Here is a 143,074-nt window from a genome sequence, read left to right on the forward strand (position 1 = left end):
CAGCATGTAATGTGACCATGTTGTACTTTGGTCACCCTTCCATGGGCCCTCCTTTATCCTCTTACCTGTGACGGGAAAGTAAACCCATCCTCTGTCTTCCTTGGCTATTTCTGAGTCAATATCCACACTCACAGGCCTCACTTGTGGTTCATGTGATAGCCTACCTTATTGTAAACTGCCTTTTCTTTAACACTTTCTATAACCTGAAATGATTTTGCTTTGCCCAATTCCCACATGCTATCATCTTATTTCTCTTCTTCCTTTAAAATTCTGGAAATGTTACTTTGATTTTTCTATATAGGTCTAACACTGATCTGTTGATTCACTCTCTAATAATGTGTATGTCCAGTTCTCCTGATAAGGAAACATTTTCAGGCAGACTTGAAATATGAGCATTATTATTATTATTATTACTATTTTTAACTTTCAAGCCCCCCCTTCCTACTTCATTGTCCATGAAAGAGTTCATAATGTAGACTCATTAAAGTCCATCAACTGATTATTGAGTTGATTAGTGATCCATGTTTGTTTGTGTCTGATTTATGTTATTTGGCTCATGGATTCTCTCATGTTTGTTATAATGATTATGTAAAAAGTTCAGGATTCCATCCTGTAGGCAATACCTGGGGGAAAAAATTCTTCTAAATTGCACATCTGATTGTCTTGCTTTCCCTTTGAAAACTATAATGACTTTCTATACAGGGCAAATTTCAAACCTCTCAGATGCTTAGTCTTTTTTTTTTGTCACTTGTGGGGCTTGAACTCTGGGCCTGGGCACTGTCCTTGAGCTCTTCAGCTCAAGACTTCCACCCTACCCATTGAGCCATAGAGCCACTTCTGTGTTTAAGAGTCTCACGGATTTTTCAGTTGTCTGGGCTGGCTTTGAACTGTGATCCTCTCATCTCAGCCTCCTGAGTAGCTAGGATTATGGGCATGAACCACTCTGCCCGGATCTTCAAGTCTTTTCTTATGGCATCTTTCCAATGTCATTTTCTCAACTCCACTTCCTTCCCCATGTCTCACTGACATGTCAAGCTGCCCAGCCCTGTACATTGTCTTTATCTCTTGGTGTTTGTTGCTCATTTTTGAGGTGATAAAGCTGCCTCTCTCTGTTCACCACATTGTAGAGTAATGACATACCCCCCCCACATACACAGTCAGAGATACTTATGGGGAAAACTACTATAGAATTTTTGGGGCATAGCCATTAGTTGCAACAGTGTGGGTATAATATATGACCTACTATGCTGAGTTTGTTATGTCTGTGGTCCCACGCAGTCTTCTTGCTGCTTGATTATTCCCAGGCATATCCTTGCCATTTCCAATTGATTCTTAACCTGCTAGATTTTTTTCTTCCTTCCCATAGCAGTTTTTACCTTTCAAAGTACTATATTGTTCTTGCTTTTTTTAGTCCCTTTATCTTTCTTTTCTAGGATAAAATATTCTACAAAGTAGTAACCTTTTGTCATTTGTATCATGTCATTATAGACATATATAATGAGTGATCAATAAATATATTTCATGAGTAGCTGCAATCTTATGAGCTACATAGTTTTTAAATCTTCATGGTATGAATAGAGAGATGAGGACACAAAGAGAGGTTTGAGGATAACAGGTAGTCACAAACCCAGGATTTGAATTTAAAAAAGCCAGAATTTGAATTAAAGTAGTACAAGATAGGCTTGAATGTACTGTAATGGCTTATTTAAAATTATCTTCTGTTTAAATATTATCCTCACAGGGAATTTAGCATGGCAATGTAGTATTTGCCTATCATCTGTGAGGCCCCAGTGTCACTGCCCAGAATTAAAAACCAAAATGATTGCCAGGTACTGGTGACTCTGCCTATAATCCTCGCTACTCAGGAGGCTGAGATCTGAGGATCATGGTCCAAAACCAACCAGGGCAGGAACTTCTGTGACTCCTGTCTTCAATTAGTCACAGAAAAAGCAGGAAATGGTGCTGTGGTTCTAATGATAGAGCACTAGCCTTGAGCAAAAGGAATCAAGGACAGCTCCCAGACCCAGAGTTCAAGCTTCAGGACTGGCAACAACAGCAACAAAAACTATCCTATAGCAACCATATAAGCAAATTGAAGTTATCATCAGTTATGTTTGTAAAGAGCTAATGGTTATTTTTATGGATATAATTCTCTAGTTTTTGTATGAAATATTTTAGAACTTTTATTCCCAGCTTGCATGATTGGAAAAGTATTGCCCTTATTAATACTGTTTATGTTCTCTGTTTGGGCTTTATTTATTTTTGTGTTGGTGTCATTTTCCAAACAGAAAAATCTCCTTGGTGGTTTATTTAGGGAGTAGTCATCATACATGAAGTCACTTAGTCCTGGTAGCCAATGTTCCAACATGTTTATGTGGCTTCTCAATCCCTGCTGCCAAATGGCAGGTCTGGCACCCAGCTGGTCTTCACTGCTTATGGCAGCATGCACTCATGCCACACCAAAAACCTCCATGGAGACAAGGCCCGCAAGTATTTGCTGAGTTCATATCTTCTACGTGATATCATGTACTTTGCATTTTTCTTCCTGTGGGTTTTTTTTTTTGGCCAGTCCTGGGGCTTGAACTTAGGGCCTGAGCACTGTTCTTTGGCTTTCTCGAGGCTAGTGTTCTACCACTTGAGCCACAGCACCATTTCCAGCCTTTTCTGTGTATGTTGTACCAAGGAATTGAATCCAGGACTTTGTACATGCTAGGTAAGTACTCTACTACTACGCTATCACCGGGTCCTCTTCCTGTGTTTTTAACAATTCTAGCCAACTCATGTGCCAGATCTGTGCCTATGCACTTAAACTCTTTCGGTGAAGACAGATGGCACATAAATACACAGAAAGCATTATAGTAAGGAAGTCTCCCTCCCTCCCTTCTTCTCTCCCTCCTTCTTTCCTTCCTCATTCCTCTCATCTTCTGTTGAGATTGAGTCTTATGGTCTTTCCTGCCTGGGATGGCTGGAACCATAAGACTCTTGATCTTAATCTGTCTGACCGTAGGTGGGATAACAGGCATGAGTCACTGGAACGTGATGAAGAAGGCTTTGGAAAGAAATCTTTGCATTTTAGATTGTGTGTGTGTGTGTGTGTGTGTGTGTGTGTGTGTGTGTTTGTATGTGTGATCACACATATATAATAACCAGTTCCTGTCTTATTTCAGTGTAAAGTCCTCTAGATTCACCCGTGTTTGTGAAAGTGGCAGGACCTTCTTTTCTAAGAAGGAATGAGATTTCATTATATATGAACCACAATAGATTTATCCATTTATCCATCCACAGATCTGTTTATTTTGGCTATCATGCAGAAGGCTGAAAATAAACATGGAAGAACACATATCTCTAAAAAAAATTTGATTTCATTTCCTTTGGGAATTTTCTGGTCATGTGGTTGTTCCATTTTGGTGTTCAGAGGGGCCCTTATATTGTCTCAGACTGGCTGTATCAGTTTATGTTCCCACCAACATATATAAAGGTTTTCTTCTTTTTCATACTTCCATCAACCTAATCGTTTGTCCTTTATATAATAGTCATCCTAGCAAGTATGAGGTAATTCAGATTGACATATCTCTGATAATGAGAAATGCAGAGTAACTTTTGTCATGCATGTGTGTGTGTGTGTGTGTGTGTGTGTATACATATAATCTTTAGAAGTTATCTATCCAGTTCCTCTTTTCCCATTTTCAGTTGAGTTATTTGAGGTTTTTGCTACTGAGCTGTAGATGTTCCCTATATAATTTGGATATGAATCTTTGAGGAGACATGGTTTGCAGCTGCTTCCAGTCTGAAGGCTGCCTTTTTCTTTGTGTAATTATTTAACTGTAGAGACATTTTAGTTTGATTTAGTCCCACTTTTTTACCTTTGCATCTGCTGCCTGCACCTTTGAAATAATACCCCAAAGCTCATTGACAAAGGTCATAGCAAAGACCTTTCTTTTATGTTTTTTTGTGTGTAAGTTTGAAAAAGAAACAATAATTACTGGGGTTGCAAAAGGGAGGAAGTGGACAGAAGTAAGCCAAAGGGCATAAATGTGTAGTTATAACGGATGAATAACAGATTTAATGTGCAGGATGAGGGCTGTAGTTAATGTTGTTTGCTAAATGTTGGCGAAATGTGGTTTATAGGGCCCTTACTCTATATAAGAACAAGAACAGCTACCTATGAAAGATGCTGGGCACATACACCGGTTTGAATGTGGTAGTCATTTTACTGTGCACATGTTCATTAGAAGATCATGTTGTACACCGTAAATATATATGTAAATAAGTGAAACAAAACAAGCTTGATGTAGATGTTGAGCCACAGAAGAAAATCAATGCAGGTAAGAAGGAAACTTCTGGAAGGAGAGCAACCTATGTCTAGAAACAGCTTGAACTGAGGGCCCTGAGTGCAGCTCAAGTGGAATTGTGCCCAGAAACACCCAGAATTCAAAGCTCCACACTGAACATGAAGTTTACTTGTAAGTGAAAAGCATGTCATTTTAAAAAGGGTACTTTCACCTAATACCTAATGGCCAAATATTAAAGTATATTTATTTGAAGTGAAATAAATATACTTTGATATTTAGTACCAAAAGTTTGGAGAAAAATAATGAGGAATTTCATCTTAAGCAGTTTTAGTAGTTACTACAAGTAAGTGATAGAAATGTAATAGTTTTTAAAAGCTGGTTGTCCTCATAGGAAAACAAGCATGATTTGTATGTTCCTGTGTACAGAGTCTATGGCTCTGCTGGCTTCTCTCCTGCTTATTGGTGAACCTGGGGAGGTCTTATTATCAGTAGAGCCAGGAAGAGAATAAAATATTGGAGGCTGCTTCATTATTCTTTTTCCTTTCTTCATCCATCTTGTAATACTTGGTTATACTTGATTGTTGTCAATATTTTTGTGATTGAGAAGTGATTCTTTATTGTCACATTTTGAGGTGATAGTGTTGATGTTTTTCTCATTCTGCTTTGACACGCCTCCACAGAACATGTTTTCAAAAAATTTACTGGAGTAGCTAGGTGCGGTGGCTCATGCCTATAATCCTAGCTACTCAGGAGGCTGAGATCTGAGTATCGCAGTTCAAAGCCAATCTGGGCACTAAAGAACAAGAGACTCTTATCTCCAATTAACCACTAGAAAACCGGAAGTGTAGGGCAGTAGCCCTGAGCTGAAGAGCTCAGGGACAACACCCAGGCCCAGAATTCAGGTCGTATGACAGAACACACACACACACACACACACACACACACACACACACACACACACACACACACACACACACACATATATACTGGAGCAAGGGGTGGGAGTTTGTCCTCGTGGTGGAGTGCTTGAGACCTGGGTTTGATTTCTCAGTACCACATATATAGAAAAGCCAGAAGTGGTGCTGTGGCACCGCAGTGTAGAGCAGTAGCCTTGAGGAAAGTCTAAGGACAGTGGTCAGGCCCTGAGTTCAAGCCCCAGTACAGGAAATACATACACATGTATATGTGTATGTATACGCACCTGCTGGAGCTGGACCTCAGTAGCTTACACTTGTAATTCTAGCTACTCGGGAGATTGAGATCTGAGAATTGTAGTTCAAAGCAAACCCCTGGCAGGAAAGCCCATGGGACGTTTATCTCCAATCAATTAACCACCAGTAAGCCAGAGGTACAACTGTGTACAGAAGCTCTAGGTCAGTGCCCTGAATTCAAGCACCAGGACTAGTACACACACACACACACACACACACACACACACACACACACAAAGTATACTGACCTACATGAAATCAGATGATCCAATGCAGCTATTTAAAGTTATTGTATTTAAGAAAACAAGTGCCAGCTCATGAAACAATTATATAAAAATTACCACTTGTATTCAATCTAATTTATTGTTTTGTGCTGTCTATTTTTAAATTTCATTAGATATTTTCTTGGCTTAAATAGTGTTCTTTTTCTAATATTGTCTACCTTTCTAATATTATCTACCTTGCTACTTAATTAATCATCAAATCATTTCCCTACTTATTTAAATCTTAAAGTTATTTTTTGTATACACAATCAGTAGCTTTAATAACAAACATTAATCACAGTAATACATGTAGGATATAGTTGTGATAATACATATACAGGATCTCTATTTTTTAATTAATGGATGCACTCTGAATGGAAAGCATATGGAGACTATTCCCCCTGAGTCTCAAATGGAATACTTACCTATATTAAAAATACAAAGTTTACCAGTGATATGAATCTGAATGTCATTCTTGTCATAAATGGCCAATATTGTTATTCTGCTTTGAAGTGGCATTCACAGATGCCAAGATTACATAGCAGGAAGCATTTAGATATTTGACCCCACACATGATAGACCTGAAGAGCAAATTGTGCCCTGTGTTGATGTCAGTAGCACACTTCTGGTTTGCATGTCTTCCCCCTTGTACTACAGAGCTTGAGGGAAGTTGCTTTATTATGAAGCTGACTGTGATGATTTTCTTGGGACACATTCCTAGGGTGACTTGAAGTGTGTCAGTCACGGTACATTACCGGACACCCATTAAGATCCCAGCATTTTCATTATACTCTTAATTGCTGATATTATCCCGGCACAAGTTTGAAGTAGCTGATCAGATTCCCAGATTACTCAAACTCTCTTCACTTTGGTGATAAAAAAAAATAGAAAGGAAAAGAGAAGAAAAAGAAAGCTTACAATGACCAAATTTCCCAGGCTAGACATGATCCAGCGTACACATCCCAGCAGTCTATAGTTCATATAAATGGGTCCACATGACTTCCACTTTCCATGTGAAACAGGATACCAGACACACTTTTTCTTGCCAGGCTTTGGTGGCTCATGCTTGTAATCCTAGCTACTCAAGAGGCTGAAATCTGAAGATCAAACCAGCCTAGGCCTAGGTAGGAAAGTCCGTGAGACACTTATGTCTAATTAAGCACCAAACAGCTCTCTCCTCCTCAGAAGTGGAGCTGTCATTCAAATGGTAGAGTTCTAGCCTTGAGCAAAAAGGCTCAAGAAAAGTGCCCAGGCCCTGAGTTCAAACCCTAGGACTGGCATGCATACACACACACACACACACACACACACACACACACACACACACACACTCGAGAAAAGCAAAAAGATACTCTTTCTTTTAGTTGTCCCCATGACCCACATGATCCATAAAAGATAGAAATTGAATATTAACCCTTGCAATTACTTTAGGCTCCTCTTTCATGCAAGTTCTGTGGTTTGGAATGGGGCAGCCCTGCGCGGGGGAGGAGAGTAGACAATAAAGAGAATTGTGAGACTCTGTAGAGCAGGGCCTATGTGGGAGGGAAAATATCTCCAACTGAACTTCTGTTAATTAGACCTCAAGGGTTACTACCTGCTAGAGAGGAGGGCAGCCTCCATCTCCCTGGGTACAATATTTTCCAGGGGCTGAGAAGAAGCAGTGGTTATACACTAGATCTAGCCAATGCCACAATTGAAAAGAAATACCACAAAGGTATCAGTCCTTCTCCCCGAGGTGGACCTCAAACACTGATCAGTCAGGCCAGTGATGGAATTTCAGGTCCTAAGAGGGAGGAGCTAAGGCAGGGAGTCCTGATCTCCTGAGGCACAGCTATCTCATTATTAGATACCACACAGGAATTAGGGTGATCATAAATAGCAGGCTGTCCAGGGACTCATACGGAACTAAATTATGCTTTGCCAATTATAACCCCCTTCCCTGTGGTCCCTCTCTCTTCACCTCTGCTCTCTTACCCTGTCTTCCTGACTGTAAGACACAAGATCAGGAAGGGACCCCTCCACCCCTCAACCAGGACCTTGCCTTTCAAGTTCCTTGAGCTCCATATATCCGGTATCATTCTTCTCTGAGAATCCTGTACAATGGCTTCTCTAGACTCTGCCATTGCCCAAGACTTCAGGAAGATTGTAAAATTCAGTTACCTCATTCTGTGACCACAAGCTTTGGTCTTTCCAGTTTACTCATTCTTAAGCTTTTGTCACTAACACTTTTTCAAGATCATCCACCAAGATGCTCTGTCGATTTCTCTCCTTCCTTCCCCTGCTGATTCGGCAGGGCACCGTTTCAATCTTGTTATCACTAACCTAAATGTTTCTGTTTCTAATCCCTTCATCATATCCATATGACAAAATCTAAACCCTGAAGGAGTTAGGTGCCTGCTGTTGAATGTCAGCAGAGCTCTGGAAAACAATAACAGAACATTAAATAGAATTGTGCCTCTCTGAATTTGTGGTTACCAGCCTGACCTTGTCAACCAGGACAAGATCCTTATTCTCCCTTCTGGGACCTTTCCCACTCATATTCTAGAGGAAAGTCTTCAGTGTTGAGAAAGTCTCTGGGTACTCACTCAGCTAGCTAACTCCATTTTGTGTCCTCGGCCAATTTTAATGTATTTTTTCTCAGTGTGTCTTCTCCCACAGTCTCCTTAGCACTTCAAGGACAGGATAAGCCAGGAGTTTGGCCTAGTGGTAGAGTGCTTGCCTCAAATGCATGAAGACCCAGGTTCGATTCCTCGGTACCATATATACAGAAAAAGCCAGAAGTGATGTTGAGGCTCAAGTGGTAGAGCTCTAGCCTTGAGAAAGCGCAAGGACAGTGCTCAGGCCCTGAGTTCAAGCCCAAGGACTGGAAAAAATAGGACAGGATCTATGAGTAAAATTTTGTGACAACATCTTGTAACACTGTCCACTTCCCAATAAATAGCATGGCTGGACACTAGGGAAACTCCTGAGATAATGACCAATCAGAGCTCATCTTTGGCCTGGGCTGCTTAATTGCATATACCCCCTAGCTCTTGACCCTACACTTCTTTCTCACACCTCAGATTTGTGCCAAAACTCCACAGAGTGTCATTTACCAGTGATCATCTCTTTAGTTGACATGGAGGGAGGGGTGGCAGATCCAGTCCCACTGGGAACCCTGGGAGCTGGGACTTCTTACCCAAAACTCATGTTACGGTCCATAGTAGCTTTAGATTAGGCCTCTGTCATACTTCCCTTCAATCCTTATTCATCTCCATATCCAGAGTCAACCCTATCATCTGACTACCATGTCCTGTTACAAATGGCTTTGGATGAATATAGTGCCTCATCATCACTGTCAATTTTTTTCCTTTTTTCCCCCTTCTCTAAGAGACTTGTGCTTGCTTGGCTTTACTTTCTGAGCTTTGCTTCCTTGACTGGCACTCTGCTTCTTGAACCACACCACCAGTCCAGCTTTGTGCAGGTTATTTTGGAGACAGAGTCTAGCAAACTTTTCTGCCTAAGCAGGCCTTAAACTGTGATCCTCTAGATCTCAGTCATCTGAGTTTCTAGGGTTTATAGGCATGAGCCACTGGCACCTAGCTTGTGGTACTTCTTAAATACATTTTATTATAAAAGCTATACTTCCTGTCACCTCACAAAAGAACAAAGAGTAAACTATTTCACATGTTAAAGGTTAAATGAATTCATCATAAAGTCATTTTTGGTAAAGAGTTGGAAGCAACCTAGATGCTCATCTGAAAGGGGATAAATATAACAAAGGGGATCCATGCAATAGAAAATTGTGTAGCTACTGGGACAAAGGAAAGCACACACACACACACACACACACACACACACACACACACACACACACCCTGTGAATAGTTACCAAACTAAGAATGGATTCCTAACAAGCAGAGAAAGAAATCAGAATTTGCAACCAAGAAATAAAAGAAGAGCTTTGACCATAGCTGATAATCTCTTACAAACTAAGTATGTACTAAATCCTGCACCTGAGGTACAGAGAGAATCCCATGAACATAGTTACATGACTCATTGCTTTGTATCATCTCTGAAATATTGTGAAATGGAAGAAAAATTCAACCACGCATAGGAAATGAACTTGTTCAAGGCATGCATATTATATGATAGGTTTCATAAGTATTTTGGCATTTATGGGTAAATAAGTACAGATATTGTATAACACAGATTTCCAAATGAAAACTTATAAGTAGGTAGTGATTTTAGCCAGCTCAGCAAATTCAGAAATGTCTAATCTTAAGCAGAGAGCTAACAAGCTAAATTATTAATTCCACATCCAGGATCACTCTGCCCATCAGCAAGATTTTCTCAAGGATTTTTTGCAGTAAATGATGAGGCTCTGGTAGAAAGTCAAGAAACTGACATCTTCCTTTTAGAATGGTAAAGAAAAGCAAATCTTTCCTCCTCCATCTTTGTGCAAGAAGGGGTGTTAGTATATTTAAATGATTTTCTCCTTGTCTCTGTCTTGCTTCAATGTTTCAATCTGCAGAGAAAGTTAATGTAACTCCAGGGCCACTTTGGAGTCACTGGGTCTTGGGAGGCACTGTAACGACTTCTGCCTGCCATGACACCTCATGACAGAAGGAAGATAAGGCGTAAGCCCAGCCAGAGAGGTTTGGTGGGAAACCCATTCGTTTGATCTCTAGCTAATTGCTCCCCTGACAGCTGACTCCATGCTCACCCTGAGGTAAGAGTGTCTGATCAAGAAAAGAGGGAGACTAAGCTCAGGGGAGTCCCAAAATGTCCAACAAAACAAGTGGCATCTGTTCTGCTCACCAATGAGGAAAAAAAGTAAACATACCGGGCATTAGAGGAAATACTGAACCCCAGGGCCAGAGCATCTGCTAAGAAGACCCTACACTACACCTGGCCTGCCCTGCTATAAAATGGGGCCGTAGCTTTCCACCACATCACATACAGTAACTCAAGGTGCAAAAAACAAGCCCCTGCAAATCCATACACATGAACCCTAACAGACAAACCCTTAGGACATATTAGTCCTGTTCCTGTTTCATAAAGCAGATTGTCTGTAATGTGTTTTCAGATATCATGTGACATCTGGACATTCAATATTCATTGTGTCCCATTTACCTGTTCACACTTGGGCACAGCAGGGCTCCAAGATTTATTCTCTGAGCACGAGATCTTCTGTGATCCAACCATTCGATAGCCAGGGTCACACAGGATTGTGATGGTTTCCGGGCTGACATACTGATCCTTCTCCACAGATAGCTTTCCATTGAGTATCTTTGGTTTTGCACACAGAGCTATCATCAAAACATGTCTCATGTTAGCGTAGAGAAAACTCCTTCTGGTACTGAAGATTGACAAAGGGGACAGCAATACTGTGGGAGGTCGATAGGTTTTTTTTTCTCATTATAGCTGCCACTGTACCACAATCACTAGGATTAACTTATCACTATCACTACTAGCTAGCTGGGTTTGCTTACTGGGCATGTGCTCTACATGCGTGGTCCGTATGACGCAGAGCTGTTGCTAGGTGCTAAGCATGTTCCATGCATTATTTCACACAAGCCTTAGCAACCCTGTGAGGGAGTACAGTGGACACCTTCACAGTAAAGCAGAGATAGCTCTCTGCTTTAGCAACCTCAGTTCTTTGGTACAACGAGAGCCGTGATGCTAACACATCATGGGGGCGGGGGGGGGGCAGTGGTGCCAATAACAGCTAGGTGTCAGGCAGCAATGTCAGATCTCTCATGAAAGGTTCTGGATGGCAAAGAAGCCAACGGTGCTATTGCTTGGATATTTGGAAGAATCGGTAACCAACCTCTTGGGCTCGAGCATGGATCTTACGTAGATCTACGTAAGTCTGCTGTGATTGAGATACCATGGGGATCTAGACCACTTCAGAGCAACTCTGCAGCATGAATTACCTTTACATTGAGGAGCTGGAGCGGACCACTATGAGAACCTGCAGGACAACGTGGCTTCTCCGACCAGAGCGTAGCCTTCCTTGCATTCATACTGCACCTCGGTGGTGCTGGACAGGAGTCCGCTGATGTCCTGATAGTGCCCATGCTCGATGGGGGGAGGGGAATGGCAACCTGTTTGGGGATGGAGAGACTTTGTTTTCCCTGCGGTTTCACTAATATAAATTCACGATTATAGCACAATGCTTGAGCTAATAAACATGATAGGAAACGCTGCATTTCCCAGTTCTGAAAGAAGTTCCAGTTCATGAGCAGGTGGCTATGGCGAGGTAACCCCATCATGGGAGGAGGGCATGATGGATCACCTCATGGCCAGAAAGTACACGTGTGGAGCAAGGCAAGCCACCATCCCTTGCAGCATGTTCTCCTGAAAGCCACAGACTCCCACTTGACCCTGCTTCTGATGGATGATGAAACTGTCACCCGACAGCACCACCCAGTGGACTGGGCGGTTAATACATGGACCCCTGGAGGACAGTTCAACACCAAACTGCAGCAAGAGGGAGCCTAGGGAAGACTTTCATTTCTCCCAATCTTTTATTGCTCACGGACTAACATGGCAACGTTCACAAAATGGAGGCATCACATGGCTGAGGCATAAGTGGGTACACATATGTGAATTGGGGGAAGGCAGAATTGATCCTCACCTAGTATAAAACTAGTCTTTGATAACTTTAGTATGTGTGTGTAAGGTTAAATATCCATATACATAGTCATTGAGATGGTTAAAAAGAACATGAACTGAGCTAAGAGACTGCTCAGTTAGAGGCCAGGGGAATGAATAACTGTGTAACATACCACAAGAGAGATATATGAGAGAAGCCCAAAGAAACTCCACAACAGGATGCTCAAGACAAAGATGCTCTGGGGGTGAGTGGAGGCTAGCAGGAAGAGGGTGACCCTAGGAGCAGAATAAAGACGATCGGGTTGGTACTACAAATTCACAATGCTGTACATGCCCAGAATCCCAAAGTCCAATCCCACTCACCAACCCAAGACGGCTCTTTAGAATCTTCTAGAGTAAAGAATCATGGGGAAATTCTGTTCTTAATATCTGAATAGTTAAAATGATCAAACTATAAAAAGAAACTCTTAGATTTATATAACATTTTATGACTGAACAGAGAACTCTGATTACACATACTGCAATGCATTTAGATTTGACTTCATTTTCCCTGAATTTCTGCCAATAACTATTTCACTTTTGCTTCGCAGATGGTAAACAGCAACAATAATTAGTGGGAACACATTTTAAAGATGAAAGGAATTTTATTTCTCTAAGTAAGTTTGTAAAAAAAAAATGAAACATTGTAATTTATTCTTCCCTGTTTATTAGCCTATTCTTTTTCTAGCAATTACACCATATCCCTAAAAGCATTTAAACCTAAAAAAAAAAAACAACCCCCCCCCCAAAAAAAACCAAACCTTAGGGTCGGGAGTTTGGCCTAGTTATAGAGTGCTTGCCTAGCATGCACCAAGACTCAGGTTCAATTCCTCGGTACTACATACACAGAAAAAAAAAAAAAAACAGAGATGGTGCTGTGGCCCAAGTGGTAGAGCTCAAGCCTTGAAAAACCCAAGGACAGTTCTCAGGCCCTGAGTTCAAGGCCCAGGACTGGCAAAAACAAAAACAAAAAAACTCTTAGCAGTTAAACCTATCCATTACTGAAATGGAAGTTAATAATGTCTTAGTAATACATAGGTAGCTCATTGTTAGCAACTAAATGATAGCCGTAAAATGATACGTTACACTGACAAACTAGTGTAAATGACTACATATCCCTTTAAATTCCTGATAAGGAATGAATGCATTTGCCATTGAGTGGTCTATTGTACCTTCTCTGCCTTGACTGTTGCCCCTCCTCAGCTTGCTTGGTGCCCTGGCACTGGAAACTGCCCTACTCACCCAGGAGGCTGGCTGGGCCCAGGAGCAAGGACAGAACTCCGAGGAAGCACAGCAGTGCAGAGCTGCTCCCTGGCATAAGCCTCATGGCCAACGATGACCGTGCACCAGCAGAAGCTCAAGGGGCACAGGTCCCACCTGAAACCGTGGAGAAAAGAAAGTGAATTTGTTGTGGAGTCTTCCAGAGTCAGAGAAGAGGCAGTCAGGGGTGGCTGAGCCCAGCAGGCAATCAGGTCAAGAGTGACCTCTCAGTCAGGAAGCAGTCCAGGGACCAGAGCAGAAGTGTGGTTTCCAGAATTCATCCAGTGAAAAAGACTCTTGACAATCCCATTTCAGCATCAAACCCTGATGTCAGGAGCGAAAACCACGGGGAGCACTGCGGGTGTTTGCCATGTACCACTCGTTCCACTGCAGGAGTGGGACTTTAAAGAAGCAGACGATCATTTGTGTCTGACAAAACAAGCAATGGGAAACAGGGGTCTTTGGTTCAACATGGGCCACCCTGATAGCAAATCCTAAGTGTGGTAAAGCTGAGTCTGAGGTTCTCTTGAACTGTGTGTATTATGATGAAAGAGAAAGCCCTTCCCACTCGGTAAAGCTCCAACTTTTTACCAGGATGACATCAAAAAAGCAAAATAAGCCTGGCCCTGGTGGTTCATGCCTGTAATCCCAGCTGCTCAGGAGGCTGAAATCTGAGGATTGTGGTTCGAAGCCAGCCTGGGCAGAAAATCCAAGAGACTCTTATCTCAAATTAACCACAGGAAACTGGAAGTGGCACTGTGACTCAAAGTGATCAAGTAATAGCCTTTCCCAAAAGAACTCAGGGACAGTGCCCAGGCTCCAGGTTCAAGCCCCATCACCTACCAAAAAAAAAAAAAAAGAAAGAAAAGTTTAACTTTGTAGAAAGTTTCAAACCAAGTGGGGAAGGAAAAAAATATATATATATATAAATATTTGTATATTTTATATATCTATATAATATCCATAGATATTTAGATATTTAGATAGATACAAATATCTGTAGATATTATATATACAAATATATTTATCTACCCTCATGAGAAGCAGGCTGACTTCTCAAAATTGCTAAGACAATACAGAGGTGGAATTTCCTTGTTCCTGACTTAGCAATTTTTTTAACTAATGAACTATGAGTTGGTGCCACTCTCATCTGTTGAAGTCCTGGAATGTACAGGTCAGAGTGCATGGGCAGTGAGTAGAAGGAGGGCCCCAAAAGAGGAAGAATGTGTAAGACTAAGGCCATCTACTTGGTGTTCAGTCAGCCTAAAGGGCCAACCAGCCCTGTAGTTTGGCTCTGACAAAAGCAGTGAGAGTCGACTGGTTGAAATGTATCATTATTATGTTTCAGGGGAAGTGATACTGAAAGACATGCTGATGTTTACTAAAAAAAGATGAATTTGAGGAAGTTACCCACAAAAGACTTACCAAGACCAATTCCCAAAACAACAACAAAAGAAAAGATCATAGGAGTTTATAATACGAAGTGCTTAGCTGCTAGAAACAAATGAGAAGCTTACGATGAGTGATTGATTGGCTTTTGTGTGCATCAGATTTTGACCTTCCCCAGGACAGCAAGGAAGCAAAAAGATTCATCATGAACATGTTGAACTTAGTCAAGCCAATCCAAGAGAGTCACCGAATACTGAGAAGAAGTCATGTAAAACTTAGCTACAGTACTATTTGCAATTACTCCTTCAGAAACAGTACTTTCTTCCTCCAAGTCATTATTACCAAATTAGTAAACATCAACTGTATTGATACAGTCTATTCATCCTGTCACATATGGCTGACTGAGTCACAAATAGGTAGGGGTAGATTCTGCTGTGTTGGCAGCTTTAAGATCCGGAGTGCCAAAGACCAGATAAAAGTATCCACAGAAAAATAAACTGTAAAAAAAAAAAAAAAAAAAAAAAAAAAAAAAAAAAGCATCAAAAGGAAAGTCTAGAATAGAAAAAAAATTTTTTTTCTGAACTAGGTAATGAGCCAACAGGGGGAGCCAAAACAACATAAATGAATCTTCTGTATAAGTGGTGACATTTAGCCTTTTACATTTCAGATGTGCTTGTAAAAGGGCAATATGTGGCAGCCAATATAAATGAATTCCTTTGTGAGGAAGTTGTATTTTATGGATGCTTGGATATTAAAAATTATGGGAAAACCTGGCAATTCCCAGCTCTACACATGTGTACATACATACATATCAGTACAGTACAAATGATTCACTTTGGGGTGGGAAAAACTGGAAATTAAACTCAGAACCTTGTGCTTGCTAGACAAGTGCTCTGCCATTAGACATTTCAGGTCTTTTTGCTTTCAGTTTGATTTTCAGATGGGGCCTTGTGCTTTAGCCTAGACTGGCTTTGGACTGTGATTCTCCTGGGTCTTCTTCCCCCTGATTAGTTGGGATTGTAGACATACAACCACCACCAAACGTAGCCTTTATTTAATTTTTACTGGAGCATATTATGCATGCAAAACAACAAAATACATAAAAAGGAGAGCCAATTGACTTCAACACTGAATGCACATAGTGGATTCTAGTACTGCCTAGATGAAGAAGCAAGTATTATCAACAGTTTCAAAGCCCTCCTCATGCTTCCTTCCCAAGAAGACCTACTATTCTGACATTGAGCTTGTGGTACTACTTCCTAATGATGTTAGGCTGGACTTTATTAGCAGGAAGTTAGCCTCCCATACCATTTTATATGCTCTTTCCCTATAAGCTAAGTATTCAACACATACTGTGGAAACACCTCTTAGAGAAATACAAAGATGAATCACTTCTATTGAAAGCAAAAATCTTTGTGTGAAACAAGAGTTGTGCCCTTTAAGGGATGATGGCATTTATTCCAGGAAAGAATGGAAATGTTCTTGAAGTTGTTAGTGCAAAAGGAATGTGGTAGCTGTAGACTGATGGCTCAAGCCTGTAATCCTAGCTTCTCAGAAGGCTGAGATCTGAGGATTGTGGTTCAAAGTCAGCCTGGCAGGAAAGTCACTCCATTAACCACCAATTAACCACCAAAAAGCCAGAAGTGGAACTGTGGTTCAAGTGGTAGAGCATTAACTTTGAGCAAAAAGCTCAAGGATAGCATCTAGTCTCTGAATTTCAAACCTCAGGACTGGTGCCAAAAAAAGAAAGGGAAAAAAAAAAGAAAAGAAGGAAGGAAGGAAGGAAGGAAGAAGGAGAAAAAGCAAAAGGAAAACTGTGTTAGAAACAGGCTGAAGGACTGGGCGTGGTGGCCCATACCTGTAATCCTAGCAGCTCAGGAGGCTGAGATCTGAGGATCGTGGTTCAAAGCCACGATTTTTAAAATGAGCAAATATTAACTATGCAAAGAGTTCTATTCATACATGCATGCAACATATTTTGAACCAATTCATCCCGTTCATCTTTCCTATCCCATCTTTTCCCTTTTAATACAGATTTAATGGGGCTCATTATTCTGCTTCCATACATACATACATATGAAGTACTTTGATTATGACCATTTTTCCATCAGTCTCCTGTTGCTCTCTCCATCCCAGTGATTACAATCCCAAAAGAGCCCACTGCTTTTCTTTTTAAGCCCTGTTCACAGCCTGAAATGACCACAAAGAATGACAAAATAGTTTTGATAAGTGAACATTTTTACTGTGGTGAATATTGGTGTCACAGATAGAATGGTGCTATTAAACTAAAGCAATCCATATGAACTATAAGACACTTGACAGGCGCCTTTTACTTCCTCATGAGGAAAAAATCACATCGCTTTATCTCTCTGTAGTTCTAGCAGCTCAGTCTCCAGAGACAGTTTATACATCTCCAGAGCCATTCTCACCTCCTCTGCACTTGGGAGACACTGCATGAGTTTTCTGCCCTTCAGCACGTGCTCACAATTTTCAGGGATGTCCTGAAAGAGAGATGGGTGGATGGGGGTGGGTGGGGGTATGGTGGGAATACTCAGAGGTAGAACAGCGGGCTGGATAGTCTAGAAAAAGCAACGTTAGGAATATGTTCTCCCTAGGATTATAGAACTCTGCTGTCTAGAGGCTGAGTTCTTCTTGTTCTCAAGTGGGAAAAGAAAAATTTACCACTCTTATCTCACCATATTTCTTCAAGGACAAAATGAAGAATTTCTTGGAGTGACTCAGAAAGAAATTTTAGCAAGTCAGGTTACCAGCTAGAGGAGATCTCTCTGGTAACTACCTTTTTTAGGGTTTGGCAGAACTTTCTTGGGTCTTATCACTTACCTACTCACACTTGGGCACCTCTGTGTACCAGGTTCCATTCTTTGAGCAAGTGATATTTTGTGGACCCACCATTGAAAAGCCAGGGTCACAGTGGACAGTGAAATTTTCCATTTCGACAGTGAACCTTGTCCACAGACAGCTTTCCATTTTCTATCTGGTTTCAGGCACAGAGCGGGAGTGAAAATGTATTTATGCAATATGTAAGTCTAAGGAAAACACAATACTTAATAAGAATGCTATATTTAAATAAGATGAATTATCTTCGTTTTGATAAAAAATAACACGAATATTATTAATAAATTATTAATATGTGCATAATTTATTAAATTGTTATTGTAACTAGCTGTCAGATTTAGGGCTTTGTGCTTTATGTGATGATCTTTTTTGGGGGGGGGGTTGGGACTTGAACTTTGTGCCTGAGTGCTGTCCCTGAGCTCCCCAGCTCAAGGCTACTGCCCTATCCCTGAGCCACAGCCCCACTTCCTGTTTTCGAGTGATAAATGGGAGATAAGAGTCTCAGGTCCTTTAGTGCCAGGGCTGGCTTTGAGCCGCAATCCTCAGATCTCAGCCTCCTGAGTACCTCGGATTACAGGCGTGAGCCACCTCGCCCAGCGACTATCATATTTTTAAGTCTCACAATAGTGCTATGAAGTGAGTACTGCTGTTATTATTTTTACCTGCAAGAAAGTTAAGGTGCAGAGAGGGTAACAAAGGGTTTTCAATAAAGGGATGGAGTGTAAATAAATGTAAATGGCAACCACCCTTCATAGCCAAGATTATCACAAGGTGCTAGCTTTCAAATTTCGCCTGCTTTCGCTTATTATCCCATTCAGTGGAGACCGTAGCAAATATATACTGACTTTGTCGATAAAATGGTCCATATGGATGCATCCTTGGATGTGTGTGAAAACCAGAACCATTAGTTTCTCCTCCTGTCCATACGATAGTCTGTCTCACATACATGCCCCCCCATCCTGGCAGGTAGTGCTCTTCCTGTGTTGTGACAGAAATACTTGTTTTTGGTATTTGCAATTGCAGGTGAGACCGTGAGACCTGATATGCATGCCAGAACAACTTTCCTCAAGGATACTGTTACAGACCTGCAGGTGCATGCATCAAAGATGACACTTGCAGAATAATTCTGGAAATATCTGCAAGAAACTGAAGGAGGTTGAATATTTTGGGGTGAAGAGAAAGACACAAAGGGGAGGAGCATGTTTATGCCTCTTGTGTTTTGTTTCTTTAGCCAGTCCTGGGGTTTGAACTCAGGGCCTGGGCACTGTCCTTGAACTTTTTCAAGGTTATCACCCTACCACTTGAGCCACAGCACCACTTTGGCTTTTTCTGTGTATATGGTACCGAGGAATCGAACCCAGGGCTTCATGCATGCTAGGCAAGCACTCTACCGTACCGCTAGGCCACACAATTGGCCCCAATCTGTTGTATTTTTTTCCAGTTGTATTTTTTTGCATGGAATACCATCTGCATATAAAATACAAGAAATTAAGTCCAATGGTTTTGTGCTGTCTCTAGCAGGGAAGAACTTTGCCCTTGACCCCTCTCTTGACAATTTCCTCTACCTGGTCACTGGTCAAGAAGGGAATGGAGTTATCTTTACACTCGGGGCTGCTGGTTCCCACTGAGAAGAGCTGCAGGAGAGTTTTGCTTCTCCCACCAGAGTGTATCCTTCATCACATTCATAGAGAACCTTGTATTTAAAGATATTGTAGGAATTAAGCCAGGTGTGGTGTCCATGCTCAATGCTAGGAGGAAAATCACAACCTTAATCATGAGAGGGGAAAAAAAGAGAAGTGGTGAGATTGTACACAGTGGCAAATAATCGATCACATCCCCCCAAGAAGTCATTTTTGTCCTTCTGTCTTCTCTGCTGTAAGATTACTGGGCCAAATCCTTGCACCTGGGTCAGCCTCTTCACCTCCCAGGCTGTGGAACTGTAGAAAGGCTGGAGACACAAGGACTTAGGCCTTCTTTCACTCCATTGGCAAGTTCCCTCAACTTTATGTTGTTTAGGAATCATGTGTGCACGGAGGAAGATTCAGCCCTAAATCACAACTGGTGATGCCCTCAACCAGCCTCAAACGAAACAGTGATGCACAGCTGCGAGAAAATGCGAAGATGTTAACTCAGTCCAAAAATCCCCCGGTCCTCTCTCCCTGCTTGGAACTTTTCATACACCCTCACTATGAAAAATGCCACATTTGATATATTTTAGAAGAGTGCTTGCACAGGGGAATAATAAACAGAACCAGGTACAGAGCCACTCCCTGAATGAACCGCTATCAGGATCCATCATAACACACGAGAAAGTTAAATAGAATAGGGCAGAGGCAATGCCAGACAATACCAATGACAGTGCTGTAGTAATGGAAGATTTCCTCCTAGCGCTGAAGCCAAGTAACAACGCTGTAAGAAATTTTAGAACATTTACCAACTAACAAGTATTAGAAAATCCTCTTCTCCAACAAGAAGATATTCTTAGGGGAGGAGCACAGGGGCATTGCCTGTGTACCGCTGACCACAAAGATAATATGTATTGAAATAATCTCCATGGAATGGAAATGATTTTTTTCTTTGTTGCTGTTTTGGTTTTCTTTTTGTCTTGTTTGTTTATCAGTCTTTGGGAGGGTGAAGGAAGCGCAGACAACAGAGGGACAACAGTGGACAATTGCAGCGGTGGTACTTATTAGATACTGTGTTGAAAATGAACTATATGACTTGTGGGTGGGAATGGGAGAGAAAAACGGGGAGAGAGTAAGGGAAGGGGTGATATTATTCAAAACGAAATGTACTCATTGCCCAATTTTTCTTTTCTTTTCTTTTTCTTTTTTTTTTTTTTTTTTGCCCGTCCTGGGCTTGGGCTCAGGGCCTGAGCACTGTCCTTGGGTTTTCTCAAGGCTAAACCACAGCACCACTTCTGGCTTTTTTCTATGTATGTGGTACCAAGGAATCAAACCTGGGCCTTCATGCATGCTAGGCAAGCACTCTACTACTAGGCCAAACTCCTGGCCCCCTTACCCAACTCTTGTAACTGTAATCCCTCTGTATGTCACCTTCATAATAACAACAAAAAATTAATTACAAAACAGAAAATCCTCTTCTGCTCTTTCTCGAGGATACTTCACCTTCATAATCAATATTTTTACAAGAGTTCTCTTTGTAGCTAACCGGCATAGTTAGCCACTGATCCCACGTATGTTACACGCATTGCACTCCTGTGTGCCTGTTCACACTTCCCCTCTCACTTCCCTCACTGGCCCAGAAAATGGCTGGTTTATTTCTCTGACTTCTCCCTACGTACAGCTTCTATTTTTAGCACGTATGTATTTTTAAATGGATAGAACACATTTACTGTTTTATTTTTCAATTCATGTGTATTTAAATATGTAGAATGTATACTTTATATTCTCTAGCAATGGGTGTGACACACACTATGTGTGTAAATGCATGCAATGTATTAATAATCTAGACAACTTATATATCTTTCCTCATCCAGCCATTATAGTGTCATTAGGAGGTTGAATGTTATTGTCTTTCCCACCGTTCCTAAAAGAAAACATGTTTTTAGAGAAATTTAGTTTCTCTCTCCAGGTGAAACTACTGAGTGACAAAGACAGAGTTAAAGGCCCAATTTTCCCTGTCTTTTGTGGCTTCTGTCTAAAATTTCCAGCTAAGAATTGACAACCATTGGGCCAGGAGTTTGGCCTAGTGGTAGAGTGCCTGCCTAGCTTGCGCAAAGACCCAGGTTCGATTCCTCGGTACCAAATACATAGAAAAAAAGCCAGAAGTGGTGCTGAGGCTCAAGTGGTAGAACTCTAGCCTTGAGAAAGTCCAAGGACAGTGCTCAGGCCCTGAGCTCAAGCCCAGGACTGGCAAAAAAAAAAAAAGGGAAAAAAAATTGACAACCATATTACCTATAGCTGAACATTTTTCTGTTTGGAGAACAGAGAGCCTATGTTAATCATCTTTGTACCTTTGCTGTTGATATTGTAGGTCCAAAACAAGCATTCATATATATATATAAGTTTAAGGCTTACAAATGGAATTTCTTTTTTTCTTTTTCTTTTTTTTTTTACCAGTCCTGGGGACTGAACTCAGGGCCTGAGCACTGTCCTTGGGCTTTCCTCAAAGGTAGTGCTCTACCACTTGAGCCACAGCACCACTCCCAGCTTTTTTCTATGTATGTGGTACCGAGGAATCGAACCCAGGTCTTCATGCATGCTAGCAAGCCCTCTACCACTAGGCCAAACTCCTGGCCCCTACAAATGGAATTTCTTCTTCTTTTTTTCTTTTTGCCAGTCCTAGGGCTTGAACTCAGGGCGTGAGCACTGTCCTTGGGCTTTCTCAAGGCTAGAGCTCTACCACTTGAGCCATAGCACCATTTCTGGTTTTTTCTATGTATGTGGTTCCGAAGAATCAAACTCGGTCTTCGTGCATGCTAGGCAAGCACTGTACCACTAGGCCAAACTCTCAGCCCCCCAAATGGAATTTCTTAAACAACAAATGAAATATAGTCATTAAGACTTTTCTACTTCGTGCTTTCCTATTTTTGTGTGTGATAGTATATTGCAAGAATCAAACACTATGTGCCCAACTGGCCTCCCTATCATGTTCCTGCTGCTTCAGCACTAGAGTGCTGAGATTATAGGTATATGCTATCACATCTGACTTGAAAATTATTTTTATGAATTAATTCAGCAAGTATTTCTGTTGTTTATCTTCATAAGGTTGTCCAGCAGAGAATGAACAATTTCCTGGTCATATGCTTCCATTTATAAATTAAAATGGTTACTTTTATAAAAAATCGTTCCTTCTGCATCTATTAAGAGCCCTAATGTAGTTCATCATGCAGAGCCCCACAAACCCTTTTAATGTTTACTGGTTAAGGGCAATTATTCTCTAAATTATATACCTCATATCTTAATTACTTCATGCTTTTAGTTTTTAGAATGGTTCATAATTTTACTCTAGCAAATTTACTCCTTGTTTATGATAACATGAAATTGTTTATAATAACATGGCAAATATATTCTCGTCAATCATTATTCATAAAATAGGAAAAAAACAAAGCCTACAGAAGATTAACATTTAGGCATTTAGGAATATTCACTGACATGTCAACACTACCACAGAAATTAACTTTTTTCTGTTAGGAAGTTCCTTGAGTGTAACATTTAACTTTCCAAACAATGATAACCTATATCGAAAGAGCTAAAATAGATGTAAGTGTATTTCTCAATAATGTACTTCATTGTATTTCAAAATTGTATTTGAATGGTTGCCATTTGTGTAACTAATTAATTTATCCATGAATTCTTCTCCATGCCTTGATTTAAACTATGGACTATTTCTCATAGTTCTACTCACCACACAGGACTGCTGGACACCAGAGCAGAGACAGGAGTCCCGGAAGCCACAATCTTTGGGAAATTCTCTGAAATTTGCAGGCCATGATACTGAATCTCAGTCACCCTGAATCAGACTGACGTTGAGTCACTGGAAGATAGGTGCCTGAGCCAAGGAACTAAGTCTCCGAGTCACTGACAGGGAGGGGCAGAGTTCAACAGACTTGATACAGGACAGAATCTAACCTAGATCATCCAAGGAAGTTCCAAACCGAGGAATGGGAAATGGCGGGGGGTGCTCTCTGGAATTCTTTCTCATGGATTTCCCCTGGTAATGGGGGCTTTCATTGGCTTTGTGCCCCTATTTCTATCCAGGTCTGTACAGCAGGTTCTGCAGGGAGCAATCTAAGATGTTGAGTCTTGTTCTATTCCTCCGTGTTCCAGAGGTGTCAGGTCTTCAATAACTGGTGAGAATTGCCAGTGAGAAAGGGGAGTAAACAATGACCTCTGGTTTTCTTCTTAGAGCCTATTGTCTTTTAAAGCACACCAGTCTATCATTGTGAAGACAGAAAAATACAGTGCAAACAGTCATGCCTTCCATATTTATATTTTCTTGACATATCTATGACCCCAAATTAATCAATACTGGGGTTATACAATTTGGAAAGTAGAGTTGAGGTCACAATGTGGATAAAGTACACAGGGAAATTTAAATGAAGAAAGATCAAGACAGCTTGAAGAAAGTTCCATGGGGCTGAATACAAGTAAAGGAACCTCTGTCCAACATTAAGTCTCCAGAAAGAAACAACAACAACAACAAAAACCCAGTAACAAGAATAGCTGTAGATCTGAGTTCAATGGGAACTATGTGGGTTAAAGTCAGCTCATGAACAGCCACTTGAGGTCTCCCACTCAATTCTTTACTTTAGCTCCATGAAGGAGAAAGAGACATTGCCAAGCTGCCTCTCATGATTTGCTACTTGGATCTGCTGTGTGTGGTAGTTACTGTGAGATACACAGATAGTCATGCAGACACACAAAAAGTGTACAGAATGACTTTTGCCACCGAACTGAGCAAGACACGTGAGCAGTGGAGGTTAACAGCCAAGTGCTTAGCTCTCCAAATAACAGAGGAACTTTCTTCACAAGAAAGTGAGTGAACACCCTAGGAATATTGATGACAGTGATTACATTTCAAACTTTCTATAGGAAAAGGAAAGCAAATAAATTTACCACAGGGCTGCTTCCTTTTATAAAAAGGAACTAAGATAAATGTGACTATTCCCAATGAAAGACAGCATTTAGTATAGAACAGAATGTCATTTTAAAACACATATTCTTCTTATTCATTGTATTCCAAACATTTATAAAAAATTACATTTCCTTTTCTTTTTAACATATAAGTCAGATGTATTTGTAATGTGTTCAAACTAACAAAGTTCATTCTTACTTGCCCCAAGCAAACTTAACTATTTAAGTATTTGTAAAGTTATTTCCTCCACAAACCCAGGGAAATTTTCCTGTCCATCACGGACATCCAAAAGTTTTTTTCATAGGGCAGTTTGGACTGCCTTAGCAATCCAGAAACACACTCTTCCCCAAATTAAAACTAATCTGGCCAAATTATACATTGCATAAATGTCACTGCCAGTTTTCTTTAGAACCCAAATATAAATAGAGTGTAATTTTGTTATTACTGCACAGCTATAGATGATATAGCCTGAAAAGTATGATGGATACAACCTGGTAATAAATATACTATTATATCACAAAAGTAACTTTTTTATCATTTATCAAAAAAACTCAGCGGGGTGCCAGTGGCTCATGCCTATTATCCTAGCCACTCAGGAAGATGAGATGTGAAGATCATGGTTTGAAGGTATCCTGGGCATGAAAGTCCATGAAACTCTCTTCTTTATTACTTTGAAAAAGCTGGCAGTGATGCTGTGTCTCAAGTACTAGAGTGTTTAGCTTTGAGCAAAAAGAAGTTCAGGGACAGATCCCAGCCAAGCCAGAGCTTGGCTCCATGACTGGCAAAAACAAAACAATGATTGAAGAAAGTATATATTATTTTAGTCTTTAGAAATAATAGAGATGAGACATAGCATCTACCTCTGCCTCATCTTGTAGCCAGATTTTTTAAATGTTAATTTGATGTAGGACAATGAATCTATCCATCACACATACTTAGAAGTTGGGGTAAGCCATTGTCTATTACAGGAAGCCTATAAATTCAACCCAATCTTTAATGTTCTTTCCTTTTTATTTAATGGGTACTTAATTTGATGGTGAGATAACTGCTTAGTTTTCAATAGCTACATTTAGATACACTTCCATTGGATGCTTAGACACCCCACATAACATTGTGGTAGAAATAGTGGTGTTGACTCAGAAAACACATTCATATATCAAAAGCAATTTTGATATCTGCTTTTGAGCAGGGTGTGTGTGTGTGTGTGTGTGTGTGTGTGTGTGTGTGTGTGTGTGTGTATGCACTCTTCTCAGCTGCGGCTAGGGCTTGAACTTAGGGCAAGGCCTAATGTCTCTCTCTTAGCTTTTTCACTCAAGACTAGCTAGTGCTCACATTTTCTTCTCAACTTTAAGAGACTGGTACCCAAGACATCAGAATAATCTTTCTGCATTCCTACTACTTTAAGATTAGAACCTAATAAACTTATTTATCACCCATCTTCCATTTCTGTATTTTCCTTGGCACACAATTAAGACTGACAATGTGTATTTTCCTTTACATTTCCATATTCTCAAATAAAAACAAAGCTGTATACAGTATACATATATCTTATCAAATAATTTTATTTTATCTATTTTGAGGTGTGACTTTTATTTCAGAATTTTAGTAAAATGATCAGTATTGTGAATCAAACTTCTCCTTAAAGTCGAATGACAGAAAACTGAAGTGTCACATGATAAGTTCTACTAAGAACCTTTCTAGAACCATCACTACTGACAATGTAATATTCACATAGTACAGACTGGACAATAAGAGGAAAATATGAGTATTTAAGATGTCCTTCATCTTCCTAAAAGTTATCAACCTTCAAAAACCACTCCCAGAGTGCCAGAAAAGTTCAACCTCATTAACTCTCAGAGAAGAACAAATGAGCAGCATGACTGATAACATTTCACACCTGGCAAAATGTTTGCAAAAGAAAAAAAAATGAGAAAGTGCAAGTGTTGCACAGAACTTTCTCTTTCTATGGGTGGCATCTGGTGACTGAAACCTTCTTACAGAACCACCAAACAAATATAATCTTAGTTTAAGCCAGCAATGCAGCTTTAGATATATACTGGAAAAAAATACAACAGAAGATACAGAAACATCTGCAGCTGCACTGCTCATAATATTCGAAGGCTGAAAAGAACCCAATGTCTACCAACCATAGAACAAACAAGTTAATTGTGACACATTCATGCAATGGTGCAATATTAAACAGAAATGAAAACAAATGAACTTGGATTATACCCAAGCTGGCTTTATCTCACAAATCTAATGTCAAAAACATGATTGAATTTATAATGCTGGATTCTATTTCTATAAAGTAGGAAAAAAAACTATCATGCAAAACCACCCTATGCTGTTCAAAGTTTGGTCCTCTGCTAGATGCCAGTGCCTCACCCTTCTAATCCTGGCTACTTAGGAGACTGAGATCTGAGGATTGCAGTTTGAAGCCAGCTGGAATAGAAACGTTCATGGGACTTTTATCTCCAGTTAACTAGTAAAAGCTGGAAGTGGGACTGGGAATTTGGCATAGTGGTAGAGTGCTGGCCTAGCATGCACGAAGACCTGCGTTCGATTCCTCGGTACCACATACATAGAAAAAAGACAGAAGTGGTGCTGAGGATCAAGTGGTAGAGCTCTAACCTTGAGAAAGTCCAAGGACAGTGCTCAGGCACTGAGCTCAAGCCCTAGACTGGCAAAAAAAAAAAAAAGTAGAGCGAGGACTCAATAACTGCATACCCAAAGCTATGGACATGGTAATGGAAATATATACATAACTATATAGACATAAAAACCTATAATTCTATAGACATAATGTTTTATTTCATAAATTAATATGCTTCTATGACATACAAACCCTCAGCCTAATTTTGATTAAGTTCTAAATACTAAGTCCCAGTGATTGTAAATAGAGATCCCCTCCTTGAACACTTGTTTGTTAAACTTATCATTTAAAATATGGTGTAAAAATCAACATTAATAAATTCTTTAATTAAAAAAAAGTAAAAAAAAAAAAGCTGGAAGTGGAGCTGTAGCTCAAGTGCTCGAGCTTAGCCTTGAGTGCAAAGGACAGCACTCAGGCCCTGAGTTCAGGGCCCAGAATTGGTACAAACAAAGCAAAGCAAAGCAAAACAAAACAAAACAAAGTGAGGACATTGAAGTGAGCTTGGAAGGGGGTGGCGAGCAGGGGGCTCTAACGGGCCTGAGCAGTTAGCAATGATCTTGTTCAGTTACAGAAAAGTGAAGAGTGCATACTTTGAAATTCCAGTGACATTTTGGTTCTTACTTACAGGGCCAGAGTAGGCAGGCTCTACACATGGCAGTAAGCAGTGATACCATTCAGGCAAAAATAGAGATGTAACTACAACTTGAATTTTCTGGCTTTCTTTTTCTTTCTGAGATAGAAAAAAAATAAAAGGAAGGGGAAGGGTGAAGTTAACCACAGACATTTTAGGCAACAGATATGTGCACTGAGTGTGAGTCATAGTTGTGTCACATACTGACAAGGATGACAACACAAACATATTTGATACGTAATAATTTATTTAACACATAATCAAACTAGACATTTGAACTGTAATGACTAGATCACACAGCTTCAACAACTAACCACATTCTTCTGGCCAAGAAACTTCTCAACCTGATGGACAATAGTTAGGGATGTGTGAAGTTGCTGAGTACAGATTTTGCATATTTGTTTAAAGGTACCAGTAGACCGTTATTTTTAGAAAGTGTCTGGTAGCTCTTTATCCACTTATCTTTCGCCACTTGCAATTGTTCGATCTCTAGAAGTAGTTTATACACCTGCAGGGCCTTTATCACATCTTCAGATTGTGGAAGGCACTGTAACAATTTTTCTCCAGCAAGTACATGTTCACAGCCACTAAGCACCACCTAAAGGTGATTGAAAGAAATGGATAGGGGAGAGTAGGATCTGAGAGGGAAAACTGAGGGCTGCCCAAAGAGAAGTTAATCAGAAGAGACTTTGCACTTTAACAAGTGTCCACATGTGAAGGAACCCACATCTCCTCTTAAAAGGCAACATGTGTGGGGGTGGGGGACCGGGGGGGGGGGGTTGTCACAGCTGAGAGAGAAAAAAAAATACAGAACTTCCCAGGGAAGCCAGAGAATCACTCCCATCAGGACAGCTGAGTGGGTCTGTGGACCAAACAGAAATGGAATAAATCCATAGCATTTCCTGTAGAAAATGGGATCTGTACATTCAGGTCCAGGAGACCCTGAAGTTAGGAATTTGGACTCCAGCCACAAAGCAGAAAGACTTTCCAGGCTTGCTACGGTGTTTTGGAGTCAAAACCGCCCCGTTAGGCACGTGACTTAAGCATCCTGACAAGAGTCAGCTGTCACAGGACCAAGCCATGGAGAACTCAGAACCTCCCTCAACTGTGCTACTTACCCTCACGCACTTGGGTACCACTGGATACCAAATATTTTTGTCTGAGCACATGATATTGTAAGGACCGACCATTTTATAACCAGCGTTACAATAGACGGTGACATTTTCCAATTCAAAATAGTGATCCTTCGTCACAGACAGCTTTCCATTTTGTATCACTGGTTTTGGACACCAGGCTAGAATGGAAACACATTTTGAACATTCTATGTTTTTTTTTTTCAGAAAAAGGCATCCAAATAGCATTGGATAAGAAAATTTTAAACTCTGTTCCTATTTATGATCAGATTGTACTAATTGTTCTAAGCTCAATTTTTGTCATTCTTCTTTGTTAGGCATACTTCTAACAGTCACCTTTAAGGAGAAAGTACTGCATGTTCTGTTTGTTGAATTTTTAGCTATATTTTTAAATTAATAGAAGGGTTACATTATATTCACCAGATAGAAGGTGCATTACTTAACAAACATTGCTACCCTTTCTCATGTTCTTGTCCCCATTTCCCTCCCCCTACCCTCTCCCCTTGTTGAAATTTTTTTTTTGCCAGTTCTGAGGCTTGAACTCAGGGCCTGGGCACTGTCCTTGGGCTTTCTCAAGGCTAGAGCTCTACCGCTTGAGCCTCAGCACCACTTCCAGCTTTTTTCTATGTATGTGGTACCGAGGAATCTGGGTCTTCTTGCATGCTAGCCAAGCACTCTACCACTAGGCCAAACTCCCGGCCCAACTTTTATAAAATTGTTAATAAATTATTCCATCCCGTGGCACTGAATCTGTGACTCATGGAAAATAAATTAAGAAACTTCCTTTTCCTGAAGCTACAAATGAATGTAGTGGAGGATCTACTATTACAGTTTACATCTGTTTCACCTTTGGCGCGTTGTCTTGTTGGCTTTGTCTACTCAATGTAAAGATAGCTACAGTTCCAGTAACAGTTCATTGAAGACAGAGATTTGGGGAAGGGGGAATGGAGGTAGGATGTCTCATAGGTAGCTAGAGCATGGAAGAATGTATCAGAGTTTAGGATCGTCACAAAAGTAATTCTTTATGCTTCCATACATGGGATTAATGAGGAACTGGGCACTTAAAAGACCCCAGGAAATCTCATTCAACAAAAGTTGTCACCAGAGTCTGCATGTCTAGCAAGAAACCTAAGCCTACTGAAGTGCTAATGGCAGCTGAGGGAAATGTGAAATGGGTGATAGTGAGTAGAAGTTTATATCAGTGACAGCCGTAGCATGGTATAGATGCATGTATAGCAATGAAACCCTTTCATTCAATTATAATACATGGAAATAAAAAAGAAACATTGGTTTATGTTTACTTGCTATAAACTATGATAAAAAAAATATAGCCTTAACAGTGGGGGTTGTTTATTCCATGAAATTCCTGTGCATTATCTTTAAGAGACTGGGGGTGGTCACTAATTGAAATCACCAGCAGCAGTGCAATTAGTATGAGGGTGTGAACAGATCCGAGTGGAACATGGGACTCACTGCACCACATGCTTCTGCACCCACATCACAGCACCTTGGGCTGCTTCTGAGAGCAGTCTCAGAAGGAGGGTACAATTTCGTTCAGTCTCACATTTACACTGTGTTCTACATAAGCATTCACTATGAATCCCTCATTCCCCCCCCAACCCCACCACCCTCCCAAAAATTCAGGTCCATTTCCAATGCCAAAAGAAACAGAGTTGTCATCAAACAATTTCTGGCTTTCAAGTAACGTCCAAATCAATGGGAGATAGATCAATGGAGAAGTGTCTGAAGCTTTTATCTGTAGTTTCAAGAATCAAACACTGAGGTTTATCTTGGTTACTTTTCTCCCTGTTAATCTCTGGCTGTCTCCCTTCCCCACATAATCCTGTCTCCTATTATGACCTCCAAAATTAGCTCCTAGTCCTTGAGTTATTTTCTCAAACTTGGATTTTTTTTCAAGCTTTACTCTAAAGAATTATGCATATTGAAGATCTCCCTCAGTGATAACATTTCAGTGTCTTACCCCTATCAGAGACAGATACTTACTGCCCTAGATTTTCCTTCTTCTTCTAAGATTAGCATATTAACAGAGATGTAGTTCTTCAGATCTGATTTAAAGCAAGAAATAAAAGGGCCCATGTCATAGTCACTAGGCTCTAAGGCCCCTAATTCCTATCAAAGTCACTATTCTATTCCAAGAAATGCTCATGAATCCTCCTCCTCTCTTGTTTCCTCTCATGGAGTTAGTGTTGTGTGTCTGTGATCCTCTTTGCACAGTAATTCTTAGAAGAACAATCCCAAACTCACCAGGTCTTGAGAAGTGTACCACTTTGCAGCACTGCAGGGGAAGAGGATTTGGGGGCACCCGGCAAATCATGATAACCAGTTCGCTCAGTATTCTTACCTGACTTACATGATGGTGTTTTAGGTGCCCACTTGCCATCTGCTTGGCATGAACTCCTTCCATCAATTGAAACAGGGATGTAGCCATTATCACACATGTAGAAAATATAGTCTCCATAGGTGTAGAAACATATATGAGTCAAGTCTCTCCTCTCACTTATGATTCTGATTTTCTCCAGATCTGGCTTTGGGCAACATACCTCTGAGAGAGAAAAAGTGGTATTCAAGTTTTATAAAATCATCAGGAAAGCTTGAAAAACCTTACCCTACTTTTAAAACCCCATCCTATCTACCTTTACTCTACCCTACTCTACCTTTACTAGTGATTAAACTCATAAAACTCGTTGATCAAGATGCATTGTATGGACTGGGAGTTTGGCCTAGAGGTTGAGTGCTTGCCCAACATGCACAAAGACCCAGGTTTGATTCCTCAATACCACATACATAGATAAAAGCCAGAGTGGTGCTGAGGCTCAAGTGGTAGAGCTCTAGCCTTGAGAAAGTCCAAGGACAGTGCTCAGACCCTGAGCTCAAGCCCAGGACTGGCAAAAAAAAAAAAAAGATGCAGTGTACTTATAAACTGGCATGTTGAAATGTCAGTCCTTGTACAGCTACTTAAAGATAACTTTTTAAAATAAAAATTATCAAGAATTTCTGAAAGGATTAGCATAATCAAATCCAGATGTTAGTGACTGGAATATTTATTTAATCTTTAATGTGCTGACGTTGTTATACACTGGTAAAGATCCTTCAGGGAACTTGTACTAATAGATAAAATAAGGCATCAGAAAATGACCATATTGCAGTAGATATATGTAATCTCTCAGAGAATTTCAAGTCACTGTTTTAAAGAAATTCAATAAACTTCAAGAAAACATAGAAAAACAATTTAGCAACTTATCATTGAAATTTAACTGCCTTTTAAAAAACTACTGAAGAGTAGACAGGTGCCAGTGGCTACTTAGGAGGCTGAGATCTGAGGATCTTGGTTCAAAGCCAGAGCAGGCAAGAACGTTTGAGACTCTTTTCTCCAATTAACCACCCAAAAAGCTGAAAGTAGAGTGATGGCTCAATTGGTTGAGCAGGAGCTTTGAGCAAAACATTTCAGGGACAATGCCCAGGCCCTGAGTTTTAGCCCCAGGACTGGCACATGAGTAATTCTGAAGCCGATAAGTACAGTAAACAAAATGAAAAATGCTGTGGAAGGTATCAATCAATATCACATAAATCACAGCAAAATTCTCAGTGAGAAAGACAAAAATCAGTGAGATTAAAGATTTCCAGAGGATTGGGAAAAATGGAACACTAGCACCTTAGAGAAAAAGGCCCTCTCTCAACCAATAAAAAGCCAGGCATGTGGGGTTGCCTGTCATATCAGCTACGTAGGAAGCATGAATAGGGTGGATTGAGGTCCAGGGAAGCTCTGGCAAAGAGCAAGAACCTATTCGGAAAATAATGAAAGCAAAAAAGATAAATAGCTACAGGATAAAAAATAAGTCATTTTATAACCATAAAATGTTAAACTAGCCAGTAAAATAGACCATACACAATATATATATATATATATGGTACTGTCATTTCAAAATATGAAAAGAAAAATTGTTTAAAATGAAAGAAATCAACAGGGGCCGGGAGTTTGGCCTAGTGGTTAAAGTGCTTGCCTAGCATGCATGAAGACCCGGGTTCGATTCCTCGGTACCACATACATAGAAAAAAGCCAGAAGTGGTGCTGAGGCTCAAGTGGTAGAGCTCTAGCCTTGAGAAAGTCCAAGGACAGTGCTCAGGCCCTGAGCTCAAGCCCAGGACTGGCAAAAAAAAAAAAAGAAAGAAAGAAATCAACAACTGAATAAATTGTGAAGCCACACCTGTAAAACATGCATAGTTTCAAGCACACACTAGATGTGGACCCAACAGCAATGACTGTTTATGCAATGGAAATTTCCTAGGAAATTTCAAAGACTGAACTCCACATGTTCAATAGAAAAGAAGCGCAGCACACTCAGGAAAAGAAGCTTTGAGTTCACTTACTCTCGCACCCTCCGGAAAATGTCCACGTCAAATTTTCCTGACAGATCACAATCTGAGGGTCGCTTGAAATAGATCGATAGCCAGGCTTACACTGATATTTCAAGTGTGTCCCAACTCCAAATTTGGTCACATTTTTTGAGGTAAAGGTGTTGCCTTCCCAGGAAGCAAAGGGAATGTCTGGTAAGTTAACACAACCACCTAGACATGAAGAAAGAATAAAGGTGGGTGAAAACCATTACTAGGGTTGCCAGAGAAACCCACAAAGCTGACCCCCAAAAAGGATATGGTAGTTTTATTCAACAAGAAACTGGAGGTGAGGATAATGAAAATTAGACTAGGTGGCAACACTATCACTTCTCAGTAGCCACTCTGGCTCTGAAAGGCTGGGGGGGTATTGGGGTGGGAGGGGGAAGTGGCATGGTACAAGGAGGAGACAGTTTTAGGTATTGGTCCAGCCACTCGGGAGCGCAATCCACCTTCCACCTTTCTGCCCTTCTATCAGAACGGCTCATCTTCAGAGGAGGTATTAGGATAACTGGAAATGCATAGCAATCACTGGCTCTAAGATCAAATGCACTCTGTGGTCTCTTTGCCTAATGGGGAACTAATATAAGGCATTTTCCTTGACTACTGTCCTCCGAAAATCCAGGGTGTCATGCCAAGTCCCATATAACCTTTGAGGGTGAGTGTTAGTTTGGTATTTTTCTTTTTGCCATTCAAGTATGTACTGGTGGCCAATGTCAAATGAAAAGGAGAAACTGATCTGTTCAGGGCAATGTTTCTTGAGTTCCATCTTTACACAGTTTGAAGGACACCTGTGTTCTTGGGATGACAAATCACAGCTCAGTGCTGGCACCCATCACCATGGATTCCATGTGTGAATCGACGTGTTTCTGAACAACTCAGTTCAGTCATATTCTCAATGAGATATAAACCATGGCCATCTCTTAGGACTGATATAAATGAATTAATTAACACATAATATTTAGAGTAGCGTTTGGTATGAAAAAGCTTTCAATAAGTATAATTGCAAGCAATAGGTACATATGTATATACAGGTATGTATATGTATATATGTATGTACTTGCATACATATGTGTACATAGATGTGTGTACACCATGTATATGTAGATATATACAGATAAATGTATATATATCAGTGATAGAGAGGTCAAAAACACATTGCAGGGACCAGGAGTTTGGCTTAGTGGTAGAGTGCTTGCCTAGCATGCTCGAAGACCCAGGTTCGATTCGTTGGTACTCCACATACATAGCAAAAAGCCAGAAGTGGTGCTGAGGCTCAAGGGGTAGAGTGCTAGCCTTGAGAAAGTCCAAGGACAATGCTCAAGCTCTGAGCTCAAGCCCAGGACTGGGAAAAAAAAAAAAACCACATTGCATATATACATATGTATATATCACATATATAACATACAAATATAACATATATAACTAGATATGTATTGATATTGTAAGTATATAATCATATTTGCATATATTATACATATATATTTCTCCATACAAATACCCCACAGAATGCCTCTGTAAAAAAAAATCAAGGAACTCTTCTTCAAAAAGAATTTTGCCTTTCATCTTTAAGACATAGTCGTAATTTATTGATATTATGATGAGAAGGTTTATTGTCACCTACTGGAGAAGTTTTGGAATGATTATATAATCTACTCTATCATCAAAGTCCTTGGAGTGACAACTATAGTGCACATGGAATCCTTCCAGGATGCTAAGATTACTATCAAGATCTTCCTTCTAACAAGACGACTAAGGAAAATTGTAGCCTTGGCATATGAGTACTGAGATGAAAGGAAGCTTGTGCTTGTAAAGCATCCTGCATCTACATTCCACGTGACTTCAGAAGACAAGTCTAGCAGCTCCTCCACAGTACTCACTACGTTCGCAGGTGGGAAGAGAAGGGAACCACTGGTTATTGGCTTCACAACGGATCAGACTGCTGCCTCTGAGAACAAAGCCATTCGTGCAGCTAATCATAATGGTGTCTTTGTAAATGTAGAAATCTTTGAATCCAGAGGCTAAGATTGCTTTAGGAATCTGGGGCTTCTGACAAACGATTTCTAAAATGGAATGGGAAAAGATATCTAAGTTATAAAGGAGAAATAGCAATAAACATGTGACTGCAACTTCAGAGGCAGAAGCAGGAAGATAGTGAGCTACAAAGCCGATCTGAGTTACTGAATGAGACCCTGCCTCAAATCAACACACATACATGCACGCATGCATGCACGCACACGCACGTGCGCGCGCACACACACACACACACACACACACACACACGATGTGATTGCAAATGTTGACATGCTTCAAAAGAAGGCATGATACAGATAAATAGGAACGATTAACACATAAGAAAGCTTTATGGGTTCTTTCAGTACTCAGGAAACTGAGTAGGTCTCTGTGGAAAGAGTGGACCAACTTTCTCATCCACAAAATATAGCTGTTTCTAAACCTTAGAGCCCCAAATCAAAGTATCCAAATCCTTCCACAATCTTGGCCAAATCTCCAGGATGATTTTGACTGTGTCAGTGGCCCACAAGAATGACATAGCAGCCAGAAAGGGTAGAAAGCATCTAAAACCTGTGGTCTGGTAACAGAAAACAAACATAGCCCTCATCACAGTTCCCACCCCATCATTCAGCAAGTTCTGCCCACCCTGTAGCCTGAATTCCTCTCCACTCCTCTCTAGCCCACTGCCACGGGGCAAGCTGAAGCTCCCTTCACCTCTTGGCTGGGGGGTAGAAACTGGCATCTGTCAGCTGTGTCTTATCCCACTTCAGATTGCTGTCCCTTTTATTCTTTCACTTCACTTTCATTATCATTCCTTAGTGTGACATTCTAGAAGTTCATTACCTGTCTTGGGCCACCATTCTCGGCCTCAGCTCCTGCTGTATACCCCCTACTGCTATCCTGACTCCATGCATTTTGAGCTCTATTCATGGTTAAGGTACGTTCCCCCAACCTTGGATGTGTCCTGTGCTAAGAACAGAAAATGCAATGTGGTTTGAAGGCACTTTAATAGTGGGACTGAAGGCTGCAAGCTAAATCCCTGCCTTCACCCTTCCCTTCCCTGGCTCTGGTTGGCTTGGACTTCTAGTAGTCTGCTGAGTGGTAGTGGATGTGGTTAATATCTAATATGGGTCCACTCCTTCTGGAATAAATGGACCCTAAGCACAAGCAAGAGACAAATTTTGGCCCAAAGGCTAATTAATGACTATGATGAGCATGACTTCCAAGCCAAGAATTAAAGAGCCAGAAATTGTCTAGTTATCTCTCTTGTTTCCTTCTCTTGCTGAGCTGTCTAGGGATGTTACAACAGAGAGGTGTTGGAAACATCTGAACAGTCACAATTATCATGTATATGAGGACTACTCTGAAAATTATCCTGGCCTAAAAGTACACAAGAAAGAGTTAGAAAAACCTTCCTGTGAAGGCAGATTTGGCTATGGATCTATAACCCAACATAGCTTGTGCTATCCTGCTTAAAGAGCACGCAATGAGATTAGCTTAGGGGGACGGGGGACCTGCATTGGCTTAGTTTGTCTTTTATGTGACTTACTTTTACAGGTAGGAGGGCTCGGGCTCCAGACACCTATTGTTTTATTCATTACAGTGCAAAAAATGGAGGCGTTGCCTACGAGTGAGAAGTTGGGGTTACAGCTGTAGGTGACTGTGGAGCCATAGGTGAAGATATCTTCTCCACCACTGTGCTTCCCATTGCTGATGACCGGAGGGGGCTCACACTTGATACCTGAGAGGTGAGGATGGGGAGAAAGGAACAAAGAGGCTACCATGGCACATCTAAAATTCCTCAACATTCAGACGGAAGAGGCACAGGAGACATATAATCTAATAGGGCTCAGGGATGGAATCATTGTGAGAAATGAATTTTACTTACTTACACATTCTGGGAGAGGATTGCTCCAGTTAACTCCTCTTCCCTGGGTATGACACTGACTAGTTGACTCACCAACTAGTTGATATCTGAAAAGACAGGTAAAATATTTCAGTGACATTTGTCTTTCTCTGAGTAGCAATTGCCGGTGATGTTTTGGGGTTGTTTCTGCTTTTGTTTTATTTTGTTTTGTTGTTGTTGTTGTTGGTGGTGGTGGAGGTGATGGTGGTTGTGTGTGTGTGTGTGTGTGTGTGTGTGTGTGTGTGTGTGTGTAAAGGACTTTCTTGAAAAATTCCAAAAGCAAAAAGGATTAGAAGCATGCCTCAAGTAGTTGAGTGCCTGTCCAGCAAGCCCAACGCCCTGAGCTCAAATCCCAGTACCACCAGGAAAAAAGAAAAAGATAAATAGTGTCAAAACTAAAATTTTCCTTTTCTCTAGTTTAACATTTCTAAAAGTTTATCCTTTCAGGGATGGGGAACTTCTATTTGTTCTATTTTGTTTTTGTTTTTCTTTTTCTGCTAAGGGGCACTTCAATATTTATAACATCATTTGTAGGCCAAACAAAATTATCAGTACAGGCCAAGGGCCAATGAGAAGCGTGTGGGCAGATACATGTCTGTGCTATCATGTGCTCATGATTTCTGAAGGCCTCATGTGGCAACACACATAGAATGAGACAGGAAACACTATCTACATGTGAGGGCCATTTAATAATCCATGGTAAGTTATACTATACTCATTAGAAAACTACATCCTTGGTAGAGTTTGGATCTGGGACATTCCTCAAAGGTTCATGGGACTTGGTCTCAATATGGTAGGACTACTGGAAGACTGTAGAGACTTTAAGACCTAGGACTAGGTGGAGGAAGTAACTCATCTGGGAACATGCCCCAGAAGGGACTTGTGTCACTTTCTCTCACTCTTTTTGCCTTCATGTCCCTATGTGGTGAGTAGCTTTGTTCTACTGCATTCTCCCACCATAATGTACTGCCTTGCCACAGGCCCAAGGAGACGGAGGCTAAGCTACAATGAGCCAAATCTTCTAATACCATGTGCAAAACTGAAGCCTTTCTCCTTTTAAACTGTGGGTCTCAGATATTTTGTCAAAGTAATGAAAAGCTATTATAATGCCCATAATAACTCTCTCTCTGTCTCTCTGTCTCTTTCTCTCTGCCTCTCTGTCTCTGTCTCTGTCTCTGTCTGTCTGTCTGTCTCTGTCTGTCTGTCTGTCTGTCTGTCTGTCTCTCTCTCACACACACACATACACACACACACGCACAATCATACAAATTGGCAAACACTTGGCATAGGAAAATCTAAGATCTTCTTTACTTCAGACTGCTCTAATAGAATGTGACAGAATATAGAACTGGACAGAAATTTCATTCTCACAGTGCGGAGACTTGGAAGTTCGGGACTAAAGTACCAGCACGGTTGAGCTCTGGTGAGCACCCCTTCCACACACATCCTGGGTTACATGTCTGTCTTCTTAGTGTGGTCTCACATGGAAGATCGATGGAGAGGAAGCAAGCTCTCTCCTATGTCGTCTTGTAAAGACACTGAACCATTGGTGAGTTTTCCACTCTTAGGATGCAGTAGGCCCCTCCCCCGAAGACCAGCCCATGGGGAATATAAGAGAAGCATGTAGGATGCAAGTGACATTTGCTCCAGAATGCTATCCAGAGAAGAGAACAGTAATAGCAAAATTCAAAACAATGCATATAGCCAGATGTCGTCTGTGTGAAAATGTGAGTAGAATATTGGTCCTTGGTGTCTTTATACAAATAAAATTCTATACTCGGTTGTGTTTCTAGTTGTAAGCACAAAGTCACTTCCTGTCAGAAGGCAGAGAGAAAGAGGAGGGAGGGACGTGGGAGGAAGTAAGAATTCTTGAACAAATGAATGGGTTGCTTTTATTCTTGGAATATATGAATGTATTTGCCCCTTATCAAAATCCCTTCAAAGGAGCTTATTTCAACTTGTCTCATACTCACCCTTTTGAACAACTGAACTGTATGGTTGATCCATAGGCAAGATTAGTCTTTATTTCTATTTTCCCATTCATTAACTCCCCTGGGAGTCTGCACTGTTTCTCTGGGAGGGAAATGAAACGGATGATGAGTGATCGCATTAGAAAATATCGAATAGCCATATCATTAGACAAAGAAACTCTGCTTAGTTTATTCCTGCTTCCAGGTAGATCTTGAGAGTATCTCTAATGCTGATGGTTTGCTTTGTTTTGACACAGGTCTCCCTCTGGAGTCCAGGCTGGCCTTAAAGTCATGACACTCCTGCTTTAGGCTCCCCGCACAGGATGACAGATACACTATCACACCCTGCGTAGTGCTCACTTCTTTCCCACTCTGTCTCATTAAGTTTCTATGATGAGGGAAAAAATAAAGGAAAACATACAACCCATTTTTCTGACTTTAAAAAACATCTTTTCTGGGCCAGGAGTTTGGCCTAGTGGTAGAGTGCTTGCCTAGCATGCAAGAAGACCCAGATTCCATTCCTCGGTACCACACACATAGAAAAAAGCCAGAAATGGTGCTGAGGCTCAAGTGGTAGAGCTCTAACCTTGAGAAAGTCCAAGGACAGTGCTCAGGCCCTGAGCTCAAGCCCACAACTGGCAATAAAAAAAAAAAAGAACATGTAAAAAAAACAAAAACAAACATTTTTTCCGGCAGGGCATTCTTGGGGCTTGAACTCAGTGCCTGGGCACTGTCCTTGGGCTTGCTCAAGGCTAGCACTTTACCACTTGCACAGCAGCACCATTTCCAGCTTTTTCTGTGTATGTGGTTCAAAGGAATTGAACCCAGGGCTTCATGTATGCTAGGGAAGCACTCTACTACTAGGCTACACTCCTGGCCCATTTTTTTTCCCTGACATTTAAAGGAGGAAAATTATCTGTGTTTTGTGTATTTAATACAACCAATGTGGTAATACAGGATGTGGCATTTTGACCCATTGTACACATAAATGTATGCTCTTCAAAATGTGCAGCTGCTTACAGAGAGGTGGAGCTGGGGGCGGGGAGCAATAGATTCTGTAAGCTAGATTGTATAGAAAAACATTTCATGATTTATTCCCAATTGATGGCTTCTAAATAGTATATATAGGCAGTGTCTGTCTTTAAGACTACTTTACTCAAAAAATGGCATATGAATTAGAAATGTTATTTTAGTTTCTCTGAGAGCTCTCTGGAATAAAAGGTACAGATAAGAAAGCATGTAGCCAGGAGCTGGTGGCTCACATCTGTAATCCTAGCTACTCAGAAAAAGTTGAAATCTGAGGATTGTGCCTCAAAGCCAGCCTGAGCAGAAAAGGCTGTGGGACTCTGATCACCTATTAACCACTAGAAAACCAAAAGTGATGCTATGGCTCAGAGTAGTAGAGCACTAGCCTGGAGTTCAAATCCCACCTCTACCACCACCACTACCAACAATAAAAGTAGACACTTACTGACACAAAAGACAGTGTACGTCCATTCACCATTGAAATTACAAATAAGGAGACTTGAATTAACTTTCTTGTAGCCTAGGTTGCAGACGTATTTCAGAACATTTCCAGTTTTGAAGCTTGTTAAATAAAACGGGTGGATTGGAGAAGCAAATGGCAATTTGGGTGGAGGGTTGCAGTCACCTGGACATCAAAATAACAAGGAACACTGAAGGTCACATGTTGGGACCCTGGCTGCCCATGTCTGAATAACAGGCTATTTACAGCAGGGCCCACACTGCCCTGGGCTCAGGGTCCATGATGGTTAATGGGCCAGTCATGCTTTCTGATTAATGAGAATAATGATCATGAAAAGTTCATCCCTGAATGAGTTATCAAAAGGTAAAAGTGGGTGAATGTAATATCATTATTCTCTCAGATGTCTACACCTGTCTATTCAGAAACCCATGCTAAGTAATACCAACTCTTGCTTATAGTTAAGCAATATTTTAAAATAACAATTGTATGCATAAAACTAGCCTGTAGGTAGGAATGAGAAGAAACCATTTTTGATTACATTTTCTTCTCCCCTGCCTTCCTCCCCCTCCCTCTACCCCTACAATCCCATCTTCCCATCCCCCCTGCCTTTTTTTCTTTTCTTTTTTTTTTTTTTGGCCATTCCTGGGGCTTGAACTCTGGGTCTGGGCACTATCCCTGAGCTTCTTTTGCTCACGGTGAGTGCTCTACCACTTGAGCCACAGTGCCACCTCTAGCTTTTTTGAATAGTTTATCACAGATAAGATTCTCAAGGAGTTTCCTGTCCCCGCTTGCTTTGAACCTCAATCCTCAGATCTCAGCCACCTGAGTAGCTAGGATTACAGGTGTGAACCACTGGTGCCTGGCTTCCCTCCCGTCCTTTCTGTTAATATACTTTCATTATCTTTAAGTAGTTATAAAAAAGAGGTTCCAATTTTACTTGTTAGTTTATGAATACAATACAGCCTTTACATGATGTTCTTCAGGCATTTGGGGTTTGATTAGATTGCCTAGCCCCCCCCCCAGTTTTTTCAATATCATCAGTGGAGACTAATTAAGCTCTTCAAAAATAAAATCTTAATTCTATTTCTCTGACAAGGAGTAAATAAAGTACAAATTTTCCTTCTGCATGACCCAGTAGAACTATTACTGCATTCTGAGTAACCAGGAGTAGTGGAATTTCTTCATAGTCATGCTTATAGATAATCATATTTATGCAAGTTATGCATACTTTGAGTTTAGATTTGTTTATAGATACCTAGGGAAGAAATTCTACAAGGGAGCAACAAAGAACATGTATGAAATGGCATGCTCATGGGATTATGGCAAATGTCTTTAAATTCCAGGCCATCAATGGGCAAGGGGATATTTATTGGCTGTTACTTAAAGGAATGTACATAATGAACTCATGTAGTGACCACAGGCCTTGTCTTCTCATTACTCACCAAGAATTGGAGCCATTAGAATAGCGACCAAGGTCATTTGGAATAGAGTTGAATCCGTGGCTTTCCACAGCCTAGGGAACAGCCAGGCTGCCAGTTCCTCTTCTCTGTGGAAGGCAGACTTCTTGGGGAGCACATGTGAACGTCTTGGGGCATGCATGATCACATGTGAAGTGTGCCTCTTCAACATATTTCTGCTAAAAGAACTTGATAAACACTCACTGAACTCTTACCTGTCATAATGTCCTAAGGAAAAAAAAATCCCATGGAAATTATCTTCAAAGAGATTACAATCAAGTGTGTATGAAACCACGTGACGAGCAAACATTTACATCAACTATCAGAAGCCCGGCCAGTTAGCTCTAGATGGAGAGTTAGGAAGGGGCTTTCTAAAAGCGGCTTCCTTGGTGCTAAATACTGCTGTGAAAATCAAGTATCAGACACAGCAATGAAAAGAAAAGTAGAGGCTGTTTTTAGAAAACTAGTCAGCACTAGGATTTACTAAAAATAGAGGAATGTTGGCAGAGAAATGATGGCGACAGAAAGGTGGATTCCAGTTGATTCTGCATAGCAAAACGGGATGCCTCCCACTTGTAATCCCTGTTACTCCAGAGGCAGAGGCAGGCAAATTACAAAAGTAATCCAGAAAAATTTGGGGAGATCTACTCTGGAAAACAAACGTAAAACAAGACAGCTGGAGGAGTGGGGTGGTGTGTGGAAGCAGCAGAGTGTTTCATTAGCATGTGAGAAGCCCTGTGTTCGATTACCACTGCCACAGAAAGAAGGAGAGGGGAAGGAAGAAGAAGGAGGAAGAGAAAGTTAAGGAAGGAAAAGAGAGGAAGAATGAGATGGTTTGATTTGGGTATTTCAGAGCCAAGAGTAGTGAATTGAATTCAGGGAACAGCGAGCTACTTTGGTTTTGGGGTTGTAGAGAGAGAGAAGGAGGTAAGGAGAATTGAAACTTATTAGCACCTTTTCCTCCAACGTCGTCTGAGTTCGCAGTAAATCACTGATCTGAAAAGGTATCTAAGGAAGAAATAGAAGACTCAGTAATTTTGCCTTTTTGGTTTTTTTGTTTTTCTCAGAATCAAATACCTTTGATCTGACATTCCTAGCCCCTCCCTAGAACAGAATTCACCCTAACATTCTTTCCTTTCAAGCTAATGCTCTACTCAGAACCCCAAGTTCTACCACCATGGCTGCCATTGACTGGTTTGGACCTGGTGAGGACCTGGTGAGGGGGTTGGGAGCCATTCAATGACTTGTGGCAGAAACCAAGCTGAAACAAAGCCATAGTGCATACTTGGTTGCTTCTGGGTGAGTCTTCAAATCTGATATGATGCCCAAAGCATTTGCTTTTCTCTTTTTGTCTACATTTTCTCAGAAAGGGTAAGTGGAAGATTCACTCTACTTACCCATCCCCAAAGATAGTTAGGCTTATAATGCTTGCAACTCTATGGAGTATGTGTACACATTTTCTTTCTGTCTTCTTGTTCTCTCTCTCTCTCTCTCTCTCTCTCTCTCTCTCTCTCTCTCTCTCTCTCTCTCTCTCTCTCTCTCTCTCTCTCTCTCCCCATTCTTTCTTGGTGTGTATATAGGCTGGTTCTAGGGCTTGAACTCAGAGCTTCATGCTCTTATGCTCTTGCTTTTCTTTTTTCATTCAAGTTTGTTTAGCATCTGAGTCACACCTCCATTTCTAGCTTTCTGCGGGCTAATTGGAGAAAAGAGCCTCTCAATGTCTGTTCTTGGTGCTTAGGTCTCAGTCTCCTGAGTAGATTGGATTACAGGTGTGGCCACCGGTACATGGTCAAACACTTTTCTTGTCATTATTCCCCAAATAATATTACATAGTTCTTATTTTGTTCAGCTATTACAATTACTCTAGAGGTGATTTAAGGTGTACAGGAAGATATATCAGTATGGGGCTATTTTGTAAAAGGGTTTTTCAGTATCCCCTGAAGACACTGACAAAAAATTATTTATTGTACAATACTGTAGAGATGGAAACTAGAAAAACTGAGATGAAATTCTATAGTCCCCACCTTTTTTTTTTTAAGAATGGCACATTCAGCCTGAGGAACATCTGAATTTCTAATACTAATTTTAAAAATATGATCAAACATTTACATGCCTATAGAAATTGAGGTTTCATGTCCAAACTATAATATATTTCTTTACAAATCATTCAAACACAAATCCTTGCATCAAGACGGAAGCAGAGAATAAGTTCAAGTAAATCAAAAGAGAAGAAATGAAAATGTTCATTTCTAGAAATTGCTGCTTCATTTTGGTTCCTTGGATAGTAACTTTGGGACAGATGCTTGCGTGTGAGTGGCTTGCTGAGCCATGTATGATACATCACATACAATAGGTATAAATTTTACATGCAGGCCACCAGCTCCAATATACGAGGATCTCAGTGCAAGGCCAACCTCACCAAAAACAAACAAACAAACAAACAAACAAACAAAAAACCCCAGAAGATTCTACTTGAAAACAAGGAACTAAAGCAAGAAGGACTGGATGCATGGCTCAAGTGGTAGAGTGTCTTTGCAAAGGCTTGGGCCCTGAGTTCAAACCCCAGTATAATCCTCACTCAGGAATGTGTCTTATTAGTTGCAACTTTTCATGGCAGAAACTCTAGTTTACCACGATCATCCTCCCCCTTATTTATGAAACCTGGAATTCAAATATTTAAGTTAGTTCCATTTATTTTAATGTGGTCAGTGAATGCTATTGAACAGTGAATGTTTCCTCATTGACTTCTTTCAGGCTGAACTACACGTGATTAGCCAAATTAACATTATCATACATTACCATTACAGATTTTCTTCCTCATGACATTATCATTCACCACTGTCCACAGACCTCCAGAGGTCACTACAGATGTGAGGGTAGTCAACTCTTCAGCCTTCTAAGGAAGGGAGTAATCTCCTAAGTAAAGGACTGTTCTTTCAATGTTAGTAATAAAAGTAAAAGAAGCAGGCTAAGGGCTTGTGGGGAAAACCAAATTGAATGTGAGTATAGATGAATACTTCTATCTTTGGTAGTTGAAATTCAAGCTCTGAAATTCCAGGCCAGTGACAGTGGCCTTGGAGAAACTAAACAGCAACACAATAGACATCCATGGCTACTAGTATTTGTTTTTTTTTCATGCACCTCTCAGAAACTCAAGAGGCCCAGACCAGGAGGAAGCTTTTCTTTCCTGTGATAGTTCAGGGACAAAAACGAAACAAAACAAAAACCCCCAAGCAAACAACAAAATGCAACTCTTAATACACCACATTTCAAATGGTCAGTGAAACCACCCACCATGATCGAGCAGGGGCCAGCTTCCTTTATCTGGACTGCTCCACCATCCCCTGAGAAGCTGACTCCCTCTGCATGGCAGAAACTGGCTCCACATACGTGGTTAGCATTCTACCCCAAGCAGGTGGAGGGAGAAAGTGGAGAGCAAGCAGATTCCCTGTTAGCGAAGTACCCAGAACGTTGTATCCATTGGACAGTTACTCCAAAGCCAGGTCTCTGCCAGCAGCCATGGGTTCTGCTGATATTTAAAGGGGTGGACAAATTCTGCTCCTTATCATAAGCATTGTCCACTAATGGACAATGCCATCCAGTTCAATCTAGAGTCTAAACAGAAGTGGCGTATGTGAAATTCAAGACTGCCAGCCATCTGGGCAGCTTACCACCTTATAGGAAAATCATGGTGCTCACTCCAGGACTGATTGTCTTGCCTTGTCTCTGTAGTTCCAACAGCTCAATCTCCAGAGATATAGTTCCAGGGATATTTTCACCTCCTCTCTCTTTGGGAGACACTACATGAGTTTTCCACCCTTCAGCACGTGCTCACAGCCTTCAGGGACGTCCTGAAATACCTCCTTCCTATCTGCTTCAATCTACCCAAGCCTTTTCTAGAACGTGTGACCTGATGTGCACAAAGCAGGTAAAAAGAAAAGTCATAAAGGACTTTCTAGAATATCCAGAGGTACAAAGGGCATGAAGGAAGGTCTCCCGTTTTAATATTGAGGAGAATGGTGGTGCCATCAAGTGGAAGGCATGGGACAAGCAGGTCTTCATTGTTCATCACCTGAACTTTTCTTCTCTGGGGCTGGACTGCAGAGATCAGACACAAAGGTAAACTTTTTTATAGAGGCAATGGTTGAGATGTGGCATGAATGACAGTGACAGTGTTCATGGGGGTCAGAGGATTGCTGTGCTCCCTCATAGCGGGGAAAAGACAGGGCTGAGGGGAGAGTAGACCTCTGACCACCTAAGTGACATGCAGTTGTGGAACTCTGGAGTCAAGGCAGTCCAGGGCCATGTTGGTTTGAACCCATGTACATCGAACCAATACAGTAAAATTAACACATGCAGTAAAAATTAGCACTTGACTTTACAGAGTACTAAATGACCACCAAGATAAAAGAGATTTTGACCTGTAAACTTTTAATTAAAAAAAAAGTAGTTCCTTGGGCCAGGAGTTAGGCCTAGTGGTAGAGTACTTGCCTAGCAGGCAAGAAGACCGGGGTTTGATTCCTTGGTACCACATACATAGAAAAGAGCTGGAAGTGGTGTTGTGGCTCAAGTGATAGAGCTCTAGCCTTGAGAAAAAGTCCAAGGACAGGGCTCAGATCCTGAGTCCAAGCTCCACAACTGGGAAAAAAAATTTGCCAGGCATGGTGGCTCACGCCTGTAATCCCAGTTATTCTGAGGGTCGTAGTTCAAAGCCAGTCCAGGTACTAAAAATGTCCATGAGACTCTTATTTCCAATTAACCACCAGAAAACTAGAAATGGTGCTGTGGCTCCATGAGTAGGGCAGCCTTCAGCTGAAGAGCTCAGGGACAACTCCCAGTCCCAGAGTTCAAGTCCCATGACACACACACACACACAAACACACACACACACACACACACACACATACACACACACCCCTTCACTGTGTATCCAGAAAAGCAAAAGATGAATGATAATACCATAATCTCAAAGCAATGATCATTTTTAGATATTTATTATGATAACTTCTTCACGCAGCAACAAGAGTCTCTAAACAGAAATGGCTCATGTGAAATTCAAGGCCACCAGCCATCTGGCACCTTTACTCCCTTGTAGGAAAATCATGGTGATAATTCCAGGACTGATTGTCTTTCCTTGTCTCTCTGTAGTTCCAGCAGCTCAATCTCCAGAGACAGTTTATATATCTCCAGAGCTATTTTTACCTCCTCTGCAATTGGGAGACACTGCATGAGTTTTCTGCCCTTCAGCATGTGCTCACAGCCTTCCGGGACGTCCTGCAAGAGACATGGGTTGGTAGGTAGTGAGAGAGCTCTGCTGAGTATCCACAGGTAGAACAGAGGGCTAGCTAGTCTAGAAGAAGCATTGTTAGGAATAAGTTCTTCCAGATCCATGGGACCTTGTTAAGGGGCTGAGCTTTTCCTGTTTTCAAGTGAGAAAAGGGAGAGGAAGAAGAAGAGGGAGAGGAAGAAGAGAAGGATGAAGCACAGGAAGAAGAGAGGGAGGAGGAGAAAGAAGGGCTAAGGTGAGGAGAGGCGCAAGGGAGGGAAAGGGAGGATTCTCTTGGAATGACTGAATCCTACCAGGCAGATATCATCATGCCTTGCTGAGAAAGAGCTTTGAAGAAGACATTGTTTTTAGGGTTTAGTTCCAGAGACCTGCCTGAGTATCACTTACCCACTCACACTTGGGCATCTTCGGATACCAGGTTCCATTCTCTGAGCAAGTAATACTTTGGGTACCCACAAGGGAGAAGCCAGAGTTACACTGGATGGTGATGGTTTCAGGTTCAATATACTGAGCCTTATTCACCGACAGCTTTCCATTTTCTATCTGTGGTTTCTGACACTGAGCTATAAAAGAAACATATTTTTAGGCAATCTGCAAATCTAAGAAAGAAAGAATTAAGTCCATGTAGGTGAGACTTCTTGTTCTGATTTTTACTTACCTTTTTTTTTAAAATTGGTCATAGGGCTTGAACTCTGGGCCTGAGCTCTTCAGCTCAAGGCTACTGCCCTACTCTTGGGCCTGGGTGTTGTCCCTGAGCTCTTCAGCTCTAAGCTACTGCCCTACCCCTTGAGCCACAACCCCACTTCCTGTTTTCTAGTGGTTAACTAGAGATAAGAGTCTCACATTCTTTAGGTTCTTTAGTGCCCAGGCACTAAAAGAACGGTGATCCTCAGATCTCAGCCTCCTGAATAGCTAGTATTACAGGCATGAGCTACCACCATGCCTGGCTTTACTTATATTTTTATGACAAAAATATTAGATAACATTTTTATAGAGAATGATAGCTAAACATTTTATGTGACTCTCTCAATTAACTGTCACAATAGTCTTCATGAAATGAGCATTACTATTACTCTCATTTTACTTAGGAGAAAGTTTACCTATGCAGAGTGTAAGAAATGTGCCCACAGTAATAGCATGTTCCAATAACACAATAGGATGCCAGGTGCGGTGGCTCACGCCTGCAACCCTAGATACTCAGGAGGCTGAGATCTGAGGATCAAGCTTCCAAGCCAGCTGGGGTAGAAAAGGTCCATCAGACTCCTATCTCCACTTAACCACTCAAAAAATACGAAATGGAGCTGTGGCTCAAGTGGTAGAGTACAAGCCTTGAGCACAAAAAGGCAGACAGGCCCTGAGTTGAAGCCCAACTGCCAGGAAAGAGAAAGTGAGTGGGGGGGGAGGGTGGGAGGGAGGGAAGAAGGGAGGGAGGGAGGAAATGAACCAAGAGTATCTCACTCGCTCTTGGTCACAGGCTGAGAAGGGGAGGGTTTACCTTTACACTTTGGGGCTGCTGGTGACCACTGCCACTGGCTACATGTCAGTTTTGCTTCTCCAACCAGGTGGTATCCTTTCTCACATGAGTACAGAGCCTCCCTTCTGTTATAGAATGTTGAACTGGAGAGTTTATACTCTCCATGGGCAATTTCAGGAGGAAAATCACAACCTTGATGGTAAGACAGAAACGCAACAGAAGATGAGCATGTAGAATGTGTAAAACACTGCATCTTAGAATTTGTCCTTCTTTCTCTGTGTGTAAGATTACTTGGCAACACGCATCCATCCATGTGGACTGTCCTCTCTTAAGCCTTGGCCTGAGGCCTAGAAGGTCTCAGTTTATGCTCTTCAATAATCTGAATGGTGAAGCTCCCCTAGGAGACCCGAAGTGAAAGTTTTTGTCTGCAGTTGGTGGAATTTTAAAGAGGTAGGACTGGTCAGGGGTACTTAAGTTATTGGAATTGTGTCTTAGAGAGACATTGTGGGACTCTGAAACTTTTTTACTTGTACCATGTTATTTTTCTGCCAATATTTGCTACTTTGGCACAGGCCCACAGAATCAGAGTCAATGGATCATGGACCAAAACTTCTAAAACTGTGAGTCAACACAGATCATTTCTTTTCTTTTCTTTTTCATTATTTAGAGAATACTTTATTAGTTTGTGTCATCAAACCCACATACTTAAGACCTTACATATTCAACACAGATCTTTTCTGTTTATAATAGGCATGGAACCTGGGGTCTTACCACTAGGCCAAACTCCTGGCTCCTCTCTATCACTTTTATATGAAGAAACTCCCCAAATAATGTTAATTCTAAAAGTTCTTACTGTGAGCACATGATGGTGTTTTGGGATACCATGTGCCATCTGCTTGGCATGTTGCTAGAGGCATTTCTTTCCCATTACATGTGTACGATACAACATCTTCATAGAAGTAAGCACAGCCATTGTCAAGGTGAGTTTCTGTATGTTGAATGGTTTGCACATTCTGCACTGTTAGCGCTGGACAACATACCTCTAAAAAAAACAATAAGGTTAAGGCTTGTACAGCAAACCATCTCACTATCACCTCTGTAAGAAGTTGGGCAAACACAACAGGAGTGTCAATGAATCTGTGCTCCCTAATTGCTAAATTTTAATCCAGTCATTCCTCACAGCTAAGAATTTTCAGGAAAAACTTCCAGATGAGAAGCTGTAACGAACATTTGTACCATGATTCCAGGATAATAAATACTATCCATTTCTTTATGATTTTGCTGGAGTTGCATCATGACTAAATTCTCCCATAGTTTACATTTTGTTTATCATAGGAAGGAGAAAGTTATCAATAGTTTATATCTGCCTGGTGACTAATACATAAACATAAATTTAAATGGTTGCTTAAGGCCAAAACTTTTCTTTCTTGATGCAAAATTCAAAGTGCAATAGCTATTCAAATTCTTTTACTTTTAAACAATTAGAGCTGATATAAGGACACTAGGTACGCCTTTTTTTTTTTGTAAGTCATGGGGCTTGACCTCTGGGCCTAGGACTGTCCCTGAGCTCTTCAGCTCAAGGATATCACCCTTACCCTGGGTCTGGGCATTGTTCCTGAGCTCTTCAGCTCAAGGCTAGTGCTCTACCACTTAAGCCACAGAGCCACTTCTGGTTTTCTGGTGGTTAACTGGAGATAAGAGTCTTTTTGTGCCTAGGCTAACTTTGAACCATGATCTTCAGCACTTAGCCTCCTGAGTAGCTATGATTACAGGTGACTAGGGACACCATTTTTTATTAACAGTTGAAAATGTTTTAAGATGGAATTTGAAGACTAGGTATTGGTAGCTTATGTCTTTAATCTGTGCTACTCAGGAAGCTGAGATCTGAGGATCCTGGTTTAAAGCCAGCCCAGGACATAGAAGTCCAAGAGTCTATTATTTCAACCAACAAAAAGTCAGACATGAGGTTGTGACTCAAGTGATAAGAGTACCAGGCAAGAGTGAAAAGGCTAAGAGAGAATGCGAAGCTCTCAAAGCAAGCCCCAGTGCCAGAATATACAAAAATAGAAAAGGTAGAACTTGATATTGCCTGACATAAGACAACAAAACATCACAATAGAATAAATTACTGTATTTTCTATGCAAGAAATGTAACTATCACTATGATGTAGTTTTATAGGTATGCTCCAATACTCATTTGTTTATGAAACATAATAAAAATACCCAACATCCATATGATTTTTCACATTGTAACCTTTATGAAATGCTTTACAGAATAGAGGACACTACTAGATATGTCATAATTCTAAATTCATACTTAATCAGAGAATACATCGTGAATAAATACCATTTCACTTCTGCTCTATAAATGATTAAAATGCCCTAATTAAATAATTAAATCAATAAGATTATCGCAGCAAAATAAACATAGCTAACAGGTAGATTTTTAATTATCTACAAGTAATACTTGGTTACATGAGAGGTGATAATAAGTTTTGCTTACAAAATATAATTTAATTAAAACTCAAGTTGGGGCTGGGAGTTTGGCCTAGTGGTAGAGTGCTTGCCTAGCCTGCACGAAGATCTCGGTCTGATTTCTTGGTAGAAAAAGCTGAAAGTGATGCTGTGGCTCAAGTGGTAGAGCACTAACCTTGAAAAAGGCCAAGGACAGTGCTCAGGCCCTGAGGACTGGGAAAAAAAAGTTAAATAAAAAAAAAATCAAAATGAGGTGCTGGGGAAGATGTAGCTGCCTCTTCTCTGAACCTCCCCTTTGCCTCCAGACTTCTCTGGGGCCAGCAGCCGGCCGACCAGGGGCCCGGGGCCACGGGCTCAGCCAATGACCATGGGCTCAGTGTCCAACCAGCAGTTTGCAGGTGGCTGTGGCATCTGTAAGTGGTTCAACGTGCGCATGGGTTAGGCTTCCTGTCCATGACTGCCCATGCCCCGGTGGACGTCTTTGTGCACCAGAGTAAGCTGCACAGAGAGGGCTTCCAGAGCCTGAAGGAGGGTGAGGCTGTGGAGTTCACCTTAAGAAGTCTGCCAAAGGCCTAGAATCCATCCGTGTCACTGGCCTGGCTGGGTGTGCTGTATTGGGAGAAAGAGGTGGCCAAAGGGGAAGAACATTCAGAAACACAGGTCCAAAGGAGACAGGTGCTACAACTGTGGTGGTTTAGACCATCACACCAAGGAATGCAAGCTGCCACCCCAGCCCAAGAAGTGCCACTTCTGCCAAAGCATCAACCATATGGTGGCCTCCTGTCCACTGAAGGCCCAGCAGGTCCCCAGTTCCCAGGGAGAGCCTGCCTACTTTCAGGAGGAAGAAGAAGAGATCCACTGCCCTGCACTGCTCCCCCAGGTCCAGAATCGAGCCGTCAGTGAGGGGGGCAACTCTTGCTAGTAGGAAGTTTCAAGGAGCAGGCATCAATCGGCAAAATGGAGAGAGTGGAGATAGGGTGGGTTGGCGAGTAGCTGGTACTGCCATGTGTCTCAGGCCAGGGTTTCCCTGCATCACCACATCTTTTCTTTTGGTGATGCACAGGAATTCCTATCATGATCTATCTCAGTTCAAGTTGCGGGGCTTAGGGGGAACCATCCTTGAAGCCTACATGCTTTACATAATAAGCCTCACCCCCCAGTCTCCAGCTTCTACAAATGACCCAGATTGGCAAGCTCTTTTAAAGAAGGATGTGTAATCATTCCCTTGCCAGGATGTGAAACAGGCATAAGACCAGTAGATGAATGGGCTCAATCCCTCAGGTAGTACCTTGTGTGGGAAAGGGCCTTAGGAGCAAGGTAGGGTTGTTTTTTGTTTTGTTTTGTTTTTTTGTTTTGCCTCCCCATCTTGTATCCTCATCACCTGATTTTGAGCTATGGTTCTGGGAGAGTTGTCCCATGCATTGGGTTGTGATGACAGGCAAAATGGGTGGCTGGGGAATGGCTGCAGACCTGCTCCTCTGAGCTTCCTCCCACCCCTTTTCTGGGCCAATGTGATTGTAATTTATTTGCTTCCTTGGATAACTGCACCTTGGGTACTCACTTTCTCCAGGATGCCAAACTGCACTATTTGTGCAAATGACGTATCTTGTGCATTTTAATTTTTTTCTTAAAATAAATATTCTGGTTTTGTATTTTTATATATTTTAATCTTAAGGCCCTCATTCCTGCACTGTGTTCTCAGGTACATGAGCAATCTCAGGGATAAGTGGGCAGCAGCTCCAGGTCCGCAGGAAGATTTTGTTTTTATCACCATGGGGAGCAGCCATTTGGAGTGCATAGCCTATTGAACTACCTCATTTTTGCCAATTAGAGCTGGCATTTCTGCCACAGGGTCCTCTTGAAACCCCCTCTACTCTTGGAAATGTTTTGTGGGAGACTAGGTTTTGAATTGGGCTGCCCTATGACTTGTTCTCCTTCTGCTGGAAGAATGGAAATTAGTCTAAACAGGAAACTGGTGCAGAGAAGGTAGAAGGGGCCCAGAGAGGAAGCCAATGTTAGTGGTGATTGTCTAATCCTAGGGCTCTGGGATTTGTTTTTTCTTTCCATATACCAAACCTATCCCTTCCTAGATTAGGAAAACCTAGCTTACCACGCACATAACTATGTGTCCTTTTTTTCTCTAAGAAATGGGAATTGACATGGTTAAATTTTGAAACCACAGGTTTGTGTCCACATTGTACTAGCCAGATAGGGATGGATATATAAAACAAGGACCAAAATCCTCAGCCTTTCAAAAGTCTTGACTTCCAAGGAGACCCATAAGTGAGGGCCTCTTTGTGGCACCCAGAGCCAGTGTCCTGCCCTGCTGCATAGTGGTTCATAGTGTTGTGTTAGCTAAAGGAGAAAAAGGGGGTTTCGTTTACATGCTGTGAGATCACCACAAACCTACCTCATTGTTGAAACAGGACAAATGCAATAGAATGCATTGGGAGATGTCAGTAGCCTTCTTGTACACTAACAATACGCAAACAGAGGGCCAAATCAAGAAAATGATCCCATTTGCAATAGCCCCCAAAAGAATAAAATCCTTAGGAATTAACCAAAGATGTAAAGGGATTATTTAATGAAAACTATAAAAGCCTAATGAAAGAGGACACCAGGAAATGGAAAGACATCCTATGCTCATGGCTAGGGAGAACCAATATAGTGAAAATGGCCATACCGCCAAAGTTGATATACAAATTCATGCAATCCCCATCAAAGTCCCAAAGACATTCTTTACTGAAATAGAAGATATAATCCAAAGGTTCATATGGAACAAGAAAAGACCTAGAATAGCCAAAACATTCTAGGCAGAAAGAGCAATGCAGGTGGTATTATAATATCAGACTTCAAACTCTACTATAGAGCCATAGTAACAAAAACAGAATAGTACTGGCACAAAAATAGACCAGAAGATCAATGGTACAGAATAGAAGATCCAGAAATAGAACCACATACCTATAGTCAACTTGTGTTTGACAAAGGAGCCAAAGATATAAGGTGGAACAAACACAGCCTATTCAATTATTGGTGCTGGCAAAACTGGGCAGCCACATGCAGAAAACTAAAAATTGACCCTAGCTTTTCTCCATGCACAAGCATTAACTCAAAATGAATCAAAGACCTCAATGTCAGACCAGAAACCTTGAAACTGCTACACAATAGAGTTGGAGAGACACTGGAACTCATAGGCACAAGCAAAAGATTCCTGAACAGAATCCCAGGGTCACAACAGATTGGAGAAAGACTTGATAAATGGGGCTAACTAAAAATAAAAAGTTTCTGCACAGATAAAAGCATAGCCACCAACTGGGAAAAGATATTTACCAATAATACATCAGACAAATGCTTAATATCCAGTATATACAGGGAACTCAAGAAACGAATCCCCCCAAAACCCAACAAACCAATCACTAAATAGGCAAGGGAACTAAAGAGAGACTTATCAGAAGAGATTAAAATGGCAGAAAAGCATATGAGAAAATGTTCATCTATGGTCATAAAGGAAATGCAAATAAAAACAACCCTAAGATACTACCTTACCCCAACAAGAATGGCCAAGATTTTGAACTCAGACAATGACAGACACTGACGGGGTTGTGGAGAAAAAGGAACCCTACTGCACTGCTGGTTGGACTGTAAGCTAGGTCAGCCACTCTGGAAAGCATTGTGGAGGTTTCTTAAAGAATTGAAAATTGACCTTCCCTACGATCCTGCCACACTACTACTGGGCATCTACCCTGAACATCATAACCCAAGATATGATAAGGACACCTGCTCGGCTATGCTCATCTCTGCACTATTCACAATAGCCAGGTGATGGAAACAATCCAGATGCCCTACTGCAGATGAATGGATACAGAAAATGTGATATATATATATATATATATATATATATGAATTCTACATAGCCAACAGACAAGATAAAATGACATTTGCAGTGAAGTGGACAAATCTAGAATGAATCATGTTGAGTGAGACATGTCAAGACCAAAGGAACAAAGGGCGCATGGTTTCCTTAATATGTGGCTATTATATCCAAACAGTACAAGAGCGAGGACTCAGTATTTGTATACCCAATGCTATGGACATGGTATTGGAAATATAAACACAACTACATAGACATAAAAATCTGTGACTCTATAGATATAATGTTTTATTATATAGATTAATATGTATATATGACATACAAATACTCAGCCTAATTTTAATTATGTTCTAAAATCTAAGTACCAGTGATTGTATATAGAGATTCCCTTCTTGAATACTTGTTTGTTAAATATGTCACTTGAAATATGATGTAAAAATCAATGTTAATAAAATCTTTAATAAAAAAATAAAATTGATGTGTCTCTTAGAAAAGTAGAATGAGTATTAGTAGCTTCAAGTAACTTTTGCTTTTATTCCAATATGAAAGAAATAATCTGGTATATTGAACTACTGCTTTTCATTATTTGTGTGCATTTCACACATTTTTCAAACTCTAATCTGTGGCATGAAATTCTTTGTAGTCTGGAACTTTGTGTATTCACTTTTGAAATGGCAAGGTTCTGTTTGGTAGGTAGGAGACATTTATTCCTTTCCTAGTCCAATTCCACTGAGGCCAATAAAATAGCACCCACCTCTCAGTGAAGAGATAACTTCCTTTCCAGCCTCCACAGATAAGGAGTCCAGATTTGTTTACTTAAAACAACCAATGAGCCGAGCTGGGCAGGCAGACATGGTGGCTCATGCCTGTAATCCTAGCTACTGAGGAGGCTGAGATCTGAGGATTACAGTTCAAAGCCAGCCTGGGCACTAAAATTCATGAGACTCTTATCTCCAATTAACCACCAGAAAACCACAAGTGGTGCTGTGGCTCAAGGGGTAGGGTGATAGCTTTGAGCTGAAGAGCTCAGGGACAATGCCCAGGCCCAGAGTCCCACAAACTGACCAGAAAACAAAACAAAACAAAACAGATGAGACCCTGTTTTGTTGACCTTAGTCTCTCATGGTGGCTCAAGTTGGTTGAATACATGAGTACATTACTGTCTTGCTAATTTTCCCTCTGTCAATAACCACAAAGGTTACATTTGGGAAGGAAAAGCTGTAAGGAAAGTCCATTCTGACAGTAGTTGAGCTTTTTGTTTGCCCTTCTAACTGTCCCAGTAGTTAAGCTAATCCTTAATGTGAATAGTGTTTAACACTTTTGTCTATTGCTCATTTGATTCTGAACTGAGCTAAGGAAAGCTTTTAATTTAGTATCTCATACTCTAAGACCTTTGAATGATTTCTTTTAGAAAACGCAGTTCAGTTCGCAGTTTGCAGTGGGCATGGTGGCTCACCCCTATAATCCTAGCTATTCAGGAAGCTGAGATCTGAGGATCAAGGTTCAAAACTAGCCTGGACACAAAAGGCCCTGAGACTTTTATCTCCAATTAACCTCTAGAAAATGGGAAGTGGGGCTTGGCTAAAGGGTAAGGCGGTAGCCTTGAGCTGAAGAGCTCAGGGACAGTGCCCAGGCTGAGTTCAAGCCCCATGACCTACAAAAAAAATGCAGTTTGCTCTCTGATTGAAATCATGTATCCCAAATTGATCTTGAGGGATAAAATTATGTTTAAAGGTACAGAATCTATCACTTACTAGGTATTCAATATACAAAAACATTTAGAAAACAAAAACTTACTTTTACACCCTTTGAATTGACTCCATTTGAAATCTTTCTGACAAGTCACACTCGTATGCCCATTATGAGCAGGTTTAAAGCCAATATTGCACCGGTAAAATAATGTAGTCCCGGGCTGATAAACATTCTCTCTTCTAAGCTTATGAGACTCTGTCCAGGAAGCACGTGGAATGATTGGTAGGCCTAGGCAACCATCTGTTCATAAAGCAAGAACAAAAGAAAAGGTAACTGTTATTAGGGTGGCTCCATGAACCTATCCTATCAAAGTCTATCTTGTGTCTAGTCAGGAACTAGCTTGTAATGTTTCACACATCACCATACCAGAAAACAGCTATAAACATCCATCTAAGTGTGCCTACCCTCAGAGAAGTTCTTATGGATGGAATTACCCAATGGTTTCTATACGTTGGGCCAATTGTACTTAACATCAAGTATGCTTACTTTAAAAAAATTATTGTAAACGTGATGTACAGAGGGGTTAGAGTTACATAAGTAAGGTAATGAGTACATTTCTTTTTGAGTGGGGTTATCCTCTCCCCCTTTTTCTCCCACTTACCCCCTCCACTCCCTTCCTCCTCAAGTAGTAAAGTTTATTTCCAAAATATTAGCTAGTGAGTATCACGGCTGCATTGGTTCACCCTTTTTCCATCCATTTCCGTGATTTCCCCTCTCTTCCCCAATAAATTTATGTACAAGACAAAGGGTACAGGAAACAAAAACAGTGACAAGGGGGAATACCCCAAAGGAGAAAGAAAGAAAGAAAGAAAGAAAGAGAGAGAGAGAAAGAAAGAAAGAAAGAAAGAAAGAAAGAAAGCTGAAAACAGTACACTAAGAAAAAAATCTCTTATTCCATTTCTTAGAGTTCATTTCAATAAACATCATTTTATATGGTCATATGCACATATCAATTGAGCTATTGTGATCCTGTGCACAGAATATCCTAGACATATTCTAGTTATTACAGATGAAGGAGTCAGCTTATGTTTGTTTGGGCCTGGCTTGCTTTGCTTAATGTAATTTTTTCAAGTCTTTCCATTTCCTTATGAATGGGGCAATGCCATTCTGATGGAAGCATAGAGTTCCATTGTGTGTATATACCACATTTTGTTGATTCATTCATCTACTGACAAACATCTTGGTTGATTCTGTATCTTAGCTATGGTGAATAATGCTGCAATGAATGTGGTTAGGCTGATAGCTTTAGCATAACCTTGTTTGTGATTACTCTTTATTGCGCTTCAGAAAGTATAGTTTATGAGTGGAAGTATTAGGTTTGCTAATTAAACATGGCAACAAAACTCTGAGAGACAACCACATCTAATTTTCTATGTTTCCTGGATGACTAGGGAATGAAAACCAGAACTCTGCTTATCCAGACAACACCAGGAACTCAAAGGGGCTTCCTAAGGACACACCAAGCTCTAATAATTATTTTCTTTTTTGAGTCTGGGGGTCGTATTTTTCTCTCTGTTCCATTGATTAATCATAGGCTATGGAAATAGAATTCAAACGTCTACTGAGATGGATGTTTATTACATTTTTTAATCTTCAAACATTTGAAATGAGATCTTTCATAAGAATACATGCATCTCTTTGAGATAGAAAAAACAAGGGTGATGGCCATCTGAAAGAGAAATCTCATGTTTATGAGTAGTTATTCTGACCTCCTCTATGGTCTTAGAAACCAATAACAAACTCAAACAATAATTTCCCTATTCCAAACATTTCAAATATCTAAGGTCATAATTTTTCTGTGGATGTTTCCTTTAACTTGGTGTTTGTTTTTTTTGAGGCTCATTCCTATTGTATCATATCAGTACTTCAACTTTATTGTCAGATGGTGTTCCATTGTATGACATATCACAGATATTTATTATTCAGTTATTGAACATTTGGGATGCTTGGTTTTTATGTACAGAGTAATCACTCTGTAGGCACATGTAAATTTTTTTTTGCCAATTGTGAGGCTTGAACTCAGGGCCTGAGCACTGTCCTTGGACTTTTCTCAAAGTTAGAGCTCTACCACTTGAGCCACAGCACCACTTCCAGCTTTCTTCTATGTATGTGGTACCGAGGAATTGAACCTGGGCCTTTGTGCATGCTAGGCAAGCACTCTTCCACTAGGCCAAACTCCCAGCCCCCCACATGTAAAATTTTAAAATGTGAACATCTGTTTTCATTTCATAAAGGAGACTTCTGGAGCATAAGATAGCTACTACTTTTCAAAAGGATTGTATCCATTTAGATTCTTTTTGTAGTATATGAGAACTCTTAAGTTTTCCCACAAATGTTCATGAGAATGTCTACCTTCATAATCATTCTAGTGGCTAGAAGATCATCCTTATATGGGATATTTACATAGGTTCTTTAGGCTGAAAGCAGTAACACTAAACAGCAATTTAAACCCCGAAAGGAAACTACAAGCACTTGAAGAGCTGCTTTTGTGGGTAATTGAAATACAATATATATTTTCCCTTTTGTATCCATAGGATTCTAAACCCCCAAACTCTGCAGATGTTTGTCTCAAATATCAAATGACAGAGTATTTCTATATAGCTAATATATATCTTCTTACAGATTGCTTAATCACTGCTTGATTGCTAAAGTACCTAGCACAGCATAAATGCCATGTTGGTACCTATGGTACTGTATCATTTTTGGAATAGTGGCAGAAATGTCTGTACATGCTCATTACTAAAACAGACAAGAATACTAGGTACACGTGATTTCTTCCCCTTACCAGTTTCATGATCCGTGGGTTGGTCACTTAACATCTTTGAACAATTTCCTCATCAAAATGAGGACAATGGTAGTGATGGAGTTCATTGACCCAACTCTTATATACTGAGTATAATTGTGTTTCTGATTATAACTTTCATCAGTATTTTCATGATATTCAAAGCCATCATTTGAGAGTTAGAATCATAGTTAGTCCATAGAACACTTTCATACAGGTTAGAGGAGAAAAGGCATTTTTCCCATCATGATATCTCAGCTTTCAAAAATAGTAATTATAGCCTGGCTGGTGGTTCTCATTTTATAATCCTAAACTACTCAAGAGGCTGTGATCTGAGGAGCCTGGTTCAAATCCAGCCCAGGCAGGAAAGACTGTGAGACGCTTATCTTCAATAAAACATCTAAAAATCCACAAGTGGAGCTATGGCTTCAAGTAGTAGAGTACTAGCTTTTTGCAAAAGAGCTCAGGGACAGTGCCTAGGCCCTAAGTTCGAGCTCCATGACTGACTATTTATATAATATATAATATATAGTATATTATTTATTCATTTTGTATTATATTTACTTATTATATAGTATATTATTTAAAAATTTCCAAAGGCAGTTTTCTACCACCTATTAAAAACTTGCTGAAATAAGCATACCTGCAATATTAAATGCCTCCCCATCAGGCTGGAGTGTGTACAACCTGCGCAACCTTATACAGCAACCTTCTGTAGTGACAGAGAACCCACACTGATATTCCTGGGACCTGTAGATGTTCACCATGGCTTTTACTCACTGGGCTCACAGGTGGGAGGAGAAGGATTCCAAAGACCATCAGCTTCACAACTGATCACACTGTTGCCTCTGAGGACAAAACCTTTGTGGCAGGTGTACATAATAGAGTGTTTGTAAGTATATATGGATGCAAATCCAGAGATGATATCTCCATGTGGAATATCTGGCTGAGGACAGATGATCTCTAAAGAGCCATGAGAAAGAGGTACAGGGATTTTAGAAGACAAGCAACGCATGAGAGTATTTACTACTGTCACGACTAATACAGTTGCCAGCACAAGGACATGTCCTGTAGCTACCAGAGAAACATTTTTTAACATTTAAAACACTTCTAAATAAGTCGGGCGCTGGGGAAAGCTGAGATCTGAGGATCACAATTCAAAGCCAGTCTGGCCAGGAAGGTCTGTGAGACGCTTATCTCCAAACAATCACAGAAGAAGCTGGAAGTGGTAGCTCAAGGAGTAGAATACTAACCCTGAGTGAAAGGAGCTTAGGGATAGCACCCAGGACCAGAGTTCAAGATCTAGGACCAGGAGGGAAAAAGTCTAAATGGCAGCTTCTCCAAAACTCAATAAAAGGAGGTTCCATCACCTTGGTCCTTCCATAAGATAAGCAGCGTTCACTCCTCCAACCTATTTGTCAATAAGTTCTAGTGGCACGTAACCCAGAAGTCCCCCAAATTTCCAACACAACAGCCTGATTTCCTAGATGGCTTTGGTTGTGGGTCAGAGACTTCTGATAGGAACATTATGGTCACAAAGAAGCAGCCAGAGCATCACAGACCCACTCCCCAATAGAACGGTCACACTGATGCTACTAGAATCCTTAAACTCCTCCCCAACTCATCGCCATGGCTGGAAGTTGTTGCTTCCTTCACTTCTTGGCTGGATGATTCCAATCAGAGGTTATCTTAGTCCATTTCCACTGCTATAATAAAATGCCTTTTACTAATTTATGAGCAATAGAAATTTACTTTTTCATAGTTTTGTTCTTGGAAATCCAAGAACAAGGCATCAGCAGGTTTGGTTCTGGTAACTGCTTTGTTCTTGGTTTCTAAGAAGGTGCTTCTATGCTAGATCCTCGTGGAGAAAGGGATGAAGACTGTGCACTCCTGCAGCGAAAGGGTAGAAGGGATCAGGCCTCTTTTTTCAACCTCTTTTGAAAAGGGTACTGGTATCATTCAAGATGACAGAGTCACTGGGAATGAATCGTTTCCGGAAGGCCCTCCTCTTCCATTAGCGCTAGGTTCCAGTATGAATTCGGAGGGACACATTCAAATCACACCAGGGCCCCATGTCCTACAGACTGTCCATGCTTTAGAAAGGCCAGGAGTTTTCTTTATAAAAGAGAGCATATTTACTCTCCTGGTAGTGTCCCGGTGACTCCCTTTCCTCTTCATCAGGAACTCCTAAGAGTGACACACAAGATCCTTTACAAGATCTCTGCCAATTCTTCCAGCCTCTGCTTTTGCCTTTTCTACCTCTTGCCATCCGGATTTGTTTGAAGTGTCATGCTTGCTTGTCTCCTGGTTTGAGCCTGTCCTGCACGGACTTGTGTTAAGACATTATGTATAGTAGTGAGAGTCTCCAGGGTCTGGAATAGTCTTTGTGTGAATGAAGAGGAACTTTTCCTCCACCAAACCAGCGAGATAATGATGCTGTTTACTAGCCTAATCCAATGGCATAAAGGTCAAATAGATGGCTGCTGTAGTACCACCATTACTTTGTCTCTGAATTATTCTAGTTCCCCAATAAATTCATCATCCCCTTGTAAACAGAAAGAGAATCACTGAAGGCAAAATTCATTGCTGTGACTTACTTTTACAGGTAGGAGGGTCTGGTTTCCAAACACTTGTATTTTTATTCACCACAGAACAGGAAATGGAGGCATTGCCTATGAGTGAGAAGTTGGGGTCACAACTGTAGGTGACTGAGGAGCCATAGGTGAAGATATCTTCTTCTCCACCACTGTGCTTCCCATTGCTGATGACCGGAGGGGGCTCACACATGACACCTAAGAGATTCAAGTGAAAGAGAAAGACATACTCAGAGAGGGCATGGTTACAAACGTCCAATTCTCACACATTCATATATGCGTGTTCTGCTAGTAGTAACGTGTAGCATTGCTGGTCACTAAGAGGGAGAGTTTAAGTTTATAGCCAAGTCAGGAAAAGTCTCCACTTACTTACACATACAGGGAGAGGATCGCTCCAGTCCACGCCTTTATCTTGGATGTCACAGAAACTTGTCGTTGAGCCAATTAAGTTATATCTAGGTAAAAGATAGAAGATTCTAAAAGAATGCTTCCTTTCTTCTAAGAAATTAAAGGGGCCGAGAATGGAACTGTTAATAACATGGAGAAATAAGTATCCAGTTTTATTACTTCCCATGGAACACAACCATTGAGTAAAATTTCACCGTGACCATGCACCATCTACACTTAATTTTTGAATTTAAGCTTAGGTCTTTGTGGGGTGTGTTCTTCAGTTTTCTCTGAATAGAAGTTCCTGGGTGGGTTACTTACCCCAAACTCTCCTGACTTCTAGCCCACAGCCACCGCCTCCTTGAAGATGCCTCGCCTTCATACAACATGAACTCCCTGTTTGCCATCCCTAAGTTTTGTTTTGTTTTGTTTCTTTGTGGATCATGGGGCTTGAACTCAGCCTGGGCACTGTCCCTGAGCTCTTCAGCTCAAGTCTACTGCCCTCCTCCTGGGTCTGGGCGCTGTCCCTGAGCTCTTATGCTCAAGGCTACCACCATACCCTTGAGCCAAGCCCCACTTCCACTTTTGGAGATAAGAGTCTCAGGCCCTTTTGTGCCCTGGCTGGCTTCGAACCTTGATCCTCAGATCTCAGCCTCCTGAGTAGCTAGGATTACAGGAGTGAGCCCCTGCGTCCAGAGCCATCCCTAAGTTTTAATGGCTGTTTAATCCTACGTTTTCTTCAGCTGACTTCTCTCACTTCTGCTTATCACAGAAAGGAAAAACATTGCTTTCCCATCATGGCAGCCTTTAGAGTGAGAGAATATTGTGGTGGAAAAGTATATTACCTTTAGCCAAAAGCTTCCAGAAATGTATTGAGCAACAACTTAAAGGAAGCTGCGACCTCTGTATGGTCAAATATAAACTAGAATTTTGAATGTTAAGGGCAATATTTCCATGAAAAAATAAGGTATTGATACTGATTATTTCAACAGGAAAAACTGAAGTGTCCTAGCAGAACCTTGGGTCTGAATTTCCTCACTTTCCATCTTGAGAGACATATACAAGGAAAACATGGCATAAAGTGAAAAATCAACCAAAACAAAACTGTAATAGAAAAGCATTTAGAGAAAAAAAAATAGCAGATATAAATGACAAAGGAAAATTGTAGGCTTTATGAAAACAATAGCTATATTAAAATGTATTTCAAGTAAAGGACATTAGACCAAATGGTTTAATTTTCATGTCACTTAATAAAAGCATATTGCATAAAAGAATAATGGAGAGGGGGCTGGGAGTGTAGCCTAATGGTAGATGCTTGCAAAGCACTGGGTTTGATTCCTTGGTACTACATGCACAGAAAAAGCCAGAAGTGGTGCTGTGGCTCAAGTGGCAGAGCGGTAGCCTTGAGCAAAATGTCCAAGGACAGTGCCCAGACTCTGAGTTCAAACCCCAGGACTAGGATTGATTCCTTGATGACAAATACACAGAAAAAGCTGAAAGTGGTACTGTGGCTCATGTGGTAGAGCGCTAGCCTTGAGAAAGCTCAAGGTTAGTATCTAGGCCCTGAGTTCAAGTTTTAGGACTGACAAATATGATGTGTTGCTACACTTAGCACAAGTTTATACACATATAAGATAATTCATGTATGTGGGTTCAAGAAGGGAGATACACATGGATCAATCAAATGGATTTCTAAGTCATAATACCACTACAAAATAAAATTCTATGAAATTAGTAATCTCTCTATATACAAACATATAATCTCACTTGTGTATATCTACAAATAGAAAGGCAAAATAAGATTCAAAACCACATTTGTCTACTGAGATATTTAAGAAAAGTTTTGTAAAAGCTACATTTTGGGGCCAGAACATGGCCGAACGGTAGAGCGTTTGCCTAGCATGCACAAAGCCCTGGGTTCAATTCCTTGGTACTACCCACACAGAAAAACCAGAAGTGGTACTGTGGCTCAAGTGGTAGAGCCCTAGCCTTGAGAAAGCCCAAGGACAGTGCCCAGGTGCTGAGTTCAAGCCTCAGGACTGGCAAAAACAAAACAGAACAAAAAACCCCCTACATTTGCTTTTGGAAAGGGGAATATATATGTATTCCCCTTAAGGATATATGCCAATTTCAAGCTCATACAAGGAACTATCAGAAAGGTACATAAGAAACCAATATAAGCCAAGTGCCAGTGGCTCACATCTGTAATCCTAACTACTCAGGAGGCTGAGATCTGAGGATCATGGTTTGAAACCAGCTTGGGCAAGAAAATCCCCATGAGAGTCATCTCCAATTAACCACTTAAAAACCAGAAGTGGCACTGTGGCTCAGAGTGGTAGAGTGCTAGTCTTCAGGAAAAGAGCATAGGGACAATGACCAGGGCCTGAGTTCAAGTCCCAGGCCTGACCCTCCACCAAAAAAAAGGAGAGAAAAGACGTGAATACAAGTGAATTTCTTAGACTACAACTAAAATTCTTATTGAGGACAAAACAGGTTATATGAAGACAAGGTGGAAGTAAAAAGCCTCAGTGTATACATTATCTGTTGCTTTATGTTTTAAACTACATAGACCCATGAACACTTTTTCTTAAAAGAATTCTTTCTAGATTAGTTCATGCTCACCCTTCTAAACAGCTGAAATGTATTTGTGACCCAAAAGAGAAATCTGTCTTGACTTCCACATGGCCATTACGTATATCTCCTGGATTTTGGCACCGTTTCTCTGGGAACAAAATATAAGTGATTAATAAATCCAAGCTGGCTACTGGTGGCTGAAGCCTATAATCCTAGTGAATCAAGAGGCTGATTTATCAGCTGCCCAGTTCAAAGCCAGCCCAGGCAGAAATGTTTGTTTGCCTGATTAACCACTAAAAAGTAGGAGATGAAGCTGTGGTTCAAGTGGTAGAGTGCCAGTATTGAGCAAAAAAAGCTAAGTGACAGCATCCAGGCTCTGAGTTTAAGCCTCAGGACCAGTGTGTACATGCACACACACGTGCACACACACACACACACACACACACACACACACACACACACACACAGATTAATGAATCCAATTGCTGATACAGCATAGGAAGGGAAAAAGTGAATAACTGATAGATCTAGTTCTACTTTTGCTTTCAGAAATATCTAGATGTTAAGATTCACATTTATTTTGTTTTATTTACTTATTTAGATTTCCTATAGATGGTCTTAAATTCATTATGTAGCTGAGCCTGGACACAAACTCATAATCCTTCCAGTTTGGTCCCCTGAGTACTGATATTACAGGCATGCGCAAGAACACACAGATCTGGATTCACAGACCTGCCTGATCTCCATTAGCTGAATTTATATTTTGCAGGAAAAATGGATATAAAGTCTGAGCTTGTTTTTTTCTGGCATATTTTACCAAAGGTCATACCTTTGGTTATAAGAGATACAAAAAGAGAAAACATAGATTGTATGTTTGTACTGCTGAAAAACATCACAAATGGCACTCTTGAGCATGAATCACCTTCTCCCAAACCCAACCGTTATGTTTGGGTGAGATTACTTTGGCAGCAGCCATGTTGCTGCTGTTTATCCACGTAAAGTTTTATAATTCTTTAAAAGTAAATCTAGTTTCCAATAGAGGCAAGTGAGATTGGGGGCTCATTGCTTGAAAGAAGTGTTTGGTGAACTACTTTGCAGGAGAGATTTCTTCTATATAGTCAGCTAACTTCTAATTTTCCCTTCTGTTATAATTTGCTCTATTTTTCAAAATTTTACATGTGTGGGATAAATTAGGTAGCGAAAGAGAAACTGGAAGTTTTCTTAGTAACTCCAGGCTCAAGATGTTTTGATCCTCAAACCACAGCTGGAAGTTTATCACAACATCGGTACAAACACAAACGAAGAGAATAAACATTAGTACTTACTGACACAGAATTCATCATATTCCCATGTGCCATCTGCTCTGCAGATCATATTTAGATTTGAGCTTTTCCTACTGTAGCCAAGATGGCAAGTATATTTCAGCACGGTGCCTGTGTTGAAGTCTTCTTGGTCCACCATCTTTACTGGTGAGGCAAAGTCTAATTTGGGTGGAGTCCCACATTTTCCTGGACACCAAAATGACAAGGGACACCAAATGTCACATCTTGGGACGTAACAACTTAATGTTTCTGTAGTAGAATTTTAGAGGAAAGACTAGTCTTTTCTCCTTAAAAACAAAACAAAACAAAGCCCTCTTGGACTCTTTAACTCCTATTTCCTACATCAAGAGCAGGAAATGTTTCTCTTCTATTTTTTCCTACTTTAAACCTGTTAGAGTAAAAAATTGTAACTCCTCTCTCCTCTCCCCTCTCCACTTTGCTGAATGATATGTAAATATGTCTGCTGATAAGTGATAATAATAAAACCACAAATAATAAAAGCACATGGGATAACAGACATGAGCTGCATCAGCATGTCAGATTTCCCATCTTTGCTGACTCATGTGGGTCTATGTGAAGCCAGAATTCCCCACCAGTCTGTCTTAACTGAAGCCCATTATTTTATTAAGTATTACATTACAAATCAGGTATGGAAGTTGATGCACTCGGGAGGCATAGAATAGAAAGATCATAAGTTCAAAGCTGGCCTTAGTGACATAGTAAGTTCTAGGCCAACCTGGGCTACACAGCAAGAGTTTCTCAAAAATAAAAATGTAATAGTATATGGTGTTGGTTGTCTCAGGAAAAGAATGCCTAGGAATCTGGAAGATAGGTTAAAATAATAAAAATAGTTAAACAAAATAGGTAATAAAATAACCTATCTATCATTTTTGTGCCAGTACTAGGGCTTACACTCAGGAGCTAGCACTCTTACTTAGCTTTTTCACACAAGGCTTTATAGCTCTACCACTTGAGCCTCAGCTCCATTTCCATCTTTGCTGATTCATTAGAGATAAGAGTCCCTTGGATATGCCTGTCTAAGCTGGTTTTGAATATCAATCTTCAGGTCTCAGCCTCCTGAGTAGCTAGGATTACAGGCCTGAGCCATCAACAGAACAACATTGTATATTTCTTTTTTAATACCTTTATGAATTTGGATGATCACGAAGAGGAAACATAGAGTTCTTGAACCAGAAAAGATTTAATCCTGATTTTCTTTTTAAAAAATTTATAAGGGAACTATTCCTATTCAGTAAGAAAGCAAATGCTTCCTGAAGTCCTATTATAAACAACTCCTATAACTCATTATATACATGTATATGTGAGTTATTAAAAAGGAGAAATGTAAAAAAATGTAATCACAGTGATGATGATGGATTGTACACAATTAGTTAATTGTAATTAATTAATTACAGGACTGATTTACCTTTTCAGAATACAGGTAGAAGTGTGCAGTTCACCACTCCATTCTAGATAAAATCACAGACAGTGAAAACTACTCATTCAGACAGATAAGTACTATAAATTTGTTTCAAGTCACAGGTAGGAGACAGATTGCTTTGGAAACTACTAGAGAAGAAACTCGAAGGGAAAGTCTAGAAAATTGCTTTCTCAGTGAGCAAAGCAGATGCCCTTACATTCCAGTTAGCCAAAAACCTTTTGTTGCTAAACATAGATTGCTGCTAATCTAACAACTCTTTTTTTTCAGTCTCGCAACTATGGAAAACTTGAACTGTTGGCTTTCCATCACTCACCAAGAACGGTAGCCAAAAGAGTGGCAACCAAGGCAATTTGGAAGAGACTTGGCTCAGAGACACTGCTCAGCCTAGCGAAGGGCCAAGCTGCCACCTCCCTCCTTCTATGGTAGGTCCCACTTCCAGCTCCTGATGGGCCCATGACCTCTTGCTGCTTCTCGGAAGAAAACAAACAACAACTTCATTTCGTAAGTCGTAAAACAGTAGGATACCTGGCGATGGGATCCATGTCTTCAAGAGATGCAGCCTAATTCAGTAGAAAAGACATGGGCGCAAATGTTACAACAGAAAACAGGCAGGACCAGCCTCTGCAGAAACTTCCTGGTCAGAAGAGACATGAATTCTGCATGGAATCAGATCCTGTCTCTTATGTTCTACTTCCACAGCCCAAATTTGAGTCCAGGGTCTCAAAATTCCCTTCACCCCACCCTAGACTACTGCAAAAGCCCTCCAATTATTTGTAGCCAACTTCCACAGTGTTATTGATATTTCACATTATATTCCCTACAAAGCAATTCATACTGTGTCATTCTGCATAAGATTTACCTTGTCTTCTATTCCATTCATTCCATTCTTCCCATTCCCCTCCCTCCTCCCCCTTTTCACAAATAGAACACTATATTCCATCCTCAGAAACCTATCCATCTTTTCTAAAAAAAAATCATTTTGAATTCTTTTAAAGCACCTGAAAACATTTGCATACAATGACTCTTCTATATTCCAAACTCTCTTTTATTCACTATCCATATAGCAAATATCACTCCTTCGGGAAGAATGGCCTCACCCCTCTAAGAAATGTCAGTATCTGCTATGTTACACTGGCACTTTTCTTTGTTTGGGGTTTTTTTTTTAGTACTTTTTTTGTCTTTTTTTTGTACTGAGCATCAAACCCAGGATGTTGTGCTTGCTAGGCAAGCACTTTGCCACTGAGCTACGTCCCAGCCCACGTTGGCACTTTTCTTGGTACCTTAATGAATACCACATTCTAGAGCCAGAGGTTTGGCTCAAGTTGGGAGACCTCCTACCTGGCAAGCACAAGGCCCAGGTTCAAACCCTCAGAACTGATAGAAACAAAAACAAACAACAACAAAACCTACATTATGTTGTAACTATCTACTGTTCCCTCATGAGGTACGGTGCATTTATTGAGGGCAAGTATAAGTGTTTGCTCCAGTTTCTCTCTCGAACTGGTATATAACTGTTACCCAACAAATGTAGAACATATAAATCCAATTTGCTTTCATGTCTACATGTAACAAGTCAACTGCCTCTCTGAGGACGGCAGGCAATGTGTGTGAAATGCCTCGATGACTGGGTCCAGGTCCTCGATAAGTCTTGGGGCATACCTCAGATCATTCCTCCAGCTGAAGCCAGCCAGCCACAGAGCCTGGGGATAGAGGGGAGGACTTCCAGGTGGAGGAAACTTGAGTTTGCCATATTTGTAATTCTAATCTTGGAGAAGCTGCATCCACTTCTTGCTACTCAGATCTCCTCATCTCTAAAACGATCGCATCCAACTTAGCTGATCTACTCTGTTCCTTACGAACTCAGCGATTCTCTCTATCTGTCCACTAAAATGCTGAGGCGACTCTAGCAAATGCCTTTGCATTCCAATCATCCTTTAGTTTCTAGAGAAATGAAACAAAGTCACGAAGCCTAGGACCTGGAGGGTGTCCTGTGAGAAACAGGGTGAGCACTTGCCAGCGCAGTACAGTCTAAGAAATTCTGGGGAAACTTTCCGTTTCCAGTTTCTCTTCCCAATAGATTAGTCTTCGTGAGTGTGTGTCGGGCGTGGGAGATTACAAAGTGGCACATTTCATCAATACAAACTGGTCTTTGAATATCTTTTGTGAAAGCAACTGTGTCCAAAATTCATAGAGGGGTAGGAGATACCACCAGGCCTAGTCTCCTTTCCCTTAGGATTTTATAGGGATTATCTTTTAAGTGATTGAATTTTCTAAATTTCTCCAACCATCCCTTAAAAAGTAATCTCTGAAAAGGATACTATATATCTCTAGTTTCAGTGCCACTACCTTTACACCTGGACTCTCAATTTTATCACTTACAAATGCTAGAAAGGCTTTCTTCCATTATTTGAGTCTGTCTGTCTCTCTCTAGCTTGCTCACTCTCAGCTCTTTCCTTCAACACTCACATTACATTTACATGTATCTCTAAGCCTATTATAACCAAGCTTATTTGATGCTTCTGTGTATTCTTATTTTTAATTCTTAATATACTACCCTATTTGGGGACAGAATTAAAAATCAGCAAAAAGATAATTAAAAATGTGGAGCAGAAAAGAGTCCTAGACAACTAAGGAAGAAGAGAATTTCAAGAAGGAAGGATTTATAGATGTCACTACACTTGGAAAGAGAGAGAAAAGAAGTGAGTGTGATTAAGATGTGTTGTTTCAGAGACTAACATATCGTCCCATTACCCAATCTAAAGGTTTCTACTGACGCCACTAGAGTTAGTGTCTGGAAGTGTAAACAGTCATCCAAGAAAAACACAACTGCTAGCAGAATAGACTTTGAAAACCCCTCTGAGAAGTCTGGTTTACCTCTTGCCTCACTTTCCTACCTGGGGCTCAGTGAAGGACCAACAGAGCCACTCACTTGGTTCCTAAAAGATGCAAGAACAAGATCAGTATCATCATATACTTCTTTTCATGCCCTATCTGATTCATAAGCATTAGTCCCTCATTTCTAATAAAAATATGAGACTCTTAAAAGGTTAAAAATAGTTTTTCAAACCACACAAATCCCACTTCCTTGTGCAATACCTTGATAAATGTTTCTGTCAAAAACTTTACCAAGGTTTTGTCCCTGTCTTGTCTTTCCAGTCCTGCATCTGTGAGAAGACAAGCCATCGACTTTCATCCCAGCTGTCCCATAGTCAACTGACCTGCAATAGCAGAGGAAGGCTCACTCTGCGATGGTGCCTTGATCTCTCCTGCCCTGCTTCCTCTGAGATCATGGCTTATCATAATGTCCTGTTAGCTAGTAGCTCATGCCATTGGCTGGTCTCTGATAGCTGAAGGTAGATGGATGGACAAAAGGCTCTCCTCTGGCCCAGTGAATGATTAACAGCAGAACTAGAGCAGTGCTTGCCTAATCTTCCTCTTCACCAGTTCTCATTCTCGACCATATGTTGCAATCATTTCTTTTCTCCTCTGCCAACCATTTCCCCTAAGTGAGAAAGGTAATTTGAATTTAATGCCAAAATTCCGGGTTTTTTTTCTTTTCATAACCACAAGAAAGTTATGCAAGACACCCGCTAGGTAGTTTGGAAGCCTTGACTACTGCAGAATTTAGAAAAGCTGCGGCACTAGGACCAGAGGCTTTTCAGGCATTCCTGGTGCAACAGTCTTGCCTTTCACTGGTCTTCATTCATCCCAAGGAAGAAGAAAAGGTGAAACATTTATCAAGCAGGGATTAAGTTTCTGATATGTGTTGAGTTCCCTGGAACTTACAAAGCGTTCAACCAACATACAACTCCTATTCATGTGGATATGTTTTATGTGTGCACATACATGCATGTATGTGTGTGTATGCCAGTACTGGGGCCTGGACTCAAGGTCTGGATACTGTCCATTAGCTTTTGTGCTCAGAGCTGGTGATCTACCACTTGAGCCACAGCTCCACGTCTGGCTTTTTTTCTGGTCAGTTGGAGGTAGGAGTAGCATTGGGCTTTTCTGTCTGGGCTGGCTTTGAACCATGATCCACAGATGAGTAGCTATGATTACAGACGAGAGCTACCAGCACCAGGCTAAATATTAACTACTATGACTAACTACAAATTACATGCCAGATATTAAAAGATCCCTAGAGTTTTGTCTGCTATTGAGTGCTATTCAGATAAACACATCAAAGGACCAGTAATATTTGATACCACATAGATATCATGACTTTAACCGGGTTCCTAGGAAGGAATTTTAAACTTGACATTTCCCAATCAAGCTGTTCACCATAAAGTTTCAGATTTGTGTGCCCAAATATTATTGCCTTTCTGACAACATAGATTTCTTTCTGAAAGAACAATTCCATTCAGGTTTACAAAGGAGTTAACCAGAGCAGATTGAATTCATCCCAGAAGTTTTGACAGCTATAAGATATTTAGTCTGTGGAGCAGTACAGATTATTAGGGGTAAAGAAAACATGGCTACATCCCAAAATGGAGCACCTGATTGGATGAGTGAGCTTAGAAGAGGACTCTGAGCTGTCCAGTCTTGAAAGCTAAGAGGAAACAATGCCTTTAAAATAGATCTTCAAAGTATCATTTCCAAGTGCATTGAAGTGCTTTTCAGTCCTTTCTACTGTAATTGTTGCAAATTTTTCTCCTCATGCTACCAATTGGTATATTCCTTCTCAGAAGATAATCTTGCCTCCTGTTTGACTGAAAATCATTCTGTAGTAGCTTCACTCAGGTCAGATTTTTCTCACCTACTCCCTCTTGATTCAAAAAGAATGGATCCTTTTATGACCAGAGATGTTGAGCATTTCTTCATGTGTCTATAGGCCATTTTTATTTCTTCTTCAGAGAAGACTCTCTTTAAGTCTTTGGCCCATCTTTTAATGGGATGGTTGTTACTTTGGAGATTAGTTTTGGAGTGATTCAATTTTTTGAGCTGTTGATATATTTTAGATATGAGGCCTTTGTCCATTGTATGGTTGGTGAAGGTCTTCTCCTATTCTGTAGGCTTCCTAATTAATTTACTAGCTATTTCCTTTTCCATACAAAAGCTCTGCAGTTTAATGCAGTCCCACTTATCTAGCCTTTCTCTGATTTGTTGTGATTCTTGGTCCTTATTAAGAAAGTTTCGACCTGTGCCAAGGAGGCCTAGAGTATCTCCTATTCCTTCTTGTAAAGTTTTCAGTGTGTCAGCTTTTACCTCCAGGTCTTTGATCCATTTGGAGTTAATTCTAGTGCAGGGTGACAAAGAAGGATCCAACTTTAGGTTTCTGCAGGTGCTTAACCAGTTCTGCCAGTACAACTTGTTGAAGAGGCTGTCTTTCTTCCATTCTATTTTGTTGGCTCCCTTGTCAAATATTAGGTGGCCATAGGTCTGTGGTTTAGTATCTGGGTCCTCAGTTCTATTCCATTGGTCTTCAGGCCTGTTCTTGTGCCAGTACCAAGCTGTTTTGTTAATTATAGCTCTGTAATAGAGTCTAAAGTTTGGTATTGAAATTCTTCCTGTGATTCTACCTCACTCCAGTTAGAATGGCCAGGATCAAGAAAACTAATAACAACAGATGCTGGAGGGGATGTGGCCAGGAGGGATCACTACTACATTGTTGGTGGGAGTGCAAACTCATTCAACCACTATGGAAAGCAGTATGGCGGTTCCTCAAAAGACTAAACATAGAGCTCCCCTATGACCCAGCATTTCCACTACTAGGCATTTATCCAATTGTCCAGAAACAAGGACAGACTAAATCCACTAGCACAACGATGTTCATTGCAGCACTATTTACCATAGCAAAGATATGGAACCAACCTAGATGCCCCTCGGTTGATGAGTGGATCAACAAGATGTGGCATTTGTACACAATGGAATTCTATGCTGCTGTCAGAAAGAATGACATCGCCCCATTTGTTAGGAAATGGAAAGACTTAGAAAAAATCATATTAAGTGAAGTAAGCCAGACTCAAAGGAACATAGGCTCAATGGTTTCCCTCATTTGTCATAATGAGTAGAAACCTTGGGCTCTCATAGCAGAGATTTGCAATAGAGCAAAACCTAGATACATAAGGCCATATAGTATGACACTAAATGAGAGGACCTCTAGGATATAGAAACAAAAGCCATATAAAGAGTGATTGTTGTCCTTAATGTACTATGTTATCTCTCATCTCCTTTACTGTCCCTTGGTTATCTCATATTGTTACAGTATCTCACTTTGTTATCTGATATATTGGATATATTTGTATTTGGTTATTTGAAATTGGATAGGGAAGGGGGGAAAACAAGATGAGGGATGGGGGTGAGGGGAAGGAAAATGGGGACCAAGACATGAGAAAGGGTATCAATGTATGGGAATTAATGCACCTTCTATCTGGTGAATATAATGTAACCCTTCTATTAATTACAATAAAAATATATGAAAAAAAAGAATGGATCCTATTTTCCCTATCTCAGCCTCCACATCTTTCATCCCAAATGGTTTCTATAATCTTGTCCAAATATCAAATTCCATCTTCATTCTGTTTGTTAGGTGATGTGCCCCTTCTCAAAAGTGTGACCTAAGCCCTGTGCATGTTCTTTCTCAGTCACCATCACGCCCCCACTGCCTTCTAGCCACAGCCTCCCTGAGGTATGCTCTCTTCCACTCAAAAAATTTTTTTCAGCCAGCTGCCATTGGCTCACACCTATAATCCTAGCTACTCAGGAGGCTGAGATCTGAGGACTGCAGCCCAAATCCAGTCCAGGCAGGAATGTCCCCATGAAACTCTTATGTCCAATTAACCACCAAAACAAAACAGAAGTGGAGCTGTGGCTCAAAGTGGTAGAGCATTAGCTTTAAGCAAAAGAAGTGAGGCACAATGCCCGGGCTCTGAGTTCATTTCATTTATACTTGTCTCATAAATTTTCTCTCATGTCAAAACAGGAGGCCACACACTTATTGGAGATCCAAGCTAACTCATTCTCTCACAAACAGGAAATTAAACTCTCTCCTCTCCGTGAATGTATTGGCAATTCTGGCCCTAAACTGATCACTACACTTTTATTTTTCATCTTGTAATCATAACAACAACAACAACAACAATGTTCGTGTGCGCGCACACACACACACACACACACACACACACACACGTATACCACTGCATTGGCTACTATGAAGTTCAATTTCAGCCCAGAGACTTTCTGAAACCAGTTTCGGAGCCAAATTTATTCGGTTTTGTTTCTATTACCAATCTTCTCAACTATGATGTTGCAGTATCTTTGCCTTTAACTCTGCTTTCTTCATTTCCAGAGAATATTTGAGTTCATCCACTGTTAAGCCACTTTCCTTTAATCTTTCCAGAAAGCTCTTGGTGGCACTACAAAAGTCTTTATTCTCCTGAAAGACATGCTGCAAAAAGAAAAAAATAATGAAGTTACAACTGGAAGAAGCCAGAAAGTGCTAGATAGGTCTCGGAACCCTGGGAACTTCCGCAGAGATCTGATCTCTGGGGGAAGTACTGGAGTTTGAACTGGAGATTTGGCCTTGCATCCGGACTCATGCCTGTGAATTCTAGCTACTCAAAAGGCTGAGATCTAAGGATCATGGGTTGCAGCCAGCAGGGCAGAAAACTTTCAGGGACTCTTACCTCCAATTAACCAGCAAAATGCCCAAAGTGAAACTGTGACTTAAATGATACAGCAGTAGGCTTGATTTAAATAATAAAAAAAAAAAAGCAGCCGGGCGAGGTGGCTGTAATCCTAGCTACTCAGGAGGCTGAAATCTGAGGATCGTGGTTCAAAGCCAGCCTGAGCACTAAAGTCTGTGAGACTCTTTTTTTCATATATTTTTTATTGTAATTAATAGAAGGGTTACATTATATTTGCCAGACTCTTATCTCCAATAAACCACTAGAAAACCGGAAGTGGTGCTGTGGCTCTAGGGGTAGGACAATAGCCTTGAACTGAAGAGATCAGGGAAAATGCCTAGGCCCAGGGGTAGGGTGGTAGCCTTGACCTGAAGAGCTCAGGGGCAGCACCCAGGCCCGGAGTTCAAGCCCTATGACCCCTAATAATAGCAAAAAAAAAAAGGCTGAGGGAGAACATGAGGCCTTGTGTTCAAGCCAAAAGTGCTGACCCCAATAAAAAAGCAATAAATAGATAAATAATATTAAATGGAATAAAATAGAGTTTTTACTTGCTAGGAAGGCCCTATACCACTTAAGCCATGTTTCTAGAATGCAGCTGGGTCATTATCACAATAAATCATTTACATTTTCAGATCCAAATGCATGTGTTTTCAATTATGAATTATTTTCCCAGTAATAAATACAGACTAAAAGAAGAATCTCAAGGAAAGGCCTTTTTTTTTGAAGTCCAGAAGAATCGTAAGAAAATTTTCAAGTCAGTCATCATAACATATCTCAGCCATTGAATTCATGCACAAGGCAGATGAGACACTGATTTCTATTGGCCACGTTTTTATGTGGTGTTGACCACAGTAGTGGTGAATGGAAATGTCCATTACATGAGAAATGCCATTCAAGCACACTGTCCTAAATCATGCCGAGCATGTTAACTTAGTTGTCTTGTAATTTGGAGGGAAGCCCAGCTGTGAAATTACAGCTGAGAACGAGACAGAAGCTCCTACTTACAAGAGCCTTCTCAATCGCCATCTGCCACACAGGTTTAGGAGCTTCTGGGATCCGCTCACAGGCTGGAACGTCACTGCTCCACTCCCCATCAAGGCATTGCAGCTCCTGTGGACCCACCAAATGGTACCTGCAGGAAAGTCAAAACAATGCCAGGCCGTGCCACCTGCCATACTGGGTAACAGGATCCATCTCCTTGCCTCTGAACCTAAATTATAGGCTTCAATTATCTTAGGCTTACAAATCAATTTGATTATCTTAGTCTTACAAATGCTAGGAAATGGGAACCAATCACTGTGTAAAATACACAGAGTGCTAGATTCAGAATCAATGTGTTTGTGCGTAGTTTTTGCATAGGGAGGCCGAGGAGAGCATCGTTTGATCATTCAATAAGCTAAAAAGGCATGTTACTTATCTAAGCTCTCTCTCAAAATTACTTCAGACATCAGGCTGAGACAGGGGCACTCACTTCTCATTGGACAAATATGAGAATTGGTTGCAAAGTCTATTGGAAGTTTATAATAAAACCGATATATCAATGAGGCTGTACAACTCCACCAGACTGAGGCAAGGGGAAGAAAAGGATAGCTGGTCCATGATAAGTGACATATAGCAGTCTAAGGTAAGAGTTTAGTGATATGCATCTGTAATGCCAGAAGCTAGAAAAGAGTGCAGTTTGAGGCTAGCCTGGGCAAAAATTAGCAAGACTCACATCTCAAAAAAATAAACCAGATGTGGTGATGCATACCTATAGTTCTAGCTGTATGGAAGATTAGGTAGTAAAATTGAGGTCCAAAGCTGACCCTGAGCAAAAATCAGTAACTATTATCAAAAAGAAAACAAAACTGAAACCAGGTGCCAGTGGCACACGCCTATCATTCTAGCTACTCAGGATGCTGAGATCTGTGGATTGTGGTTCAAAGCCAGCCCAGGGAGAAGGCAGAAAAATATGTGAGACTCTTATCTTCAATTAACTACCTGAAAACCAGAAGTGATACTGTGGCTCCAAGGGGTAGGATGCTAGCGTTGAGAAAAAAGGCTCAGGGACAGTCCTTAAGCTCTGAGTTCAAGCTCCATGATCAGCCAAAATGAAAGAAAAAAAAATCCCTGAAAGCAAACAAGCAGAGACAAAGGGGTGAAAAGGAACTGCAAACATAGCTCAAGAGATTGTGCACCCGCTCTACCACAAAGCCCTGAATTCAAACCTTACTACCATCAAAAGAAAAACAAAGTTTAGATTTTAAGTAGGACCCTTTAAGGATCTTGGCTCTAAATCTTTATGTTTCTGACCCTCTATGTTTTGAGGTTTCCATTGAATCCTTAGAAAACATGCATTTTTAGTACTTAAAAAGTATTTTTGAGGTTAAAAATGACATCTTCATTAGGAAGAAATAGGTTTTGCTAACAGGATCCATCTTTTCTAGTGGTTGGAAACAGTTGATCATGGGCTAAAACAGCTCTCAAGAATGAGGGAGCCCAGAATCTTGAAGCAGCAGGAAATTAGAGGATTAGGGGGAGAGACACAGACTAGACTATTCTCCAAAATAATATACACTGTGTACTTACCTCTCCTTACAGAAATAAGTAATAACAGATCCTGAGGTGAAGTTTCCTCCTTTAAAATAGCCATGGGGTAGATTCCCAGGAGGGTCACAATCTCCTGAAAGAAGGAAGTGTGCAGGTGAGGAATGTGCCTCTCTCAACTTGTAAGAGCCAATGGTGGACTGGCATCCCTGTGGACCCTGTGGGCACCTGCAACTGCTATCTTCAGAACAGTGGAGGGGGCACCCAGGGACACTGTCATCTTTGCCCAGGAGAAAGATCCTTCCCCTTTGCCCTCCCCCCTCCCACACTCGTCATCTGATCTAGCAGGAATTCAGGAATATTTCCCGGGCTGCAGAGCTAAAAAGGAAGGAAATACACACACAGCAAATACTAATTGGTAGCCTACTAGGAAAGAAATTTTAAACCATAGGTAAAAGACTTTTTCTTTTCCAAATTCTTTCAGGTTTTCTTTTAGTAGCCTAATCATTTTGGTTTTATATTTATGTATATCAATCCATCTGTAGTATATACATTGTTTTAAACAGGGTGTAAACTAGAGCTACAACTTTGCCTTTTTCCAAATGAGCAATCATCTCATTCTCACTAAAACAAATGCTACCCATAATCTGTCCTACTTTTCTGTCTCACACTTACTATTTTAGTGGTGTATTAGTCAGAAGTATCTGTCATTTGCCATGCTAATACTACCTTGTATATAATACTTATAGATAATTTTGCAGTGGACAAATTATGACTTTTTTTATTGTAATTAGTAAAAGGGTTACATGATATTTGCCAGATAGAAGGTGCATTAATTCACATACATTGATACCCTTTCACATGTCTTGGTACCCGTTTCCCTCCCCCCCCCACACCCCCCACCCGTCTTGGTTTTCCCCCTTCCCTATCAAATTTCAAATATCCAAATACAAATAAATTCAATATATCAGATAACAAAGTGAGATACTATACCAATATGAGATAACCAAGGGACAGCAAAAGAGATGAGAGATAACATAGTACATTAAGGACAACAATCATTCATTATATGGCTTTTGTTTCAATATCCTGGAGGTCCTTTCAATTAGCTTCACATTATATGTCCTTATGTATCAAGATTTTGCTCTATTGCAAATCTCTGCTAGTAGAGCCCAAGGTTTCTACTGATTATGACGAATGAGGGAAACCATTGAGCCTAAGTTCCTTTGAGTCTGGCTTACTTCACTTAATATGATTTTTTTCTAAGTCTTTCCATTTCCTAACAAATGGGGCGATGTCATTCTTTCTGACAGCAGCATAGAATTCAATTGTGTACAAATACCACAACTTGTTGATCCACTCATCAACTGAGGGACATCTAGGTTGGTTCCATATCTTTGCTATGGTGAATAGTGCTGCAATGAACATTGTTGTGCTAGTGGGTTTAGTATGTCCTTGTTTCTGGGTGGTTGGGTAAATGCCAAGTAGTGGAATTGCTGGGTCATAGGGGAGTTCTATGTTTAGCCTTTTGAGGCACTGCCACACTGCTTTCCATAGTGGTTGAACGAGTTTGCACTCCCACCCACAGTGTAGTAGTGATCCCTCCTGGCCACATCCCCTCCAGCATCTGTTGTCATTCGTTTTCCTGATCCTGGCCATTCTAGCTGGAGTGAGGTGGAATCTTAGAGTTGTTTTGATTTGCATTTCTTTTATGACCAGAGATGTGGAGCATTTCTTCATGTGTCTATAGGCCATTTTTGTTTCTTCTTCAGAGAAGACTCTCTTTAAGTCTTTGGCCCATTTTTTAATGGGATGGTTGTTACTTTGGAGGTTAGTTTTGGAGTGATTCAATTTTTTGAGTTGTTGATATATTTTAGATATGAGGCCTTTGTCCGTTGTTTGGTTGGTGAAGATCTTCTCCCACTCTGTAGGCTTCCTGATTAGTTTACTAGCTATGTCCTTTGCCATACAAAAGCTCTGCAGTTTAATGCAGTCCCACTTATCCAGCCTTTCTCTGATTTGTTGTGATTCTTGGTCCTTATTAAGAAAGTTTCGACCTGTGCCAAGGAGGCCTAGTGTATCTCCTATTCCTTCCTGTAGAGTTTTCAGTGTGTCAGCTTTTACCTCCAGGTCTTTGATCCATTTGGAGTTAATTCTAGTGCAAGGTGACAAAGAAGGATCCAGCTTTAGTTTTCTGCAGGTGCTTAACCAGTTCTGCCAGCACAACTTGTTGAAGAGGCTGTCTTTCTTCCATTCTATTTTGTTGGCTCCCTTGTCAAAGATTAGGTGGCCATAGGTCTGTGGTTTAATATCTGGGTCCTCAGTTCTATTCCATTGGTCTTCAGGCCTGTTCCTGTGCCAGTACCAAGCTGTTTTGAGAATTATAGCTCTAGAATTCCTAGCCAGTGCAATAAGGCAAGAAGCAAGCATAAAGGGGATCCAAGTAGGGAAAGAGGAAATAAAACTATCCCTCTTTGCAGATGACATGATTCTATATTTAAAGAATCCTATAGACTCTACTCCCAAGCTCCTTGAGCTGATTCAAAGCTTTGGAAGAGTAGCAGGCTATAAAATCAACCCTCAAAAATCAACTGCCTTCCTTTATGCCAACAGTGAGAGGAACGAGGCAATAATCAGGAAAGAAACTCCTTTCACAATAGCCTCAAAGAAAATAAAGTACCTAGGAATTAGCTTAACTAAGAATGTAAAGGACCTTTTTGACGAAAACTTTAAAACCCTAAAAAAGGAAATTAAAGCAGAACTAAGGAAATGGAAAAACCTCCCATGCTCCTGGATTGGAAGAATCAACATTGTGAAAATGACAATCTTGCCAAGAGCTATCTACAAATTCAATGCAATACCCATCAACATCCCAATGTCATTCTTTAAAGAAATAGAAGAGGCAATCCAAAATTTCATATGGAATAATAAAAGACCCCGTATAGCAAAAACACTTCTTAGCAGAAAGAACAGCGCTGGAGGAATTTCAATTCCAAACTTTAGACTCTATTACAGAGCTATAATTCTCAAAATTATGACTTTTATCCTGTTTTGTATATTTTTCAAATGAAAACTTTTTTGTTGTTTTCTCAGTTGTGGGGCTTAAACTCTGGGCCTGGACACTGTCCCTGAACTCTTCACCTCAAGGCCACAGCACTACTTCCAGTTCTGGTAGTCAATTGGAGATAAGAGTCTCACAGGATTTCCTACCCAGGCTGGCTTTGATTCCCAATCCTCAGATCTCAGCCTCCTGAGTAGCTAGGATTACAGGTGTGAGCCACCAGCACCCAGTTTCAAATGATAACTTTTAAGCCGCTATTTTAAAAAACAGTCATAACATTATAACAATATTGATGCATAGTTTACTACCTATTAAAGTAGTTCTTCTATTTTTTAGCCAAATCAGACATCATTTTCTTTAAAAAAGTAAATTTACAAGATTAACTTTGTATCCTTTCAAGTGAGATTGTAAAATTTCTTTTTGCCTTATGGAATTTTCAATTAAAAATGGAGTAAGTCCGCCTATTCTGAATCACAGTTTATGTTTTCTTTTACTCAAGTTTTATCTAATGCCCTTCAGTAAATTTTCAGATACATCACGTAGGTGTTACTTCTGTATTTCCATACTTCGCTAATTATTAACAAGCAAAAAAACCATTGACCTATTGATATTTATTTCATACTCAAATATGTAGCAACAGTTTTTAGAATTTTCTGAATATTTCACATATATTGTGCTGTAATAACAATAACTCAGCAGTTATTCTAGAAATTTACTCTAAGGAAATAACAACATACGCTGAGTACCAGTGGCTAATTTCTGATAGATAGGTATTCAGGGGACTGAGAGCCAAGGATCTTGGTTCAAATCCAGGTGGGGTAGAAAAGTTCACAAGACTCTATCTCCAAAATAATAGAATACAGCAGGGATGAAAGTGGTGCCAGCTGAGCAAGTACAAGGCCCTGAGGTCAAGCCCCAAAATTGGAAAAGAAAAAAAAAAGGAAAAAAGAAAGAGATAAAGAAAGAGAGAAGAGGATATTGAGACATGGGCATATAAAACACACACTTAAAGCATTGTTTTCTATAGCCAAAAAATGTAAAAATAAAAATAAATGTCCATCAATATGAGAAATGTATAACAAATTATAGTGTAACTATATGTAGTTATTTAAAACCAAGATTTTACTTCAGCGAACTCCCTTTATTTCTCGATTGTCAGTTAGATCCTGACATTTTCCGGGAAGATACATTAGAGGCCAGTGGGGAGAATGTCTAGGATAACACTGGGCCATCTCCAGTACTTACGACTTTTGCAGATGGGGAGGGGAGGCATCCATGTGTGGTTGGGTAGGCACTCACTCCAGTTGCTGCCCTTGAGGATGTAGTATTCATCACACTTGAACATGACTTTGTCTCCTTCATTTACCGGCCCTGAAGAATTGAACTCACCATTCACCAACACAGGACCAGGACAGTGGCCCACTAGAAGAGAGCAAATGAGCAAGGACCAGGATGGAGCCTACCATAGCCAAAGACACACCTCCTTCAGGTTTCAAAGAGAAAATAGCAAATCACACCTCAAGGCTGCACATGCTTAATAGGTAAAGGTGAATGGGGCCTAATCGTATTGATGTAGGATGACAGACGACCAGCCCGAGCATGGCCTTGGCCATGCCTAAGGATAATTTGATTGGCACCTGGACTGACATAAGCATCATTAAGCACAAAACCAGAAAATCCCATTCATGTGGCTATTGTTCTGGTAAAAGGTTGTTCTAAAAATTCTTGAGCCCAAGTATTACCTAAATCTTTCCTTCTCTTTCATCCAGCTGAATTTTTACGTTACTCGCCCATTTAAAAAAAAAATTGGGGGGGGGGCCGGGAGTTTGGCCTAGTGGTAGAGTGCTTGCCCAGCATGCATGAAGACCCGGGTTTGAATCCTTGGTACCCCACATACACAGTAAAAAGCCTGAAGTGGTGCTGAGGCTCAAGTGGTAGAGCTCTAGCCTTGAGAAAAATCCAAGGACAGTGCTCAGGACTGGCAAAAAAAAAAAAAAGGAAAGAATGCAAAAGGATATGATTGTTTTTCACATGAAAGAAGATTGAAAATATTCATGTAAGCATATGGAGATATAACAATTCCCTCTCCCCTGTCTGATGAATATGGCCTATTTTTTAAAAAAAAATAAAAATTGGTGTAAGTGTATAAAGAATGAATGTAGTTAATTTTAAGAATAGTTAATAATAAAGTAGACATGAATTAATTATTCTCCATACTACCATCACCAGTTCTGTGATCCTGGGCAAGCTAGATAGCTCTCACTTTTCTTCTTTGTAAATTGACAAGATGAGACATAAAATGAGACATATTTTACATGAGATAAAATTACTCACTTTACATTAATAAAGTAAGGAGAAAGCCATTTGCCAGATATTGCTAACTGGCAAAAGAGTGGGATGAATAAACATGTTAACTTGGTGTTTTTGAGTTTTGTAGATATAAGAACTTGTTCAGCTGAGCGCAGTAACTCATGCCTGTAATCCTAGCTACTCAGGAGGCTGAAATCTGAGAATCATGATTCAAAGCCAGCCCTGGCACTAAAGAATGTGAGATTCTTATCTCCAATTAATCACTAGAAAATGGGAAGTGGGGCTATGGCTTGAAGGGTAGGACAGTAGTCTTGAGCTAAGAGCTCAGGGACAGTGTCCAGGCCCAGAGTTCAAGCCCCATGACCCACCAAAAAAAAAAAAAAAAAAAAAAAAGAACTTGTTCAAAGTTCAAAGTTCACTGTATATATCAGAATAACAACGAAATCTCCTCAGATGATCAATATTTACGCTAATTCAAAGATAAAGTTAAACTTAAAGAAGAATTTTTAGGCAGTATGAGATTAAATAAATTTAAGCAAAATAAAAGAAGTTTTAGTATATGAAAAAACATTCTTTTTGAAGACTGAGGGCATAGCTCAGTGAGACAGTATCTGTGGGAAGCTCTATGTTCAACCCTAGCACTAAAAAATAAAAATAAACTTACAAAAATAAATAGACTTCTGCTTACACAGGAATAAAGAATTTGTATTAGTTCTTATTAAGAACTGATCTTTCACCTTCCAAGATAAGCTTAACCACTACAGAGAAAATGAGAGAAAAACATGGGATCATTATTTGGAGGGATGCTAGGGGAAAACGAAAGAAAACAAAACCAGCCACGCATGAAAGGTGGGAGAAGGGAAAGGACAGGGTAAAAGAGAGTTAGAAAGAGTAATAGAGGAAATGAATGGAATCAACATACATTATATGACCATGTAAGGAACTTCCATGTTGAAACCTTATACTACATACTATTTTATACACATTAATAGAAAAAGCCATTAAAATTGGCTTCTAGAAATTCACTAAGTATTCACTTTTCTTCAGAAAGGAGATGAAAAAGAATCTAGAGGGATGACAATATGGACAATAAGATATGAAGATCCAACTTACAGCGGCACTCAGGGATGATGGCATTCCACTCTTTTGAGTTGTTGCACCAAAAAATGTCTTGTCCTACCAGGTGGTGGCCCTTATTGCAAAGGTAAGTCCCCCAAATCTTCCCTTCTATCTCCTTCGCAATAAAAATGCTATTGTCCACTGGAGGAAGTTCTGGACAGCTCAGAGCTGGGAGGGGAAGAGAAGAGATTCATGTGACATAGTGCTGGCTAAAGAAAGCTCCATTAGGTTCCATACTCAAGTGTCCATTTGTTGGATTACAGATTCTGATTTCTTGTACTCTTCTCTGTCCATATATATATATATATATATATATATATATATATATATATATAAAACCATATCCTGTTCTTTTCATGTATATCCAAGTTATAGGTCCCAAGAAATCACTGGAATCCTATTCAAGTTTCATGCAGTATTTGAGCTCACAATAGGTGTAAATCCATAATCTTCACAGGTTTTAAATAAATTTTAGAATACAGAGTAAAAGTCAATCATAACCACACCCTTCAGAGAACAGGAGCACCACTAAACTTAATCTTCTAATGAGTACAAAACATTAGGTGGCGTGATTTGAGATGTCCAATAAATGAAATAACCACCATAAATGTTGCATTTATTAGAACCATCACAGAATGATGCCTCATACCCACAAACGGATACCAAGCACCTTGTGTGCTGAGTTTAAGGAAATTATACATACCACCTGAGATAGAAATCAGCCACATAATCATAAGACAGGACACAATCCTATAAAACATCAGGTGCTCAAACATCAGGTGACTCGACTGAAATGAACCAGACCCAGACACCTAGTTTTCCCCCAAACAGATCTTCTAACACCACTTGAGACTAAACACTTCCCTCCTAGAGAAGAAGTTATATTGGTTCCCTTCCCTGGGGAAAAATGATAAAAAAGAAAAAATATATCCTGTAACAGGAAATAAGAACAGCAGTAAGGAACTCAGCATTGATAGTCACCAAAACGATCACAGAGGGGGTTAAAAGAACGACCAGTTTTAAAGCTCAGTTTCAGAAATTTCCTCATTTCTGGGAATGCAAATCCAGCTCACCAATCCCTTTTAACTGCAGGTTTATCTTTCTTTTACAAATATGAGCCAAATAGTTTTGCCATGACCTTGAGCTCTGTCAATATTTGCCAGTGTTTGCAGTCCACCAGTAACTCTCTCCAGCAGAGGACAGAGGACATGGCACCCACCAGTGGTGGCTTCCCAAGTAAGACCCAGCTCTCAGTGCTTCCTCCTCCCCATTTCCCAACCCTCAGATATCCCAGGGCTGCTGGAAGCAGCATTGAAGACAGTGAGAAATGGAGGGTAAAGGAAGTAAGCTGATCCCACCAGCAGGTTCTCCAGAACCACGACTTCCTAGCAAGGAGCTGGTCTTGACTGCTTCCACACCTGAGCATTCCAAAGTTCTTCAGTGACACCTTAACCTCACGTGCCAGTACTGTGCCAGGCTTCCCACGCCATCACTCTGCGTCAGGCTCTGGCCTGAACCCGAGTTAACAAAGTGAACAAAAAGAGAGGTGAGGAGATTGCTTTGGAGTCAGAATTTAGAGCATGTCAAATGCATTGGGGGGTGGAGAGGAGGTGACTTGTTGTCTCTTATTCCTAGTATAGCACTTGATTAGTTCCCTGTGCCCCTGTGATAAAGTTGGGATGGAATTCCTGATAAATTTTAAGTGCTGATAAAATAATAAAGTATACTAAGGACAGTAGTAATCTTTTTTTTTTGACTTGTCTTTTTTTTATTGAAAGAGACTTAATTTCTTTTTTTGACAAACATTACATTTTTTATTGTAATTAGTAAAAGGGTTACATGATATTTGCCAGATAGAAGGTGCATTAATTCACGTACATTGATACCCTTTCACATATCTTGGTACCCATTTCCCTCCCCCCCCACCCCCCACCCATCTTGGTTTTCCCCCCTTCCCTATCAAATTTCAAATATCCAAATACAAATAAATTCAATATATCAGATAACAAAGTGAGATACTATACCAATATGAGATAGCCAAGGGACAGCAAAGGAGATGAGAGACAACATAGTACATTAAGGACAACAATCATTCATTATATGGCTTTTGTTTCAATATCCTGGAGGTCCTTTCAATTAGCTTCACATTATATGGCCTTATGTATCAAGATTTTGCTCTATTGCAGATCTCTGCTAGTAGAGCCCAAGGTTTCTACTGATTATGACGAATGAGGGAAACCATTGAGCCTAAGTTCCTTTGAGTCTGGCTTACTTCCCTTAATATGATTTTTTCTAAGTCTTTCCATTTCCTAACAAATGGGGCGATGTCATTCTTTCTGACAGCAGCATAGAATTCAATTGTGTACAAATACCACAACTTGTTGATCCACTCATCAACTGAGGGACACCTAGGTTGGTTCCATATCTTTGCTATGGTGAATAGTGCTGCAATGAACATTGTTGTGCTAGTGGATTTAGTATGTCCTTGTTTCTGGATGGTTGGGTAAATGCCAAGTAGTGGAATTGCTGGGTCATAGGGGAGCTCTATGTTTAGCCTTTTGAGGCACTGCCACACTGCTTTCCATAGTGGTTGAACGAGTTTGCACTCCCACCTACAGTGTAGTAGTGATCCCTCCTGGCCACATCCCCTCCAGCATCTGTTGTTATTCGTTTTCCTGATCCTGGCCATTCTAGCTGGAGTGAGGTGGAATCTTAGAGTTGTTTTGATTTGCATTTCTTTTATGAGCAGAGATGTTGAGCATTTCTTCATGTGTCTATAGGCCATTTTTGTTTCTTCTTCAGAGAAGACTCTCTTTAAGTCTTTGGCCCATTTTTTAATGGGATGGTTGTTACTTTGGAGATTAGTTTTGGAGTGATTCAATTTTTTGAGTTGTTGATATATTTTAGATATGAGGCCTTTGTCCGTTGTTTGGTTGGTGAAGATCTTCTCCCACTCTGTAGGCTTCCTAATTAATTTACTAGCTATGTCCTTTGCCATACAAAAGCTCTGCAGTTTAATGCAGTCCCACTTATCCAGCCTTTCACTGATTTGTTGTGATTCTTGGTCCTTATTAAGAAAGTTTCGACCTGTGCCAAGGAGGCCTAGTGTATCTCCTATTCCTTCCTGTAAAGTTTTCAGTGTGTCAGCTTTTACCTCCAGGTCTTTGATCCATTTGGAGTTAATTCTAGTGCAAGGTGACAAAGAAGGATCCAGCTTTAGTTTTCTGCAGGTGCTTAACCAGTTCTGCCAGCACAACTTGTTGAAGAGGCTGTCTTTCTTCCATTCTATTTTGTTGGCTCCCTTGTCAAAGATTAGGTGGCCATAGGTCTGTGGTTTAATATCTGGGTCCTCAGTTCTATTCCATTGGTCTTCAGGCCTGTTCCTGTGCCAGTACCAAGCTGTTTTGATAATTATAGCTCTGTAATAGAGTCTAAAGTTTGGAATTGAAATTCCTCCAGCGCTGTTCTTTCTGCTAAGAAGTGTTTTTGCTATACGGGGTCTTTTATTATTCCATATGAAATTTTGGATTGCCTCTTCTATTTCTTTAAAGAATGACATTAGGATATTGATGGGTATTGCATTGAATTTGTAGATAGCTCTTGGCAAGATTGTCATTTTCACAATGTTGATTCTTCCAATCCAGGAGCGTGGGAGGTTTTTCCATTTCCTTAGTTCTGCTTTAATTTCCTATTTTAGGGTTTTAAAGTTTTCGTCAAAAAGGTCCTTTACATTCTTAGTTAAGCTAATTCCTAGGTACTTTATTTTCTTTGAGGCTATTGTGAAAGGAGTTTCTTTCCTGATTATTGCCTCGTTCCTCTCACTGTTGGCATAAAGGAAGGCAGTTGATTTTTGAGGGTTGATTTTATAGCCTGCTACTCTTCCAAAGCTTTGAATCAGCTCAAGGAGCTTGGGAGTAGAGTCTATAGGATTCTTTAAATACAGAATCATGTCATCTGCAAAGAGGGATAGTTTTATTTCCTCTTTCCCTACTTGGATCCCCTTTATGCTTGCTTCTTGCCTTATTGCACTGGCTAGGAATTCTAGTACTATGTTAAAGAGGAGTGGAGAGAGTGGGCATCCTTGTCTCGTTCCTGATTTTAGAGGGAATGGCTTTAGCTTTTCGCCATTAAGTATAATACTAGCTGTGGGTTTGTCATACACAGCCTTTATTATATTGAGGAATGTTCCTTGGATTCCTAGTTTCTGCAGAGCTTTTAACATAAAGGGGTGTTGGATCTTGTCAAATGCCTTTTCTGCGTCTATTGAGACAATCATGTGATTTTTGTCCTTGCTCCTGTTGATGTGTTGAATTATATTAATTGATTTGCGTATGTTGAACCAGCTTTGTCTCCCCGTGATGAATCCAGTTTGATCATAGTGTATAATTTTTTTGATGAGTTGTTGTAGACAGTTGGCCAGTATTTTGTTGAGAAGTTTTGCATCGATGTTCATCAAAGATATAGGTCTATAGTTCTCTTTCTTTGATGAATCTCTGTCTGGTTTGGGGTGAGGGTTATACTGGCTTCATAGAATGAGTTTGGTAAGGAACCTTCATTTTCAATTTCATTGAAGAGCTTGAGGAGTATTGGTGTGAGCTCTGCTTTGAAGACCTTATAGAATTCAGCTGTGAGTCCATCTGGCCCTGGGCTTTTCTTAGGTGGAAGTTCTCTAATTGCCATTTCTATTTCAGAGCTTGAAATAGGCCTGTTGAGTTGGGTTAGTTCTTCTTGGTTCAGTGTGGGTATGTTAATATTGGCTAGGAATTCATCCATTTCATCTAGATTCTCAAATTTGTTGGCATAAAGGTTTGAGAAGTATTCCCTCATGATATTCTGGATCTTGGTAATTTCTGTCGTGATATTACCATTTTCATCTGCGATTTTGTTTATTTCGATATGTTCTCTTCTTTTTTTTGGTAAGATTTGCTAAGGGCTTGTCAATTTTGTTAATTCTTTCAAAGAACCAACTCCTTGTTTTGTTGATTCTTTCTATAGTTTTTTTGGATTCCAAATCATTTAATTCTGCTTTGATTTTAATAATTTGCTTTCTTCTACTGGGATTAGGGTTGGTTTGTTGCTCTTTTTCCAGGATCTTAAGGTGAGACATTAACTTGTTGGTTTGCAATTTTTCCAACTTGTTGTTGTAGGCACTCAGCGCTATAAATTTTCCTCTGAGTACTGCCTTTGCTGGGTCCCAAAGGAGTTGGTATTTTGTGTGCTCCTTACTGTTAAATTTCATAAACTTTTGGATTTCTGTTCTGATCTCTTTGATGACCCATTGGTGATTCAACAATGTGTTGTTCAGTCTCCATGAGTTGCAGGGTTTTCGTTGGTGGAGATGTGTGTTCAGTTCCAGTTTGATGCCTTTGTGGTCTGAGAGTGTACATGGAATAATTTCAGTGTTTCTGAATCTGTCCAGATTTGTTTTATGGCCTAAGATGTGATCTATTTTGGAAAATGTTCCATGTGCTGCTGAGAAAAACGTATATTGTGTTGTTGCTGGGTGGAATATTCTGCAGATGTCTGTTAGATCTAGTTGGTCTATATAGTTGTTCAGTTCTAAGGTTTCTCTGTTGAGTTTTTGCCTTGTTGATCTGTCCATAGGTGAGAGTGGTGTGTTAAAGTCACCGACAATCACTGTATTTCGATCTATGTATGGTTTCAGTGTAAGTAAAGTTTGCTTGATGAAGTTTGGAGCTCCGGGATTGGGTGTGTAAATATTTAGGATCGTTATGTCTTCCTGGAGGAAAGATCCCTTTAGTAGTATGTAGTAACCTTTTTTGTCTTTTTTTACTAATTTTAGTTTGAAGTCTATTTTATCTGATATGAGGATGGCAACTCCAGCCTGTTTATGGGGGCCGTTAGCCTGATAGAGTTTATTCCAACCTCTCACTTTCAAAAGATGATTGTTTTTTTGGGTAAGATGTGTCTCTTGAAGACAGCAGAACGATGGCTCTTGCTTTTTGATCCAACTAGACAGCCTATGCCGTTTAATTGGAGAGTTAAGTCCATTGATATTGAGGATTGAGAGATATTTATTAGGTCCTACCATTTTTAAAAGCTTTTATTTGGGCCTGTGTCTTGACAGTTCATGTGGTCCTTAGATGGTATGTTGTTTAGGTGCCATTTCTTTCCCTATATTGCATTTATTTTGGTTTTCTATGTATAGAACATTGACCTCTTTCTCCACGCCCTCCTCACTACCAATTAGCCTTAAATTAGGCTTCCTAATTGTGTCTTGGACCTCCTGAAGTGCTCTCTCATTTTTCCTAGATTTGGATTGACTCATTTTCTGTTCTTTCTCTATAATAACTAAATTATCTCCAGCCCCGGAAATTCTCTCCTCTGCATTGTCTAACCTGCTATCAAAGCTATCTACTTTATTTTTCATCTCCCTTGCTTCTAATTGCTCATTTTTGATGCCTTGCATCTCTTCTTTTAGATCATGTATGGATTTCTTTAGCTCCTTGATTTCCATTTGAGTGGTTAGCTCAGTAGTTTTATTTTCTTTGAACATTTGCTGGAGTTCGGTCACCTTTTTATTTGTGGATTCTATGAATTCATCCATCTTTCTTTGAAAAACCTTTATTATGGCCTCCTTTATGGCTTCTTCTTTTTCACTTATCACCTTGTTTATGGTTTCCTCTTGTTCAGATATGGCTTCCTCCCTTATCTCTTTCTTTATATTTTCACATTTTTCATTAATGATGTTTATCAATTGCATTTGTACAGCACTTGGAAGACTCTCCTCTAGGTTTGCCAATGACTGTTCCATTGGCTGTTTACATTGGGTGAGGGGGGTGGGGGATGTTGTTTCTTGATTTGACATTTTTCTTGAGTTTCTTGTTTTGCCCATTTGAAAATGGGAGCAAGATTAATACTAAACACGATTATAGTTTTTCAGATATAACCAACCTAGACCTCTGTAGCTGGCAGACTCTAGATGTTCACAAGTTTTGATTGGTGTTATCACTCTTTCTTTTTGTGCAGATACCGACCAGTCTAATAATCCACTGATAAGCGATTTATACCCAAAACAATAAGCCTCTCAATCCACTCTCTATTGTCTTTAAGTCCCTCTGAGCCTAGAGAATAATTAAACACCTAGATATTCAGTGTTGCTTAACAGCCATCAAGTGTAGATCCATGCAGTATAAGGGTTGAAAGAGGAGCAGAGGTCCAGAGATAGAAAAATAGAATGAGAGGTCAGGGGGTAAGTAGGTAGCGTATTTGAGTACAAAGTTTGGAAAGTATTAGAGTAAAACTTATGTGTTGCTGCACGACTAGCTCTTAGCCCAACCAGTGGCCTCACAGTGGACCATGGGATGGTTCTGTGAGCTTCCGTCTGAGCGCGGTTGGCGGACGTTTTCCTGTGCTGCTTCCAGGGGCGGCCGCAAGCCAAGGGTCTGGGGATTGAGAGTTTCAGGAGCTCTCAGCAGGACCAGCAGGAGACCCCTCTGTTCCCAGGGGCGGGGCCCAGCTGGGGAGGTGGGCTCCAAGGGCGGAGCCGCGCCTTTTTGGTTCTCAGAAGGGGAGCTTATCCCTGCTGTGTTTCCACTGCTTTGTCAGAGTCTGTGACTGTGGGGGGCCCTTCGGTGCTTTCTTGCTCAGGATTCCCAGCTGGAGGATGCCCCGCTCAGGAATTGAGGGGGGGCAGATGCTGGCTCGTATTTTCCCGCACCCCCTACCCACTGTTGTAAGGCAGGGTCCCAACGCCCTCCACTCTCCAGATCCAGTGGCCTGGGAGAGGAGCCTGGTGGGCGGGTGGGAGCTGAGACAGCTCCGCCTCCCCTGGTGGGGTGCTGAGTCTTAGGGTCCTACCGCTTGTCAGTCTCCAGTCAGAGGGCTGGGGGTTGAGCCCGTTGGGCGGGTGGGAGTTGGGGCCGCCCCGCCTCCCTTGGTGGGGTGCTGGGTCTTATGGGTAGCCCGCCTGTCAATCTCCAGTCAATGGCCTGAGGGAGGGGGCTGTTGAGGGGAGGGACAGGATTCTAAATTCCTTGCCCCCCTGCTCCCACCAGTCTTTCTCGGGCGGGGTGTTGGGGTCTGAGTTAAGTTCTATTGCTTGGCACCCGCTCCGCTTTCCCGATGTGTTTGGGGATGCGCTGTATTACTCACGCCTCTGCGTCCCTCTGCGGGTGCTCCTCGGTGGTGGGGAGTCTTTCACTCTCCTCGGGTCTCCGCCGCTGCCTGTGTTCTGTGTCTGGGTTCCGCTGCTTGCTGTTCTGGTTCCGTGTCTGGGTTCCGCTGCTTCCGCCATTCGCTGGCCCCGTTCTGTGCTGGTTTCTGCAGCCGTTGGGCTCCCAGCCTGGCGCCCTCCACTGCGCCGCTTTTCGTGGATTAGAGCCGGCGCCCGCTGCCGCTTTCCCAGCGTGGAGCCGGCACCCGATCAAGCCGCTTTTCGTGGCTTGGTCCGGCGCCAGCTGCCGCTTTTCCCGGCTTTCTGCGGCTTTCGTGGCTTGGATCCGGCGGCGAGAGGTGGGGGAGGAGTCCTCGCGTTCCGAATTCTTTGAGAAAGTTGGATGTGAGCTTTATCTGGATTTCTTTTCCGGTTTGAGTCCTTCTCCGTTGCTTTTTGAGTTTGTTGTTGTGGATTTCTTAAGGTAGTTGGCTCATGGGACTCCCTGGTTCTCTCTTTTTGTCAGAGAGAGCTAGGCAGCGTCCCTATTGTCTCGGCGCCATCTTCCTTCTCGGACAGTAGTAATCTTTCAAACATTATTCTCCTTTATTATTCTCCACTGTAGGATAAAGATTATGTGAGCTGAAGACATTTCTAATTTAACAAATGTAGAAAGCAGGTTTCTTGTGGTGCCCTTATTGGGCTGAAAGCAACAAGCTCTGGGAATTTAGATAGGCATAAGTTCCTTTAAAGACACATCTACAACCAGAAGGTAGAACACCAACAAAACCTATCCCAAATTCCTTCTCCAGAGGAGTTTTACATCATTGAGGGAGGGAGGGAGACAGACAGACCACTCATATCTATATGGACAGATATTAGTATATCTCATCTCCTTTTCGTCCTCTTGAAAATGTATTTATCTTCCAAAAAGAACAGGCATCTGTAAGAACTTTCCCTTTTCCATCACTCATCACCTCTTCCAACCTGATTCCAGTTTGCAAATTGTTTTCAATTGAATAGTTGTAACAAAAGGATTTCAATTTACATGCCAGCTTATTATATACACAATGCATCATTTTTTGTTATTATTGTAGAGGTGATGTACAGAGGGGTTGCTGTTACATATCAGGTAATGGGCACATTTCTTTTTGAAGTGTCATTTTCTCCCTCTTTTTTTTCCAGTTTTTTCCCTCCTGACTCCTTCTCCAAGTTGTATAGCTCATTCCCAACAGTGTCTAGTGAGAATCACTGGTGAATTAACTCTTTGTCCCACCATTTCTACGCTTCTCCTCCCAAAGGAGATAAACTTTCATACAAGACAAAGGGTGCCAAAATAGAAAAAAAAAACCAGAAGGAAAATAAAAGAACTGCACACACTAGAACAATAAAAGAACTCTTCTTTCCATTACTTAGGGTTCATTTTGATAAGCATCATTTTACATGATCATATGCACATAGCTATTGAGCCTTTGTACAAGGCATCTTGATCAGTTACTCCCTCATTCTGCCCCTCCCATCTGTCCCATCCACACGCATCTCATTTCCTAGTTGTTTTCACATACATACATTGAGTGCCATGACCATATTGTCCCACCATTCCACATTTCATTAATCATCCCCTTTCCTTTAGCCTCTTAAAGTCAAGATATGCTGTAGTCAGGGGTTGGGAGTTTGGCCTAGTGGTAGAGTGCTTGCCTAGCATGCACAAAGACCCAGGTTCCATCCCTAGGTACCACATATATAGAAAAAGCTGGGAGTGGTTATGTGGCTCAAGTGGAAGGGCTCTAGCCTTGAGAAGGCCCCAGGACAGTGCTCAGGCCCTGAGTTCAGGTCCCAAGACTGGCAAAAAAAAAGATATGCTATAGTTTCCTGGCATTCTTTTAAAGTAGAAGCATTAATTGTTCAAAGAGGGGTTACACCATGGAATCTCACTCCTGAATGTACCTTCTTTTGTCAGTTTTAATGATGTGAACATGCTTATGGCCTTGTACAGGTTTTAAAGTATATTTGTACTTTAGGCCTCATTTCTACACATGAAAGAAAACATGCACCCCTGTCTCTTTGAGCCTGACTTCCTTTATCATTTCCCCCCTGGTCTATCCATTTCCCTGCAAATGATATGTTCTTCCTTAATCCATTTGATCCACATATTGATCCATTCATTGGTTATAGGGCGTCTGGGATGCTTCTATAACTTGCCTACGGTAAATCATACAATGGAATGGGTGTGCAGGTATCGTTATTGTATCCTGATTTGTAATCTTTCAGATCAATGTCCAGGAGTGGTATCTCTGGATCATAGGGTAGTTCTAATTTTCCTGTTTTGAGTGATCTCCACATTGCTCTCCATAGTGGTTGCACTGACTTACATTTTTACCAATAGTGTATTATTCTTTCTCCCATCCTGGCCAGTGTCTGTTGTACACATTCTTGATAAAGTCCGTTCTGACTAGAATCACAAGAAATCTCAACGCTTTGGTTTGCGCTTCCTTTATTGCTAGCCTTCCTTCCTTCCTCCCTCCCTTCCTCCCTTCCTCTCTTCTTTCTCCCTCCCTTTTTTTTGTCAGTCTGAACTCGGGGCCTGAGTGCTGTCCTTAAGCTCTTTCACTCAAGGATAGCATTCTACCACTTGGAGCTAAAGTGCCACTTCTGGTTTTCTGGTGGTCAACTGGAGATAAGAGTCTTAGGGACTTTCTTGCCTAGGCTGGCTTTGAACTGCAATCCTCAGATCTCAGCCTCTTGAGTAGCTAGGATTACAAGCATGGCTTACCAGATCCAACACATCTACAACCATATGCTTTTTCTATGAAAAATATATGTTGGGAAAAAGCAGCCTCTTCAACAAATGGTGCTGGGAAAACTGGCCATCCACATGCAATAATCTGAAACTGGATTCCTGCCACCTCAAAGGAATATCACTTCAACGTGGATCAAGGCTGTCAGATATGAAACCTTGAAACTACTACAGGAAAAAGTATATTAGGAAAAACAAAACAGTGGCATTTACTGGTTTAAACAGTAACCTGAATGGAATTCCAGGGGCTCAGCAAGTGGGGGAAGAAAATTGACAGATGGGATTGCATCAATCTGAAGAGTTTCTGCCTAGCAAAGGACCTAATTACTAAGTTAAAAAGAGAGCCTTCAGAATGGGAGGAGATCTTTGCCACCTCTATGTCCAACAAACGGTCTAATAACAAAATGTGCAGGAACCTTTACTACACCTCCAGAGAATAATAGCTCAGTTAATAAATAGGCAAAGGAGCTAAATAGACACTTCTTAGGAGTTCAAAAGGCGATAAATAGAAACCCAATTCTAATCACTGCTTTGAATCATTCATCATTCATGTTCTCCCACACATATTTGGTTTGAATGCATAATTAAACTCCAGTGTTTTTTTTCTTCTATTAATCTATACATTGTTAGTTAGGTAGCTACTAAATTTCAGAGGGCAGAGGAAAGTTTTTTTCTCTGTCTGATACTCCATCACTAAACTGCTAACCATTCTAAGGGTTTGTACTTCATGTGCATTTGTATTCTCTTCCTATGTGTGCTATATCGCATAACAGACCTTTCGGGGAGTGAGATGTAGACAGACCATAAAGATCTTCACAATTCAGATTTTCCTGTCAAACGAATTAGAAAAAAAGCATTTCCAAAGCTTTTCAATTTTCAGAATTTCAGAACAAAAATACATTACTTGTGTTCCTTTTCCTAACATGTCAACAGAGAGTAGTAAAGGATGCATCTGATTGGTTCTTGAGTTTGGCCCTGTCAGAATCATCACCCAATGATGGAAAGATTAATGCCTAGTTCTTGGTGTCTTACCCTGAGGTCCAAGGTTGGGTTTCATGTAATGAACGATCTGTATGGAAAACTTACCTATGCCTAACATCTCCTGAAAAAGAGTCCTTAGCTTGTCAAATTCTGTTGAATAAATGCAAGTGTTAGAAAACATGAATATCGGTTGGATGGAGAAGAAAATGCCATATTGCCAGCCTGCCACAGGAATCCCAGTGGGTTTATTTTACAGAACTGGTGATTGAATTTGTCTATACCTGCTAGGTAATCACTCAAAGCCTTGAGCCCTTTTAGTTTGATTTATGTATTGATATTTAGTATACAATCTTGATAACTTTGCCTGGTCTTGCCTCAGTCTCACAATCCTCCTGTCTCTACCTCCAAGCAGACCAATAAGGTTTAGTCAGACTTATGGAAAGCCAGGGGGCTTGATCCTCCTCACAAGTGGGCCTAAAGAGATTTAAGAAATATTATAGTGATTAAAACAATGGGAGAAAAGCAAATAATGATAGTCATATTAACAGTAGAACATTTTTTGAAGTCATTTTCTGATCCTGATGTCTTTGTTAAGTTACTAACTATATTTAAAAAAATAACGGTATGTGTTGCTTGCTTCTCACTGGCTTTGACAATTCATTTGGCAGTGCTCCTTTATCTATCTATACAACAAACAAAAATGACTTCAGATATTTCTTTTACAAAGGATGGTTTGATGCTGGTTTTATATTTCCAAGTGGCCATAATGGCATGACAATGGTCAATATATATTGTAGACAGACATTGAAGTGGTAAACTGAAAATCCTTTATCCCAATATTTAAAGATTTTAAAATGTATGAACAAACAAAAGTTACTGGAGATCTTTCCAAGGAAATTATACCCTTAATGATACACCCTCATTAATGACTTTCTCAAGGCTAGAGCTCTACCACTTGAGCCTCAGCACCACTTCTGGCTTTTTTCTATGTATGTGGTACCGAGGAATCGAACCCAGGTCTTCATGCATGCTAGGCAAGCACTTTAACCACTAGGCCAAACTCCTGGCCCTAGCCTTCTTGTTTTATTATTAAAGCACTACATATTTATCAATACTGATAACTTCTTTTTTCTATCACAATATTGATAACTTCTCTTCAATCCTTTTTATTCTATCAGGAAAAACCCTAGAACTTCAGAGAATTTAGAAATGTTCAAGTACTATTGTGAATATTTTATCTCTGTTGCTATTAACTCCAAGAAAAAATCTTCCCATTTCTTTGGGATATACATTTATAATACTATCTAATAATGATTTGGGTCCAGATCCATAATGGGAAGAAGGGAAGAATGGGCTATACACCTACTGTTAACCTTTCCCTTCTAATAATAAATTCTAGAAAAAGGGGAGAGACTTTGGTTGCCTGGCAACTAACAAGAAATCATTAAGTAAATGTTTATAAGTAAATAAGTAAATGACTAGAATGTCAATAATTATTAACACTGACATGTTAGTGCAAATTGATAGTCATTAAGTAAAACACTACTGTATCTGGAAATGTATTTGCTAATAATTTAAAAATCATTTTAAGGGAGCTCTTTTCAAACACATTGTGGATGTCATTCATATTTTATGCATTATCAAAGATCACAACATGCTATTTTCTTTTGTATGCAGCTTGAAAATCAATGCTTCCTTTAAAAATAACCTTTATTGTATTTTTTCATTATAAAAGCAATGCATGTTACTGACATATTTTAACATGGTTTTATTTATCCAGGTGATATAAATGTTTCTACAGAAACATATCTTTTCGTTTATAATAAAACTCAATGAGAAAAAAATATTCAAACAAAAACATCCACTGGACCACACAATATGGTATTATCCTTTTACAGAACATTCAGATACTGGAAATTTAACTTAGAGTCTTTAAATATCATACTTAAAAATCCAAGTCACCAAGATTTCTGCCCAAAACACAGACAACATAAATTACATTACATTCCGGTTAAATACATGCAAATGCTAATACGAGAACTTGAAAATGTCTTACACAGAATAAATAGCTAAATAAAAATATTGTCTGCTCCATCATCAGAAGACAGGGTATATAGATACAGAAAGGAGCCTGTACCACTAAAAGGAGCGACATTATTCTCGTACAGTATGCTACAAGCAGCTGTTGAAAAGCCCCTGCTACAGAGCGGAGTAAGGAACCTTCCGGAAGGCAGCTTGTGCATACAAAATAAGCTCCAAGTCGCTGGATGCTGAACTGCCTGCAGCCCAGCTCGCCGCATCTTGGGTAACAGTCTATGTACCATCCACAGTATAAAAGAACCATTTAGTAAGTAAAAACCACATACATTCCGTTACTGTTCTTGCTACTCATTCTTGGGCTCAGCAAGTGAGCATTCTCAGTGAAAAGGGGAGAATATTTAAGGCTAAAAATATACTAATTCATAAAAAAATAGTCTTTTATAAGACACAATAAACTTTTGGGGAGTGTGTATTCTTCCTCAGAAGTAATCACATTAAAATCACACTGACATAGAACTGTTTGTACATTTGACAGTCATGGATGTAGGGAGTGGAAATCTGACTTATCTGTAAGAGAAGCTAGTTAACTAATGCAGTGACGCCTTGCTTCTTCAATGGGAACATGCGAGAATAGCTGATTATGGCCGCAACTCCTGTCTTGATCTCAGTAGTGGTAACTAGCCCTCAAAGTCACTACCCAGCCGTAGCTTTCATATAGACGATAACACAACACCCTTAAAAAAAAAAAAAAGCAGGGTGAGGAGGGGTGCTGGGATGGAGGTTTAAACTCAGAGCCTGGGTCTTCTCCTTTAGCTTTTTCACTCAAGGAGGTGATTTACTTCTTGAATCACAGCTCCACTTCTTTTTTTCCTGGGTAATTGAAGATTAAAGTCACAGGGACTTTCCTGCCCAAGCTGGCTTCGCACCATGATCCTGTCAATTTCAGTCTCCTGAGTGGCTTGGATTATAGGCATGAGCCGCCAGCACTTGGCAACAACACTCAATTTCTTTGTGGGATAGCAATGACACACTAATTTTTTCTCTATCTCTCATCACCACACAACACTAAGCCAGTGCTCTTCTTCTAAAAAGAGAGAACATTCCTTACGTAGAAACCACAACAAAAACGCTTACCTACGGGTACCTTTACGGGAGAGTGTTACCATTAGAAGCTGTGCCGAAAGGCTTGGAAAGAGGAAAACTTCTCTAAATGGAGAATGTGCTGTGGCCATTACTCTTCAATCTCCACAGAAGTGATATTTTAGGGATAGAATATCTCCACTTGCCCTGGCAATGTGTCATTTCCAGTGATGGGGCTTGGGTGGATGCACAGGTACTGGACTCTGATATGGATACAAAGACCAGCTCTGACTGCATGGGAAAGACTTCCTGGAGTACATTCCTCTCACCTAGACATCAATTTTGAAGAGGTGCATTACACTTTAGGTTAAAAAAAAAAACTGGTTAGGGGCATACATAACCATAGGCAGAATGTAAAATTCTCCCCCCCTCCCAGTCAAGAGGCTTGAACTCAGGGCCTGGGCACTGTGTCTGCTCTTTTGCTCAAGGATAGTACTCTATCACTTTCAGCCACAGCTCTACTTCCAGTTTTCTGGTGGAGATCAGAGTCTCACGGGGACTCTTCACAGGCTGGCTTCGAACTATGATCCTCACATCTGAGCCTTCTAAGTTGCTAGAATTACAGGTGTGAGCCACGGGCGCCCAGCCAATTCTTAAACAGCATGACATTTGCAAACGTGGGCGAACACCCAGCAAAGAGACAACAGTTGACTGAGGCTGTTAAACGTTTTGAGGCACAGTATAGCTGATATCCCCACAGGAGGCATGAGGGGAAGAAATGAGATGTTTCTCCAGGTCCTATTTCAGTGGCCCCAAATTTGCAGAGTCCACTCAGCGTCCTGTTCTAGCCTTGCTGGTGCTGACTTCCCAAGCTTTTCAGGAGATGGCTTTCTCCGAGAGATCTGGCCTCAAGGATGCAATGTGAGGGATGCCACAGAGACCGGCGTTTGCATAGTCTGCCGAGTGCTCACCCCCTAGGAGTCAGAGAGGAAGAGAAGCAAAGCCATTTACTGTAGCCAAAAGATGAAGAGAAGTGAGTAGAATTCCTCCTCCCCTCCACCCTATCATCCCCACGTCCCCATGTAGGTGAGGACACACTACTCTGTCGCCACACACCTTGACTCTGGAAAATCAGACAAACTGCGATGGCATAGCTATAGGCTTCTTTAACTGAGAAGCCAACCTTGTGAACACATTAGGCCAAGTGCTCTTTTAGACCTTAGCCACAAGCTACACACCCAAGATATGAGACTGAAGTGGGCATGCCCCTGTGGTTAAAGACAAACAGACAAACAAGAGTATGCAGGCCACTCAGGCAATATGATCAGGAGCTACTTAATCCTGAGGACAATCTTTACTGTTTACATGTCCCTTCTGAAATCAAGTATCGCATAGATCAACCTCTTCCCATAATCTAGGATTTTAATGTCTTACAGTTTTCTCCCACCAAATCTTCATCAAATGCTTAAATATGCCTGAGTCAACTACTACCATTAGAATGAAGGCTCTGATTTGGTAGGTTGGAGGTGGAACCTGAGAATCTGTGTTACTAATGAGCTCCTGGGTCATTGTTAGGGTAATGAAGACAGTGAAACAACCACATCCGTCCAGGAATGAAAATACCCACTTGGCTGTAATCTCTTTAGGAAGAGACAGGGTATATTTTAGAAGCAACAGTGCAACTAATTTGAGTTATATATTGCTACTGGGAATAGTGAACCTACATGGTCATGTGTTAAGGTTTTTCCTAATTCTTTTTTAAATTTTATTTTTTTTTAATTTTATTTTATTATTGGGCTGATGTCCAGAGGGGTTACAGTTTCTTTCCTACTTCTTACACAGTCACCAGCAGGTACACATTACTACTGATGTTCCTGTACCTCCCATGTCCTTCCTATCTTTCCCAGAAGGTGGTGACAGAGCACCATGCCTGTTCCATAGTCTCCAGGCACACTGAGAAATAGGCGGGCTTTGCCCAAGTCTGTTTTGTACAACAATGTTGACATTACGCAGCAGCATGCGGTAAAGTGGTAGGAAGTGGCTGGGGAACATTATTCAAAACATAAAACAAAAAACCCAGAAGTCTTCTGGTAGGTTCAAATTATTCAACAATTTTATTTACCCATTCCACACACATACACACAACACTCTCTCTCTTTCTCTCATACCCTCCCCCCAAAAGAAACATTTCAAATAGTTATACATACCTTAAATAGATCTGAGTAAAATATTTTGCTATCATTATCATCAGATTAAATTAGAATACAGCTAAAGATTGACAATCCCCCTTTCAACATAGCTACAGTGCAACTCTCTTTCTCTAGCCTATTGCTATCCAAAACAATAGTTCTCAGCCCCATTCCTATTCTCCCCCTCTCCCCCCCCCCCCCCCGCAAAGGGCACCATCTGTGATCAGTCCTTTGTCATTAAAAAACCCATCACCCTATGAGATCCTGTTACTTATCCCGTTACTTCAATATAGAAAAATATATACAAGGAATTCAGACACAAAAACTGTAAGATTCTGGTCACAGATTTCCAGTGAAGTCTTATTGGAAAGAATACTTGTTAGTCTTAGAAATCAAGTTTTTGAATTCAAAATTTCCTTTAAATTTTTAATTAGATCAGAAGCCTAAGACATGAGAGACTTAAAACTCTTCCAGGGGATGGTACATGCCATGACAGAGTAAATGGATAATACAGAGAGTTTAGGGACAGACAATAAGCCTCAAAGTGGGGGATTGGATATGATAAAATCTAGTAGACATCACTTCAGGTTCTGAACAAAGCAGTACCTTAACTGACTTCACCAAATATTATACACATGATGTACAACTGTTATCTTAAAAAAAAATAACTGTTTTGGCCACTGTTGTACAAGTTATGCTTATGAAAAATTCAGTATACAGAAATTCTCCATGAGGAAAATATGCTTAGTTTTCTAAGTATTTAGTTCATTTTTTAAAATTAGGAAATGTGATATAGACAGAGAGTTACAATCATGTGCATATATTAGCAGGCAGTACAATGGATAAACAGGTAGTAGTTGGCTTACAGACTTACTAGAAACTGTCAAGGCAACTGACACAGTAAATATACATTCTTGTACAAACTGCTGATGTGTGTTGCCTCTAAGGAAAAAAATAAAAAAATCTAAAACTCAATGTTGCAATCTGACCCAGTTGTTACATATTCTCCCCCCCCCCCACTCTCCCACATTGGTCATGGGGCTTGAACTCTGGGCCTGGGCGCTATCCCTGAGCTCTTTAACTCAAGGCTACCGCCCTACCCCAGGATCCACAGTGCCACTTCTGGTTTTCTGGTGGTTAATTGGAGATAAGAGTTTCATGGACTTTAGTGCCCAGGCTGGCTTTGAACTGAGATCCTCAGATCTCAGCCTCCTGAGTAGCTAGGATTACAGGCGTGAGCCTGTATATACTTAAGATAAAAAAAACCTTTTTAAACACAAGCCAAGTGAAGTATATGCAATGAAAGGTGGGTAATTATAGTAAATTTCTTAGCAATAAATATAGCATGGGTTGTAAGCTTGGAAAACATGATCTGATGTGCAGGAGACATCACCCGGCTATTAATTAATGACTACTGGACAAGTTTCACCTTGTCCACTGGCAACCCCAAGCATCAGATCTTAGATCTCCAGTCCTGAGAAAAAAAAAATCCTAAAATGGATTTACTTCCAAATATGTATATTGTTTGTTTGTTCAAATGTGAGAGCCTCCAGAGATCAAATGTGGATTGCAAAGGGAACCGCCCAGATGCTCACTTGAAACACTCAACCACTTAGTCTTGGAGTAAAAATATATGGTATCTCTGACCCTAACTTCTTGAGAAACCAGAACAATGACAGAACGCTAGCACAATGTGTGTTGTTAAAGGAAGTTCTTACTCTCATCCTAAATCATTGTGAACCATCCCTCCTCTAAACCAAAACAAAAGACTGAAAGTCAATCCGGAAATTAGGAGATAAGGACAGAACAGAGTTCTCCAAATTTGCTTCTGATTCCTCTGTCAAATAACTTACAGACTTTCTCATTCCACTTTGAAACAAACAAAAGAAATCAATTGTATTAAGAATGTCTTTTCCTTACTCTATACTGGTAATAAAATGCCAAAGTCTCCACCTATTTCCCAGTAACAAAACTAAAAGCCTCAGCAAAGAGTATTCCAAAGGCCATGTTTTCTTTGTAGGATTTATGATATAAACCCAAGAAAATGTACCTACTGCCAGTATGCCTTCAAGCTAATAAGGGGTGAGAAGAACAGGAAAGGTTTCAAATGGGACTTCTCACAATTGGAATAGGATTCCTGTTTGATTCTGTATTGTCCTGGCTTCTCCTTCATGAAGCTCTCTGAGTATCTTGCTGCTCTCAAATTCTAACTTCTCCTGTCCTACAATAAGACCACCTTGGTTCCTTTCCTGGGGGAAGCAAACCAATACTTTGCAAAATAGTCAACAGACAGAGAGTCTAAGAACCTGGCTCTGATGATTGTAATAGGCTAAATCAATGATACATGGTCAAAGAAAGTCCCTTCTAAGATGATACAGCCTAAACCCAGAAGTTTTCCCTTTTCCTCATTTATGATTTCTGACTTACTCTCACATCACACATAGTAGTAGCGATGACTGAATTTCAATTTGAGCTCGAGTTGCCACCATCCAAGCTACACAAGGCAAGCTTATAAAAGTGCCACATAGGAGCTGGGAATGTGGCTTAGTGGTGGAGTGCTTGTCTAGCTTGCATGAAGCCCTGGGTTTGATTCCTCGGTAACACACACAGAAAAACCTTAATGTGTTGGCTCAAGAGGTAGAGCACTAACTAGCCTTGACTAAAGGAAGCTCAGGGACAGTGCCTAGGTCCTGGGTTCAAGGCCCAGGACTGGCAAAAAAATGCCACACATACCTCCCAGATCACATCTCTTTGTCATACTGTGAGGAGGGGACATATCTACCTTCTAACTCTCTGTCCACAGGACAAGAGCCAGAGCAGCGATCTGTTCTCCACTGCAATGTCAACACATCTAGATTCAGTGAGCTGTACTTTTACACATGTTCCCTTGATATAAATTGCACTGCCCTTTGTTCAAAGTAACTTAGTTCAGGGCTGGAAACTTTTGTTTTTCTTCTGTGAGTCCTATGCCCAGCCCAGAGGCCTACAACTAAGGACACTAAAGGCATTATTCAATAGCTTATTAGGAAGAGCGGGTTACTTTATATCTTAGATATCGTTCTGAGAGAATCTCTAAAGTTTCCAAACTGGCTGAGGTATTCTAAGAGAAATGGAACAGTAAAGAACTCAAGGCTAGGAGGCAGCTACCTGAAGTCACAGCCTTCATATGTGTGTGTGTGTGCGCTGCATCTGGGGCTTAAATTCAGGGCTTAGTCCCTTCCCCTTGCCTCTTCTATTCAGTTGCTCCATTATTTGAGCCATAGCTCCATTTCTGGTTTTCTGGTGGTTAACTGGAGGTAAAAATTTCCTGGACTTTCCTGCCCAACTAGCTTCAAACCATGATCTTCAGATTCAGCCTCGTGAGTAGCTAGGATTACAGGCGTGAGACACTGGTGCCTGGCAGCCTTCATCGTCTGAGAGGGTCTGCCTCAGTACCTCTTGCCAGCCAAGGACATTTATTTAGTTTAGTGCTTTGTTCCATGTCTTCCTGCATTGTGAAGAGGAAAAGATGAGATGAGAACTTATAATAACTTGCCTGGCTTTAATTTAATATTGAATTCCTCTCAGAACAAAGAAAGCTCAGAATTCCAAAGCTGAAATGTGTCCAAGAAACTACTGTACCCAGCTTCATCAGGAGGAGTTATTATCCTGGAGTATGAATCAGAGTCACAAGGAAACACGGACATGTCCAGACACTAATCCCAGAGACTGGGAATCAGCACTCAGCCTGACTCAAATGGACCCAGCCAGGTACGTGTTCCAAAAATTCTAAAGGTGATTCGAAGGAATGCTCCTGGAGAGAATGGTGAAAAGATTTCTATCACAAACAACAAACGAATGAAAAACACTGGGACAAAAGCCAACTTTCTCTTACCAATTTCTACTATAAAGCGGTTGAGAGATACAGAGCCACCCAACTCTTCTAAATCTCTCCTGAGAACACAGGAAAATGTACATGTATATACTCATTTACTTCATATGCCAATTTGGGTAACAACAGTGGGTAAGCCATGATAGGCCATGAAGGGGCTTAATATAGTGTCAAGAACTATGACTTCCTGGGACATCTCAGGGTATTTATATAAGGGAGTCTCCGTACAAGTGAAGTGGGGAAATAAGAGAGATTACATTTATCACCAGAGTTTTTCCACATTAGAAAAATATGTTAGAAGAAATCTAAGTTTTGGAAAAGTGTGATTTTAAAAAAATTACTGGAGGCCGGGAGTTTGGCCTAGTGGTTAAAGTGCTTGCCTAGCATGCATGAAGACCCAGGTTCGATTCCTTGATACCACATACATAGAAAAAAGCCGGGAGTGGTGCTGAGACTCAAATGGTAGAGCTCTAGCCTTGAGAAAGTCCAAGGACATTGCTCAGGCCCTGAGCTCAAGGCCAGGACTGGCAAAAAAAAAATTACTGGACAAGAATGAGCAGTTTTCATGAGGTCTCTCTCTCTCTCTCTCTCTCTCTCTCTCTCTCTCTCTCTCTCTCTCTCTCTCTCTCTCTCTCTCTCTCTCTCCCCCCCCCCTCTTTTTCCTGAAACAATTTGGACATAGTGTTGGTTTGTTGGTCTAGCTCACTGCTTCCAAACAGGCCCAGAAATCACTGGCTATGACAGGAAAATTGCTGGGTTGGCAATGAACCTGAAAGTCTACCTGAACAGAGAACCCCATTCCACAGCCAGAAAAAAGATCACATCTAGTTCTTGCCGGGAAAAACAGCAAGACATAACCCATATCCTCAGAGCCATCTTCCCCTGGACTATCAAAAACCTGTGACCATTTCTTATGGAAAGAGACTCTCACCCTAGGTCCATGGGTAAGCTTTAGGACATTCTGTGGATGTCTTCTATCCTGGGCAGACTGGCTGGCGATGAAGGGAGAAGGAATGTAAAGGAGAAGTTCTCCAAACACAGAGACTCACTGCCAACACCACCACCAAAGGAACCCAAGCTTCTCCCACACCAACAGCCCCCCCTTCAAAAGACACCACCACACATGCACGACCTGGGACTATCCAAAAGGGAGATGGAAGGGAGGTGGGGGAGTCAAGGAAGGATGCTGACCAAAAGACACAAGAAAGGGACAAAGGTGAAAGACAAATGGGCTTTCATGTTTCCCTCCAACACCATTCCCCAGTTCATCAACATAGGACATTAGTAAGTTTAGACACCAGGAAACAGAGAAACCCACATTTGTGAGGCATGCTTAGCCCCAGGAGGCATGCTTAGCTCCTCCTCCTCCAGACCACCCCAACTGGCCACCTAGCCTAAAAGACCCATCATGTCATCTTGCCCCCAGGTAAGGAGATACTTCAAAGTGGGTTGAGCTGGTCTGCACACGCAGAACCAACCTGGCCCAACTGTGCTTTCAGATGAGTGGTGAGGTGTTGAGGGTAGGAGTGGGGTTGGAAGTTAAGTTACTCCTTGGTGATTAGTGACAAGGGCTGGAGGGAAACACACGGTTACACCACCGGAATGCTGACTTGGGTCTTCGGCTGGTCGGCCCCTTCTTGCAAGTCCAGGGCACGAAGAGGGCTGAGGGGCTTGAGGGGCCGGCTCCCAACACTGTAATTTCTTGGACGCCTGATTGTATTCGAACTGGACAGAGGCGTAAAGCTGTTCCTTCTCATCCTTACAGGGGTTTGGTTCTTGGGGAGGTTGTTCTGATTGGAAATGGAGGGACACCATACAAATGAAAGCCATGCCAACAGCCTCACCCATGAAGGTTAAAAAAAAAAAAGCTTTTAAACCTCAACTTCCTTCCTCCTACTCCTCTACGCACAGGGCCTTGCATTGGACATGGCCTAGTCTCCTAGCCCCAGGGGCTAGAAAGGTCAAAATGCCATCCATTCCCTGAGCATCACATTCCAAAACAGGAAAGGGGCTTAACAAGGAAGGGCCCTACTTACTGCACAGTTTACCAAGGAAAAACAGAGAAACCCAACAAAACCTGCTGACCCCCCTGGAAGACTCCTCTGGGCCCTGACGAATAAAAGGGGGCCTTCTGGGGCGAGAAGGGGAAAAAGGTCAAGAGAAATCTACATATCACTCCAGCCAAGCACTTTCCATATTTAACTGAATTTCCAGGAACCAACTTTTAAGGCCAAGATTCATGAAAGATAATTCATTTCAAGAAATAAATAATTCCCATATCTTTTCCTTTTGAAAGAGTACTGGATCTGTTTCTCTTTTGAACATCAGAAGAAGCCCAGTTTCTTTCTTTTTTTTTTTTTCCAGTTCTGGGGCATGACCTCAGGGCCTGGGCACTGTCCTTGGGCTTTCTCAAGGCTACTGTTCTACCACTTGAGCCACAGCACCACTTTCGGCTTTTTTCTGTGTATGTGATACTGAGGAATCAAACACGGGTCTTCGTGCATGCTAGGCAAGCACTCTACCACTAGGCCAAACTCCCGGCCTCAGAAGCCCAGTTTCTTGATGCCAAAGGTTCAAAGACTCAAGGTAGGAACCTGGTATGATTATCTGTGGGAAAATACTTACGGTTGGCTTGTCACGGTGCGTGTTCACAGCCTCCACGTTGAGGGTAATTGTTTCTACTTTGCACCCTGAGAAAAACGGTAGAAAGAAAAGCCTTCAGGAAAAAGGAGCCATGGATCATTCCTCGAGTTCAGAATGGGGAGCTGTACCATCATAACACCACAAATATATGCAACCTTTTAGAAATGGAAGGCAATTTCCAACCTGCAGAGACAACTCAGATTTCCCAACCTTCTCCATCCCCACTTCCTGCCAACCAGATTGCATAGTTACCGTAGGCCACAGGAGTAAGTTTGAAGATGGTATGGAGAGGACACTTCAAGTATGGTAGCTCATCTGAAAACAGAAAAAGGCAGGTGAAGGAAGGCACGTAGAACTACAGTAAGGTCCAGTGAGTGGAAGAAAGAATCAAAGATGCATTTAATGAGTTCACTTTACCCTGACTACCAGCTAGAGTTGCATAGCTTCTCCCTGCCATTCCAAGCAAGTATCAAGGCCCAAGTAGTAAGAAAGGAAATATGGTCAATCTGGATCCTTTCATGAAAGCAAGACAGGAATAATAGGCTATAAACAGGAAGAGAAGACTATGGCCTCCTATGGCCAGCCTGTAGGCTTCCAATGGCTGAGGGAGTAGAGAAAGGAAGGACTGGAAGGCAGTAGCTCTTCCTTGTTGCTCTTACTAGAAAAAGCTGTTTCACTCCCAACTCAAAGGATGAAGATGCTTCTGAGATACCACCACTTCTTAGTATCCAGAGCAACAAGCTGGGACTCTTCAGTCACTCTCCTGATGCTGCCAGGAACATCCACACAACGCTGGTGCTTCAGCCAGGCAAGATCAAGCAATGCCAAAGCAGCTGCTTGGCACTGAGAGCTTTTGTAGTAGCGGAGTAAAGTCGGCAAGTAGCTGACAGATGGCTGCTGGGAGTTCTGCTCTGCTGCCTGAAGAATGCACTCTAATGTGAGTGGAAGAGGGGGAGGTCCCACACCAGGAATCCTGTAAGCCCCACCCTCACCCCATGGAGGCATTCTCCCAGCCTGTCCCTTAATGGCACCTGCGCCCTTATCCAAGAAGTAGGCCAGGAGGCAGCGCATGACGGCTTGATGGGAGATGACAAGGACATTGCCCTGGCGTTCCAGCTCCATGATGACAGGCTCCAGCCGCTGTACCAGGTCCTGGTATGACTGTGGGGGGAAATGGGGTGAGCTGGTAGGAGGCCAGATGCGAGCAGGCAGCCAAGATGGTGACTGAGTCCCAGAGTCCAGAGGTCACTTCCATTCCCTGGCTGGCTTTCCTCCAGGAGGCTCAATACAGCCACACTGTATCCATTTCTCCCTAGCACCTGGAGTAGACTTAGATCTTGAAAGATCCGTATTTAGACTACGAAAGCTATAACTCCAGGAAGGAAGTTTGAGTTCAAACTTTTCCTCTTTTGTCCACAGATTCGTGATTAACAGATAAGGCAACAAGAGAACTTGAGTTTATTGGACCTTTGCCATTTTATTTACTTTTGCCTTGCACATCCCTAGAGTAGAAAGCCACTTACATGATGGGGATGTAATTCATGATCTATGTACTTTAATTAGTAACTACTGACTTGGGTGGGGTGAGATTGAGAATGAAAGAAAAAAGTTAAAAAAAAAAATGATGACATTGGTTCCGCATCATTCTCAACACAGAGGACTCATCACCCTATTCCCTAGAAATCTTAACAAGTGATGGCTGTGATTGTCTGGCCTGAATTAAACACAGTATGGTCCAAAAGTAGGAAAATAAATGATGCCTGAGACGTGTCTTTTCTATTTCCTCACCATGGAAGATCACATTCAGTCCTCCCCTCTAAATTAAAGTCCCCAGGCAAAGGGCTGAGTGGTTATTCCTCCAGGGGAGTCTCACCTCCCCACCAGGATATCGATACAGGTACTTCTCTTGATCTCGGAGTGCAAACTCCTCTGGGTATTGCTTCTCAATCTCTGCATACGTCATTTCCTCACACACACCCTGCAAGGAGCCATGCTGGCATGAGGAAGTAGTCAGGCCCATTACCCCATCAGTCACACCCCATCGCTAATGAGGATAATGCTGAAGAATACCTATTTCCCACCACATACCAGGCCCTATGCTGGATTCCTCATAAATCCGGACTCACTGTGATCAAGGTATCACTAGGTGAGTGCCACTGTAGAGGAAGGCAGTTTCCTAGCTCTAATGGTCACTATCTCCTACTACTGTGGTGAGCCTTAACTTCAAGAAAAATCAACTCAGGATAAAAGTATAGGAAGCATGGAGGGAAAAGTGAAGGAAATGGAAATCTTTCAGTAGGAATAAAAATATAGAGAAGAACAAAGGAAAACATAAAATGTCTACTTCTGTGCTCAATTTCTTAGCTAGAGCAAGCCAAGAGAAATATGGGGGATGGATTTTTTTCCCCCAGAATTACTAATAATCTTAAGCACAAAAGTTTAAGGACAGTAATGGCTATTTCTTTATTCTCAGGAACAAAACATACAAAGGAACAAAATGAGTGATGGTTACCTCTAGTCCTCCCAGAGGTCAGAGGGACTGGGTCAAAACTGGTTTAAATCCCATCACTGCCACTGATGTTCAAGAAGTCTTGATGTGGGCTGCAACTGTTCCCACTTCCTCCCTCTCCCAGCACTTCTCCCTGTCTCCCCCAACCCCGTAGCCACATATGCAGATTCCTCCAAGTTTCTTCCTAGTGATTCTAATTATCTAGGAAAAAAAACTATCCAAATTATGACTTCTGAGAGTTTATTCCTGAATCTCCGGCACACACACACACACACACACACACACACACACACACACTCACAGCATCAATCTCGTTCAGAATCTTCCACTGCTCATAAGTCACCCCAAGAGATTCAGCAGTCTGGATAGTCCTCTTCAACTGGCTTGTCCATACTTTGAGGTCTTGTATCTCCTGTTCCTCCAGAAACTTCTTTAGAGCCTGGGAAAACTACAGTTTGAAAATAAAAATTAACACACACACACATACACACACACACACACACACACACACACACACACACAACTAACTCCTTCTGTAATGGGCTATTTATCCAGTCATGGTTAAAATACAAATCCTAGAGAAAATGAACATCAACTGGAGCACCCATTTTGCTAAGAACACAACCCGTGCCCAGTGACTGTCTAATGCCTGAATGATTCACAGAAGAAAGCTACCTATTCTCTAATACAGAACTAGGGATACTGAGCAGGGGCATTTTTAGCACCTGCCTGACTCTGAAACCACTTCTAAGCTCACATGGGATTTAGGAAGAAGGAGATAAAATAGATGACCTCCACCATACGCTTCTATCTCTTAAGCCTAGAAAATCCAGCCCATTGGTTAACTACTCACCAGCTTTCCCCGTACTGAGAGGCCAGAGTCCCCCCCAATCTTCCCTAAGAGGTTGAATTCACTCTCTCCATGTCGGCAAAGGTAAATGGTACGAGGATGGACGTGGATATTCATGAGGTAGTAGACAATCTTGCTCTGGATGTAGTCTTGGACTCTGTTGACCAAAAAACGCTGGCCCACATTCATTACCTTGATGAAAGAAAGATCCCTGATACAAAAGAGGGGGCAAAATAAATAGATCTAAAGTAAAAAAAAAATTAAGATTAAGCCTATGGGGGGAGGATACACTCGACAGCAGTTCCTTCTCCTTTCCCATCATTTCCAGGTTTATAGAAGGGAATGGGAAGATAGGGATAATTTCTCAGTCAACATGAGCTACCAAGCCACATGTATGGTTTTCTCAGCACTCGTACTATGGCATGCAATGTAAATAAATACAGTAAACAGAATTTGGTCTTTCCATCAGGAGAGCTTACCAATGCTGGGTGACATGAAAATTTTGCTAAGGCCAAAATTTGCTGTTGATTGTAAGCTTGGAGGTGCTACTATACCAGTAGTGGGCAGAGGCCAAGAGTTTGCTAAACAATGTATAGGATGTCCCAGTTCAAACAGGAAGCCTCCAGTTCAAAATGGCAATAATATAAGATGGGAAAAGCATGAAAAGGGGGGGGGTAAAAAATGGATAATACACAAACACTTCAGTATTGAAGAATAAGATGTTATAATAATAATGTGAATATTAGAGTTCTAGATTCGCAGATGGAACTCAAAAGACAGAGGGAAAAGGGCTCCTTTCCCAGATGAGAGCCCTGCTTCAGCTCCTCCAAACTATAGCTTTAGCTAGGAGCCAATGGCTCACACCTGCAATCCTAGCTACTTAGGAGGCTGAGATCTGAAGATCTCAGGTCAAAGTCAGCCCAGGCAGGAAAGTCTGTGAAACTCATCTCCAATTAACCACCAGAAAACCAGAAGTAAAGCCGTGGCTTAACATCTTCAGCAAAGGAGCTCAGGGACAGTGCCAGGCCCAAGTTCAAACCCCCTGGCCAACAAAAACAAACAAACTACAACCTTAAACCTTACTTGTCATAGTTGTCTGGGTCAAGGGGCCGGTAGGTGACTTTGTAGCACTCAATTCTCTTGAGAAAGTCCTCCATTACATTCTCCCTGTTCCTTTCAGGGTAGTCTGGGCTGGACACCTTTACCTCCTGGAATCACAGGCACGGTCTTCAGAGACCTGCTCAGAGGTCTGTCCTAAGAAGCCCTCCTATAAATCGCTATGGCTAAACTGAGAAAAGAATCCCACGAAAGCTGGTCTTTTCCTAGAGCACTGGCATTTCTGCCCACCTCTTTCCTGCCCTGTGACCTTGGCAACCAAGAAGGAAAAGACAACTTGAGTATCATGTGCCTGCCCTTGGCTGAGGCTCCAACCCCCTTTGTGCATTTCCTTGAGAAGGGAGAGTGGAGAAAAAATGGGCTCTAGTTTTCTCCTACTGTCTCTCCTCCATGCCTGACTTGGAATGCAGGGCCTCTTCCTCAGATGACCCTAGTTCCTATGCAGCTGGGAAAGCCCCTTAGGTGGTAATGAGGTGAGGTCTACTCTCACAGACAAGCACAACCCATTGAACAGGGACTGTCTTCCGCTGTGATCTCACAGGACATGAGGGATTCTGTGTATTGGGTTTCTCAATATATAGTGTGCTGACAGATCAAAACATTATAGGTTAGTTTACAAATGGGAGTCAGGGGACAGAGGGAAACAGGCAGGCTCTTTTCCCAAAGGAAAGCCCTTGTTTCAGATTAAGCCAGCAGATAATGCTCTTCTAACTAAGGCAGTTCTAACAGATAAGGTCTTTGATCTACTGTAATATTCAGGTCTCAACATCCAGATAATATCAGTACACAAGGCTAAGACTCCCACAGTCTAAATCTTGGTGTCCATACAACAGCTAATTCTTAGCTTATTCTTCAAATCCTTCCTTAGTTTCTTTTCCTAAGAAAAGAGTACAGAAGTACTGGATGGTACTCTGATAGAACAAATTTGTGTGAGGTTAAACAGATCTGCTTCTCTCTTCCATTACCCAGAAGCCCTCCCCACACAGACACACAGACATACATACAGGGCACAAAAGGTGACAGACAATCATGTCACCCACCAGTATATTGGCAGCAATGATATCTGGATCATCGCAGACGGATTCCACGAAGAACACCTAGCCATGAAGAAAAGGGAATGATTGGCAAGTCAAAAATGCCAGACTGTTCATTAACAGCACAGGCTCACCTACCCCACCCAGCCACTACATCTTCCATGATTTTCCTCATGAAGGTGACCTTCAAAGCCTCCTCATTCAAAAATGCCTCTTACCACATCCCCTGGGCCTCACACATACAAGCTAAAGGTCTGAGAAGGGACCTGAAAGAAAATACTCAAGGACTGGGGGTATGCCCCAAGAGAAAAGAATCACATATCTAACCCTGCCCTCACCAGACTCTGCTCTGTGCCCCTCCCCCCAATTCCCCATCTTCACTCATTTCCTCTCTCATCCTTCCCCAACATGGAATCAGAGCCTACCTTGAAGGAATTCTCCTCAGCAAAGTTCAAAATCAGGTCCCTCCTCTCTCGGGTAGTGTTGGTAGCATCAAATACCTGAGCAGGAAGCAGCAAAGTACATTGAAGGGGAAAGGAAAAATGGGCTCCATGAAGGCAGATACCAGGAGGGACTAAGGAGCCCAGATGCTGAAAGGCTGGAGACCAAGGAGGAGACAGGCTTACCGCAATCTGCCCATTCTCCTCTGTGAGATAGGCCTTCACATCCTCCAGCGCCACCAGTGCACACTGTCTGTCATAGAGCAGAGGGAACAGGCAAGAGGAGTGAAGGTCACACACAGCAGAGACACAAACAGTTGTAGGAGTCACATCCTTTCACACTCAGCTTCCCACAGGTCAAAATGTCTCCTCAACTGCCTCTTTCAATTTTCCCACTTAGGTTTTTACACCCCCCTGTGCCTTTCCCAGCGCATTTATCTTACTCCTCCTTAAGTCTTAGCCTTCAAGCAAATGAGCATCTCCCAATACTCGATTCTCCTAGCCAGCCAATTCCAAAATGATCCGTCCATCACATAATTCCCACTACACAAAGCCCTATCACATATAGCCTCATGATGGCACAGAGAGAGTTGACTCGGAAAAGGACTCCAAAAAAAAAAAAAAAGACTCACTTGCGGATCTTCATGGCCTCCTCATTGTCATGTCGAAAGAAGTCATACGATTTATAGGACTTCACTGCTTCCCGCCGATACACTCCAAGATTAAACACTACGGAAGATACCCAACCCCGTCAGCAGCAATGGAATATGACCGCACATATGTGCACACACACAAGCTGCACATGGGGCTTGAACTCAGGGTTTGGACCTGGGCACAGACTGCCACTCTCCCATTTGGGCTATACCTCCACTTCCAGCTTTGGGGTGGTTAATTGGAAATCAATAGACTTTTCTACATGAGCTGGCGTCAAATTCATCATCTTTAGATCTCAACCTTCTGAATAGCCTGGGATTACAGGCATGAGCCACTAATCCTCAACTTTTCACTTAATTCTGAATATTCCTATCAAACATATCCTTTCAGCCCAGGCCAGAATAAAACAACTCTGGGGACAAACAATAAGTTAAGCAAACAACGAAACCGCCACTACATCATCCAGAAGTACCCCATACCCTTGATGCCAGGGAGAATGTGAAGCCAGGAACTAATCATTCACTTCCCCAGGAATAGCTCACACCTACCTTTGGTGGGTACCCCAATCCAGTTGAGGTAGCGTGTTAGTTTTTTAGACACATAGGTTTTACCCCGGGCTGGCAAGCCAATCATAACGATGAGAGTTGGAGAATTGGTCATGTAGGAGGCCCATGCTAGGGGAAAAGGAAATGAACAGAAATAGAATCAAAATGACTACTAGTATAGTAAACTTCACACACTTCTCTGGGAACTTTAGAGTCACAATCTTCATTTTAGCCTCCTAAATTACGGGGCAAAGGGTCAGGAAGAGTGGGCAAAGTCTCCTAAAATTCACTTCCTAAAGGGTCATGCAGATGTTAGAAACTACCCAAACTAAGACATGACTTTGCAATATCTGAGCATTTCAGAAATACCAAAGATAGGAAGAAGGGCAAGGGTTAGGAAGAAAGTTACTGTGCCTCCTCCTTGATATGACAATGCCTAGTCAGAAAGCCACGTGGCTATCAATCTATCAGTGCAGAATTGAGCTGGTTCAAAGTAAGTCCCACAGAGCTCTATCTTGAGGATCCTATCTACCTCTTCAGAGTCAGGGACGGACATTTTCTTGCCTACTGCTAAAAGAACCTTGCCCCAAGCACTTCTGGCTTCCACACTCAGGTTACACAAGGGCTCCTCCATTTATAAACCACAGTGAGATTTAATAGGCAGAGCCTTGCCCTTGTAGGTCCCAGGAAGATTCAAGGTAGCATTAACTCACAAGGGTGTCAAGGGTCACTGGGCAAGACAACTGAAAAGGTCCACCCTTCCTTAATAAACTTATTTCAGGAAAGCTCACTGGCAGAGATCAGTCTCACCAGATACGTGCAGAGGTCAGGTGACTAGCATAATGAGCCTAGCCTAGAGCAGGCACATTCTAGACCTTGGTCTTCCTGGACAGCTTCTCTACAGCCTCACTTGGCTTACCCAAGGCATGGCTTCTCCCACCCATCCTGCCACAGGAAAAACAAAAGGGGGGAAGAAGGAACATGAACTAATGCCATCCCTTTCTTAGGGGCAAGACATAAACTGAGTTTATCAGGGAGGGTTCTGGTTCTACCAGTTCTTCTCCTAGGGAAGAGCTGTATGGACAGGAAAGAAACACTCTAGACCTTCTATTTCCCAGCATTTCCTTTCCAAAAAGGTTCTTACAAGCTGTAGCTGCTTCTCTACAACAACAAGACGTCTTGATAAAGCTAAGAAACCGTTCAGAAGCATGGAAGGTGTTACCTGGTAATGTGTGTGTGTGTGTGTGTGTGTGTGTGTGTGTGTGTGTGTGTGTGTGTGTGTGTGTTTAATTGGGGATAAGGATCTTACAGACTTTCTTGCCTAGACTGTCTTGGCACTACAATCATCAGAGCTCAGCCTCCTGTGTAAAAAGGATTACAGATGTGAGCTGTGAGCCCTGGCATATTTAATATTTTGAGAGAGAGATGTTTAAAGATCTTTTTTTTTTCATCGGGGAAGTGGACATCTGACAGTCTGGAGAGAGAACTGACTTGGAAAGCAAGTTTCTTAGGGATGATTAGCAAGGTGTCTTAGTAAACTGAAGTGAGGCCTCATGGTGAGGGGGTGAGGAGATAGGCAGAACTTTGTAGTCCTTTACCACCTATGCATGGAAGAAATACTGACACTGACCAGCTGCTCCCCAGCCAATGGAGTAACATAAGTGGTTTTTTTTTTTTTTAATCTCTGTCCAAACAGAGATCTCGAAACAAAGAAACATCCCCCTGTAGGCTCAGCGGCCATTAATCCTGGATCACTAATGCCTAAAGGGCAGATAGACATTTAGACATTGCCTGGCATCAGCAGCCTTGCATTCAAGCCGTAAAATCCCCTGAGTCTTCAAGGTCTCCAGCTGAGTGCACACCCTCTCCTCCCCCAGGACTTGGCTCATTACCTGCACCTTTAGGCCTGATCTCAACACACTTTCCAGCCCATTAAGCCCTTCTCCCGAAGGTGTACTAACCCTCTAACCCTCCCTGAAGCTTAAAATGCACAGCCACTCATAAGCAACCAGGGAGCCAGCTGTTCTGCTTCCCATAGCTAACAGAGAAAGCTAGAACAAAAGAAATCCTGGGCCAACTGGGACTCCAGCACCCTGCCCTGCCCCCAGGCACCGTCAGCCTCTGCCCAGAGCACACCCACACAACCCTATAGCAACCAGGGCATCTTCTGGAGTAAAAACCTAAAACCACGCCCCCCTTATCTCATACTGCCACCTAGGTGAAGCAAGGAACACACTGTGTCCAGTCTTAAAAAAACAAACAAACAACAACAACAACAACAAAAAAAAATGGCTGGGAGTTTGGCCTAGTGGTAGAGTGCTTGCCTAGCATGCACGAAGACCTGGATTTAATTCCTTGGTACTACATATATAGAAAAAAAAGCCAGAAGTGGTGTTGAGGCTCAAGTGGTAGAGCTCTAGCCTTAAGAAAGTCCAAGGACAGTGCTCAGGCCCTGAGCTCAAACTCAGGACTGGCAAATAAAACCCCCAAAAACCTCTACTACAGATAATTTGTCAAAGTGATTAATGCCACCATTTCTTAAAATTCTCTTCTTACTTAACCTGTGTTCTCGACCTTAAATGCATTTTTAAAAATAATTTCTCATAAGAATGCTCCGATGAAATGAAGGTTTGCAACATATAAATGGGGGGAAAATACCAAGTCCAGAGAAGTTTAAGAACTCTGTTCCCAGTCCCACAATAGAAAGTCAAGGTCAGAGCTCTTGACCAGACAGACTCATGATCTCATGACTGTCCATTCAGTTCCAGCTGCCAGCTCTTGGCCTCAGGTTAGCACTTGACAAAATGATCCTCAGGGCAAATATCATTATGTTCTCTGGCTTGATTTGGAAGAATAGTCTAGGAGAGCAATGGTTCTCAACCTTTCCATGGTCAAGATGTACTCCCCTGTTCACTCTAAATACAGTATTGTGGGATATATAGTGCATAAAGTATGGTAATACTTTTGTTCTCTGGAAGTAGTAAAATCTGTTAGCTCTTGATGTTTAACCAGTAGGATGGGATAATCACATTCATATAACTGAGGTCAAAGTCTAAGAAAGCTCATGTTTTTTGTAAACTAGTTTAGCTATCATGCCCAAATTCCATCAAATAGTGTGTGTGTGTACATGCACACATGCGGATATTAGGGCTTGAATTCAGGGCCTAGCATTCTTACTTAGCTTTTTTATTCAAGGTTGTCACACTACCAGAGACATAGCTCCACATCTGGTCTTTTACTGGTTAGAAGTAAGAGTCTCACAGATTTGTCTGCCCAGGCTGGCTTTGAACCACAATCCTCAGATTTCAGCCTCTCGAGTTTCTAGGATTACAGGCATGAACCATTGGTACCTGGCCTGCATTTTCATGAACACATACTACTTTTGAATTTAGAGGAAAATATGTAGAAATTTTCTGTTCCAGATCTACTCACAATATTTTTTTAAAAATTAAGTATTTTTAAAAGGCAGTAATGGGGGAAAGCATAGAAATGTCCCCTACTCCTAATTTTTGCTTCTAGGCCCCTCAGTTAGCACTCCTCTGTACCCTCATCCCTGGAGAAGCTGACAACCCAATAATATTCCTTTGAAGATTTTTTTGACTCCCTAAAGCCATTCTTGAGCCCTCAAGTCCTAAAACTCAGTTACTTCCCAGACTCAAAGTTACCCAACAGTGGTATAATTTTAGCAGCTATGAATAAAACAACTGCTGGTGTGCACAGTGATGGGCCTATCACATGGTATCCGCATAATGCAATGACTAGATCTCCTAACATGTAAAAGAGATCCACAATGTAGAATGTTTTGCAAAAAGAACATGGTGGCAGAACATACTACCACCTACTTGTAGCAGTAGGAAGCACCAGAAAGAATTAAAATAAGGTATATCTCCCCATAGCAAAGATAAAAGAAATAAGCTCATGTACTATCATAACTGTATAGTCTCTGCCTAGGGCCATGCCAGTGCCACAGACAAACCATGGGGTAAGGCTCAAAAAACATGTAAATAACTCTGTCACTAGACAACCCAGAGTTCTCCAGTATGAAAGAGAGAATAGTATAGATGAGAAAGGAGAAATTTTAAAGAGAACAGAGCAGGACTGAGAGCCTACAAAACAGGACTGGAAGAGACTTCTGCTTCCTTAACAGAACGTTCTCCAAGTACGAGTACAGAGGAGTTAGGAAGAAAGTAGGAAAGGAGAAAAATGCAGAGCTAGAAAGTTTGACATTGGGCATCACAGTGAAATACCCATCATGATCAGCTCTGCTCCTGGCCTCCCCCCCCTCCCTCCCCCCCTCTTCCCCCCCCTTTGGGATCACACACAGCTACAGTAACCTGAGCATGCCCCTCCCCTTAACAGAGGTATCACAGATCACCAAATCTGGATTACAATATTGCTAAACATTCTTTTTTTTTTTTGCCAGTCCTGGGCTTGAGCTCAGGGCCTGAGCACTGTCCTTGGACTTTCTCTCTCAAGGCTAGAGCTCTACCACTTGAGCCTCAGCACCACTTCCGGCTTTTTACTATGTATGTGGTACCGAGGAATTGAACCTGGGTCTTCGCGCATGCTAGGCAAGCACTTTACCAGTAGGCTAAACTCCCACGCCAAGAGGAAACATTCTTTACTGGGAAAAATAATAATTCTTCACAAGGCTCTTTTAAGGGGGAGATCCAAGCCAAGCACAGTAGTTCACCTGTCATCCCAGCTACTTGAGGGGATTATGATTCAAGGCCAGGCTGGAAAAAAAAGCTTGAGACCCTATCTAAAAAGTAAAGCAAAAAGGGATATGAAAGTGGCTGAACTAATAGAGGCTCTGCATTCACACCCTGGTACAGCTAAAAATAATAATAAAGAAAAATGGTGAGCTCCCAGCAGCACTGGAGCACAATTCAATTTGTATACAAGATTAAATACAACAGAGAGGTAGTCATCTGTGGAAAGTTACATACACACTTGTCGAGGTGCTTTCTTATAGTTATTGATTTAACACAGAACTCTTGGAGAAGCTACTTTACAAAGAAATAAAGTGAGCCGGTCACGATGGTGGTGCATGTCTATTATCCCAGTATTTAGGAATTTGAGGCAGGAGGAACAAGGGTTTGAGGTCCGGGAACGATACAATGAGTGCCTTGTTTAAAAAAAAAATATGCAGAGGAAGAAGGTGCAAAAGGATCAGAACTACAAGGAGGACAGGAGGAGAGATCAGAACTTATTCTTGTTTTTTTTTTAAAGGAGTAAGCTGTAGCATGGAGAAGATAAGCAACTTGTTCAAGGGCACTCAGCAATAGAAATAGTAAACCCGGGGATAAAGTCCATATAGTCTGAGTCTAGAGACTACATTTAAGCACTCTGTGACACTCCTTTCTCTGTCTCTAGGGGATTCTGCCTCTGTACCTAGATTCTTGCATTCAAAAGGAAAAGGAGATGGTCATCAGAGCTGTCACAACCTCAGCATCCCACCCAAACCTACTGCTACAGTCCAGCAGGCTTCACAGGTGCCAGGTGAAGATGGATTATCATCCTTAATCATGAAACTGACAAGGTCGTGGTATAAAGGTCAAGGCTCTAGGCAAAGATTTTTTTTTTAACTCCAAACAATTTCTGGCCTCATGTTTGTCAGCTCCTTCCACTGCTGATATATATAACCACCGAAGGGAGAGGTGACTGGTAGTGTTCCAGAGGAAAAGTGCAATCTGGTAACACAGCAAAGAGTTAGCTTTCTTTGAGACCCCCAGACACATCTGAGGAACAATGTTGCAGACACCACAAGAGAAGCTCTACAGCCATGATGCTTAGCAATTCAAGTGCATGATTAGGGGCAGGGATCCAGTGATAGAGTGCATGCCCAAGTGTGAGGGAGGCCCTAAGCTTAAACCCCAATATCAACAAAAAGAGAGAGAAGGAAAGAAAAAACATGTAGAGTCAAGGAGATAGGAAATGAAACTTCCCACATACACGCACTCACTACAACCCCTCGTGCTACCCTTTTCTAAAAGACTAGCATGAAAATATTCCTGTGAGCCAAGTATGTAGCACTCATGCCTGTAACCCCAGCACTGGGGTTGACTGAAGCAGAAGGATCAAAAGTTTGAGGTCAACTTGAACTGCATAGCAAGATTCTGTCTCAAAAAAGAAACGAAAGAAGAGAGCAAGAGGAGAAAGAGGTTGGGAAGGAGAGAGAAAAAAGAGAGTGAATGAGAGATACATAAGGGAGGGAGGGAGGAAGAGGAAGAAACATTCCTGAGAAATGGTCTGCAAAGTGTAAAAGCTAAACCTATAAGAAAGTAAGGTAAACAGAGATCTGATGATTAATGCTTTTCATTGTAGCTATTCAGGAGGCTGAGATTTGAGAATTGTAGTTTAAAGGCAACTCAGGCAGAAAAGATTATGAGATTCTTATCTCCAATTAACCACCAAGCCAGATATAGATCTATGGCTCAAGTGATAGAGCACTAGCCTTGAGTAAAAGAGCTCAGGGATAGAGTCTAAATCCTGAGTTCAAGCTCCAGGACAAGCATACATATACACCAAAAAAAAGGTATCCAAAACAACATGAGAAGTCACATGAGGATTCAGTTCCCTGAGGACAAAAATATAACAAGACAGCACAGGCTCCTACCTGCAATTTCAGCAGTGAGCAGTACCTCCCCAGAACTTATGCCAACAGGTAAAGAAAAACAGTGACAGCCTCAAGCAATTCCTGCACCCTGTCATTATGCCTTACTGTGTGTGCAAAGATGCTTTATCTGACTTCTGACATCAAGCAAGTATGCAGATACTCCCAAATACAGCCATAAAACACTGTGGGGCCCAGTGAGAACTCCAGCTCCAGAGATAAGCTTTTCACTAAGTCTAAATGTTCCCACAAAAAAAGAAATTGTCCCCACAAGACTTTTGTTTTAAATGTCCATGTCAAAGAAATACCATACTCCTACCCAGCAACATCTTCTACAATTACAAGGATAGTCCCAAGGAAAAAAAAAATCCCAGGAGAAAGCAAGCAGCTCCTCTTCTTTCCCAGAACTCACAACATTTCTTCTCGGATCGAAGGCTGGGGGCTTTGAGTTTACTGCTGTTGTTCTGTTGTTGTGTACTGCTTGGTTCCAAGGATGAGGAATAATTCCCAGACATGGTGGCTTTTCAGTTAAGTACCTGGGAGGGAGAAAAAGAATGCAAGGAAGGAGGGAAGAGGTTCCTCAGAACACTCAGGGCAGAGGATCCCAGTGGCATAAGAGTCAAGTCCAGCCCTTTTCCTCCCAGTTCCTAGATACCTGTTCTTGAGTAAGTCATGAGCCTCCCGGGTCTTCCGATCTTTCACCTAGGAAGAAAAGCAGTTGAATTCTGCAATTATTTTCTGATGTAAGAGTTTATATTCACATACCTTTACCTCCTGCACTCCTCCCAAAAATCATTTAATAAGTTAGGCTTTGCTATCATTATTATTTCTTCCTGATGTATAGATTTAAAAAAAAAAGAAAAGAAAGAAAGCTCAGGTTACACGAATTAATTGGTTTGGTCCAAATCTCCTCCTGAGCTCAGATTCTAGTTGTAAGAATCACGGGGAAAGTCAGGTGCCAGCGGCAGAAGCAGGCGGCTTCTGCCTGTAATCTTAGACTCTTCCGGAGGCTGAGATCCAAAGGATCAGAAGTTCGAAGCCAGCCCCAGCAGAGAAGTCCAGGAGACTCTATCCCCAAAATAATCAGCCAAGAGTAGGGTTGGTGGCAAACGGGAGCGGGGCGAGGGAGGGGGATGAAAAGAGATCGAGTGCATTATTTCTTCAAGGTTATCTGCAAAATAAGGCGCCGGGCCAGCTATTAAGTGGGGGTGAGAGCGCCCCCCCCCCGCTCGCTCCCAAGCGGTAAAGACAGCAGGTCCCACGGCCGTCAAGACTCGCTCCGGTCCTCCACCGGGCGCTGCCTCTGCCGGTCCCCCCACCCGGAGCTCCCCGCTACACCGCACCGCAGGGGCCGGACGACGCTCGGCACCGGGGCTCCTCCAGCCTCCCGCACCTCCCCCGCGCTCCCGGACGCCACGCAAGCGGTCGCCCACCTACGATCTCCCCTCAGATCCCTCCGGGTAGTCGTCCCGGCCCAGCCTTTCCCTTTGGAGGCTGCAGACCCGAGCTGACAGACAAGAGGCGGAGCTGGGCACTCCGGGGTCCTAAGCGAATCACGTGGCTTCGGGCAGGCTCCGCCCACTCGGGCGTCAGCCCTCACCTGGAGACAATCCTCGACCAATGGAGCGCCAGGCCTGCCCAGGGGGCGGGGCCAGGCGGCACCGTGGCGCCCTGCCCCCTGCAGGCCGAGGGAGCCGCCGAGGAGAGGCCGCCCTCTTCCTAGTTCCCAGGGACGCAGTGGTTGGTTGCGCCGTTGCTTAGTAACGCCTAGAGCTAGGGGGCGGGGTTACTAAGAAGCCTTTTTTGGGGGGGAGGGGGGTGTCTTCTAATTCTCGCGAGAGCCAGAATAAGAATTGTTGTCCTGAGAGGGAGTTTTTTCGGGTGCTGGAAACGTTGCAGAGATTAACACTTTTATTCCTAAATCCCGGCAAGACCTCCTTACTTCCATACACTGGAATGTCAGCTTTCAAAGCTGCCACTTGATGGATGCCCCCTTGGGATGTTTGCATATCCTCTTCCCAGGTCAGACTCTAACCAAGTTCAGTAAGCTCTGAATTCCCGCACCCCTGGATCTCCATACTCCCTGGTGACCCTCTCCTTTCCCTTTTCCTACTCCCCATCAACCTGTAGCCTACATTGTCATCTTCAACAAACAAAATTCGCTCAGGGTGTGAATAGCTGCAAAGAGCTCATACAGTTGATTCACAGCTGGAGGCTTTTGGTAGGATCCGTGCATTCTTAGGGAACTACACTTCATATAGTTGCTCCAGCGTGCCCCTTCGATGTTTGGTTCTAGTGGTAAATCCACCCAAGGTAAGGTGGGATTTGTTGCTCTGGATCTGGCATGGACAGCATCCATACTGGCATCTCAAAGGTGTCCGTGTTCCTCGCGAACAAGAGTTCAAAATGCGCGCCATGGTTGCCCTTAAAACCCTGTGTTTATCCACGCAGTACTATTTATGAACACCTTATTTGCACAGCAGAGCACACACAGAGTTCAGGACACAGAGGCGTGAGAACGATCACCTAACCCGGCATTATCTGGTGGCTGTGCAGTCCCCTGGCTGTGTGTGCATGCGCGTCTCACCTCCTCGACTGCGAGGAAGGTCGGGATGGAGTGTTGATACCCGTGTAGTGAGGCACTGAACTGGAATCCCAATGACATGGACAGTGCCGCCCCCGGCTGGGGGCCACTACCCCGGGGGCAAGCGGTGACTTCACACTGTGCTTTCTGATGCGGGCCAATGGGCGGAGGACAGCGCCATGGAGATGGGGGCCTGTTTTCCGGTCCTCCCAAGCCCTGTGAGTCAGTGTTTGGGGCCGGCACGAGTGCAGTCATGAGTCTCTGTGTTTGACAGGTGCGTCTGATTCACTATGCTTGGCATTCGTTTGGGTTCTCGAGGATGATGGCGTTTCTCCCGGTGGAGGAAGGCAGGCCGGACTGAATCATCGCTGCCCCGAGGAGGGCAAGGTCGCATTCCACCCCGCTGGATTCAGGAGCTCCTTCCCCGCCCTCTGCCCTTCAGCATATATGCCACCGACGCGGAGGGCACCGCACGTGGCGTACCGGGAGCCCGAACCGACAAACCCTCGTCCCGGGGCTCCGCAGGGAGGGCGGGAAAACCAGCTGTCGCTTTAAGAGTCGGCGCCCCCACCGAGTGCTGAAGTGTCGCGAGATTTACATCAGCGCCAAGTTGTCGCGATGTTTGGCCCCGCCAAGGGTGGCCATTTTGAAGCCCACCCGGCGGCTGGTTGCCCTGGCTGCGTTTCCCATCCGGCGGCCGGGGCCAAAGCTGGCTCCGCCGGCGTCTGGCCTGGGGACGGCCGGACCGACGCGATGTGGCGGCTCCGTTGCAAGGCCAAGGACGGCACCCATGTCTTGCAGGGGCTGTCCAGCCGGACCCGGCTGCGGGAACTCCAGGGCCAGATCGCCGCCATCACCGGCATCTCCCCCGGCGGTCAGCGCATCCTCGTCGGGTACCCGCCCGAGTGCCTGGACCTCAGCGACGGGGACACCGAGCTAGGGGACCTGCCCATCCAGTCCGGTAGGAAGCCCGCGGCGGGCCGCGGCGCGACTGGGCGGCCGGGGACGGGGGACCGGGAGAGGAGCGACCGGGGGGCCGGGAGCCCTGACGGGGGACGGGGAGGGGGGACCGGGAGAGGAGCGACCGGGGGGCCGGGAGCCCTGACGGGGGACGGGGAGGGGGGACCGGGAGAGGAGCGACCGGGGGGCCGGGAGCCCTGACGGGGGACGGGGCCGGGGGGCCGGGAGAGGAGCGACCGGGGGGCCGGGAGCCCTGACGGGGGACGGGGACGGGGGACCGGGAGCCCTGACGGGGGACGGGGCCGGGGGGCCGGGAGCCCTGACGGGGGACGGGGAGGGGGGACCGGGAGAGGAGCGACCGGGGGACCGGGAGCCCTGACGGGGGACGGGGACGGGGGACGGGGACGGGGGACGGGGACGGGGGACGGGGACGGGGGACCGGGAGCTCTGACGGGGGACGGGGAGTTGGTCAGCGTGCAGGACCTGGGAGACGTCTGGTCAAAGGACCAGGAGCTCTGACAGAAGCCGAGGATGGACTCGGGGGCCAGAGGACCTGACAGATCCCTGACAGAGGCCAGGGCAAGCGCGTCTACCCACTCGTCCTGCCACTTGGATGAGAAAGAGGAGCCCAGAGCTTTTGGGAGGCTCTGTCCTCCCAACCCGCTTTTCAGGGCTCCTGCATTATGTTTTAAAAGTGTGAAGACAGTGTGGAACCTGATTCGTTACCATGAGAAGCCTTCCCTAGCCAGATCAGTCTGTAGGTCTGCAGGGTGCGGGTCGCTTTTTCTTTCCTGATTAATTCCTGCAGCCCCGTGCATATGCACTTAGTTTGACAGATGTATTCGTTGTAGCATTTTTCAAAAGCCCTTTTCTGGTTCTAACCTACAGCAGATCTTTTCCTCAAGTAATGAAAAGCTTTCCATTATATGTCAAGGACCCCTTTGAACACTGGAGTGGATGTTATGTTTTAGGAGGAGAACCCCCTGGTGGCCTGGTTTATGGTAAACACCTGGAAGGAAGATTTGTGTTTTAAAGGCAGAAAGCATATAAGGAAACTGTATTTGTAATGCATCTTTTTAAGTAACTTCAAAGAAGTATTCCCCCAACCTCTTGACTAAACCCAGGGTGTAACTTGAAGTGAGTCTTCCCCCCCCCCCATTTTTTTCATCTTTATGAATAACCTGTAGTGTGCCTCATTTCCAGACTTGACTAAGTGAACAACCTAGTTTTGTGTGTAATTTCTTTGCAGTTCCGGATTTGTGTTTGTTTGTTTTTAACAGGCGACATGCTGATCGTTGAAGAAGATCAAAACAGACCCATAGCTTCACCTGCATTTTCAAAATATGGTGCTCCAAGTTACGTCAGGGAAACTTTGCCTGTGCTTAGTAGAACCACCGTCCCAGCAGACAACTCTTGCCTCTTTACCAGTGTGTATTATGTTGTTGAAGGAGGAGTCTTGAATCCAGCTTGTGCCCCTGAGATGAGACGCCTTATAGCACAAATTGTAGCAAGTGATCCAGACTTCTATAGTGAGGCAATACTGGGAAAAACAAATCAAGAGTACTGTGACTGGATCAGAAGGGATGATACTTGGGGAGGAGCAATCGAGATATCAATTTTGTCCAAGTTTTATCAATGTGAAATATGCGTAGTGGATACACAGACAGTAAGGATTGATCGCTTTGGGGAAGATGCAGGATATACCAAAAGGGTTTTGCTAATCTATGATGGCATCCACTATGACCCACTTCAGCGTATTTTCCCTGATCCAGATACTCCTCCTCTGACCATTTTCTCCTCTAATGACGATATTGTTCTTGTACAAGCACTGGAATTAGCAGATGAAGCTAGAAGAAAAAGACAATTTACTGATGTAAACCGCTTCACCCTGAGATGTATGGTGTGCCAGAAGGGATTAACTGGCCAAGCAGAAGCAAGGGACCATGCCAAGGAGACAGGCCATACCAACTTTGGAGAAGTATGATCTATGCATGATGAGGGCTGAAGCCTACTACCTCACAGATCCAGAAGGCTCTGGGTTTTCCAATAAGCTACTCGTAACCCTAAAGAACAAAAGGACACAATGCTTGAACCATTCTTTTCACTAAGACCACTAAGACACTGAAATTCCTTGTTAAGATTAAAATTAGTGTGCAAGTTTACAGATTGCGTCTACAGTGGTGATACGTGCCCTCTCTCTGCTAGGGTGACAGAACAGGTGGACCTTTCCACCTAGTGACACAACCTGAAGATTGGATTTTAGTATTACAAACTAGCACCCAACAGCTTTTATTTATAGAAGAAATCATCCTCTATGGGGTAATGTGGAAAGGCCTCCTGGAAGGCCACTGGACGTATACCACCTCCACAGTTTCTCCATAGTAGATTCTTTTTAATAACTGAATGAATTAATAGTTTCTAAACTATGAATTGATCCATCAAGTGAAGATACTCAGAACTGTCAAAACTTTTTTTACTGCAATTTGGTAGACTTTATAAGTGTGTGCTTAACGAAGTTCATGAAAAACAATTCTTACAGGGATGAGTCCAATCCTTACGAATGTTACCTAAAGCAGGAATCAGTTGAGTCCTATCTAAGATTTCTAGCATATAAAAATAGAATGTATATAAGGGAAAAGGTGCCTGAGGAGCTTACTGAAGCTTTAAAGACTGTTGGCTCACATTTTAATGCAATTCATGTACTAATCTTTGTCACATTGGATAAGATTTTAAAATTAAGCAGGGTATGCTTTCTAATTGAAGGGGTTTTTTTTTGCAGTTTGCTTTTTTTTGTATACATATTTATCTTAAGAGGTATATGTTCCTCCACTGCTTTTTTTTTTTTTTCTTTTAAGAGTTCTTCCTCAAACAGACAAAAAAGTAGATCTTCATTGAAGGTGATAATGTTTGGGCTTTTTTGTTGTTGTTGTTGACTTTTACATATCTAAGCAGTGTTTGTCTGTTCGCTGTATCCTTTTTCAATGCTCTTTTGAAAATGCCATGTCTGCAAGTTAGCATTTGCTTATCTGCTACCTTTGACTTTCACAGTTTTAAAGTAATTGGTGTCATGCTTTTGAGTTTATTTCACCTCCAAAATATGAACGTTTCACAATTTTTGCCTTATATCAGCTTTCTCAGAATTCTGCTTCTGCCTTTTGCTTGTTGGACTCGTCTTCAAGGTACACACCCTCTAAAATTTAGCTTCACTACAAGATCTTCCAGATAACATGTTCTACCTCTTTTTCTTAATGCTTCTGAAGATCAGGGATGCTCAATTCTAACTCATTATATATTATGTCATACAATGTGAAGAGGCTTGGTGTTGTGAGATTTTGTTATCTTACTCTCATTTTAACTATCTCACTTTTCAAAAGCCAGTGGTTTTACTTTGTTTGAAGCACATATCCCTTTCCACATACCTTTTTGGCGGATGTTTTGAAACTGAGATGTACCCTCTATCATTTTTACTTAGTGAAGATAGCCATATAAAATTAAAGTGAACAATTTAGGGGAAGTATTCCTTTAAGGAAAAATTCACAAAGTATGCTTCCAGTCATCAGATGACATTTCTTGAGTGTATCTTTTGTGTTCATAATTGTTTTAGGCTTTATAAATTATTTTGGCCAGTATCAGTAGAAAGTGTTTAAACTTTCTTCTACTGAGCTTTAAAAGAGCACTTGTGAGCTTTTAGTACTGTTTGGTTACTATAATATGTATGAATGCCTATGATATGTAGATCCCTTTGTTCTGTCATCTGGTCTTTTTCCCCAGAAAATAACTTGAAAACTACAAATTAAGAGGGTACCACAGGGTAACATTCCTCAAATTGAGCTTGTGCATCATTATTCACAAGTCTTGTCTATTTCTTTAGGAGCCAAACTTGACATTGTGCTTAGATCTAGAACTTTATTTGTATAACAACTATTTATTAATTTGTAATGTGCCAGGCATGTTTTGATGTTTAATAGCATCATTTCTGTCACTTTAAAACTGAGTATAAAGTACAGTGGATTCACTTAGCAAATGCAAAAAAAAAAAAAGTGGAATGCTAACGTTTTGCTAATTCATACCATTTTCTTTTTTTTTCTTTTTTTCTTTTTTTTGTGTGTGTGTGTGGGGGGGGGTCATGTGACTTGAATTAGGCCTAGGCACTGTCCTTGAGCTCTTCAGCTCAAGGCTACTGCCCTACCCTTGGGCCTGGGCATTTTCCCTGAGCTCTTCAGGTCATGGCTACCATCCTACCCTTGAGCTAAGCCCCATTTTCCATTTTCTAGAGGTTAATTGGAGATAAGAGTCTCAGGTCCTTTTGTGCCTGAGCTGGCTTTGAACCTTGATCCTCAGATCTCAGCCTCCTGAGGCAAACTGCTACTTGGTCAGAAATGGCTTTAATATTGAACACTTAAACTACTCATTTAAAACTCAGACCTGTAAGCTTCATGAAATTTAAAGGATCCTTTTGTTCTTATTGGACTTAACTATGCTCTTGAATTATTAATGTAAATTCTGTCTGGGGAATTTTGAAAAGAAATATGGGTTTAGTACTCTATAAAGATATGCTCTTAGGTAAAGGGACTTCTGAAGTTTAAACAAAATTAATGTCCATGAGAAACATGTCGTATAACCTTAAGATCCCAGAATATTGCATCTTTTTTGCTAGTGGTTCCTTGTTGACTTCTTGTCTCCCATGAATGAGAGACATCCATGGCCTTGTCAAGTGAGATCCTTAAAGCATGGCTGTTGGTCAACCTGACCCTGTTGTTTACTGTTACTGTATTTGAGTAGTCTTTGAAGTTTAGGTCCCAGCAACATCAGGATCAGGAACTGACGTGACTTATCTAAATGTGTCCCTAAGTGCCCATGCCTAACTTGCTAATCTCAAGTCTTCCTTCTGTCCCATGTAGGGATTAAAAAGTGAGCACTGCAAGTAGCTAAACATAGTTTTCAGACATTGAGGAAATTGTAGTAAGATTCATCAACAGTGATTTACTTTGTTAGAATCAGGTGGCCTTTTAAACTTAAGATATATTAAGATTTTCTTTTATGTGTTGACACTATTATTTGCAGCACTTTAAAAAAAGATGTGGAATAAAAGTTTACACAGCCCTCTAGGGATCTTGTTGAGGACATTAAGATCCAAGTCTTGAGCTACTAGGCATCAGCTCTTCATAGTGTTCAGTGTATGTAGTGGTACAACATTCAGGGGTTTGATTACAATGAAAACTAACATGAGGAGCATGGTCTATGAAAAAATGTCATTTCTTATGTGATTGTTCATTATTTGTTTTACATGCAGTATTTAAATTTTTCTTTGTAGCTCTTCAGTTGTTAATTTGTTGTAAGGAAGTAGAGTTTTGAGTCAGAGGCCTTAAACGTGTTACACGCGATAGAATAAGCTAGTTTGCTTTGTTTCACAATGCTGGGGGTTGAATGCATAGCCTCATGCTTGCCAGGCAAGTGCTGTACCACTTGAGTTATATCCCCAGCTGAATAAGCTAGTTTTTAATAAGCACTATATTTCAGTACACTTTATCCAGCATGAATGACTGGAAGACTTCCTTGATCATGGAAAAATACTTTGATTTTTTTCCTCTCCAGAAACTAGCCAATTGTTTACAGTGCTTTGAATATTTGACTGGGGAAAAAAAGAAGTATTAAATTGATAAATGAGTCATGAATGTTGACTGAGATCTTAAAGAAGGATGATAACCCTCCCATGATATTTCATATTGAAAAGAGGAAGGGATCAGAGATTAAAAAAGAGATTGTCAAATGGATGTATCCCAATAATAAATTATGCTTTCCAAATAAACAATATTCCAAGCAATGCCTTTGCTACCCCAACACTTTTTCTCCATTTCTTGGTGTAATGTAGTAGGGCCATAAGTGGAAAAGGTTGGTGTCAAAGTGTCAGACCAGAATTATAAACATTTTACTATGATGACCTTTTATACTTCTGTTTTTAAAAATTCTAACCTATATGTGGGAGTTTAGAGTTAGTGAAGGTGTGATTTAGTTAATGTTACATGTAAACAAAGCTTAACCTTTGGAAGGTAAAGGGTTTTTGTTCTTTTTTTGGGGGGGGGGTTCTAAACTTAGTTAGATTATTATTAGATCATTATAACCTGTATGTTACTTAAAGGACCAGAGGACTTGTCATTTTTCCAATTCACATGGTGCCATTTGGACTCAGGCTGTTTACAGGAACTATTATAGCAAGGTTATATTTTTTTCCTTTAAAGAAATTGAACACAGCTTAAAATGCAGAATAAGTAAATGCAGCTTGTCAAAAAGAACAACAGTTCTTGTGTTGATGCAGTAGAGACAGCAGAGGGAAAACCACAAGTAGAGACTGTCACCTTTACAACGTGACTCAAAAAGGTAGTAGGGATAGACAAAGCAGAACAAAGCTGTTTTTTCTTGGCATAAGAAAATATTCTTTTGTAACAAAGACAGTATTTTCTCCTTTTAAAGGTGTTCTTTTGTCTATTTGCCAGCATCTTTTTTCAGTTAATGCATTGCTGCTACCTGGAGATGTCTAATTTCATTTTGTACAAATCATGTGATTTTTTTTTTGCCATTGTTAAGATGCATTTTATTTATGAGGTGTGTAATTTAAAAATATCTAAATGTTGTATGAAATGACTTGTTTTAAAGGAATAAATGAAATGAAAACATTGCTGTTTGAGCATATTTTGGGATTGGGGCAGAGGGCCAGTGAAAAACTGCTACACTTAATTACATTTGATGAAATTAGACTACAGTTACCAAACTGATATCTGCAGACTCAATGAATCTTACAGAACAAAGTGTTTATATTTTCTCCACACCAAGGAGCATTAGAAATACTTCTTTACCAACTGAAATGCTTCCTAAATCACCTAAAATTATTCTTGCTTTGCCCTTTGCTAACATCCAGGAGGGAATGTTGAATTGTTTCTGCTCTTTTTTTTTTTTTAGGTCATGGGGCCGTCCCTGAGCTTTTCAGCTCAAGGCTACTGCCCTACTACCCCTTGAGACACAGCTCCATTTCTCCCTTTCTAGTGATTAATTGGAGATAAGAGTCTCACAGACTTTAGTGCCCGGACTGGCTTTGAACCATGATCCTCAGATCTCAGCCTCCTGAGTAGCTAGGATTACAGACGTGAGACTGTGCCTGGCTTCCTGCTCCATTTTTTTTTTTTTTTTGCCAGTCCTGAGCTTGAGCACCATTTCTGGCTTTTTTCTATGTATGTGGTACCAAGGAGTCGAACCCAGGTCTTTGGGCATGCTAGGCAAGCACTCTACCACTAGCCAAACTCCTGGCCCCAGTTTTTTTGTGTTTTTTTTGTTTTGTTTTGTTTTGTTTTTTGCCAGTCCTGGAGCTTGAACTAAGGGCCTAAACACTGTCCTTGGGCTTTCTTAAGGCCCACACTCTACCACTTGAGCCACAGCACCATTTCTAGCTTTTTCTATTTTTGTGGTACCGAGGAATCGAACCTGCATGCTAGGCAAGCACTCAACCACTAGGCCAAACTCCTGGCCCCTTCTTGCTCATTTTTTAATAGACAGACCTATGTAGACTTAGGTGTTTAAAAATGGCAGTGACAATAAACATAGGCATTTTGTCACCCCCAAATTGAAAATAGCCTTAGGAATAGCTTCCAGTCACCTGGCCTATTTCCACAGCATTAAATATGAGTAGATATGTTAGCTAAAAACCTGTGCTCTGAAATTGGGGAGAGAGAAAGTGGAGATTTTTACTTCCTATGGGTTTAGATTACTTCATATCTTTTCTGTCACGGGAGTCTTTCTGGAATGCCATTAGAAAACCAGTGGGATAGACTTTCAGCTAAAAACTTTAGCAAGAAATACAAAATGGGAAGAATTATCATTTGGCACCTATTAAAGACATAACAGTTCAAACAAGAATTTCTGAAACAGTGGCTAAAATTAGTGGCTACAGCCTGGCACTGGTGGCTCACATCAGAAATTCTAGCTACTCAGGAGGCTGAAATTAGGATTGTGGTTCGATGCCAGTCTGTACAAGAAAATCAAGAGACCATTGCCTCCAATTAACTGTCAAAAATCACTATGGCTCAACTGACAAAATTGCAGGAAAGAGAGAGTCTGGAGAGTGAGTGTCTGGAGAGAGAGTGTCTGGTTAAATGATAACATTTTAACATTTGAGGAATATGGATGGAGAGCTATTCCTACTTCTAGCAATGTGTCATTTCTATAATATTTCAGAATATGAATTTTTTTAAAAAATTAAGGTAATTCTTGTGATATTCTGTATCAGCTTTAAGAAAGGACCAATACTGATGTCGCAGCATATGTAGACTGAGTAATCAACACATCCTCCCACTTGCCCATGAATTAATGCCTAAGCATAGTCCTAAATCTGAAAACTTCTCAGAGCAGTGGTATTTTTTTAAAGGACAATACTATAATAACTCTTGGATTTCTGAGCTTGAAACTTTCCGTGTCCCCTATTCTAATTTCCACATAACCACTAGGAACGTTTTTCAGACACTAAAGAGAGAACTTTGGCTGTCAGAAAGCTTGAGGCCCCACTGACTTTTCTGTCACTTTTCCGCCAAGATTGTGCTGAGCAGCTTAGAGAAGAACCAAGCAACGTTTTAAAGTTGGAAACAGAAGCCAAGGCTCCAGGCCTGTGGAAGAGAACTCTGTCTTATAAAAGTTTGTCCTGTAAAACTTCACTGGGGCCTCTTTGATGCCACATTCCAGAATTATGGCTTTTATTCCACCAAGAAAGAAAAGAACATTTACTGACATGAAAATGGAAGCAGAAGGTTGATCAGTCCTAAATTCAAAAATAAATGCTACTCATTTTCAGAAAAAAAAATGGCAGTGATCAGTGATTCTATGGGAGAAGTTTACTTTGAATACTTGAAACAACTCCGAAGTCATTAGAATTGATCTGAGCTTAGGCTTTCGAACTTGGACTACTTTTCCTTCTCATTTGAAGATTAATCCAATATATTTTCATAGAAATATTCAAATAGTAGAAATGATGGAAAACATTACTGGGAAATTTAGATAATCCAGCAACTCCGAACAGGTCTATAGAGAGGCATTTGGAATTATCACTTTATAAGTGATCTAGATATTCTACCAAACTTCTATAAATGTATGACTATTTGCTTATTTGCTGCAATGATATCCTTAGCAGTAAACCAGGTTGCAGAATGGCAATGACTTTAAGAGAGACAGACTAATTAGACTGTGCTGGCTGTGGTTATGTGTCCTCATCAGAAATATCAGAAATGTCAACTTCAACCTTTTTTTTTTTTTTTTTTTTTTTTTTGCCAGTCCTGGACTTGAGCTCAGAGCCTGAGCACTGTCCTTGGATTTTTCTCAAGGCTAGAACTCTACCACTTGAGCCTCAGCACCACTTCCGGCTTTTTCTAAGTATGTGGTACCAAGGAATCGAACCCGGGTCTTCATGCATGCTAGGCAAGCACTCTACCACAAGGCCAAACTCCCGGCCCAAACTGTCTTTTTTTTTTCCCCTATGTATGTGGTACTGAGGAATTGAACCCAGGTCTTCGTGCATGATAGGCAAGCACTCTACCACTAGGCCAAACTCCCAGCCCTAACTTCAACCTTTTACTCCACCTATCAGCACTTGTTTTTATTACATCAGACAGATTAGACTCCAGAGGAAAGAGAAGAAAAGGTTGGAAAAGTGAAAAGGGCTATCAAACAGACTATAATTGAGAAGAGTGTTGAGTGTAGAAGCGAACAAATATGATGTACTTAGCTAGCAGGAAGAGAATGGGAGAAGACAGAAGAGAAGTCTGAGCATGGGAGGTGGATGAGGCCTGTGCTAGTTCTGGGACTTGAACACGGGGCCTGGTGCTGTCCCTGAGCTTTCTTGCTCAAGATTAGTACACTACTACTTGAGCTGCAGCTTCACTTTCAGCTTTTTGTGTAGTTAATTGGAGATAAGGGTTTAAGGACTTTCTTGCCTAGGCTGGCTTTGAACCAGACTCTTCTGAGTAGCCAGGCTTATAGGCATGAGCCCCCAGCATCTGGCAGCAGGTTCAAAATTGAGCTTGTTAAAAATGTAGTGTTTCTTACAAGACTGATGCTAATAGATGGTCTCAGCCCTCAATGCCCTGGTTGGCACACAGATGAAAGGGACAATGGAGTCCAGCTTCCCATGATACATGATTCAGAGAAACACTGCTTTCAGAAGCAAAGCGGGGAACAGACACATGCAGAACTCCTTCATCCGGATCTACTTAATTACACCTCTTAGTTCCCATTTAGTTACTTTAGGTTTAAGACTAATATTACGTTGGTGCTTAATGTAGTGATCTATTAGATATGGTCTAATTTGACCTAACCTATGATTTACAGCCAAATTAAAATGATCTTCATTAGACTCTTTCCCTAGCTTTGTTCTCTTTCCTAAGCCCCTATTTGAGTAACAAAATCTTCCTGCCCCCTCCACCCAGTATTTTAGAGGTTCACTCAAGGCCCTAGAGCATATAGTATCATGAACATACAGAGCATTCAGGATGCTTCCTAACGATGGGGATAGTCTATTTTCAAAGTAGCTTAATTTTTTCTTTGGCATGGAAACAAAAGGAGACAAAAGATACATGTGACTAATATGAATTAGTAAGTATCACAAATGGTTTGAACAGAAGCCCACAAAGAACCCAAAAAGAAAAGTTGAACATGATTTTCTGTGGTTTGTTTTGGCTTTAAGCTGTGTGTGTGTGTGTGTGTGTGTGTGTGTGTGTGTGTATGTGTGTGTGTGTACACGTGTGCCACTTGAGTAGAGGAAGTAAGGGAGGGAGGGCCTCAATGGGAGGTCAGGCTGAGAAAGGAAACCATAAAGCAGCCTCTGATTATGAGGGTGGTGACTGCACCCCAACAGCAAACATGGACGGGAATGTGGAAAGGGATGAGTCAAGTGAACTGAGCTGTAGTTAGATTTCAGAGCCGAACTCATAACAGCAGCACACTACAAATGGCTTATGTTTGCCAGGCAGTCTAGTTCTTTCAGGTATTTCTGACTTTGGACGTCTTCCCTCCCACCTTCTCACTACTCTTGGAACCTTAGATCCTTCAGGCAAAAACAAAGCAAAACTGGGATTGATTCCAGGCAAAACAGTCAAAGAGAGAATAGCAAACATCAAAGTGAGAAATAATGATTCCTTTCAGCTTGGATGTTTGTATTCTGTGGAAAAGCTGAAGCTTGAAAGTAACTTTAGCTGTATTGTTTATGACATTTCTTGAACTGGATGTTAGATATAATGGTGTTAGTCCAGTGTATCTGAAAATTTGAAATATTGTGGAATACTTCACAATTTTCAAAAAGAAATGTCTAGGGGGAAAGAGAAAGAATATCGTGTCAAATTCTTCTATCTATGGATCCCTCCAAATTACTGTAGTTTTATTATAAAGTGAAGAATTGTATCTAATCACAGGTAAGGCATGGTAGAATGTGCTACTATCTATCCTCTTGGAGATTAGTTCCCATTAAGTTAATTCATTTCTAAAGCAAATGTCCAAAATCATCTACCCTATGAAGCTGGATCCACATCAGTGACACTATTCATGTGTGTAACTCTGGTCCCCTTGAACCTTTGATTCAAAGATGCCCTTCCTGCTTTGTAAGTATTATGACATCACACTTGTTTGAGTGACATGTCAGGAAAAGAGGTCAGAGCCCTGTGGTGCTCAGTCAGCTCTGCTAGCCATAAGTTGCTGGGAGGGTACTGGGTTGTGTCAGGCTTCCCCAAATTTCCTTCCTGTTCTTTAGTCCTGCCCTACCTTTTCTTCATCTTGATTTTAGGATCATTGTTCATTTTCTTCTCAACCATGATTACAGAAAAAGAAAAGATGGAAGCTATGAGTCATCTTGTAAAAAAAATAGTGAAATAGGAACGGATGATTCTAAAAATTAGGATTAGACATACAGATTATTGTGTTGTGCGGTACCATGCATATTCACAGCAACTCTGGGGGCAAACTGCCTAAGTGAAAACCCTTGATCTTCCTAGCTATATGATCTTAGACTATTTTACCTACCTGTGAAAGTTGGACAGGAATAGTGCCTACCTTCAGAAGTTGAAATAAAAATTGCAATGAAAATGCAATTTGCAATGAGTGTTAAAATGCTTCGCATAATACCTACCACATGGCAGGATAGCCAGGGGAAAATGAGGCATAGTAATTGGCTGCCAGGGATTCAAAGACTCAAGCTTAAAGGTCCAAGTTTAACCAAGCCATTTTTGGGGAAATGAAGCCAGATAGACTAGGAGAGGGATAAGGTATGGTCAGCTAACAACAAATATAGATTTCCTTCGTATACCTCCCTTAAGATTAAGGAAATAAAGTCATTTTAGGAGAAATGAAGTAGGATAACTTATGAAAACTGAGACCTGGTGAGGGCAACTAAAAAAAAAGTGGTATTTAGAAACTTAGAAGTGCTGTCTTTGCTTCATCAGGATGCATTCATCCCAAGGAATCCATTCCTCACCCCAAGAATCCACACTCATCTGACAGGATGTATGCCTTCCTGAGAAAAACTTCCCTAAACTTAGGCCACCTCTTGCCCAAAAGGCAGATAGCAGGGCTCCTCTTTGTCTCAAGGATAAAGATCTATTTTATGGCAGGATACATTCTTACCTGGAAACTCAGAAACTACTACCAGGTGTAATTAGAGCAAAGACAAAGCACCTATCTTTATATAACTTTGAAGTCAGACCCTCTGCCTTTACCATAGAAAAACCCCGGGAGCTGAAAGGGCAGTGTCTTTCTCCCTATGAGAGCACCCATACTCAGAGTGCTATTCTGTGTCTGGAATAAAGCTTTGCCAAGTTTTCTTACTAACATGACTTGTCCAGAAATTCTTATTCTGCAAGGCACCTAAGTGAAGAGTTCCTGAAATATTTAAAGGAAACTTCACTAAACCTCACCTCTATCCAATGACACCACTTCTGGCAGTTACTAAATGAATTAATTGTAGGCCTCTTTCATGCCCGTGGAATACTAATGCATAAAATACCTGAAAAACAGATGGTTGGGTATTGAGAACAACCAAATCCGGGAAAAACTAGCTTCCAGGCCAAAAAAACCCAAAACAAAAAACCCTTATCTGGCATGAGTGGCCACCATTATCTGAGGGAAGCTTGCCTCCTGAGGCAGTGGACTCGTCTGCCTCATTCTCCCCACAGGTACCAAAAATCTGTTCAGAAAAGGAGGCAAGAAGTGCTAACCTGTTAGTTTAATTTGATTTAATATTCATTATTACCTCCTTGAACAGCCAAAAGACCAATGACCCAAATGAACCAGAATTCAAACTCTTTCTACGCTGTCCAGTGGTCACTTTTTCATCAGGACAGGGACGATCTCGGGGAAGAAAATGACAAGCGTTGAGGTGTGAGTTTATCATCAATAGCATCCTTGGTCTTCAGTGAAGTTGCTACGATTAGGAGCTGCTGTTAGGGGGAAAGGGGGAAAAGGGCTTGGTATGAAAATGATCCTGAACAGCCAGAAAAGCTAGTAGCAACACTGACCTCAAAGGATTTTTCCCTGGAGAACACGGAGGAACACTTAGTTCCAAGTGGAAAAACACCTGAGAAAACAAGGATCCAAAGACTCATAGAAAGCTCATTTGGGACTGTCTGCATTCCTTTCTACCGACATTAAAAACAGTGTCTTTGGCTTACTCCTTCCTAGCTAATTCTTTTCTCTCCCTTCTTTCACTTCCAGATCAAACCGGCTCCAGGTCCTGGCCTCCCAGCCCTCCTCTCACCCTCTCCACCTATTCCCAGCGGAGGAAGGAGAGGACAAGAGGGGATTGGCTAGGTGAGAACAGCTCCGCCCTGCTCATTCCCCTCCACCCCCTCCCTAGAGAAACAGCTGGAATGGGAAGTGGGGAGGGAAGCGGGGATTGGCTGAGCGTCAGTGGAAGGGTGTGGCCAGACAGCACAGGTGAAGCCTTTACCTGTCCTGGTCAATCCGGAGGAGGTCAAAAGCAGGGGAGGTTGGGGAAGCTGTCTTCTCTGGCTCCATCTCTGCCCTTTGGAATAAAAGGGCAGTTCTTTCCTGTCTTCTGCCCCCCAACTTACTGGAGGTGAGTTAATCAATAACCAACTATTACTTGTTCTGCAAGAGGAGGATAGGCTTTACAGGTGGGCAGAGCGGCAAGATTTGGGGGTGGGCAGACGCTGCCGCTTTGTAACCAGCTAAGGAGTTTCTTCTCTGTCCTTCAAGGCTCTAAGTCCCTCCAAAGATCAGATCCCAAGGGTGGCTGTCTGGAATTGAAGTCATTTGGTGGAGACTAGGACTGAGAAACATGTTTTCGTTTCCATTCACTTATGTAGAGTTCGTCAGTGTCACCGTACCAGCCATCAGGAAAGGAAAATAGAGCAGGGTTTAGTGGCTCACTCCTATAATCCCAGCCCTCCAGAGGTAGAGGCAAGAAGAACATGACTCTGAGGCCATCCTTTGGCTTAAGCTAAACGAGGAAAATAGGTTTGTTCTGGAAATTTCCATCCCTGAGCAATGAGGATTGAGTTATGATTTTGGAAGCGGTTAGAGCTGAGAATTTCAAGCAGGGCCCTACTAAGGTGAGCAGAGACCCTTGCTTTTGTTTTAGGAAAATTCTCCTGTGGTTTTATCAACTCTTTATTTAAATCAAAGGGTGCAGTGTGTGTCTGGCTGATGGGGGTGGTTGATAATGGTTGATAACGGGGCAGTCTGTGGGCAGGTGTGTAGAGTGTGAACTGTGCTGGGTTGTTTGCCAGTGGATGCAAGGTATGGACATGTTGAGAAACCCTCCATTGGGGCTAACAGCTCTTGTTTTTTTGGTTTTTAGTTTGTTTTTTTTTTTTTTTTTTTTTGAGAACCCATGAATAATCTAGCTACCAGGTTAAATTGATTTGGGTTCCACAAATTGATTTTCTGACTCGGTGTGTAAATAGAACCAGATATTGGCAAATGGAAAGCTACTTGGTTGTGTCAGGCCCCACCTGCATTTTATTTCTCAGCAGTATGTTGAGTGTGGTCAGAGTTCCAGGCCAACTGGAGCTCAGGCAAAGGCACTGTGGCAGAATCCATGGGAAGAGAACCAGCCCAAGATAGCAGTTTTTGCCCTGGTGTCCTGGGTGGCAGTTTGTGTGGTAGGGGTATCTGCACCAGGATGTTGGGTGTAGAAGTCTGAGAACAAGTCGGTTCCCGTTATCTACCAGGGGATTTGGTGCTTTCATCTGACCCACACCTCATAGACCTTTGTGCTTTGGGTTATTTCTGCTTGGTCTTGGTTTTTGTCTAGGGCCAGTCCTACATATGGTCTCTCGTATACTTGGGATAACAGTCACATGCCACCATGCCCAGTTTGTGCTTTGAAATAGGGTTTTAATGATAGTTTTTGGTCCAGGCTAGCTTTCAGCTGCTGTCCTCCAGAATCTGTCTCTCATGGAGCTGGGACTGCAGGCATGAGCCATGATACCAGAAAGGGAATTAGCATTCTAGTATCTAACGTTGCCTAATCCTGCTGCAGAGATGAATGGGAAGATCTCAGTACCAAACTCCCAGGGCCTAGCACATAGAGTCCTGAAACATTATATTGATTGGGCTTCTGGTCCTAAAAGCAACAACTTTAAAGCTTAACTTGACCTGAGTGTTCCATAGATGGTACCTTATCAGGCCCCCCCCCCTCCCCTCCTTCCCTCTCCCCTTCCCTTCCTTTCTGCTAGTAGTGGGGCTTGAACTCAGGGCCTGAGGCTTTTGCTAAAAACTGGCACTTTAACACTTGAGCCATACCTCCACGTCTAGCTTTTTGATGGTTAGTTGGAAATAAGAATCTCATAGACTTTCTCCATTGCAGGCTGGTTTTGAACTGCAATCCTTAGATCTTAGCCTTCTGAGTAGCTATAAATATAGGTGTGAGCTACCAGCTTATCATGGCTCTTCTGTACCGAGGCTGTTTCTATCCAGCCCTTCTCTCAAAACAGTGGTGAAACTCTATTGTTGCCTCAACACCCAGAGAAACTTTCCCAAGTGCTGGTGGAGAGAGATGTGCACACACTACATATTTCAGTCTCTCTGGAGTTCTTAGGATGGTCTATGGTTGGAAGCACATTTCTGAGTAATCAGCCTAAAGCAGACGCCCTGATATCTGAACAGCAAACTTCTCTGACTTCTAGGAAGAGAGGCTGGGTTCTTTTGCTATGAAACTGGGCTTCTAGGAGGAGGAAAGCAAGTGGAACCTGGTGTGGTTAAGTCTTTCCGCCAGCCTGCAATGGAGCTTGAGCCCTCTCCCGCCACACCCACTTCCCATGCCAGTGGGTTTATTTTCTTCCGAGGCTTGGGTGGAATCAGGGGAGTAGTTAATATTTAATGTGTTTTTGGACTCGCAGCTCTCACTAAAAGGCTATGCATATTTCCTAACCCCTTCCCTCTTCCTCTTCAGTCCCCTCACAAGGTCAAGGGTGACAAGACTCCAAACTCACCTTGAATGCTTTGTTTGTTTCCCAGGTGCCTTATCAGACAGAAATACCTTAGGTTTCGATGGCTTCCCAGATGCAGCCCACAAGTTTCAAGGTTGTAAAGTCAGTACAAGGAAACCATCTAGGTTGGATTGAGCTGGCAAGGAAGGGTGAAAAGCTGGAATAAAGAAAAATGAGGCTATTATTATTATTATTATTATTATTATTGTGCTGTTCAAACTCTACAAAGTCAGGATGAGTTAGGTGCCAGTACCCCAAGACTTGCTTTGCTTGGATGCTCAGACTGACTCTGCTGTGACTGTGTGATGTCTGATCTCCCATGGCATTTGCTATCATCGCTTTACTCATGCTGGGCTGTTTGGGACAGTGAACTGACCTGTAAGTACCAGGCTATATGAAATAAGACTTAAAGTATAAAGCACGAGAGTGACAGCCCAAAGGCTTTTAGTAGTGTCAAGGATTGCCAATGGATTCTTCTTTCTGCTCTTGTTGTTGGTTGTGGGGCCTGAACTTGGGGCCCGAGAACTTTTCCTGAGCTGCTTTGCTCAAGGCTAGCATTCTACCACTTTGAGCCATAACTATACTTCTGGCTTTCTGGTGGTTAACTGGAGACAAGAATATGTAAAAGAATAAGGGTAGAAATTTTCTTTGAAAGTAAGAGAGTTGTTTTAAATGTCTACTGCCACAATTTTACATTTGAAGAAAATTGGAACCCAGACCTAGATGCTGGGATCTACCCTGACTTTTTGAAAATAATACCTTTGCCTTACACAGTTGAACAACACGTATGTGCTACTGGCTG

The 143,074-nt window shown here is 41.6% G+C and overlaps 6 protein-coding genes and 1 pseudogene across 14 annotated transcripts in view; 3 read left to right on the plus strand and 4 right to left on the minus strand.

Annotated features, from left to right (window-relative positions):
* Nucleotides 1-10,228: 10,228 nt before the first annotated feature.
* Nucleotides 10,229-43,263, minus strand: LOC150058456 (zona pellucida sperm-binding protein 3 receptor-like). Its single transcript, XM_090341634.1, is given in 18 exon segments — nucleotides 10,229-10,345; nucleotides 10,882-11,057; nucleotides 11,685-11,855; nucleotides 13,648-13,761; nucleotides 14,010-14,094; nucleotides 17,484-17,633; nucleotides 19,514-19,658; nucleotides 28,160-28,392; nucleotides 28,913-29,088; nucleotides 31,290-31,490; nucleotides 33,317-33,514; nucleotides 35,221-35,403; nucleotides 36,903-37,094; nucleotides 37,242-37,327; nucleotides 39,233-39,332; nucleotides 40,701-40,880; nucleotides 42,158-42,348; nucleotides 43,127-43,263. Coding segments are annotated over 17 exon segments (2,694 nt in total). The 5' UTR covers nucleotides 42,345-42,348; nucleotides 43,127-43,263.
* A 3,875-nt stretch (nucleotides 43,264-47,138) lies between these two features.
* On the minus strand, nucleotides 47,139-71,453 carry C4bpa (complement component 4 binding protein alpha). Of its 4 annotated transcripts, XM_090341290.1 has the most exons (13): nucleotides 71,350-71,446; nucleotides 71,106-71,107; nucleotides 68,445-68,601; nucleotides 66,694-66,876; nucleotides 65,417-65,516; nucleotides 62,777-62,862; nucleotides 62,411-62,605; nucleotides 60,594-60,776; nucleotides 57,077-57,271; nucleotides 49,787-49,975; nucleotides 48,955-49,125; nucleotides 47,847-48,022; nucleotides 47,139-47,446 (listed from the first exon to the last, which is right to left on the minus strand). In XM_090341290.1, exons 1-13 carry the CDS (start codon nucleotides 71,429-71,431, stop codon nucleotides 47,273-47,275), a joined length of 1,893 nt encoding a protein of 630 aa, XP_090197416.1. In that variant the 5' UTR covers nucleotides 71,432-71,446; the 3' UTR covers nucleotides 47,139-47,272. The 4 variants fall into 4 exon arrangements, with proteins under 4 accessions (XP_090197416.1, XP_090197414.1, XP_090197413.1 ...); XM_090341288.1 differs by lacking the exons at nucleotides 47,139-47,446; nucleotides 47,847-48,022; nucleotides 71,106-71,107 and having other exon boundaries at nucleotides 48,899-49,125; nucleotides 68,445-68,598; nucleotides 71,350-71,453; XM_090341287.1 differs by lacking the exons at nucleotides 47,139-47,446; nucleotides 47,847-48,022; nucleotides 71,106-71,107; nucleotides 71,350-71,446 and adding an exon at nucleotides 71,228-71,339 and having other exon boundaries at nucleotides 48,899-49,125; nucleotides 68,445-68,598.
* LOC150058458 (protein lin-28 homolog A pseudogene) lies at nucleotides 51,062-52,357 on the plus strand (annotated as a pseudogene).
* A 3,862-nt stretch (nucleotides 71,454-75,315) lies between the features above and the next one.
* On the minus strand, nucleotides 75,316-85,690 carry C4bpb (complement component 4 binding protein beta). The gene is made up of 6 exons (XM_090341303.1): nucleotides 85,476-85,690; nucleotides 84,767-84,940; nucleotides 82,589-82,765; nucleotides 78,325-78,418; nucleotides 76,762-76,888; nucleotides 75,316-75,518 (listed from the first exon to the last, which is right to left on the minus strand). Exons 1-6 carry the CDS (start codon nucleotides 85,546-85,548, stop codon nucleotides 75,366-75,368), a joined length of 798 nt encoding a protein of 265 aa, XP_090197429.1. The 5' UTR covers nucleotides 85,549-85,690; the 3' UTR covers nucleotides 75,316-75,365.
* A 13,446-nt stretch (nucleotides 85,691-99,136) lies between these two features.
* Nucleotides 99,137-125,006, minus strand: Pfkfb2 (6-phosphofructo-2-kinase/fructose-2,6-biphosphatase 2). Of its 4 annotated transcripts, XM_090341300.1 has the most exons (17): nucleotides 124,841-125,006; nucleotides 122,909-122,955; nucleotides 122,666-122,789; nucleotides 115,641-115,766; nucleotides 115,071-115,167; nucleotides 114,625-114,691; nucleotides 114,424-114,498; nucleotides 114,005-114,061; nucleotides 112,932-113,056; nucleotides 111,852-112,059; nucleotides 111,300-111,446; nucleotides 110,363-110,467; nucleotides 109,521-109,650; nucleotides 108,742-108,804; nucleotides 108,472-108,536; nucleotides 107,445-107,636; nucleotides 99,137-100,760 (listed from the first exon to the last, which is right to left on the minus strand). In XM_090341300.1, exons 3-17 carry the CDS (start codon nucleotides 122,766-122,768, stop codon nucleotides 100,695-100,697), a joined length of 1,626 nt encoding a protein of 541 aa, XP_090197426.1. In that variant the 5' UTR covers nucleotides 122,769-122,789; nucleotides 122,909-122,955; nucleotides 124,841-125,006; the 3' UTR covers nucleotides 99,137-100,694. The 4 variants fall into 4 exon arrangements, with proteins under 4 accessions (XP_090197426.1, XP_090197425.1, XP_090197424.1 ...); XM_090341299.1 differs by lacking the exon at nucleotides 107,445-107,636; XM_090341298.1 differs by lacking the exons at nucleotides 99,137-100,760; nucleotides 107,445-107,636 and adding an exon at nucleotides 102,191-105,768.
* Yod1 (YOD1 deubiquitinase) lies at nucleotides 124,225-127,959 on the plus strand. Of its 2 annotated transcripts, XM_090341302.1 has the most exons (3): nucleotides 124,225-124,275; nucleotides 125,639-125,798; nucleotides 127,078-127,959. In XM_090341302.1, the coding sequence occupies exons 1-3, from the start codon at nucleotides 124,240-124,242 to the stop codon at nucleotides 127,779-127,781; spliced, it is 900 nt and encodes a 299-aa protein (XP_090197428.1). In that variant the 5' UTR covers nucleotides 124,225-124,239; the 3' UTR covers nucleotides 127,782-127,959. The 2 variants fall into 2 exon arrangements, with proteins under 2 accessions (XP_090197428.1, XP_090197427.1); XM_090341301.1 differs by lacking the exon at nucleotides 124,225-124,275 and having other exon boundaries at nucleotides 125,080-125,798.
* Nucleotides 127,960-128,049: 90 nt separating this feature from the next.
* C10H1orf116 (chromosome 10 C1orf116 homolog) overlaps nucleotides 128,050-143,074 on the plus strand; it is a 25,313-nt gene continuing 10,288 nt past the window's right edge. Inside the window, exons 1-2 of one of the 2 annotated variants that reach the window (XM_090341294.1) lie at nucleotides 128,050-128,379; nucleotides 139,532-139,627. The gene's annotated coding sequence lies outside the window, so the exon portion shown is untranslated. Of the gene's footprint in view, nucleotides 128,380-139,531; nucleotides 139,628-139,794; nucleotides 139,896-143,074 lie in introns of those variants that run through there. The other variant, XM_090341295.1, reaches the window with a different exon arrangement.

Source organism: Megascapheus bottae, chromosome 10 (assembly GCF_031878675.1).
Source record: "Megascapheus bottae isolate mThoBot1 chromosome 10, mThoBot2.hap1, whole genome shotgun sequence".
Lineage (NCBI taxonomy): Eukaryota > Metazoa > Chordata > Mammalia > Rodentia > Geomyidae > Megascapheus > Megascapheus bottae.

Excerpts from the sequence above, each read along its gene's own strand:
- Yod1 (XM_090341301.1), top strand. The coding sequence starts at position 125,456 with ATGTTTGGCCCCGCCAAGGGTGGCCATTTTGAAGCCCACCCGGCGGCT. Across the intron at positions 125,799-127,077 it reads GGACCTGCCCATCCAGTCCG|GCGACATGCTGATCGTTGAA; the intron begins GTAGGAAGCCCG and ends TGTTTTTAACAG.
- Pfkfb2 (XM_090341300.1), bottom strand. The coding sequence starts at position 122,768 with ATGTCTGGGAATTATTCCTCATCCTTGGAACCAAGCAGTACACAACAA. Across the intron at positions 115,767-122,665 it reads TCGATCCGAGAAGAAATGTT|CATGGGCCTCCTACATGACC; the intron begins GTGAGTTCTGGG and ends CTTTTCCCCTAG. Across the intron at positions 109,651-110,362 it reads ATCGATATCCTGGTGGGGAG|TCATACCAGGACCTGGTACA; the intron begins GTGAGACTCCCC and ends TTCCCCCCACAG.
- C4bpb (XM_090341303.1), bottom strand. The coding sequence starts at position 85,548 with ATGTTTGAGCACCTGATGTTTTATAGGATTGTGTCCTGTCTTATGATT. Across the intron at positions 84,941-85,475 it reads GCTGATTTCTATCTCAGGTG|CTCTGAGCTGTCCAGAACTT; the intron begins GTATGTATAATT and ends TTCCCCTCCCAG. Across the intron at positions 78,419-82,588 it reads CCTCCCCATCTGCAAAAGTC|GAGATTGTGACCCTCCTGGG; the intron begins GTAAGTACTGGA and ends TCCTTCTTTCAG.
- C4bpa (XM_090341290.1), bottom strand. The coding sequence starts at position 71,431 with ATGATAAGCCATGATCTCAGAGGAAGCAGGGCAGGAGAGATCAAGGCA. Across the intron at positions 62,606-62,776 it reads TCCTCTCCCTGTATGTGTAA|GTGTCATGTGTGAGCCCCCT; the intron begins GTAAGTGGAGAC and ends TGAATCTCTTAG. Across the intron at positions 49,126-49,786 it reads AACACCATCATGTGCTCACA|GTTGTGATTTTCCTCCTGAA; the intron begins GTAAGAACTTTT and ends CTTACCATCAAG.